The sequence below is a fragment of the Gopherus flavomarginatus genome, chromosome 12 (genome assembly GCF_025201925.1).
Source record: "Gopherus flavomarginatus isolate rGopFla2 chromosome 12, rGopFla2.mat.asm, whole genome shotgun sequence".
NCBI classification, from domain to species: domain Eukaryota; kingdom Metazoa; phylum Chordata; order Testudines; family Testudinidae; genus Gopherus; species Gopherus flavomarginatus.
Window position 1 is genome coordinate 37,371,512 of NC_066628.1, and position 120,267 is coordinate 37,491,778.

Sequence of the window (120,267 nt, forward strand, 5' to 3'; positions counted from 1 at the left end):
ATTCTATAGGGACTGGTACAACAAACAATTTAGTAGTGATTTCTTCAAACAATTATGGCAGTGTAAATTATTCCATCCACCCACATCAAATAGCATTTCACTGGCTTTCTAGATGACTTTGGGCACGACACTTCACCATATAATAATTATCTCCTGGTAAAGTATTTTGAGATCCATGGAGGAAAAGGATTATACAAAACACCTGTGTATTATTAGGGGCTGACTGCTGGTAAAATTAAGAAAAACTGACACAAGTTTACAAAAATTAGAATTTTAAGGTATCAATCCCAGAATATGGGTTTTATAATGAAAGAGCTGAGAAATCTTTAAAAAGGGATATAAACACAAAATATGTCCAGAAAATGGCCTCAGTAAGACAAAAGTCTAAAGAGGTTTCCGTGATTTCTTAAAATTCCATGGGGAAAAGTTTTAAAGTAAACACTCCCCTGCAGCATTTGCAACCCAGGTATCAACACTAAAAGTGAAAATAATGGTTTTTTTCATTAGCTGGTCAGAAAAATGCACATAGTAAGATACGAAAAGGACAAGAATTTTTAAAATTTTCCATTTTTATAATGAAGAATTTTTAGTAACATAGGTAGGAAGCACCTCCCCAAAAAGTAAAATTTAAGTTGACAATATCTTTTTCACTACATTGGAGCAAACAGTACTGCTGTGTGTGTGTTTCACAGTATAAGTCACTACATTATACATAGACAACATGGGTTTCTACATTAGGAACACTTTCCTCTGGCGATCTGGTATCTGATCTTACTCCATGGAGACAAAATTTCTCTCGGCAGCTCTCTCCAAATGCACGCTCTGATTTCACAAATGTGACACCCACAGTCCAGGTTCTGCACAGGGGGTCTCCATCTCTGTAAGAGGCTAGCAAAACTTGACTATTTTATATTAAAAAATTTCAATGCTTTTAACACCTGATTACCGAAATAAAAGCTACATGGATATGCACGTAGGTTACAGATGTGAATAGCAATTGTATGAATGTAGACTCATTTCTTTGCATGTAGATTATACACTCACATCTCAGCTATGCTTACAAGCAAGGATGCTGATCAGCCTTGTGCGCATTAATTCCCTTGAGGCAGAGCGTGTATGCGTGGGGGAGACCAAGTCATAGGGCAACCACCTTTAAAGCGTGGCCTGAGATGCAAGAGAATGACCGACATTTTCGCATTTATTTTTAAAATTTAGATTTCCAGTAGGGATAAGACTCTCCAAGCCGTAAAAGCAACACCACCACAACACTTAAATAAGCTACCGTTTACAAGCTGACACATTGCACACCACTGGCCTTCAGCACACTACAGAGCGACTGGTCATTCCAGCAGTGACACGGGATAGAGAAACTCCTTTCTATGAAGGTCAGTCCTGTGTGCACACACTTGATGTTCCTGCTTCCCCCACTTCCCTTAATGGGGTTGGGGGACGGAAGGGGGTGCATGTTGGGTCTGTTTTCAAGTCTTGCCATTTTGTACTGAGCAAATAAGAGTGACCCTCTCCTCTTCCCCTTCAAAGGATGGTGCCTTCAATGAGAATTCAGTCTGGAAGCCCAGGTCAGGTCTCAATGCACTTGTCACTGTTTTGCTTTTTTCACTATGGTGCCAACAGCAGAGATAACTGTGGTTTTGGAGCCGCTTGCGCTGGTGGTTACTGTGACAACCGCTGGCAATGTTGCAGTGGTGGTGAGGATGGTGGGCTGAGCTATTGTTGTTACCGGGATGGCAGAGTCCCACTTACTTTTTCTCTTTTGAGCATCTGATTTGGAAAAACCAAGAGAGACTAGTATTAACATTAACAGCCACTGATCTTAACAGTTCCCTCTCCTTCTCAGCCCTCCAAGTGCCATTGCCTGAGTGGACAGCATCTCCTCCCCCCTCTATGAGGTAAGTGGAACTTGGTCAGGAAATGTTGAGCATAAACCTAACGGAACTTTGAACCCCCAAAGGCAAACTGAAGAACCTGCACTGTTTATGCCCCTGAACTCTTAGAAAACAGTGACATGAGATTCACTCTCTCCCCCCCAACACCAAAGTAGGTTTGGTTTGGATAGAAAACATGAATCTCCCCATTCCATTAGCATAGGGGTTCTCAAACTGGGGATTGGGACCCCTCGGGGGTCGTGAGGTTATTACATGGGGGTCACGAGTTGTCAGCCTCCACCCCAAACCCCGCTTTGCCTCCAGCATTTATAATGGTGTTAAACATATAAAAAAGCATTTTTAATTTATTAAGGGGGGGGTGCAATCAGAGGCTTGCTATGTGAAAGGGATCACCTGTACAAAAGTTGGAGAACCACTGCATTAGCATGAGGTATAGCACTAACTGTTAAGAGCCATTATCCAAATTACAACATCAAGTTGTTCATCTCTTTTCCCAACCCTCTCCTCAGGCTCTGGGGAAAGACCTGTTCAAGAGACACTCATCAACAAATTCCATTAACCTTGGCACAAAAAAATCCTTCCCTTCCCGAAGCTTACTGCCAAACCTTCCCACCGGGAAAACAAGCCAGCAACCCCCAATCCCAGATAACTAATACTGGTAACACTAAGGCTACCAACTCCTGGCAATCTGCCTTCTTTGGGCTCCTCTACGTTACCGCTTAGGTCAACGTAACTTGCGTTACTCAGGCACACCGCCCCCCCGAGCAACGCAAGTTACAGCAACCTAAGTACTGTCCACACTGGTGCTACGTCAGCAGGAGACACTCTCCTGCCGACACAGGTTCCACCTGTGTAGGTGGAGTAATTATGTTGACATGAGAGTGCTCTCCCGTTGACAGAGCTTGTCTTCACCAGATGTGTTACAGTGGTGCAGCTGCGCTGATGTTGCTCGGTAGCGTAGACTTGTCTTGTGTGTCAAGGGGATGGAGAAGAAAGGGAACTTCTAGGGTTTCTGGGTAGCATGAGAGGCAATTCCCACAATTGCGATGCAATTTAAGTTTATCACATGTATTTACCTCCAACGGCAGTGCTGACTGTTGTGGTTGTGGTGGATGAAGCATTTGTTGTTGTGCCCTTCTTAGTGCCAGTCACAAACTCAATCTAGAAAGGAAGAAGAGGGGAGGAAAGAAAGAACAGATGTTAATATCTAGGTCTTCTTCCCTCACTATAAAGTTATTCTTTAGATCCAGAATGTAGCAAGGTATAAAAAAAAAGAGACAATATAGGTGAGGTATTATTTTTATTGAACCAACTTCTGTAATAAAAAGTTATTACCTCAACTACTTTAGTCTCATACATCCTGGGACCAAGAATGCTACAGCACGTGAGCAAACGAAGTATAAAAACATTTATTGGGCCATTCCACTTATCATTGGTATGTTGGGGAGAGAAAAACCAAGTACTCCAAAACGTATCAGTTACAACCATTATGAAGATGTGTAAATATGAAGATTCTCCATGTGTAGACAGATCAGAAAGTTTGGTACCATCCTTAACAGACAGATCAGGACTGGTCTGTACAGATACATTCTTACAAATCATTTCTTCAATGAGAAAATGAAGATAGAAAAATAAAAGCGGTCCTAGAATGCAAGTCCCCGCACGCATGGTTTACGGAGACTGAACCACAGAAGAAAACCTAGCAACAAGAGCCACAACAGTCTGCAATTACATGCCTATAAGTCTACAGCCATGGGAAAGGAGGGGGGGATAGTCACAGGTGACTATATTGTTGTGCATAAAGCAAAACAAGAGGCAAACAAAGAGATGGCTATAAAGAAAGTTTGCTGCAAAAAATGTACTTGTTGCCAAAAAAGCATTCTACAAATCTGAAGTGAGACCTTGTTAATTAACTATTTGGATATGATTTCCGAATGCCAGCCCCTAATCCAAGTGCCTCACCATTTGGTGGGAGTGTGGGTGATGAAGTCCTCCAGAGTTATATAGTGTTTTAAATGCATTGACTCAATTTCCTAACACGCAAAGACATTTTCAGGTATCGGGGGGCTGATATGGGTCTAGATACAGTTAAAGTGGTAATAAGAGAAAACAAAAACCAGGCCTGAGTTCAGTATGATTTGCTGGGGGAATTAAGCTACATTAGGCTGCGTGACTAGAGGCATAGTGTGAAAGGCTAAGTACATAGTAGTTATTCACAGAGTATTGATGATCTTGTATTTGGAATACTGGGTGCAGTTATGCATGCTCTGATTTAAGAACATTGACAAAATTGGATGGGACTCAAGTAGCAAAGGCAATTGGGCCTGGAGAGAAACTGACCTACAAGGAAAAGGCCAAAAACCTAAATCTGTACAGTTTGGCAAAGAAATGAATAAAGGGGAAGATGTCAGAACCGTCTAAAAATACCTAATAGTCAATACAAGGGGTAGTACATGGAGGAACATGAAGCAATGTAATCAATAAAGGCTGGGAGATTGATCTCTAAATTCCATAATCCTTGATTTATTACCTTTGTGCGCTCCTTCTTGGCCTTTTCCAGTTTGTCCATTTCAATCTTCTGTGCTTTGGCTAAAAAAGGTTGATACAAGAAGTTATAAAAAGCAGGAGATTCAGCAAAGGAGTAATTCATCTCTACAACAGCTCCCATCTCCACCCTCACAATCAGTGGGCAAGGTCCCACATTCAGAAAACTACTGAATCAGCTATGAAATACAAAACTTACTATCAAAGCAACATTCCACTTATAAATTTCTTCAGTCTCTTCACTGCAACCAGAGCCTGCTTGTATCTCAGACCAACAATTTTAAGGGAGGGACTTTCCAAACTAACGGAAACTCAGGAAGTTCTAGGTCTGAACCAGGGCCGCCCAGAGGATTCAGGGGGCCTGGGGTCTTTGGCGGCCGGGGGCCCCCCGCTTTGGTGGTAATTCAGTGGTGGGGGTCCTTCTGCTCCAGAACCAGCCGCCAAAGTGTCCCAAAGACCCACAGCGGGGGCTCCCCGCTGCCAAATTGCGGCTGAAGACCCAGCACTTTGGTGGTGGGTCCCGGAGCAGAAGGACCCCCTGCCGCAGGTCTTCAGGGCACTCTGGCAGCGGGTCCCAGAGCGGAAGGGCCCCCCCTGCTGCCAAATTGCCGCCGAAGACCTGGAGAGGAAAAAGCTCTGGGGCCCCGCGAGAGTTTTCCAGGGCCCCCGGAGTGAGTGAAGGACCCTGCTCCAGGGGCCCCGAAAAACTCTAGAGGGGAGCCCCTGCGAGGCCCAGGGCAAATTGCCCCACTTGCCCCCACCTCTGGGCGGCCCTGGTCTATACAGCCAAACTGGACTAGTGCCTAACCAGAACGCAGCAGGCATGTTCTGACTTTCCAGTCATTCAAAAGGGTGTTCAGTTAAAATACGGTTGCTAAAGCTCCAGCATGATTCAATAGCACAAATAAAAGCTGTAGGAGTGATCAGAAGGAACGTAAAGATATCCTTAAGATTACCTAGCGCCTCATAGTAGGAGTCCTCAGACCACCCATGAGGGTCAAACATGTCCTGAAAGAGAAAAGGTTTAACATTATTTCAGGAACTTGTTTGAACAGTAAGATATACAAAACACTTCAACATTTCACTCAGCATCAAACACGTACTTCTATTAAAGTACCACAAGGAAGAGAAGGAAATATTCACTACAGCTCTAAAAGCCCCTCTCCTGTATCCCAATCAGACATAAAAGGTTCATATGCATTGTAGTTACATTGGTCCTAGAATATCAGAGACACAAGATGGGTGAGGTAATATCTTTTATTGGACCAACAGAAGTTAGGCCAATAAAAGATATTACATAAGCTAAGAATCAATGAATCTCTTATGCAGATGTCATAAAACTGTGGGGCACGCCCCCCACGGGGACACGGAGGAACATTCAGCAGGGTGCAGCAGGCGCAAGCCAGCCCCTACAGGGGGTGGTGAGGGAGCACCACCCAGTCCCACCCTAACCCCATCCCAGCTCTGCACCTGGCCCAGAGCCCGGCTGCTGTTCCCTACGACGGCCCAGCAGTGGCTTTGCTCCTGGCCCTACTCCTGCCCCCAGCCTTGGCCCCTAGCTGCAACTCCATTCCTGGCCTGGGGCCGAGAGCAAAGCTGCACCAGGCTGCGGGTCCAGCTGCCGCCCTCCACCAAAGCCTGGCTGTGGCTCCTCCGTGCCTCCTCCCCCTCCCCCCAGTCTTGGCCCCCTTACCCCATCCGTGTGACATCCCCCGCCCAGCCCAAGCCTTAGCCCTGCTCCCAGCCTTGGAGTGAGATAAGTCAGGTTGTGCTCTTCTAAAGACCATTATTTTTCAGGTGTGAACAGTCAAATATTTTACAAGATGTTGAGGCTGAAGGGATTAACATGAATGGACACCCAACTCCCAGGTGCCTAACTGTCTTTGGCTCCTTTTACAGTCTTAGCCTGAAGCTAGATATGTTCCTGGTACCATTTTCCATTTGACAATTCAACAATGATTTGTACCAGTTATGCCATTTCAGTGAGTGACAGATGCACTAAATATTTCTCATTGCAAGTAGACACTTGTTTCCCAAATTTGTGCTTCCTGAAAGACTGACAGGCCAAAGCAGAATTTTACCTGCACCACTACAAACCCCCAAATTAGCTGTCCCCAGGCACATAATTCAAAGTGTATATCGCAAAGCTATAGCTACTGGAGTTCACTGTTATACAGAGCACATTTTACTTCAATGCAACTAGAAATCAAACTGCAAACAAATCTCTAGCTGACTATTTCCATCAGCCCTGAAGTACGAAGCCCTAAATGTCCTGGCTGAGGAAGAGGACAGAACTGATGAGAGCTTCATGTACCCACCCCATCTCCCAGGAAGTCTCTTTCTTCTTACCTTGGGATAATTCGTACCAAGTTCGTCGATTGCACAAAACTGGATCAGCTTTTCATAGATGCTGAGACAGAAGAACAATTAGTTTATTTCTAGCTTTTCCCTGCCTTTCTTCAAGTTTAAGCTCATGGGGTTTGTTGGTACAAAGAGGCTGGTGCTCCTTTTCAATGGCCCAGGTGCAGAATCAGAGTGCAAAGAGTAACACTCTGAAGACCCATAAACACCACCACAATATGCAAAACATGCCAAAAACTCTGATTATTCCTCCCCCCAACTAGAGATTCATCTCTAACTCCCAACCCAAAACATACCATCCATGGAATCCTACCTAAAGCCCTACACACTTGATTTTAAAATTTGTGTTTTAGTTGTGGTTACATGGATTTCCAAAAAGAGTCTCATGCTCACCATTTGAGACGTTTTTCTAGATCCTCTTGCTGATTTCATGAGCAGTAACAGTGTCTATTGCTCGACATCCCCAATTTCTGAAAGGACTCTAATGGCAGGGACGACGAGTCTTGGAATTAGCTTTCATGTGGAGTTGTAACCCCAAAGGAAAAACTCACCTGGGATTACGAAATTCCTTCTTCCTCTGAATGATGTAGTTCATATCCATGCCCTCTTTCATCTTCCTATCGTACAACTTTTGAATCTTATCCTAGATAAAAAGGAAACAATGTAAGAGCCAACACCAAGTAGTAACACACAGATTGTGCTTATTGAATATCTCCTAACATGGTTGTCTTATTTCTGCATAGTTAAACCCAAAATGGCCCTCTCCCACATTAGAACAATAATTTTTTCAGAGGCAGGAAGACTGAAGCAGGCACATCATCTGGGCTAATCTGCAGTGACATTGATTTGATTTGTGAGTCTGAGAAGAATCAAACATCACTCTCCCCTCCCTGCATAATCCACTATACAGTGTGGGCTATCAAGCTCTTAAAGGCGCAAGGGCTCCCTGCAGCAGCAATGGTAGCAAGAGTTAAACAAAACAAAGCAAAGCAAATTAAAACCCCATCCTGCTTGTTTCAGCTCCCAAGGGAAAGAGATGGATTAGTTCAGTGGTTTTTAAACTGTGGTCCGTGGACACCAAGAGGTCCACAGACCTCCATTTAAGGTCTGGCATCTCCATTTGAAATTTTTTAAGGGGTCTGCAAATGGAAAAGGTTGAAGACCACTGGATTAGTTCCATGAAAAAGGTTTGTTTCAGACTGTTTACATTATGTTCAACATGCCAGCAACACACTTGGAAAGAGGGGGAAACAAGGGAAGAGTCTCTCTTTAAGGGGGTGGGGGGAAGAGGGATGTTCTTCAGAGGAAAACAATCACCTACCCCCGCAGTCTTAACACTTTCAATTGAGTGTAAAAAAACAAAACACACCCCCAAAAATCAAAGCATTTGCCACCACACTATGAAGTGGGGTGGGGAAGCAAAGAGATGACATGTATCTAGGTGGATGATCTTGAGAAGTACAAAGCTTGATGAAAAGCTTTTAAAGCAGCCAGTGGCTTGACATGGGCAGGGCATTAGTGATGCAATTAATGGATTAAGTTCTGTCCAACAAACAGTTCAGACCCTTAAATAGGACTTGAATGGTCCCTTATGATTATGCCCAACGCTGGAGATGATTCAAGGAACATCCCACCTCCTATGCTAACAGTGTAGCATTAAAGCCACTATCCCGGCCTGAAAGAGACTGGGGCGGGGGCAGAGCCAGGTTTCCAATTGGGCACGTGCCTAGGGGTGCTGGCATTCTAGGCATGCCTTCCCTCTCTAAAAAACTGCGCGCACTATGAAGAGAGAACTGGAGAGAACTGACACTGGGCTACCCAAGAAAAGGACGCGGCTCACTGCCAGATCTGGGAAGCATAAGGGACGGGGAGCAGAGTTTTGCTGGAAAACTAACTTAGGGTATGGCTACACTTGAAACAGCGCTTTGAAGTGTGAGTGTGGTCGGAGCGCCAGCGCTGGGAGAGAGCTCTCCCAGCGCTGCACGTAAACCACATCCCTTACAGGTGTAGCTTGCCGCGCTCCCAGCACTGCGGCACTGATTACACTGAGGCTTTACAGCGCTGTATCTTGCAGTGCTCGGGGAGGGGGGGGGGGTTGACACCCCAGCGTGAAAGTTGCAGCGCTGTAAAGTGCCAGTGTAGCCAAGGCCTTAGGTGCTCTGTGCGAACAATGTTATCTGCAGGCACTGCTGATGCTGTCCGCTGTCAGTGCCGTGCTCTTGGTAACTACCCACTTGTGAATGTCTTTGGGCATACGGGACTGGTTAGGTGAAAGTGACATCTCCTTGGAGGTCCTGCAGCTGCACAATGCAGGGAGTATTCCAGTGAAACTTGAACTGCTGGGAAAGGCAACTTAAACAGATTCAGAAGGTGCGAAATACTGGATAATTACCTTTCAAAAGGAAGGCCGTAAAGAAAACTGCATCTGTTTTGCTCAGCAGCGCAGCATAAAAGTTCGAAACGCACTCCCTACTCCAGTGATTTCAGGCAGAGTGTCTGACATGGAGCACAGAAAGCAGAAGAGGGAAGATGCACTTTCAACCCTGAATAACCTGGGAAATGTAGTTATTGGGTAGGTTTTAAACTACAATCGGTATTTGATTCTTGCATGAAAGGAAGTCGTCCTGCTGCTAAGCAAGGTAGTTTGTGACACTAGCACTATGGAAAAAAACTTACTTATAAAGTTAGACTATTTTACAGGAAGTGAAATTCCAGAGACTTTACAATAGAAAATTAAGATCTTGTGGCTGAAACCCAAAATTTGGAGGCAGGAGATGCAGATTCATATTCCCTGCTCTGCCATTGACCTCTCATGTGACCTTGGGCAAGTCTCTCAACCTCTCAGGTCTCAGTTTCCCTTTGTGTAAAATGGGAAAACTGTGTCCCCAACTCAAGGAGGCTCCTTCTAGCCCTGCATTTCTGTGATTTTATGTGTAGTAAATTTCACTACAGTTTACACAAAGTAGCAAGATCCTTGGATGAAAGGTCAAGTATCATCATCATCATCAGGTATAAAATTGCTATTTCCTCAATTAAAGTTAATATTTTAGGCTAAGTCACACAACCCTATTAACATGTACAAAGGAGGCACCACAAGTTGAGAGAACAGTTGCAACAATCACTGAAAATTCAGCCTCTAAATCTGAAGCGTCGATAGCACCACCAAGATGGAGTCCTCATATTTAGAATATGGAACGTCCACAAAGTAAAGAACTAGTGGGTCACCTTGAAACTAGGAAAGAATTTCCTCTTTGCATAGAGCTTTTCAAGATACAGCATGTTAGAAAGATAAACTGATCAAGGGAAGGTAGAGATACCAATGGAATAAAGGACAGTTTTATTTCCAAATCTCCAAAGTATGTCAGGCCCCCCTACAGAACTGAAAAATATTTTAGTTGTGCAATTTGCAAAAGGCAGTTTGCTCTGCTTGCAAAACTGGAGCGAGTCTCCATTCTTTAAGGTGGTTTGGAGTAGACATATTCCACACAGGGTGGAGACAGCTGAGAAAGGAAATGGATCAGTCTTAATTTATCAGATCTTTGCACCAGTTTACTGCATTCCTCAGACCTATGCACTCTTACTCATTCACTGATGTCACACCATTAAAATCTCTTGCAGTACAAAAGAGAACTAATAATGGGCGTGTCAGGAACACCACACAAAGAGGATGCATTCTGTACTGTGATTCAAAACGACTTACTAACCATTACAGGGTTGTAACTCACCTTTTGGGCGTCTCCACACAATAGTTCTTCACCACTGTGCCATCTTAAATTGTCCACCACTATTAAACCTACTAGTGGTTGGCAGGAAACAGTAGCCCCACACAGCCTTCATTTACCTTCCCCAATCTATGGCATGCAAGAATGGGGACCACTATTAAGTAATATTTGAGGTCTTTTTCCACTTGTTTCAGAGAATAACAGTTTTGATACGCAAAGGGGCTGCTACACCTTTCTATGGACAGCTCTCCCAGATACACATATGAGTAGAGGCTTGGAAAGATGAGATTTATCAGTAAATGGTGATAAACAGATTTCACCATACACACAAACAGATGAAAAATATACTTCCAATGACAATCAACAATTTACAAATAGGCAAAGAAAGAAAAATGCTGCTTGCTTGAGAACTTCAGAGTTTGATTTAAGGCTATTTAATTTGTATATTCTGACGTGATGTTGATAATTTGGGCTCTAATGGTTATAAAGCTTTAACTTTTTGTATCTCAAAGTCTATTGTAATTAAATACTGTCTGACCCCACCTCCAATTTCCCACAACTGTGAAACTTTAAAAATAGAATAAACGCTTAAAAATGTCAAAGTTTATCAGTCAAAATTATATTTAAAAAAAATCAAATTCTGCTGTGCCTACATATGCAATAAACCCACTATCAGTAGTGAATTCTGTTCCTTTGGCATGGAGTTAAGTTGATGACAGCACCTTACCTACTAATACAATAAAAGATTGCATTAGCATCAGATGCAAACACAAGCCACTCTTCATCACAAGGTAGCATTAGCAGCAATTATACAATTGCATGCATTTTCCTGTCTCCCCACTAAATCCAGCTTCATAGCTGCCTCATAAAGGAAAACAAGCTGGGTGAGGAAATAGCTTTTTATTGGACCAACTTCTGTGTGGCTCGGACTCTCTCACCAACACAGCTCTTCTTCAGACCTGTGAAAGGTACCACAGCGTCACAGCAAAAACACAGGAGGGTCCCAGAGCCTGGGTTCCAGCTCAAGCCCAGATGTCTACACTGCAATTAAACAGCCCTGTAGCCTGAGCCCATGTCAGCTGACACAAGTCATTAGTGGGTGTTTCAACTGCAGTGTACACATACCCTTAGAGTTAAAGAACCCTGTGGAAATATATTACAGTTCGATGGGAGAGCTCTTACTAAGTCTGGAACCCAACCAAAAATGGTAGTTTATTGATTTAGAACAGAACCCACCACTTCTGAATTTCAGCGCAGTACTGGCCAAGACAAGATCTGAGTTGCGGTACGCGTTCCCACACTATCCATTTATTATTCCTGAGTAGTTCTGGAAGCAGGGCAAGAGTTACTTAGGGTATGGCTACACTTGAAATTTCAAAGCGCTGCCGAAGTGTGAGTGTGGTCGGAGCGCCAGCGCTGGGAGAGAGCTCTCCCAGCGCTGCACGTAAACCACATCCCTTACGGGTGTAGCTTGCAGCGCTGGGAGCCGCGCTTCCAGCGCTGCAGCACTGATTACATTGAGGCTTTACAGCGCTGTATCTTGCAGCGCTCAGGGGGGTGTTATTTCATACCCCTGAACGCGAAAGTTGCAGTGCTGTAAAGTGCCAGTGTAGCCAAGCCCTTAGAGATTTTTTTGTTTACATAGTACATTTCTCTAGCTAGTTAGAAAAGGGGAGTTAATTCCGTTTCTTTGAAAAGGCTTAAAAGCAGCTAAGGTGATGAATGCAGTTCTTTTCTATTCAATGAATGTGTTATTTTGCCCAGTGTTGGGTGAAAGACCTTGCTGCAGTGCTCACACTGAAGTGCGGTAAGCGTGTGGGGGAACCTTTACACTGCATTTGACTTGCATAAGATTGAGAAAAAAAATCTCTCAGATGGTTTTGATTCTGTGGGAATCTCTTTTGCTGCATTTTACCAGCTCTTAGGATGTTTGGTCAACTGGTTAACTGAAATTTCAGACAAATCCAGAGAGACGGAAAACTGGAAGAGGGTTTGTACCTACCTGTAAGTGGTTTGAACACCTGCCTGGGGGTTCTGGAGGGATTTTGATCTCATCTGGAGACATATTTCTTACTCGCTCTGAGAAGGAAGCTGCAATGAAAGATCAGGACATGAGATCTGGCACCACTGCAAGCAGTTTTAAGCCGACACAAGTCATGAAAACTCATTTTACACCCTAACTGGCACTATTCTGTCATTTTGAGGATTCAGGATTGGCAAAATGGGGAGAAAGCTGCAAATCAGCACCCAAGGAAATTTGGCAATTTTGTGCAAGCAGCTCAAGACTAGGAGTTTTGCAGAATGAAGGCTGAAGAGCATTGTCAGAAATGTGCATAGGAAGCTCATGGGCAGTGCTTAATCCTTCACTTTCATGAACACAAGAATTCATTTAGTTGCATTGTGAAAGGCAGGTGATCTTCCAACTTTACTTACTGCCCCTTCTATTCCAACGTGGCTAGCAGTTTGCTTTTTTTTTTTGGGGGGGGGGGGGGAGGTAAATCAGACAGAAATGGCTCTGCAAGTACAGGAACAAAAGCTGTTCAAAAGGCATTATTCTATCCCAGCACCATATACTATCCTATTCACTGTGCTTCACTTCTGCACCAAACTGTGCACACCAATTATTTTGCAATCTTGCTCTGAAAGATTCAGATAACGCGCTGTCCGTATCCAGTCTTCCCCTGCCCTTCAGAATATAGTCCCACAAAGTGTCATACTGTGAAAGTGAAGAACCAAAAGGAAAAAAAACCCTAAACTAGTCCAGATTATGGTTTTGGAATAGATCAAATTTGGACTCTGCTTATTTCAGGACAGCATGTTTACATCGAAATGATGCAGGCTGAAAACAGGCACACATCTCCAACAGTTGCCAGGAGTTACCACTCACAGCTTCCATCTTCAGCTTAAAGTTAACATTTTCTTAACAGATGCTTTGATTTCTACTTATGGGGTCAGATTATTACTATAAAGAGCAAATCATTCAGTGAGACGGATGACAGAGCAGTACAGGTTTGACACGTTGTTCCACAGCTAATTTTAATGCTGGTGACCATCAGTGTGGTATATCTGTGCGCTTTACACATTTGAAAGCTCAGGAAGGCAGAACACCAGGCTCCCATGTGAGCTGCAGCTCTACCTCTCAGCTAGGAAACCAGGATTGAATCAGTTGGGAATACCTGGACAAAGAGGCATCTCATAGCAGATGTGGACAGGTTTGCACTTTATCTTGTTTCCACAGGGAACAGATTCCAGAGTCATGGACTGCCTAATGAAAGCACTTTCCGCCAGGACCCACAAGTTATGTCACCCTTGAGACATTTACATTTGTGATTCCACAGCTACAAGAAAGAGTTGATTTAACTGCAGCTCCAGAATGTCCAAGTTAAACCCTCTTTGATCAAAGCTCAGAAGGGCCCCCCAAAAGGACAGACGGTATAGAATCTACATCAGAAGACAAGATGGCATGGTAACACATAGCTAAGTCTGGCAGATAATAAGCATTACACTTCAATGTTAACAGCTTTTTTTCTTTTATATGAATGTAAAGCAACAAGAACAGCAGCAGAGGATGCAGATCTGGCAGGCGACCACTCGTTCTGCTTGATCAGGATGTTATTGAGAGTTAAATTCTTCAGCAATTGCAAGTAAACAAAAAAGAGTGTCCTTTGGCATTTACAAAGAGCACACACGCCTCTGTGGGGAAGGGAAAGCTTGCCAAAGTCCCTACAGAAAAGCAGTCACTTTGGGACTCCTGGACAACAAGGCTACATTTGTTATAGGTTACAGTGGCTGATGGCATGGGGGATGTTTCTAATTTAAATTAGCATTTCAGAAGTACGGGAAGATACGAGTGAGTGCACAGAAATGTTAAGTGACAAAAGGGAGACAACATACTCCAGAAAAGGTAAAACAAATTATTGGGATCATAAACGCATTCACATTATTAGCTGAAAGATTGATTACAAGAGCAAGGAGGTTACCCAACTCAACCCAGACTACATAGTGCAAAGGAGCCAAATTAAATCCAGGTACAGCCCTTCCAAATTCAAGATCCATGTCTTTCACGGCTCCTCTGCAGATGGTTAGAGGATCCATTAAGTGAAATACAAGGATATTCGGAAGTAAGAAATAGTACTTTCACAGAAAGGGAGTTTTTGACCAAAAGTCAGCCAGGATTTGAATGCAGGAACCCTATACTAACCCAGCATATCATTCAAATTAGCCTGTAAAAGGAGATGGGTGATAATCAGTTAAGAAAACTTTTCTGGATAGGGATAAGGGGGAAAGAACATGCTGGGCTCATGTTGGGAAAAAGAGGCATATACTGAACCATGCTATTTCAGCTTTTACCTCCCTCATTTGCTGGTCTGTGTTTGAGGCATATGGAAGTGCTCAGTTATTGGCCCTACTCTGATGTGCAGTCCAACCTCTCCTTGGTGTATGGCTATGTCTCCACTGAACAGTTAACCTCCTACCATCCACATAGAAAAACCTAACTGGGTTTGGAGGGGCTTTAAGCCGTACTATGTTACCCAGCTGGGGATATGGGCATAGGTGCTTTAACCCCATGCTACTTTACCCATGCCCCCAACTGGGTGAGAGCCCAGGCTGCACTTTAATCTAACTGAAATCTGCCCACTTTGCAGCGAGGACAGGCAAAAACTGCACAAACACTCAACTGCAAAAAGTCCTCCAATTCCCTTCCCACACTTCCCGCTCAAAAGAACAAACTCTCATACAATTGACACAAATGACTGGGAATGCATCCTAGAGCAACCCAGCACAAAGAACCATGGGATATGCCCCAGACACACAGGCAAGTGCACAAACAATGAAGACATGGTAATTCAGGTAGGACTTTGCAGTGGGGATGCTCACACCTGGTCTAGGCTAACCCAGATGCTCAGACCTGGGAGCCAGTCACCTGGGGTTAGAGCTGAGTGACTAATTTCCACTAAACTGAAAAATCCTCTCATGCCAGAAGGTCAGACACAGGACTGAATATTGTATCCGGAGAAAAATCTTTGGAGGAAGGGGTGTCCGGGCTGTTTGGTTTTGTTTTCCCAAAGATGTGCCTTACTATGAATGGAGAAGAGGTTTCAGTTATTTATCCTAGTCTACATTAAGGGCTAGGTATGGCAAAGAGGAGTCTACATTTATACTTTTGAGGTACTACAACCTTCTCTCTCTCAGTGCATACCAAGATTACCTTAAGATTCCAGAGCCCGCTTTTCCATTAATTTTTTTCCTACTTGGTAGATGGATTATAATTCAGTAGAATCCTGGGAACTCCAGCATACTGAGAAATCAGCCACACCTGCTCATTTAACAAGTCTTATTTGTTCACTACTTGTAGTGCCTTTAGGTAAACAATGCAGAGAGCTTTTAAGTGGCAATTTAAGAGGTCTGCTCTCTACATCTCTTTCCATGTATGCAGGTGTGAATGTATTCAATCAGGGGTGGCCAAACCACATGGGGCTCTTTCACAGTTAAAGTTCAGCATGAGAAGACACCTCCCCCGCATTCCCCACCTACCCGATTTGGGGGGAGGGAAGCTTGGAACCTCTGCCCTGCAGCAGGGTGGTAGGATAGGGGCTTCTGCCCAACGTGGGGGGGCCCCCTCAGGGCTTCAAGCAGGAGTGGAGCACCCGTAGGTGCCTTTCACGAGGCAGAGGCCGCGAATCCTGGCAGGCGTGCCCCAGATCTTGAACTTCTGAAGATTGTTGTATGCAGCTCAGAGGGTCAGTAAGTTTGGCCATCTCTGTACTAGATAGCGATGCCATGGTGTGTCCTCACAGGATATGTCCAGTTGCTCTGTGCATCTTGTTATTTCTGCAAGATCAAAGCTTTGCTTTTTATGCCAATCAGAGGTAGCGACAGTGGGTGTGGCTTCTGATTGATCCTGCAATCCACTTGCTTCTGGCCTAAAGGATCTTAGGAAGTCAGGTGGCTGGCATGCGTCACCATTTCAGGAACACCCAAGTTCTGGCTTGTAATAAGTAACTACTCATACCTGGCAGCTATAGATCTGATTGGGATGAGAAAACTTGCAAAGGACAGGGCGTAAGCCAGACTTGCATGAATCAGCTGGTGGTTGAAACAAGGAGTCCAGAGGCACCTTAAAGATTAATAGATTTATTTGGGCATAAGCTTTCATGGGTAAAAAACCCACTTCTTCAGATGCATGGAGTGAAAATTACAGATGCAGGCACTGTATTACTGACACATGAAGAGAAGGGAGTTACCCCTGATTGAAGTATATTTGGGAGCATGTCTCAAGGATATCGCTAGATCAGCAAGCGAAGGCATCCTCTTCCAAAGAGTGCAAAGATGGCCAGTTAGCTAGGCATGTGGGTTTGCTTTCATCAACTGACAGTGTAGTTTAAGAATTCAACTGCATATAAGCTGGAGAGGCATCAGTTGGAAGCAACTGAGGAGAAGAAGGACCTTGGAGCACTGGTTGATCACAGGATGACTACGGCCTTGGCTACACTGGCGCTTTACAGCGCTGCAACTTTCTCGCTCAGGAGTGTGAAAAAACACCCCCCTGAGCGCAGCAGGTTACAGCGCTGTAAAGCGCCAGTGTAAACAGGCTCCCAGCGCTGTAAGCTAATCCCCTCAGGGAGGTGGAGTATCTGCAGCGCTGGGAGAGCTCTCTCTCAGTGCTGGCACCGCAACCACACTTGCACTTCAAAGCACTGCCACGGGAGCGCTTTGGAGTTTCGAGCGTAGCCAAGCCCTATGAGCCGCCAATGTGATATTGTGAAAAAGGCTAATGCGGTCTTGGGATGCATCAGGTGAGGTATTTCCAGTGGAGATAAGGAGGTGTTAGTACCATTCTACAAGCCCAAATGGAGCATGGTCTGCATTCTCTTCCATCCAAAACAAATTTGCTTCCTGTTACATTACCGGAAGTGTGGGTTTCCACAATTTCCTGGCAGCAAAAAGTAGAATCCCAGAGAAGAATATGAGGCATTAACATGCCACTGAGTCATCCATCTTTGAAAGACCACTGTTAATTAACTACTCTTTGTGGGCTGGAGAATGCAGAGGAAGACCAGCATATATTGGCCATATTTTCTAATATTTATATATTTTAATTTTGTTAAAATATCCAGAGCACTAGATGCTTCCTTTTGTATGGGCTGAAAGGAAATTCTCTCTTTGCACAGCTTTATTCGCAGCTAAAGAATTGATATATTGCTGCTCATGGCTACTGCAACAGTATGTATTTCAGAAGGGCTATATGGAGCAACAGCAAATGGAGATGCAGCAATCAGCATTACAACTGCTCCCATTTTTCATGCAGCTAGCAGTTCTTCTGAGTGGCAAAGTGCTCTAACGAACAATCCCTTTAGAAGAACAAAGTGTGGAACTTCATGTATATTGTACTCCCCATGCTCTTTCCCTTTAATGTCTGGCACAGTTATTGCTAGAAAAAGAACTGGTATTTCAAACTTTAGGGGGAAAGATAAACTGAATAGTTATGAAACAGCTTCTATGGAAGATTTTCAACATACTGGTCCTGCAGATAGACTTTAGATGCTCCTTTTGAGCTGAAAGGATTTGGGATGTTTGATCCAGCCTCCAACTGTAAACCTTCAAGGGGCACTTTGCTGCAATACTAAAAAACACTCTTCCACTGCAGAGACTATCGTAGTACTTCTTTATCAGGCTGACAAAAGGTTCAGTCTGATTGAAGATACTTACACAGAATCCTGCATGGCACATATTAACCCTAGGTAACCCAACACCACAGTTTAGCTGTAGGCAGCTTGCCCTTTGCATGCTTCTGTTGGGAAAGGAAGTTAATGCAGATCTCATATTTCATCTCTTAACATGTCTGCAACCCACCTTAACCATGAACAAGTTGAGACACCAAGGACTCCATTGGGTGCTACATACCCAGGTTTCAAACCCAGGCTTTTCACAGCGTGTCATCCAAACTCTGGGCTCAACAAGGGTGTCAGCCTTGACAGAGGTTACTCTCTCAACATGAAATGAGTATTAGGGCCAAAGCAGACGTTGGATGAAGGGGTGTCAGAGTACTTCAATTTAACGCTTAGACTATGTCTGTCTACACTACGGCTTATGTGGGCAAAACCTGTCATTCAAGGGTGTGAATAAACCGTCTCCCTGAACGACTTAAGTTACACCTACGTAAGCGCCGGTGTGGACTGCGCTATGTCAGCGGGAGACACTCTCCTGCTGACACAGTTTATGCTGCTTGCGGGGTACATATAGATGTGGACTCTCTCAGGCTAGGTCTACCCTACAGACCTTACAGCGGCATATGTGTAAGGTCTCCTGTGTAGCCACTCTATGCCGACAGGAGAAACCTCTCCCATTGGCCTAATTAAACCACCCCAATGAGCAGCAGTAGCTATGTCAGTGGGAGAGTCAGTTTATGTCAGTTTTTTCACATCCCTGACTGACAAAAGTGTTAGTGTAGACATAGGCCTTGTCTACACTACCAAGTTTTGTCGACCACTCAGTGAATATGTACAATACACAACCAACCCGACGAGAGACATGTCTTTTTCCTCTAAATTTTTGTCGACGAAGTGCCAGTGTAAACACCATGCTTGATTTCACTGCTTTAATTGTCCTCCAGGAGGTGTCCCACAATGCCCATCGTGACTGCTCAGGTCAGCAGTTTGAACTCCACTGCCCTAAGCAACCATCCGCCCCTCCCTCTAGAAGCCCTGGGAATTTTTGAAATTTCATTTCCTGCTGGCTTGGCATGGAGAGGTCTCTTCGTATCTTCTCAGGTGCCCATGGTGGGTTATTGCACCAAAAGCTCTCCTGCTTTGACAGCTGCTGAGCTGTAGGATCTGATCAGCACATGGGGAGAGGAGGCTGTGCAGTCCCAGTTGCACTTGTGCCTGTAGGCATCCCAATTCCTACGGCTCATTTCTCAAGGCTTTTGTGAAAAGGGCTATGACTGGGACACGCTGCAGTGCGGCGTGAAGATGAAGGATCTGAGGCATGAGTATCATAAGACAAGGGATGCAAACCATCGCTCCAGTGCTTCACCTAAGACATGCCGGTTTTATAAGGAGCTAGATGCTATCCTCGGTGGTGATCCCACCTCCATTGCCAAAAGTCCTGTGGATACTTCAGAGGGCACAGAGATAGCGGAAAGAGGCACTAACCTGGAGGACAAAGTTAGTGATGAAGAGGTGGAGTTAGATGACTATGTGCAGCTCCCGATGGGGCAGGCAGCCAGGAACTGTTCTCCATTCTAGAGGTGTCTAGAGAGTCTCAGCAGTTGCTCTCTAGTGAGCAAGAAGCAGGAGAGGAGATGCCTGGTAAGTGGCTATGGTTTGTGTAGTGCAGAGGTGGGCTCAGGGTAGAGTAATGTGGAAGGCTAGCTGTGTTTCTGTGATATGCACATTTCCCTGGGTAGCTAATCAGTACGAGGGAACAGGGTGTTGATGCATGCAGAGATCTCACAGGAATCCTCCAGAGAGATCTCCAGAAAACTTTCCTGGGGGTACCTGGTAATCCTCTGTCGAAGGTTCCATGGCAGAACAGCTTTGTTCCTTTCCCCCATTGTAGGAATCTTTCCTGCTCCATTCAGAAATCACTTGTGCAGGGACTAAAGCGGCACACAGGTGAACAGCATAAGGAGCAGGGCAGAAGCCACAATCATGGAGTAGATTTACCCTCTTTTCCTTGCTTACCCTTAATAAGATGTCTGCTAGAATTACCCCCGTCTGTTGAAAAGTGTGGGAATTTTAGAATTTTTTTCCCTTAGTATGCTGCATCATGACCCTTGCAAAAAAAAGTGTGTGCTCTTTTCCCCATGTGGAGTGGCCCTCCCTGCCACTCACCATGCTTTGGGTGTTCGTGGAGATGTGGTGCCTGGCTAGGGTCAGTGAGAAAGTGATTGTATTGTTGTAAAAGGTGTATTTAACTGAAATGTTTGAATACTGTGTATGACAAAAAATCCTGCTTCTGTGCATTGTTCTGTGTGCTTCGGCAGAAGTGGCCTTCAGGAACAGCCCATACGCCCTGGCCGAGCATCTCCGCCAGATAAAGTGCTTAAGATGCAGCAAAGACGACCTGTTCCGAGAGGTACTACACTGCACCAATGTAGAGAAAAGGGCATGCAAGGAGTACTGGGAAGCTGAATGGCAAGACAAAAGAAACAATCAGGAGTTTGTTAAGGATGCAACTGAGCAGATTAAAGTAACAGAGGAGCAAATGCAGATGCTTAAGTCCTTAATAATGCTGCAGACTGAGCAGATCCGTGCTCACCCTCCCCTGCAGCACTTTCAGAACTTTTTCCCCATGTCCTTCCCCACGCCCCAAACTCTGCCTGCACATTCCTTTCCATTCTCCAGAACTTCTTGTTTTCCCATTCACTCCACCCCCTCGGACAACTTTCATAATGATACCTGAACCTATATATAGCTCTGAAAGTCTGCCCTTCCCTTGTTCCTCTTTTCCCATCAAGCATCTTTGTGGGTGCTGTTTCTTGTGCAATAAAAGCAAAGTTTTCAAATGGTAAAGCATCTCTGTTTTCTACAAATTGAGATTGCAGGCACTACCAATACATGCATAGGCATTTTAATCATTTGCTTACTGGAACATAAGGCCCAAATGTCACCATTGCTTTCTAGGAAAACTACACGTAATGTAACATTGAAGCACCAATCACAGAGATATACATTACTGGTTCTCATTTTCAAAGTGTTGCCTCAAAGCCTTCCTGATTCACATTCTCCCCCTCTGGTCTCCTCTGATAGCCCTAGTATCTGGCAGCTCAAAAGTCAGCAGCCAAGAGGTCTACTTCCTCAGCACTCCATCCCTGAGCAAAACTTTCACCTTAGCTTCACAGAGATTATGCAATATATAGCATGCGGCTATGACCATGGGAATATTATGCTCATTAAGGTCTAACCTGCCATAAAGGCATCGCCAGCGCACCTTTAATCTGCCAAAGGCCCATTCAACTATCATCCGACACCTACTCAGCCGGTTGAACCACTCTTTACTGCTGTCTGGGTGTCCTGTGTGAGGTTTCAAGAGCCATGGCTGTAAGGGATACGTCAAGTTTCCCCAAGATCACTATGGGTGTTTCAACATTCCCCACTGTAATCTTCTGGCCTGTAAAGGAAGTCTCTGTTTGTAGCTTTCTGTACAGGCTGGTGTTCCTGAAGATGCGTGTATCATGCACCTTTCCGGACCACCATGCACTGATGTCAGTGAAATGCCCACAGTGAGCCACAAGCACCTGTAACACCATGGAAAAGTACCCCTTCCTATTGATGTACTCCGTTGCAAGGTGGCCTGGTGCCAAAATTGGAATGTGTGTGCCATCTATCACCCCTCCACCGTTAGGGAAATCCATTTCTACAAAGCCGTCCACTATTTCATGCACATTTCCCAGAGTCAGTCCTTCATAGCAGGATGTGATTTATTGCCTTGCACACTTGCATTAATGCAGCCCCAATGGTAGACTTCCCCACTCCAAATTGACTCGCAACTGACCAGTAGCGGTCTGGAGTCACCAACTTCCACAAAGCAACTGCCACATGCTTCTCTACTGATAGGGCAGCTCTCATTCTGGTGTCCTTGTGCCGCAATGCTGGGGCGAGTTCCGCACACAGTTTTAGGAAGGTGGCTTTCCACATCCGAAAGTTCTGTAGCTACTGCTCTTCATCCCACACTTGCATGACGATATGATCCTACTATTCAGTACTTGTTTCTCAACCCCAAAAGTGACAATCTACTTTATGCAGCTGTTCTGTGAATGCTAAAAGCAATCTAAAATTGCTCCTATCCATATCATGAAGCATGTTAGGTGCCTGCGAGTCTTCTTCGGTTAGGAACTTCATGATTAACTGAACTGCCATCCGCGATGTCCTCATGACAGTTAACAGAGCACAAGAGAGCAGTGTGGGATCCATCCTTCTCACAAAAAGATGCCATAGTGCACAGCAAAGGAGGGCTGTTGCAAAAATGCTGTGAAAGAGAGATGGAAGCCCATAGAATACTCGGACAGAATGCAATGCATCACAGGGCATTGAGCCCGGTCCCAAGATACACCACGATCTGCTCCAGCTTCCCACAACACTGTGTCGAGCTGGACTATAGGATAGGTACCCACTGTCAATGATAATGCCCCCACTGTGGACACGCCCTGCAGACAGAGGGAACGAGTGTGAACATGAGATTCCGATTTTTATTACGTCGACTTCTGAGCGTCAACATCACTTTTGTCGACAAAACTTGGTAGTGTAGAAAAGGCCATAGCCTCAGAGTGTCACAGTTATATACAAGGTGGAACAGATTGATTAGCATAAGCAGTTAACACATTTCAAGGGATCATTCAAGGTAAAATGGCTCATTAACACCCCTCCAGTCATAAAGAGGAAAGAAAGGCAGGGGAGGGAGGCAAGCAATGGGGGAGGAGAGTGTTGCTGGTTTACAGATTTTGTAATAAGCTATAAATTCAGTGTCTGTTCAGTCCATCATTTCTAGTGTCTAGCAAAGTTATGTATTTAAGCTCCCAGGCACATCTTTTGAAAGTGTTGTGCAGGTTTCCTCTGAGGATGAGGACTGATAGCTCAGATACACACTGTCAGGTCAGTGTGTAATATTCACAGCAAAGCACTCCCTCTACCACCTTGAATTCTTCAATTTACCATTTTACTAACTATCATCATCATAAGCAAACTCACTATTGTGACGGTGTAGTAACAACTGCAGGTACAAAAGTGGTCCTTTAAGCAGCAAGGGATAGTAGAATTCTGCAAAAGGTCTATTTGTCCAGGCTAATTGTCTCATAGGCAAGTAAGAGATCAGATTCTGCCCCACCATCCTGTTGCTCATGATAAAGATGGGAGAATAGATTCTGTATTTAGGTTGGTAAGTTTCCATGCCAGTTCTGCAATGTCAACTTATACTACAGGGCCTAGGGATTCCTGCTTTAGCACAATGGCTACAAACGGAACCCATATGTTACAATATATCCCTGCTTTAAATAGAAAATAAAGCTAGCAGTAGTGTTACTGAAAAAGGTCTCATCAACAATTTCCTTAAGTCTCTCCTCTTCCCCCATTATGAAGGTTCTAAAAGAGGCTACCTGGACAAAATCATTACTGGTTTTCCCAGATGAGTTTAAAATGACCTGTGTGTTTCCCCTATATTTTAGATGCACATAAAAATATTTGCACACATTTTGGGCATGGTTGTCTCCCTTCCGAAGTTCAAGCCAACAATCATTAGCAGGGTAGATGAAGTCACTGAAAATATTCCATTAAGATGAAAATGAGCACAGAGGAGAAGACTTAAAAACTGCATGAACAGAAGGGATCCAAGATGATCTTCATTAGTAGAGGGAGAGGGAGAGGGAGAGAAAAAAAAGCACAAAGAGATAGTTCGCATGTATATTTTAAAATATATAGCATTATGTGAACTTACCAACTAGCTCCTGGGGATCTCTCTTCTCCAGGTCTGAGAACTCCTGAGGGAGGAAAATACAATGTTAGCAAGATAGGTTAGGTCATGCACGAGAGTCATGGGCCTCACAAATGTATATATTAGCTCTCAGAAAACCTAAATAAAGATTAAAAGGAAGAACGGAATGTAAAATATTAAACATAAGACAATGCTTGCTCCGAGAATCAGAAATGTAGGACTAGAAGGAATCTCAAGAAGTCATCAAGTCCAGCCTCTTGTTCTGAAGCAGGATCAAGTAAACCTAGATGGTCATCCCTGATTGTGTTTGTCCAACCTGTTCTTACAAACCTCCAATCATAGGGATTCCACAACCTCCATGGGAAGCGTATTCCAGAACTTAACTAGTCTTATAATCAGAAATTTTTTCCTAATCTAAATCTCCCTTGCTGCTGAACAAGCCCATTATTCTTGTCTTGCCTTCAGTGGATATGGAGAACAATTGATCACTGTCCTCTTTAACAGCCCTTAACATATTTGAAGACTTCTCAGGTCCCCTTCTCAGTCTCTCTTTTTCAAGACTAAAGATGCCCAGTATTTTTAACCTTTCCTTATAGGTCAGTTATTCTAAAGTTTTCATCATTTTTGTTGTTCTTCTCTGGACTCTCTCCAATCTGTTCATATATTTCTTAAAAAGTGTGATATCCAGAAGTGAACAGATATTCCAGTTGAGGCCTAACCAATGCCAAGAAGAGTGGGACAATTACATTCAACACGCCTGCTAATACACCTACAAATGATATTGGTCATTTTTGCAACTGCATCACATTGTTTACTTATTCAGTATGTGATCCACTATAATCTACAGATCCTTTTCAGCAGAACTACCAACATCACGAGAGCCATCAAGTCATCAAAACCCCTTATAGGATGCTTTCTATTCTTGCAAAGACAATTTCATCTAGGAATTAAGGCTTGATTTTTATGAGAACTAAGCATTCTCAGCGCCCAGTAACTTCAGTGACAGTCGTGGTGCTCAACACACCTGGGGGTGGGAAGGAGGATCAGGTCTTAAGGATTGACAAACTGGATCAAAAGATCATTGATTCATCGAGATTGGTACTTGACCACTGACAGTGGATAATACTCAGTGCTTCCCACCACCCCTAAAACATACAATACACTTAGCCAATTGCGCATAGCCAGAGTGTCCTCCTTTTATTAGGGAGCCTTTTTATTCACTCAACTCAGAATTCAATATTAGAATTCCCTTAAAGGGACATAAATAGAAACAAGATCCCATATAAATTTTTAAGTAGACTTCAATGCTGTCCAAGATGTCAGTGAGAGCTCCATGAAAAAGGGGAAAGTAGTAAAATGGAGAAGTGAAATTGCTCGTCTATCAGTCTTTTGATAAGGTTCTCCCAACAGTGTGATCAGCACTACAGAATAGTAAAATCCAAACACCAGAAGAGAGAGAGGCTCAGAAGCATCAGTTCATTATCTTTGCTGATAGAGTGCCTCAAGTATGAGTGGCTATACTGAAAGCAAGAGTTATTCATCACAACAGGAAATACTGCTCATTTGAGACGATTGTGAAGCAGAAGTAGTGATAAGACCATGGGCCAAACTGTTCACGGTTACACTCACGTGAGGTTATTTTGAACCTACATTTACATACACATAAGAGCAGAATTTGGCAGTATGGATTTATACAAGAGAAGGGGATTATGGAAAAAGGTGGTCAAATGTGATAAAGATTATCCAGGGCCAAGTTTGGAAGCAAGCATCATAACACTTAGAAAGTACCAGGAAAATGACTAGTTCTTACACAATTCTCCCCAAATGACAAGGGCTCTGAAGCAGCCAGGGCAACAGTATTCTAACCACCTCCCTCTTCCCAAAAAAAGCCCTTCACGATTCATTGGGCTCTGTGTCCAAAATTCCTCAGCTTCTCAGAACACTGAAGCTATTCATTCAACCTGAAATGAACACAATGCTGCTTCCTTGTTGCTTAGCAACCAAACTTTCACCACTATACTCCAATAAGGAGGGGCTTTTTATGCTGGGTGAGGGGAAGAGAAGGAGAGGTCAGTAAGCTAATCTGGACATTTGCTGTGCCAAATTCAGGCTGGCATTACAAAAATCACTAATTCCCAGGGGTATTCAGTGCCTTCGGGATCAAAAACCCCACATTCCTTTTGTAGAACTAAATGAAGTGCAGTGATATTTACCGCCCTTCATTAAAAAGCATTGTGGCTGTAAGTACATTCGGGTCATAGAAACATAAGGCTGAGGCTATTTTAAAAAGTGAGGTACATGGAGGGAGGAACACATGTGCTGGCTAGCCAGCTGGCTAGGAACCAGTCTTGTCCTTTTATGTGGAACTGAAGTGGACTGGACTATTGTGTCTTTGATAGTACTGATCTTCCTCTACATAGCTAATGTGCCCACACTGTAGTCTCTAGATGCCAGTATGCTACCACCTATTCTCTCAGGCCATTTAAAAGCCTTTTGACAGATAATGACATTCAAGAGAAAATTAAAAATAGATACTTAAAAGTCTGCAGGAAATTTCCCAGCAAGTAATTTAAAACATCCACTGAGAGGAGGGACATTGTCTTCAGGTTAAAGCACTGGACTGGGACTCAGGTGATGTGGGGGGTCTGTTCCTGTATTCCTAACAGTGTGAGACTGTGGGTAAATCACTAACTGTGTGTGCCTCAGCAACCCATCTGTAAAATGGGGATAATCCTTCCCTACCTCATAGGATTGCTGTGAGGGCAAATTCATAAAATGTGAAATACTCACATGCCAAGAATGACCACAACAGACTAGACTATAAAAAAAGTAAGTTCATACAGTTACAGATATGGAAGAGAATTATTGGGTCCTTCCCCTCCAACCAATGCAGGATTTTTCCTAGAGCCGCTTAATCAGTCTCCCAGGAGAGAGAGAGTGCTTGAGACATATTACACAGCCTAACAGATTTTACTATATACATAATATCTCTTTTCACCCTGATATCTAGGACACTAAATACACAAATTCAAATCTTAACATCTTTGTGGGGGAAAAACTACTTTTCACTCCACCCATAGCGAGGTAGTTATTTGATAGTTCTTTTCTTCTGAGGGGACACCTCTAGGGAAAGAGGGCTATGTCAGTAAGTACCTATTGTCCCTAGCCTTCATCTAGAGTTCTGATCTCTCCTTGTTTTTCCAGAAGGAATACCTAGATGACATTAATGAGTAAACGAGAGTGGTACACAGGATGATGCGAGGAGATCCCACTGGAATGAATTATACTGCTATGAACATACTTTAAAAGGTAATAAAAGGAAATGGTCAGAAATTCAACAGCTTTTAGAAATGCGGTAACTTTCCCAAATAACCAGACTAAGAAAGCATTCAGCAGACCACTCACTTATTATCACAATGGTCCCTTCTGACCTTAAAGTCTATGATCATCATGGTTTTAAGTGAATAACCATGCTAAGAAGGGCATTCACCACATACAGGTAAAGTTACTGAATTTTCAAAACACCATTTGCAGGTCACTTTTAAATCATCTGGAGCAATCACTGCAATAGTAAATCTGAAACTGAGGGCATTGTCTACACTACAAAGATTATGTTGATCTAACTACTTAACATAAGAACAGCCATAGTGGGTTAGACTAATGGTTCATCTAGTCCAGTATCCTGTCTTCTGACAGTGACCAATGTCAGGTGCTTCAGAGGGAATGAACAGAACAGGTAATCATCAAGTGATCCATCCCAAATTCAATAGCTTGTGTGTGTTCACACTTGGCTCCTTGCGTCGGCAGTGTGCATTCTCACTAGGACCACTTGTATCAATTGTATTGTCAGTGTGAGGCATTGTAGGATGGCTCCTGTGTTAGCCTAATTACACTGACCGTGACTCTATGCTGCTCAGGGAAGTGGTGTTACTAAACAGGCATAGAGAGGCACTTACACTGACAGGAGCCAAATTTAGGCGAAGACACTTCCACAGCTAGGTCGATGCAAAGCAGCTTATGTTGACCTAACCCTGTAGTTCAGGCCAGGCCTCAGGAAACAGCAGACAATAGTCTTAACAGTAGTAACTGGATGACTGAAATTCCTCTTGGTAACATTCTTGTTTAGGCATCAAAAATTGATTTTTAAGAAGTGCAACATATCACCAATAAATGAGCTCCAAACAGGATCGGTGCGATTCTATGAAATCCAAAATCACAAATAAAGTATTGATTTCTGGGAGGTAAATATTTCTTTATCTTGGCTTGCACTCTACAGTTCCTAGAAGGAAAGAGTCTTTCCCATTTACAACGGTTTATACAAAATGGATCCCTAACACTTGGTAGATATATATTTAAACCAAAGGAGCTATCTGTACAAGATCGGCATGACACCATCATCTCCAGACTACCCATAATTGCAGTCACATCACAAGTCCAGTCTTCACATCCTCAGGGCACAGCCTAGACATCAGAAACCCTAAACAGGCACAGTGAAGAAAACAAGTTCTAAGGAATCATAACCACACCCTCTGCCCAGAGGATATGAATTTCGCTTACTGATGAATGAGGTATACCTGCTGTTCCATGATTAATTAAGCTGAAGGCACCTAATCAATCTTTCATTAAGTCCCTCATTTCAAACTTTACAAATGGCTTGCCATGAAAATGAAAGACTGGTTCTTAGCCCCGATACGGTACTTTACTCGCTCGAGTGTTGTCCATCTAGTAATCCTCAACATCCTTTGCACCAGGCAAGAAGTATCCCTATGCAGTACATGAGAAAATAGAATTTCAACATCTTGCCCAAGGTCATACAGTAAGGACTTGTCTACACGTGAAAGTTAGTTATTCTGGAATGTCATAGCTATTCCAGAATAACTCCATGTGGGGACATTTATTACAGAATAAAAGCATCTTTTGCAGACTTACCTTAATCTTCTTCCAAAGTGTGTTAAATGAATTCAGAAAAAGCCACTTTTTCTCCCTTCCAGTATACGAGTCCACACACGGAGCTAACCCAGAATAATTCCATGTGTAGACAAGCCCTAAGGACTTGTCTTCGCTACCAGGGAGATCGATGCTGCTGCAACTGATGCAGCGGGAGTTGACTTAGTGGGTCTAGTGAAAACCTACTAAATCGACAGCAGAATGCTCTCCGGTTGACCTCCGGCACACCTGCTCCCTGAGAAGAGTAAGATAAGTCGATGGCAGAGCATTTCCCGTCGACAAAGTACAGTGAAGACACCGCGTTAAGTCGACCTGAGCTATGTCGACTCCAGTTAAGTTATTCAAGTAGCTGGAGGATCATAACTTAGGTCGCCATACCCCACTAGCGTAGACAAGGCCTTAGATAATGACAAAGATTAGAACTCAGACTGTCCACATCCACTAGCACCTCCTGGGAGCACAGAACTCCTAACTTCTCAAAAGGTCCACATAGCATTAAGGCCTGGCCTATACTTAAATATAGGTTGACAAAAAGGTACAAGGCACAGGGGTATGAAAAAAAATCTACATCTCTGAGCATCATAGCCACGCTGACGTACACCTGAGCGAAGAGGCAGCTAGACTGATAGAAGAATGCTTCCCATCAACCTAGTTACTGTCACTCAGGGAGGTGGAATTTCTACAGTGATGGAATAGCCCCTTCCATTGCTATAGTCTGCATCGATGCTACGGGGTTACAGCAGTACAGCTATAGTGCCGTAGCTATGCCACTATAGTGCAGACATAGCCTTAGACATAACTGCCATTAGCGTTCATGGGACTTCCTATAAACAAAGGCTTTACACTGAATGCTTCCCCTTGATTTTAGCATAGGCTTCAACACATGAAGCAGAGGTGAGGGCATTTAAGTACAGTTAACTGTTTTTCTTACATTTAAATGTGCTATGGATCTGATCCCAGACCAAGTTAAAAGGTGACGGAGCGAAAGCTCTGAGGAATAATGTAAAGGGGCACAATATAAAAGTGAAGGGTTGCAACACTTTAGTGTGGTAAGTGAACAATAATATCCATTTCTTGACACTGATTAACAAGTTTTCCAGAGCATTTAACAAAAGGAAGATATTTTGACTGTAAAGTGGAGGAAAAGGGATCTTATCTGTTTACATAAGGCATCAGAATCATTCACGGTACTATGTACATAAAGCATTGGAAAAGTACAAGGTAGCTCAGTGATTTTCATTCTGTGGCTTGTGAGCCACAAGTGGCTCTTTAATGTGTCTCCTGTGGCTCTTTGTAATGTAACAATGAATTCACACTACTGTGGCTTTTGTGGGTCAGGCTGACCACTAATTTGGTTCCTTAATCACTGAGATCTGAGTATCACTGAGGCTAGTCAAGCAACACTGCACTGGTTGTGTCCAGAATCAAGCAAGATACTTATGATGCTGTAATTTCATCAAGGAATATGTATTTTAAGTCAATATGTTGGACATCTGTGAAAAACTGTGCATAGCGACCATGTTCCCATGGGGAGCACTCACTGAAGTGAACAGGGCTTGGATTTCACCCCCAGCCTTTAACCTGGAGCGGACTGAGTGACAGTACTGCATTGTTTTCACAACCTTGAGCTCTGGAACGCTGCGTGGGAGGGTACCTACATTTACGTCTGTGGTCAAAGTCTTTTTCGGGATACTGGGTTGGTCACACTAATGAAAATCAAGCCAGAGATCACTGTTAGCTAAATAAGCAGCAGTTTATCTCCATCACCAGGGAGGTATAAAACTCAGATAAGCTACAGAAAAAGAGCTGACCTCTTGTTCCTTCACATCCCAAGCCTAATAGAAAGGCTTTTGTTCCATTGGATATTGCAAGCTGTTATCTGAAAACTGCCAGGATAAAAAGTGTAAAATAAAGGGGCTTTTCCCCCCACCTCATTTTGTGACGGCCAGAGTGAATATATTCACTATGATGTAGTATTAGTATGCATCTTTCAGTCTCAAGAGAAAATGGATATGTGCCCCTGAGATGTACAGAATTCACTCAGTTGGTTTTATGGCAGCCATGACTGTGGCTGAAGAGACCCAATTGAGAGAGAAAGAGGCACAATCTCTGCTTACTAAGGTTTATACTAAAGGCAGACCTTGGAGAAAACCTCCTGTTTGAAGACAAAGCTTGCACTACTGCAGCGCCACTGGTGCTCAGAACAGAGGGAATACTAGTATAAAATAGCAAAGAATCCTGTGGCACCTTATAGACTAACAGACGTTTTGGAGCATGAGCTTTCATGGGTGAATACCCACTTCTTCAGATAAAATAGTCCATCTTGCTTCTTCTCCCATTAGAAGGGGAGATTCTTCCCATCGCTCTCCTCTCACCCTTCTCAAGGAAGGTGTACCCCACAATTCTCTCCGTCATCTCCCCTACTGGGAAGGTCAGCTCCTCATTGCCATCTATTCCCTCCTGCTGGTCATCCCTCAATCAACAGGTTACTTCTTCACAGCTACTCCAAGCAGTGGTACACACCATGACATTAGCGAGACTGGTCAGTTTCACTACTGTTGCTTACAGCTTCTGAACAGTAGTGAAGGTGAGAATAAATCTTACTGAGATGCTGCTAATGGTCAGCATTTGGTGCAGGTGGATGGAGATGCAGAGCAAGGAAATATAAGAGTCAGATTTTAGGGACCTCCGATCACCTACATTTCTAAGATCTCTAGACCGATCTTATGCATAACAAGCCATATGATTTCTGGTCCGTGTGTTCCAGAGCAGTTTAGTGAGACTTACAAGATTATTATTTTCACCAATGACTGACTTCAGCTGCTATTTAAGTTTCAGTATTGCTGTTCTGCTAGCATTCAGAAAAAGTTTCCCCATTTACTACTGTTAAGCAAGTAGGCAAGTGTCTTTTTCAAGCCTTGGGCAATGAGACACTCCCTCTGGCAGCCCAGCGGTTGTATTTATTATTAAACTGAACCACCAAGATAGATTCATACCTGTTGATGAAGGACAGGCACTGTTTCTGCTTGTTATATGTAAAAATTGCAACATGAAAGCAACGTATTCTAGTTAAACTCATCCTACTGTGGCAAGATATGGACTGTTGGTAAGAGATTCAGTCCAACAAAACTGCAGGGTGTGTCCACACTATGGAAGGTTAAAAAAAACACATAAGAATGCAGCCTACCATCAGGTCCCACTGCAAAACTCAACAGCAATCCCCTCAGTGGGAACAGAGATTAAAACATAGGAAGGAAATGAAAACAATATGAAGCTGACACTGAAGAATTTAAGCTTCAGAAGATTTATCAAAAAAAGTCCATTTTATTGGATGGAAAGAATGGACTTATTTACAACAATGCTTGCAAAATCCTTCCTAAAATAAAATCCATAAAACCAGTACAAAGCTCACACCCACACTGTGGAACACAGCAGATACTGGGGTTAGGATTAGTACCCTTTGGCAAGAACTATCATCAACTTCACAGCTGCAGTGGCAAAAATTACTAGGAGTGCATTTTAATCATGCAGAAGGCGAGGGGGGCAGGGAAGAGAGGGAAGATAACTACCTTGTGGGGAAGGAAAGCATGTAATGGCTAGAGGGACATAGGATCCAAGATCCAAGTTGTGAAATTGGATTGACTGAGAAGTCAATGTCCAATTCACCAGCTTGGGTTTCTCCTTTCCCATGCTATTTCAACCAAGCCAGACCCACACACTCTCTAGTTTCCCACCACTGCTGATTAGCATCTATTAAAATAATCTAATGCAGTGGTCCCCAACACAGTGCCCGTGGGCGCCATGGCGCCTGCCGTGGCATCTATGTGTGCCTGCGGACTGGCTGGCGGAGAACCATCAGCCGAAATGCTGCTGAAAACCGGCGTCATCAAGAGACGACACCGCCAAAAAGTGACGCCTCTTGATGACGCTGCTTTTCGGTGGATGCTTGTCCACCGGCCACGATGGCTCGTCATCTGGTGCCTGCCACCCGGAAACGGTTGGGGACCAGTGATCTAATGGGTTAGAAGCACCAAAGTTTTCACATAATTAGCGCGATCTTATTCTGTTAATCAAATCCTCCCTCCTTTCATTTATTATATCCGCTCGTTCCATCTCGTCTAAAATTAGTCCATGCCTATTCCAAAGTATATAGTGTCGTCCTACTAGTTTGTACAGCACCTAGCACAATGGGACCATGATTCTGATCATGGCCTTTGGACATGTCCATAATAATTTTAAATGCACCTTGATAATGCTGTTATCCTTTCCCAGCCTGGGCATCCTGAGGCATGATGCCATCTGTGATTTATTTAGACATTTCTTTAGTGCTCATCAACTTGGTATCTGATTACTGAACAAAGTTGTAAAAACAAGTCCATATATGCAGATCACAATGGGTACAGTGCCCTGAAAAGTGAGAGGTAGAGAGTTCCAAAGCCAGGGACCTTGTGTAACTATGGATGCCAGTTCCCACTGGTTCAATCCCAGCCAAAACAAGAACATGCTGACTGACAGGCTGACATGGCTGGACATCAGGAGAGACACTAAATTAAACCAATCGACTGATTGTTGCAATTCAGTGTCCAGATTCAAAGCACACTGATGATACTGGAGATTGGGCTGGCAGAGACGGATTTGTTACAGGGACAGCTATTTACACAAAAGTACATTTGGAAAGAGAAGAAAAGTAGTTACAGCAACACTTGTGACCACCCACAGGGTTTAGCAGAACATATTGCCTAGCAGAAGATGACCTTTAATCCAAGTTTTTAGTACAGTGTTTGGCCAATACAAAGACACTTGCCTATTGGTGGTAGGGTCATTACAGCAGGTTTCACCCCACATGAAAATAGGTAAAGCTAGAAGTGAATGGACATTTTTTTCCTCTCTCTACAACAATTCATTCACTGGGTGGAGGGGTGAAAAACTGTCTCTTATTAAAGAATCTGCTTAGGCAACAGTATCATTCTGCTGCAGTTGCTGCAGAAAGGATCTAAAGTCTGGACGCAAACTCTTCATCTCCACTACCAGCTATAACAAACCAAGAGGGAAGAATACCTACATGCAGACAGGAAAGAGTTTATGATTAATTTCTCAACCTCTCTCATCTCCAGGCAATGCACATTCTCCAGTATACGTAGTTAGCTGGATGACCTAGTCATTCCTACAACAGACAGACAAAATATTAAAATCCATCAGATTTGAGGAGTTAAGAGCGAAGAGTGAGCTGCAGAAAGAAATGGCAATTTCACCTCTCACCCACCAAAGTTTGTCAGTTGTAACATATGCTACATTAGAGAAGCTGGTAAACAGAATAAAGTCCAAGTGTGTGTGTGCTGGGGGGGGCGGGAACGTACAAAGTTTTATTTCCTTTCTCAACAAAATAAAAAAGAAAAAAGGAGAATCCCGGGAGAAAGCCCAATACGAGCCCATTTCCTATGGTTACATCCTGTTTGCCAGCTCTGTCACATGGTTCCAGGCAAACTGCCCAGCTCCGGAGGAGAAAATGAACTTATCAGAAATATGAGAGGAAGTCGCTGGGCCCATGTTATGAAAGCACTGAAAAGCACAGAGGCGAGCCACCTATAGGGAAAAATTGGCTGTTTTCATATTGCAATATGAGACTTCTATACAGTCTGCACACTGAGGTGTCACCCTGTTGTAGACAGCGAGGAAGAACGAACAAGATAGCAAAGAACTCCTCAGACTCTTTCCCTATCTCTAGTGACTTATCAAAAGACAGGGCACACCCAGCTGATGCTGCCTTTTACTTTTTAAGCTATATTAAGTCTGTACAAATCCACTGCAAAATTCACTTCAATTCTATGACCCCCCCCAAAAAAAAACAAACATCACACACCACACCCAGCCAACCAAGACTTGCTAAGTATGAAAGTGATAAAATGTTTTAGACAAAGGAACCACTATAGCAGAAGAGTCTTTAAAATAGTTCCTGCTTGAAATTTGATTCCATTCATTTTACACATGATGTTTTAATAATTTTTGAATATATCTGTTATTCAGAGTAGCAGCTTCTAACCAGGGGTTACAGCAAAGGGCCCTGAGCCAAGGCTCTTGTATTCTGGTTTAGTTGCAGAGCCTGGATCACGGTGGCATTTGAGGCAAGTCACTGAAACTCTGTGCCTCAGATTCCTCACCTTTAAAATGGGATTAATATCTTCCTCACAGGAGTGAGGAGTTTGGTGTCTGTAAAGCATTAGCAAAGCTTCAGCTACAGGAGTGCAAAGTAAGGGCTCTTGGTATCACAAGCAATGGTCCCAAATACAGTGGCATACACATGTTTAAGAGCAGTAAAAAAAAAAAAAAAAAAAAAAAGACCAAAACAGCTCTCATTGATCATCCAAACAGACCAATTAAAGACCAATTGGAGCAAACAAGCACTTGACTGGGGTTGCCAAAACTCTGAATCCACCTCTGCTCATTTCCATTAGCCAGTGAAGTTGATTAAATGACCTTATATGACTGCTGCTTGGAGCAGCTAGTCCTCGAACCCACAAGAGGAGAGGCAATTCTTGATGCAAGGTACAGTGCCAAAAGTGAAATCCTTGCAAGCTGTGTAGAAACTTTTTAAAGACACCATAATAGAGGTTCAATGTAAATGTATACCCCATATTAAAAAACTCAGTAAGAGAACCAAAAAGGTGCCACCATGGCTAAACAATAAAGAAAAAGAAGTAGTGAGACACAAAAAGGCAGCTTTTAAAAAGTGGAAGTTAAATCCTAGTGAGGAAAATAGAAAGAAGCATAAACACTGGCAAATTAAGTGTAAAAATATAATTAAGAAGGCCAAAAAAGGATTTGAACAACTAATCCAAGACTCAAAAAGTAACAGCAAAAAAAAATTAAGTACATCAGAAGCAGAAAGGCTGCTAAACAACCACTGGACAATCGAGATGCTAAAGGAGCACTCAAGGATGATTGCAGAGAAACTAAATTAATTCCTTGCATTGGTCTTCATGGCTGAGGATGTGAGGGAGATTCCCGTTCTTTTAATGTGACAAATCTGAAGAACTGTCCCATACTGAGGTGTCATTAAATGAGGTTTTGGACCAAATTGATAAACTGAACAGTAATAAGTCACCAGGACCAGATGCTAGTCACCCAAGAGTTCTGAAGGAACTAACTGTAGTTTGTAATTTAAATCAGCTTCTGTACCAAATGACTGGAGGATAGCTAATGTGATGCCAATTTTTAAAAAGCCCGGCAATTACAGGCCAGTAAGCCTGACTTCAGTACCAGGCAAATTGGTTGAAACTATATTAAAGAACAAAATTGTCAGACAAATAGACGAACATAATTTGTTGGGGGAAAAGTCACTGTTTTTGTAAAGGGAAGTCATGCCATACTACAATTCTTTGAGGGGATCAACAAGAATGTTGACAAGGGGGATCCAGTGGATACAGCATACTTAGATTTTCAGAAAGCCTTTGACAAGGTCCCTCACCAAAGGCTCTTAAGCAAAGTAAGCTGTCATGGGATAAGAGGGAAGGTCCTCTCATGGATTGGTAACTGGTTAAAGGATAGGAAATAAAACGTAGGAATAAATGCTCAAATTTTCAGAATGGAAAGAGGTAAATAGCCATGTCCCCCAGGGGTCTGTACTGGGACCAGTCCTGTTCAACATATTCATAAGTGATCTGGAAAAAAGGGGTAAACAGTGAGGTGGCAACATTTGCAAAGGGTATAAAACTACTCAAGATAGTTAAGTCCCAGGCAGACTGCAAAGAGCTACAAAAGGATCTTACAAAACTTGGAGACTGGGCAACAAAATGGCAGATGAAATTCAGTGTTGATAAATGCAAAGTAATGCACCTTGGAAAACATAATTCCAACTATACATATAAAATGATGGGGTCTAAATTAGCTGTTATCACTCAAGAAAGATCTTGGAGTCAGCGTGGATAGTTCTCTGAAAACATCCACTCATTATGCAGCAACAGTCAAAAAAGTGAACAGAATGTTGGGAATCATTAAGCATGGGATAGGTCATAAGACAGAACATATCGTATTGCCTCTATACAAGTCCATGGTACGCCCACATCTTCAATACTGCATGCAGATGTGGCTGTCCCATCTTAAAAAAAAAAAAAAGATATTGGAATCGGAAAAGGTTCAGAAAAAGGCAACAAAAATAATTAGGGGTATGAAACGGCTGCCATATGAGGAGAGATTAATAAGATTGGGACTTTTCAGCTTGGAAAAGAGACGACTAAAGGGGGATATGGTAGAGGTCTATAAAATCATGACTGGTATGGAGAAAGTAAATAAGGAAGTGTTATTTACTCCTTCTCATAACAAGAACTAGGGGTCACCAAATGAAATTAATAAGCAACAGGTTTAAAACAAACAAAAGGAAGTATTTCTTCACACAATGCACAGTCAATCCTTCATAGAGGATGATGTTGTGAAGGCCAAGACTATAACAGGCTTAAAAAAAGAAAAGAAAAGAAAAAGAACTAGATAAGTTCATGGAGGAACTATTAGCCAGGATGGCCAGGGATGGTGTCCCTAGCCTCTGTTTGTCAGAAGCTGGGAATGGATCACTTGATGATTACCTGTTCTGTTCATTTCCTCTGGGGCACCTGGCGGAAGAAAGGATACTGGGCTAGATGGCCTTTTGATCTGAACCAATATGGCAGTTCTTATCTATTAGTTCGGATTCAGGCGATTTCCATTTTGAATGAAAGCAACAAGTTTAGTCAAAAAAGTAGCCAAATATGGCCTCTGGTAATTCCCATTAAAAGTGAACAAGCTCAACAAAGCTGTTTATTGCTGTGGGAAGCCCATGAACCCAGTAACTTCTCTCATCCCATTTCTGCTTTCTATTTGATTCCACAGATAAGAAAGAATGGCAACTTTGTGAGAGATCATAAATATCACGCACCAGAGGGGTAGCCATGTTAGTCTGGATCTGTAAAAAGCAAGGAGTCCCGTGGCACCTTATAGACTAACAGATGTATTGGAGCATAAGCTTTCGTGGGTGAATACACACTTCGTCAGACGCATGCTAAGTATCAGTATCACATGGCAATGACTGAAACGTCAAATCATTTTGACAATTTTCTTTATGGATTATTTCACAGCAGGATTAAATCGAAGGTGAAGCTGAGTTGTGAGAAAACTTAGATCTCAGCAACAACAGCAATGGAAAAATGAAAGAGTGCTGGCAAAGGGAATTTCTTCTTGCACAATAATTCTTTGCTATGTACATCCCATCGAAATTCCTTCTTCAAAGTCTAGAGAAAGAAATTAAGTGCCAGAGCAGAAATTCAGAGACCTGGTAAGAGCAACAACTGAAGGGGACTATACTGCTGCAGACAGATATTTAACGCTAGAGAAGGACCCTGGGCAAGTGTCGGAGAAAACAGATATTGTTCATTAATTTGAAAAATGAGAGATAAGAAGATGCAAGGTTAGTTAATAAAAATCAATGAAAAAGCACATTATCCTAGCAATTGTGGGGCTAATTATTTATGCCAGCAGAAAAAGGGTGCAACAAAGATTTTCATTCTCTAGGAAGCACATCAGAAACTCATATCCACCAAGCATTGTCTAGAGAAGGATTCCCTGTGCCAAATTAGTTTCCAGCACGCACAATGCACTGCTATAAGGAAGTTTAAAATGGTATAAAAGACTGCTGTCTTGGTAATCTCAATTTGTCTCCCAGTGGCACGTGTCCATAACACAAAAATGAGCCATCAGCACATGTAGCACTATTTGCACCTCTGCTGTCACTCTCGGAAAGGCCCAGGACTGAATACACCCTGGAGACTGAGGGCAATGTCTACACTACAAAATTAAATTGACTCAAGTTATTGTGGTGGCTGTATGTCGATGTCATTGAATTGGTTTTACACATCCATGCTATGCTCTTTGTGTCGGCGGTGCTTGTTCTCACAAGGAGCACTTGCACCAATTTACCTGACAGCATTTGGAATTGTTGGAGGGTTTCTGAAAGGCAGCAACAGTCAATGTCAGCAATGCAGTGTCTACACTGGACACTGCATTGACTTCAGTGCTATGTCTCTCATGAAGGTGGAGTTAAATTGGTGTAGTAGGTGAGTTACATCGGTGGGAGCTACATTTTAGTAACTTGCAAAGTTAGGTTTACGTACACTACCTTGTGTGTCAACCTAACTGTACTGTAGACCAAGCCGGCGGGGGGGTGGGGAGGCAAAGAGAAATCACCTCTAGGCATGAAAGGGTTGGTTAAGATATGGGATAAGAGTGGAAGGTCTGCACTGATGCTGTCATTGCTCTGTAAGAAAAGGGAGAGAGTTCCAGAGCTCTCAATCTGGCACCATTCAAGAACATTTAATAGAAAAGTTACAATGCCAGAAATGTAAAATAAAACAGCAGGTTTCTCTGCAGGTAGTCAGAGGGTCAAAAAATAAGTCATGCTTTAATAGAAATGTGCATATTCTTCCAGTCTAGCCGGTGAAAAGAATGCAAGGAAAGTGGCACCACAAATTACTCAGTGTTCTGGAAGTTTTAATAAAACTGCTTAAAAAAAATCTTTCATGGCTCTCGCTGAAGAGATGAGCCACACCTGTGTCAATAATCTTTGGTATTCAGCACTTCAGGGAGTGAAGAGTCTGTTGCGGCTTGTATGCCTGGCGGGGAAGGAATGAGACATGTCCAAATACGTGCCTACTCATCTTCCAAAACAGTTCATAAGTACTGGTTTACTGAATTCAGGGCTGCAGCTTTGAACCCAAAGTTTTAAGCCAACAATGCAACAATCTTTCTCTGCAGTTGTCAAGCCAAATGGGCTAGAGGCAGAGGGGAAAAACGTGAGAAAGAAAAATAGAATAAAACTTTCAGTGCCAGGTTCATTCTTTCATGTCAAATTGTGTTAAGCACTTGCCAATATACTCAGGCAGATAAAGCTACTTGTAACCATGCCCACCTGCCTAGAAAAAGTGGATCAGATGCACCAACTGCTTTAATTTCTGAAACAAAGAGCACTTATTTTAAACAGTGGGAGAGGACCGTAGCAGAAACTGACTTTTCTGTACTCTTCTGAAAAACCTTCCAGGCATAACATCAGTGAAGCCTCTCAATATTTTTGGTTTCTTAATGGGAAGTTGAAAGGCAACGTCTCTAGTGCCGAGAATAAGGGAGGGGTACAATCAGTGAATTACTGTGTAAAACTAGGCAGAACAAGCAGGTGTTCTGATAGCAAGAAGCCAAGAGAAAAGAGAACACTGCTATAATGTTCAGTGGACACAGTGCTACTCCTGCAGAGAATGCTAAGGCTGGTTTATTGTACAGCATTTCAATGTCTAAATCAGACAGCAAGTAACTTGAAGTACCTTTTCAGGGTTGGTGGAATCCTGAAGAGGAGAGCAACAGAGATACAATTCAAGTTCACAATTCATTGCGGAAAGGTTAACTCCAACAGACCATGCCATGTCTTTCAATACAGGACCACTGCGGTCATCACGGAATGGGGAGGTTTTGGAACTGGCTCTTGAACCAGACTAGTTTTCAGAATTCGCCAATGACATTTTTAATAGCTACCCCTTCAACACATGAAAGCAAAGGAATGACAATTCACTTGGGCCTACTTTTGAGCTTTGTCACTCATAAAAACAAAACATTAACATTCATCATAAGAATGGCCACACTGAGTCAGACCAATGGTCCATCTAGCCCTGTATCCTGTCTTCCAACAGTGCCCAGGGCCAGGTGCTTCAGACGCAATGGACAGATCAGGGCAATTACAGTACAAGCTGTTTTATCCAGCATGTTAGGGGGGATGAGGGGTGCTGGTAATGAAAAATGCTGGCTAACTAAGGAGGAGGGAGTTTGGGTGTGGGAAGAGGTGAGGGCAGCAGGTTAGGGCGCGGGAGGAGGATGCCATGGCACTCACCTCAAGCGACTCCCTGCAAGCAACCTGTCCCAGCTGCTTCTAGGTGGAGGCGCAGTAAGCAGCTCCATGCACTGCCTCCGCCTGCAGGTGCCGCCCCTGCAGCTCCCACAATGAGAGCTGCGGAGCTAGTGCTTGGGGCAGTGTGCGGAGCAGACTGTGCGCCTGTCTAGGAGCAGCCAGCACAGGTCACCATTTGTGGGGAGCCACCCAAGGTGAATGCCCCCCAGATCCAGTACCCCACACCTCCTCCTGTGCCCCAAGTCCCGTCCTGCATCCCAACTCCCTCCCAGAGCCCACACTCCATACTCCCTCCCATGCCCCAACTGGGCTATAAACCGGAATTTCACTGAAGATCAGAAGTGCCCATTTATAGAGCTTTCCGACTGTTTTATCTGGCACTTCACCAACTTTTACTGTATTAAGTGATCCAGCCACTGTCATCCAGTTCCAGGTTCAGGCAGTCAGAGGTTTAGGGATACCTGGAGCATGGGGTTGTGTCCATGACATCTTGGCTAACAGCTATTGACGGACCTATCCTCCATCAACTTATCAAATTCTTTTTTGATCCCAGTTATAATTTTGGTATTCACAACATCCCCTGGCAACGAGTTCCACAGGTTGACTATGCGTTGTGTGAAGAAGTACTTCCTTATGTTAGTTTTAAATATTCTGCCTACTAATTTCATCAGGTCCCCCTTAGTCAACCCTTTTCTAAGCTGAATGGTCTCAGTCTTTCTAATCTCTCCTCATATGGAAGCTCATCCTTTCAAGACATGTTAATACTAATTCCTGTTGCTTATGCTATCCATTCCCTATATTTGAGAGTTACATGCATCCCACTGCTCATTGAGTGGACCTAAAGATATTAGGAACATTTTAAAAGTTGCTAATTTGAGCTTCATATCTCAAAATGTTTGCCCAATTACACTTGGAATTTCCCTTAAAAAAAATCCTTTGGCCTGAAATATAATCTGCTTAGTCTTTCTCTGGTGGAGAATTTTTTAGTGGAAATTCTAAGATTAATTGGGCAAACATTTTGAGTTATGAAGCTCAAATTAGTAACATTATACACATACTTTTTTTGGCAAAAATTGGTGCAGGTGGCTTTCCAGAATTGGGCTTAAAACAGAAGCTGTTTTACAGCCTTAAGTGGAGAGTTACTAGTGTGCTTTGACAATGCCAGTGTTAGAGACTCCATTATTGTATGCTCACCTGTTGGTTTACAGAGCAAAACTATCACCTAAAATCAGTAATATCTCAGAGCAAATAGTGACAGTTAGGAAGAGCTGGGGGAGGCAAGAATGATCAAAAGCATCAGAGTTTGGATGCTGTACTCCCATACTGGTATTACTCCCCTCCCCCCAAACTCAAAACAATTGCTATTGCCTCCCTAAAGTAGCTGAGGGATCACTCAGCCACTGAAGGAATTATTCTATGGGAGGGCTGGATCAAGGTTACAGTTAAAGCTGAGCATGTCTCTAAAGGTTATTAAAAGGCCCTTTGTTAGATTTGCTTAGGAAATGCACCATTCGTCTACAAATCGGACACCCCCCCTCTGCTTCTTTTGTCCTGTAGTCTAACTTGGCAGCCTCCCACAGTCCCAATACACAAAGTGAGGGGAGGGTTCTGTAAAAAAGGAACTTTGACAGGACAACAAGCTTTCAAAGTCTGTAAGCAGTTGTTGGACTCAGGGTATGTCTACACTGCAGCTAAAAACACGTGGCTGGCCTGAGTAAGCTGACTTGGGCTCACATGGCTTTGTCTCTGTGGCTGTTTAATTGCAGCATAGACATTCTGGCTGGGGCTGCAGTGCAAGCTCTGGGACCCTCCCACCTTGCAGTGTCCTACAGCCCAGTCCAGCCCAAGCCCAAACATCTATACCTCAATGAAACAGCCCCTTAGAGCCCCAAAGAGCTGTAGGTTATTAACTGCAGTGTAGACATACTCTCGCTTGGCAGCCATATACACTAACTTTCTGATATCAAGAGCAATCAGAACAGTAATCAGGGCTTGAGAGTTAATGATTGCACTGCGAATGCCATCTGAAGTGAGCTGAGCGGAAGGATTGGGCTCACAGTCCTTGTTTGACTTCAATGCTCTGTTTTAATAGTCCCATCCCATCAATGTCTAGGTCCAGAATCCTTCAGATCAAAGTTTAGTAGAGGGGTACGCCCAATACTCTGTTTCAAACCATTTTCTCTCTTTCCCCTGATGACTAGCCCAGTTTACAGTGAAGGAATTAAAAACAAAAAGGAAAGAGTAACAATATTTTGTACTTCTGGCAGTAGGCCAAGCACACTGTATGATTACACACAGCTCCTTAACCCCTCCCACCCTAAACAAGAGAGCCAAGAATGCTACATTTTAAAGCCAAGTTCACAAAACCACCATAGCTTTCCTTCTTGCCTCAAACCCATGGCTCCACACCCAAAAGAGAACCCGAAGAGGCTCATGTAGGCTGTTGGATGCCATCTATCCAAGTCCTATCCATGCTAGCTGAACTGTCAATCATTTCCTTCCCCCTACTAAATATAATTCTTTGTGTTTCTGTAGTTATATATTTTAAATGACTACTTGCTTACAGGTAAGGGGTTTACCTTCTTGGTCATTATAAACCCTAATGTAAAGGGATCTGGGTTTACACTCAGCATGCAGGGTCTCATACCAGGAACAGTTCTCCCCAGAGAAAATTTTAGAGATCAATCTGCTTTTTGCGAAGTTACAACCTTCAGGAGCTTGTGCTGCTTTTCATTAGAACACCATACTGCTGAACTAGCTGCCTGCTCATTATCTGCTCTGAGCAAAAGTTTACACTTCTCTAATCAGTTTGAAGGCACATAGTTTTCATTCACTGACACACCCTTCTTCAGTTAGTTAAACAGCTCTGGTTTATAAAATACTTTCGCTAGTCTTCACCCGCACTAAAGGGAAAACAGCAGTGTGACACATCAGTGTCTGAACTTGAAAAGCTTATTGAGACTTGCTGCTCAAAAGTTCAGTGGCAACATGACAAAGAGGAAGCTGCAGTCTGTTTGGTCATTCAGGCTGTTTTCATCCATGATTGAGATAAGTGAGAATGTGTGCGCCTGTGGCACTCTCTCCAAGTGAACAGAAATACGTTCATCCAGAGCAACTGTGATAATTTGATAAAAAAAAAAAGATACAAGGTAAATGTAAACATAAGAGCTGTGTAGGGGAGAGGAGCCTGGGCACTTCTCTATATTTGCATGAGTCACAGGTGGGGACCAATTTTGGAAAGCATTCCCCCACCATACCCTTTAATATAAAACTAGTACAGAAAATTATGCTTTTATCCTCTTATAACTTCCGCAGCCTTTGCTTACGATGGCAATGACACTTGATGAGCCTTTCAGAGGCAGTGTGTTTTTGGCCTAAACAGCAATAAATTCTGAACTGCTTTTATGCAGTCTCTGGAGTGGACCTGAGCCACAGGCACAAGGAAACATAACCCCACATAACCTTGTTTAAATTAGAGAATCAATGTCTTGCTTGATTATTGTTCAGATAAAATCCTACATCTAAGCTGACTGAGCACAAACTTAAATTAAGAATTCATTCACCATTTGCTCACAGCTGTGCCTATTAGAAAGGCAGCAGAACATATCTTTATTGGTTATGAATAACTGCACAATTAACTGATCCAAGGATAACTGTTTAATCTCCTTTTTACAACAGGATAGCATGGATTTCATCTTTGGCTTGCCCTAAAACCCAGAAGAGTTGCACCAGGCCATTTCTACAGCACACAGAAATGCCCAAGCCTCATGTCTAACACGGATTTCCAAAAGTGAACTGTGTGGCTTTATTAGGTAATATGCAATATTGCATATTACCTTACACCTAACAGCAAAAATATTTTTAACTACATCAGAAGCAGGAAAACTGCCAAATAATCAGTGAGGCCACTGGATGATGACGGTTCTAAAGGAGCAATCAAGGAAGATAAGGCCATTGTGGAGAGCTAAATGAATTCTTTACATCAGGCTTCACTGCCAAGGATGTGAGGGAGATTCCCACACCTGAGCCATTCTTTTTAGGGGACAAATCTGAGGAACCATCCCAGACTGAGGCGTCAGTAATGGTGGTTTTGGAACAAAGTGATACATTAAATAATTATAAGTCACCAGGACCAGATGATATTCACCAAGAGATCTGAAGGAACTCTCATATGAAATTGCAGAACTGTAGTTTGTAAACTCTCTTAAATCAGCCTCAGTACCAGATGACAGGAGGACAGCTAATGTAATGCCAATTTTAAAAAAAGGCTCCAGAGGCAATCCCAGCAATTACAGTAGGTAAGCTTAACTTCAGTACCAGATAAACTGGTTTAAAACTATAGTAGAGAACAGAATTTCAGAGACATAGCTGAACACAAATTTGTTGGGGAAGAGTCACTACAGCTTTTGTAAAGGGAAATCTAATAGCTTGGAGAGGCGTGAATTCTTGGAGGGTGTCCACAAGTATGTGGACACGGGTGATCCAGTTGATCTAGTGTACCTGGACTTTCAGAAAGCCTTTGACAAGATCCCTCACCAAAGGCTCTTAAGCAAAGCAAGCAGTCATGGGACAAGATGAAAGGTCCTCTTATGGATCAGTAACTGGTTAAAAAAGATAGGAAACAAAGGATGGGAATAAAATGGTCAATTTTCACAATGGAGAGCGATAAATAGTGGAGTACCCCAAGGATCTGTGCTGGAACCACTGTTGTTCAACATTCATAAAATGATCTGGAAAAGGGGGCAAATGGCAGGGTGGCAAAGTTTGCAGAGGCTACAGAATCACTCAAAAATAGGTAAGTCCAAAGCGGACTGCAAAGAGTTAGAGAGATCTCAGAAAACTGTGTGACTGGGCATTAAAATGGCAGATGAAATTCAACACTATAAGTGCAAAGTAATGGACATTGTGAAATATAATCCCAATTCGACAAACAAAGTGATGGAGTTTAAAGTAGCTGTTACTACACAGAAGATCTGAGCCATCATGGCTAGGCCTTTGAAAACATCAGCTCAGTGTGCAGCAGCAGTCCAAAAAAGCAAACAATGTCAGGAACAATTAGGAAAAAATATAATGCCACTACATAAATCGGTGGTACGCACACACCTCTAATGTATGTGCAGCTCTCACTGCCTCATCTTCAAAAAAATTAAAAAAGTTAGAATTGGAAAAAAATAGAGAAAGGCAACAAAAAAATCATTAGAAGTATGGAACAGCTTCTGTATAAGGAGAGATTGAAGACTGGAATTGTTCAGTTTAGAAGAGACTAAAGGGGGATATGATAGAGGTCTATAAAATTATGAATGGTGTGGAGAAAGTGAATAAGGAAGCATTATTTACCCCATCACATAACAAGAATTAGGGACCACTCAATAAAATTAAGAGGCAGCAGGTTTAAAATGAACATAAGGAAGTACTTCACAAACTGCATGGTCAATCTGTGGCGCTCATTGCCAGGTGACGTTGAAAAAGCCAAAAAAGTTTAATTGGGTTCAAAAAAGAATTCGATAAATTTATGGAGGATAGGTCCATCGATGTCTGTTAACCAAGATGATCAGGGATGCATCCGGTGTTCCTAAAACTTCTGACTGCCAGAAGCTGGGACTGAACAACTGAGGATGGATCACTCAATAATTGCCCTGTTCATTCCCTCTGAAGAATCTGGCATTGGCCACTGTTGGATACTGGGCTAAATGTTCTGACCCAGTATGGTCATATTTATATTCTTATGAAACCAATGGAGAATGAAAATTATGTTTGGCCGGAAAAGATGTTATCCAAAGCTGTTAGTGGGTTAATCAAATGGCTCTCCATTAGCCATGCTTTGGGTTTATGATAGCCAGGATTATGTTTACTCCCTAGTTTGAACATGTTAAGAAGACCATGGGATAGGAAGAAATAAAACAGAAATATACTGCCACTTGGTGGAAAAAGTAGGTATGAAATTCCTGCAACTCTTACAAACAAAACTTTTAAAATGAAGTTTTCCAATGGACTTCTTGGTAGCATTGCTAGTGAAAACTCATCCAGCGCCTCAGATAAGATTTAGGGCGATGTGTTTTAACAAAATCCCACCCCACCTAAGGAACCTGGCATTGGGCCACCTGGCAGGATGACACCCTTAGGAAACTCATGATTGAGGACTCTCCAGGCTAGCAGTTCACTTCAAAGAACAAACAGCCTAAAGGATATTTTGTGGCACTCTTATTTTGCACCCTAGGCATATGCCTATTCTGTTTAGGCCTAAAGCCAACTAATAAGGGAAATATAACTGGAGCATTATCAGAGTTCCATTTCCTTTCGCTCTCCCTGCCATTTCTTCCACCTCTTCCCCAAGACAGGCGCAACTTCATAAGACTGCCTCCTCACACAGAAAGGATATTTCCCTGTCCAACTGGCCAAGATCTAGTGCAGGGGTTCTCAACCCGTGGCCCAATTAGCCCACATGCAGCCCAGCTGAGTGCTAAAAAAAATTAAGAAATTGTGGCTGTGGTCTGATGGGGGCAGGGCTAGCTCAGAGGGAGACAAGGTTTGGCTGCTTTCAGGAGGGCTCCTGCCAGCAGGGTGCTGGCGAGTGCATCAGGGAGTGAGAGAGTGGATCTCCGGGGAGGGTGGGGGGCCTCTCTGGGCTGTGATGGGGTAGGGGGTGCTGGGAACCAGGGGTTGCAGGGTGCCAGGTTATAGATGGGGCTCCATGCCTAGGGGCTTTGTTGCTGGTCCGCAACTGGCACTGCACTCCTGGCCCGGTGCAGGGGTCCTGGGTTCCCGGTGCCCTGCCCCCAGCCCAGGTCTCCCCTCCTGGCTGCCTCTGTGGGAAAGGGGGTGGGGGTGCTGTGGTTCTCAACCTGCGGCCCACGTAACACATTGTGGGCCGCATAAACAGGTTAAGAACCACCGCATAAACAGGTTAAGAACCACTGATCTAGTGTAACATCAGTTTATCATCTGATACGTTTTATACTGAGAAGGAGGGAATGATTATATCCTGCATTTGAGGTGGAAAGATCTAGCCTAAGAATTAAGACCTTATCTTTTAGAAACATAATTTCAAAGACTTGGTTTAAATGGGATATGGAATGTTGTTCAGCTACTTAACTAAAACCTCAACTAAAGCAGGGGCAAACAGCTCAGCTGTTATATTTTAAGAAGAATTCTGATACATAAATTATGTTTCTACTCTCTGGAAAGAGTTAGAATAATTAATTCTTGAGCTGTCAGCACAAGAAGGAGAAGAGGGAGAGATGATGACAACTCTACTTGTCCACCTGTCCTCATAATGGGTTCACTATTTACATTTTCTTTAGTCTCCCTTCCTATTGGGGAATTTTCATAAATCTTCTTTCATATAGTGCTTTGAGGCGCCTCCAGTTTCCTCATCTGTAAAATGGGAATAATGACATATCTCCTTTGTGAGGTACTTTGAGACCTACTGATGAAAAGTGCAATACAAGAGCAAGGTATTATTCCAGACTAAAGAAGTTACACACACTTGCATTAAATATATCATCTTCTCTCAAAAGACCTGAAAGCACTTCATAGACATTAAGCCTCAAAACCTCCTGGAAGTAGGTGGAGAGAGATTAAACAACCTGCCTACACTAAGCCTGTAGATGAGTTAGGAAAAATAATACCGGTCTCCCCAAGTCCTCTGTCTTAACCACAAGACCTTCCTTCTTCTCATGTCTCTTCCCAGCAAGAAGGCTGGTTTCTAAGGTATCTTAAAATGTTTATTACTTCTCTAAACTGAACAGTTAATTCAAACACAGCCATAATCATATCAAAGCTCCCAAAGCGATTATTGTAGAGTAGACACGGGCTGTCAGGTTATGAAAAAAAATAATGAAAGCGTGAATTATTTTTCAGAAGCATAATGACAGAGCAAAATGTTCTTCCCTTCCAGTTTGCCATAGGGTTGTGTTTTAAACCATTCCAGTTTCTTCTTTTTTCACATTACGTTGGAGCTCTTGGTTCTCACGTCCAAGGCTGTGTGCAACTTTTTTCCTTGTTAAGGGCACTAACTGCTATAGTAGTGGGTACAAGTCCTCTGAAGTCAATGGTGATGCATCTGCTTATGTATGTATTAAACTTGACCCTAGATCTCAGCTTTCACTTCCCCCTAGGCATAGGCTCCCTCCTTGTCCAACATACTCCACTTGCCTAAATACTCCCTAAGCCTCAGCCTCCCATTCAGCTTTACAGTTTCTTCCATGCTACTGCCTATAACAGCAACAGTCTGCCTCTTGTCATGACTGACTCCTCTCTTCTCATGTCTGAAATCAAGCATTTTCTCAATTCCCAATATCAATCTCCTCTGATGCACTATTCCAAGTTTTGGACACAATCATCTCTCTTTAATACTGTATTTAAATTAGACCATTAAAGTCCTTGATGCAAGACCTGCTTTTATGTTTGAACAATGTTTTGCTCATTTACTGTACGGCTCTAACAACATTACTCTATGTAACTCTGGATTTCCCCCATTATCCCTTCTGTTACAATTGTTCTTCCACAGAGCACGTGTAGCTGGCACTCTGCTCCAGCTTTGATAGAACAGCAGTGGAAAGCTAAAAGTGAGAGAACAGGCCTTAAAAAGAGCTACTGCCAATTCAAATGGAGGAATAGCACAGATGTGAATGGTGGCTCTATTCCTAGAACCATTTGAATTCCAGGACATCACTAAATCAGTGGCAGGAAGGTGACAAAGTAGAATGCATATTCTGAGAACCAGGGAGGCTGCAGGCAAGGTGTTCCTAGTTCAGGCACTGGAATGGGAATCAGAATTTACTGCATTACCTTAGGCATGTCACTCAGCCTCTGTGGCTTTATCTCCATGTTTGTATTTTCTTGCCTGTTACTGCTTATTACAAATGTGTGTGCACAGAGCAGCTCTATTCCTCCATCTCCTGCCCATTTTACTTAGTGCAAGAACCCAGACTGTAAGTGCCTTGGGGCAGGAACCATCTTTTAGTTATGTGTTTGTACAGTGCCTAGCACAACAGGCTAATCCAAGAGCTAGGCTCCTAGGCAGTATGGTAACAGAAGTAATACTAAGAGTGTTCATGGTATCACAACTGCAGCCCTATTGATTGGGACAGCAGTGCATATTAGTCATTAGAAGCATGGAAGTTAAAGGAGAAAACGGTTTACAAATGAATATTTTGATAGATAGTTTAAGTTTTAGCACAGTAATACATAAGGTGTAGCCAGAGAGATTGCATCACTGCTGTCATGAACAGGTTTTTGTCTGCAGCTGAATGACCTGTAACATGGGGAAGAAAATTAGTATTTTCAGGTGAAATTTACAGCTGGAAAAAAGTGTCACATCAACTGCTCTGGAGATTGAGCTCATTCACTCACACAACAGGTGCAGAGCAAGTAGCCACACCAGGGCCCTGTGTTCTGCAGCAGGGACTAGCTTCTGCTGGAGAGTCTAAACTTTTGTTTTAAAAATTGTTGCTAGCCCATATGGTTGTAAAAACATGAACCAAGTGCAAACCAATGTGTATTTTCTTGAGTCTGCTGATAATTTTAGAAGAAACATCCAGCTAATGTGCTCAGCCATTGGCGATGGATGCAATGGCCAGTATTTAGAAGTGGAAAGTGGTTGCTGAGATAGGGAACTAGAAATTTGAAGCCTGCTCCCCAGCCTCTTCACCCAGTTAACATAAGAATGGCCATACTGGGTCAGACCAAAAGGTCCATCTATCCCAGTACCCTGTCTTCCAATAGCAGCAAATGCCAGGTGCCCCAGAGCGAATGAACAGAACAGGCAATCACCAAGTGACGCATCCCCTGCCGCCCATTCCCAGCCTCTGGCAAACAGAGGCTAAGGACACCATCCCTGCCCATCGTGGCTAATAGCCACCAATGGATCTATCTCCTCCATGAACTTGTCTAGTTCTTTTTTTTTAACTCTGTTATGGTCTAATTGCAATCACTTTCCCCCTTGAATAAAGACGGAAGAGAAAGCTGCAATGTATTTCTCCTTATTCTTAGGATCAAAAACCTCAGCTTCCTCCTGTATGCCAAAAAGCTCTACCATATCCCACGCATTCCCAGGTGCAAGACACTCACAGACTCCCATCCAGCTGCAAAGTCTCTAAGTACAGACAGACTTAATACAAAGAATGATGTAAACTGATGAGGCGGGGCTGTTGTGAAACATGTTCAAAGTGGATAAAAATAATACTGAAATCATTATGTTAATTTTCATGCTATCCAATAAAGACTTCTATATTTTAAGAGTACCTGAAGCTACCATAGTATTTCCAAACTCCTGCTGAAAATCAGAATGCCTTGCTGTAGGGTTAAGATATAGCTTGTCAGAGAGGACACAGGTCCTTGGTAAAACGAAGGCCTTGACAATCTGTTCTCTTTCAATATCCAACAGCATTTTTCATATTGTTAGGGAAATTAATTCTTAACCTAATTTCCTAGCCAAATTCCAACACATTAGTTTTAGCTCTCTATAGATGCTTCCTATGCAATTTCAAGCAGATACAGTATCCCCACCAAATATACTTCCTGTCCCTGTTTAGTCTTACTACATGTTATTAAACAGCTGTTGCCTTGCACCACAAAGTTGTGTAAAGTATTCCCTGGTATATGCTATACAATGCACAAGGATGTGAAAGGTAATTTATGAAAGCAATTATTTGGAAATCTCTAATTTGATATTAATGATGGTCTTTCACAGTCCATCCTTACAGAAAGAATCCTTACAACAGGAACACTGAGGCCTGGTCTACACTACGCATTTAAACTGATTTTAGCAGTGTTAAACCGATTTAACGCTGTACCCATCCACACTACGAGGCCCTTTATATCGATATAAAGGGCTCTTTAAATCAGTTTCTGTACTCCTCCCCGACAAGAGGAGTAGCACTAAAATCGGTATTACCATATCAGATCAGGGTTAGTGTGGCCGCAAATCGACAGTATTGGCCTCCGGGCAGTATCCCACAGTGAACCACTGTGACCGCTCTGGACAGCTCAGCTCGGATGCTGCGGCCAGGTAAAACAGGAAAAGCCCTGCAAAATTTTGATTTTCATTTCCTGTTTGCCCAGCATGGAGCTCTGATCAGTACGGGTGGCGATGCAGTCCCAAATCCAAAAAGAGCTCCAGCATGGACCGTACGGGAGATACTGAATCTCATTGCTGTATGGGGAGACAAATCTGTTCTATCAAAGCTCCGTTACAGAAGATGAAATGCCAAAGCGTTTGAAAAAAAACTCTACAGGCTACACAGTGCTGCGTGAGAAGCATAACGGGAAGACAGAGACTCAAATGGACACTCATGGAGGGACGGAGGGGGTACTGAGGACTCCAGCTATCCCACAGTCCTCAGCAGTCTCTGAAAAGTATTTGCATTCTTGGCTGAGCTCCCAGTGCCTGTAGGTTCAAACACATTGTCCGGCGTGGTTCAGGGAATAGCTCGTCAATTTACTCCCCCCCCCCGCCCCCACATGAAAGAAAAGGGAAAGAAATCATTTCTTGACTTCTTTCAATGTCACCCTATGCCTACTGAATGCTGGTGGTAGACACGATGCTGCAGCAGTGAAGAGCAGTATCCGCTCCTCTCCCCTCCCCAGTGGCAGACGGTGCAGTAGGACTGGTAACTGTCCTTCTGATCAACCCGTGAGTGCTCCTGGCTGGCTTCAGGTGAGGCTGGCCGGGGGCGCCTGGGTGAAAATAGGAATGACTCCCTGTCATTCCCAGTAGATGGTACAGAACGGCTGGTAACCGTCTTCATCATAGCAACTGGGGGCTGAGCTTCAATCAGCCCCCTCCCTTTCATGTGAAAAGAAAAGATTCTGTACTGCCTGGACTATCATAGCAGTGGGATGCTGGGCTCCTCTCCCCCACACTGCTTAATGTCCTGCCTGGACTATCATAGCACCAGGAGGCTGCCTCCTCCTCATTTTATGTCACTAAAAACTCAGTGTTTCTTATTCCTGCATTCTTTATTACTTCATGACACAAATGGGAGGTACACTGCCACGGTAGCCCAGGAAGGTTGGGGGAGGAGGGAAGCAACGGGTGGGGTTGTTGCAGGGGCACCCCCCCGTGAATGGCATGTAGCTCATCATTTCTGCGGGATCTGACACAGAGCAGCTGTATTCTCTAATATACTGCTTCTCTAGTACATTTGCCCCATATTCTAGGCAGGACTGACTATTTTTAGAAACCATAAAGGAGGGATTGACTCGGGGAGTCATTCCCAGTTTTGCTTTTGCACCCCCAGCCGATCTCAGCCAGGGGCACCCATGATAGCAGCAGACAGCACAGAAGGACAGATAACCATCATCTCATTGTCAAATTACACTGGCAGCAGATGGTACAGAACGACTGATAACCGTCTCTGCTATCATGCAAAAGCAAATGAATGCTGCTGTGTAGCGCTGGAGTACCGCCTCTGTCCACGGCATCCAGTACACATACGGCGACTGTAAGAAAAAGCTGAACGGGCTCCCTGGTTGCCATGCTATGGCATCTGCCAGGGCAATCCAGGGAAAAACGGCGCGAAATGATTGTCTGCTGTTGTTTCCCGGGGGAAGGAATGACTGACGACATTTACCCAGAACCACCCGCGACAATGATTTTTGCCCCATCAGCCACTGGGCTCTCAACCCAGAATTCTAAGGGGCGGTGGAGACTGCGGGACCTATGGGATAGCTACAGAATAGCTACCCACAGTGCAACGCTCTGGAAATCGACGCTAGCCTCGGACCATGGATGCACACCGCCGAATTAATGTGCTTAGTGTGGCCGCGTGCACTCGACTTTATACAATCTGTTTTATAAAACCAGTTTATGTAAAATCGGAATAATCTCGTAGTGTAGACAAACCCTCAGACTAGTGTGAAGTGCTTGGATTATTTCTCAAATGATTTTGTAAGATTTCACAATCTCTAGGAATAAACTCCAAATTGAATCAAGCTGTTTCTCATGTAAAATCTGTCTTCCAGATGAAAGTGTTCAGACGTGTGTCAGAACATGGCTCTGAATATTCAGGATAGGCTCCTTGTATTACATTATGATCTCTGTCAGATCAGTGCAATAAAGCCTCCTGTCAGTATCCCACCATGTCAGATCCATTTCACAACATGGCTCACTCATGATTTCAGACCTCTGCATGCCAATCAATCAATCAATGCTCCAGCTAGATAGCTCGGCTGCCTCTTTAGATCTTTTTCTGGAGCCAGAATTAAAATCCCGGAATATTCATGTTACAGGTGCAAATAAAATAGAATAAAAACAATTACGCACTAAGACTAACCAGAGCAGAGAACAAACCATGAACCAAGCCATGCTGTTAAGACTTACTCCTGTTGCAGACAGCTACCCAACCGCACCCCACCACACTTCCAAAATACCTTTAGGTCACCAGCCTCAGGTTTTTCAGTCTCTGAATCGTCATCTTCCTACAAGACAAGAATTTACAGGATTAAGCTTAAAGGGTGGGCTTGGCAAGTTCCTGCATATAAAGCAAGGGGCTTGCATTCAACAACCCAGTGACAGTCCAAGACCCTTTCAACCAACAAGTCGTTATGAGCTCTATCCCACCCCTTTGCATGACCAACAGATGAATCAGATAAACCATGGAAAAGAGTTGCTTAGCAAAAGAACAACTTTAAGTAGCAAATATCCCCTGCAGAATTCATATAGCTCCTGAATATTCAAAACTGGACAATAAAGGCAGCAAACTTTTATCATCTGATAATTCCAGCCGTTAGTTTTTGCTTGCTCTTGCTCAGTAATCCTCACAGAAAAAGCAGCATTTGCAAGACCTACTGCACACCAAGCATACACCAGCAACATACACAGAGCATACTTTGCCTGCCATCCCACTCAGCATGCAGGCTTGGTGGTGCTAAGCCAGACCCACAAGCTTCAAAGATCCAGTGATGCCAGCAGACACTGCATCTTTATCATTCTAGTTTAATGCCATAAATCACTTTCACCCAACTTCCAAAACACACAGGAGAAGACAGCCGGTGTTTGGAAGGATTTAATTCTATTATTTCCATTCAGAAATAAAAGCCAGATGTTGCATAAAATGCCACCAATTAAAGAGCTTTAAGAGATCAAGTTTTGAAATGCATGGGCATGGTAAACCCTATTAAAAGTGTGCCCTATGGCTTTACCAATAGGTTTGATTATCAGCTGGGATTACACTGCTCCATTAGCTACTTAACTTGAGTCATAAAGAGCTATGTATCTTTAGAGGTAAATACATAACTCAAGTCAAAAGGGTCACTTTTGAAGAAAGAGAATATTTTTTGTCCTCTCATAACTTAAAGACCGCTGACTGTAGTTCCCCCAAACTTCTCCATTCAGTTTCAACTCTGGCCTGAACTCAAACACTTGATGTTTCAGCTTCAAAAGAAAAAAACAAACTAGAAAGTTAAAAACCGAAAGAGAAGTTGCTAATGAAAGTGACATCTCAGTCCTAACTAGCATGTCAAATTGCCAGAAAAATTCAAGATCACAGTAGAGAATAATTTCATGTTTTTATCAGACTCATGATGCTTTTACCAATGAGAAGGTACCTTTGTTTATAACAGCTATTAAATCAAAGAGAACATGGGGTGCAATACTTTCATGAATATTAAGTCTTAGACAACGCAAAGGGTTTTTAGAAATCTACTGCCTTAACATACAGGTATTATTTACAAAACCAAACATACAAGTTACACACAACTACACAGGGAAGCAGCTTACCGGTCAATACCATGGCCAATGTAAATATATGGAAAAACAGACAAAAGCCTAGTCAATTAAGGCTCTCTGAAGGCCACTAAACCTGGACTCAGCTGAACCAGGAGAAGTAGCAAATTCCAAAGTCAAGCCTTCCACAAAGAAGGCTCTAATGTTAATCTTTGAAGTATTAGTCCCAGAAACTGATGTCCTACTATTGCAACAGTACATAAGATGAGAGCCAGTCTAGGAAACTGGGTCGTAGACCATCCAGGGCTATAAGTAACGTACAGAGCTGGAAGTGTATGAATAATTAGTACAGAGATTTGAAGAAAGTTAGATGCTCTCCACATCTTGTCCCCTCTGAGATAGTGGCTAGCTACATTATATATTCCAAGAAACTGTCCATGCAGATCTTGAAAAATCCACTTCACAGTGCTGAACAAGAAAGTTTTCCTGGCAAGCATTTCAGCCTAACCCATCAGTTTTTGCAAAATTTAAGCCCCCCTCTCTCGTTTTATCTTTTTTTAAATAAAAAGATGCTTTTAGCCCTTACGGTTGCCAATGTAACACTATGAAACTGCATTAGTTTACACTCTCTGAACACCCAAAAATTACTCCAGGATCTCCTCTGTCACAGCTTTTCTAAGCTGCAGAAGAATGAATTTAACAAAAGCAGCCTGTTTCACTTCTGCTATTCAGAGCCAGTGAAAGTATAACTTAAATTCCAGATGCAGTTTGGGACAGCTAAGAGCAGCAGCTGAGACACTGAAGTTAATCACAAGAGAAGGTCACAAAAAATGGAATTTGTGGAGAAGGATTACAGTCACAGTGACCACTTCCCTCCTGCACTCCACACAGCAACTAAAAGGCTGGAGAAGGGGCAAAACAGCAGAGATACAATCTCACACCAGCCAGTAGACTGTGGAGGGCAAGGAGAGAAGCTCCTTCTCTTCCTTTCTGCAGCTAGAGGAGGGAAGGAGCTTTATATGTTTCTCAACCACCTATTACCAAGGGTTGGATCCAGAAGATGGATGCTCTTAGCTGGATCCAGTGATGGAACCCAAAAACAGATTCCCAACTTCCCCATTCATAGCAGTTGGGCTTCTCATTAGGCCACTGCTCCATGGTGAGACTGACCACCCTTTTGTATCTCATAACTACATTTGGCTAATTGGCATCCTGTGAAGTTCTCATGCACTATATGTGTCTTAGGGATGCTTTGCGATATGCATTACTTTGGTATTTAAATGCTGTTATAAACATGCTATGCTTTCATGACAAACAAAAGCCATACAGATCTAGACAAGAAATCACTGCTACACCAAGATACTGATGTAGTAAGTGGGATTATACACAAAAAAACCAACATGATGCTACACAATTTCATTCCTTCTAATCCTCCAGCCTGATCATGCAAAAGCTAGCTGCCCTTTTAAAGGGCTTTCCCCAGGCCTCTTAGAAGTGCAACCGAGCTTTCCATCTCTCTTCTCCATTTCCCCACTACAGATTTCATACACCAATTTTATATAACAAGAAATGAAGGTTTATTTTACATTTCCACTATCATAAAGCCAGTACCTTATCTTATCCATAAAGTGGAGTCAAAATGGCAACTTAAAAGTTAGCAACAAGCAACACAGATGAGTTGAGCTGATATTTTTAAAGGTAGAGTTCTTGGATTTAAAATAGACAAAAGGAAATGAAGTTATTTGGTAAGCATGGTCTGGTGGTTGAAGGACAGGATGAAGAGTCAGGATTTCTGCATTCTATTCTTAGTTCACAGGGAGGGTAAAAAAAGGCCTGTTAGGGAACCACTCTGAACTCCCTACACAGAAGGCACTATAGAAATATTTAAATAGGGAATCAGACCAGCTAGCATAAGAGGACAAACTACTTACTGAATGTCTGCTGTTTTCATCATCCTCTTCCTCATACCCATCCTCATCTCCTTCCAACCGGCTGAAATCATCTTCGCCATATGCTTCTGAGACCAGACCTCCTTTTTCTTCTAGTCCATGCATGGGGGGAATAGGGGGGAGGGGGAAATCAAGGCATAAAGTTAACTTAGATCAAGGTGGATAAAAAAAATTTAAACCAAATTTTTAAATTTAAATTAAATTTCTCATCATAAACCACTTAAAATTTGAAATTATAAGAATCTGTGTTAAAGCCTGAATTCACTACAGTCAAATAATGTAATTCAATAAAATGATATTGAGTAATATTAGTTTTTATTTTGATGTTTTAAAGAAAGTCAAGCCATCAAATTGGCTGAAGTCACTGACTAAACACTTGGAACCAGAGTTGAAGTGCTAAACCAGTTTTTGACTGCAGTTCCCTCTTCTCCAGATACAGAGAGAATATTTTCTTCATTTCAGTTTATTCAAATACTTCAGTTCAATAACTAGTTCATTCTAAGTTAAGATACCGACTAGGAGCTGAAAAAGCAGGCAAGCTTGTTTTTCTCTCCCAATCTATTAAACAACTAGATAGGAAGAAATGAGATCTACTAGTTCTAAAATTCCAAAGGATACGGTGACCAAAAATAATCACGTCAATTCACTAATTAGATCATTTGTTTAATAAAGTTACTTTTGTACAATGTATTTTGATAATTTTTTCCTTTCTGTATCTAGCACACTTATGGTAGCTTTAATTCTTAATAAAAACAATTTTAAAATCCTGGCTTTGTACTTTTAATTGAATTCTAGTTTCTATACAAATACAGCTTGATACACAACGACAATGACTAATCATCTAGTAAAACAGAAAATGGTGACTAATACATTTCTTAATAGTAAAAAATGTAAAAATAAAGAAACTGAATAAATGTATGTCAAGCTACATAACTGGTTAAATGTGTAGAGCAATTGTGCATCCTCCTGATTAGCAAAATTTAGCATTACGACTATAATTTACAACTAAAACACCACATTGGAATAGTTACCAACCAGTGAGTGTGTCGACCGTTCTTTAGGAAAACAGCTTAAAAAGTACAATTACAAAAAAAGATTAAGAGGAATCCACCCTGATTTAGATGGACACTAACAATTGCAAACACAAAATGTGAGCTCTGCAACAGTATTGAACCATTCTCACATTAAATTTGTGATTCACTATAATCTTGAGATCCTTTTCTGCAGTATTCCTTTTTATGCATTCGTTTCCTGTTTGTATTTGTGCGATTATTCCTTCTTAAGTGCAGCACTTTGCATTTGTGCTTACTGAATTTCATCCTATTTATTTCAGACTATTTTTTCAGTCCAAACTGTCAAGATCATTTTGAATTCTAATCTTGCCCTCCATAATGCTTACAATACTTCTCAGCTTGATATTGTCTCCCAACTTCACAAGTGTACTCTCTATGCCATTATCCAAATCATTTATGAATATCTTAAATAGAAGTGGACCCAGGGCAGATCCTCATGATATGATATGATCCTCAATATGCCTTTCCAATTGGACTGTGAGCCACTGATAACTATTTTCTGAATACAGTTTTCCAACCACTTGCACACACATCTTATAGTAGGTTTGGCTAATCTACATTTCCTTATTTTGCTTACAAGAAGGTCACGGGAGGCAGCATCAAAAGGCATACTAAAGTTGAGATATAGTACATCTACAGCTCCCCCCTACCCACAAGGCTTATTAGCCTGTCAGAGAAGGATATTAGGTTGGTTTGACCTGATTTGTTTTTGACAAATCCATACTGACTGTTTCTTATTACCTTCCAGGTCCTTACAAACCGATTATGGGGATTATATGCTCCATTATCTTTCCAGGTACCAAAATTAAATTGACTAGTCTGTAACTTCCCACAAGACTCAGGAGGGAGAACTTTTTCACTGTTAAAGCTGATTGTTTTCTGAAGATGGAAAAGGCAGCTGACTCCTCTGGGGACGGGAGGTTGCTCCCTTTCTCTGATTACTGGTGACGAGGGAGTAGAAGTAATTTCCTCCTCCTCGCAGCTACCGCAAGAGATTTAGCCCCCCATTAGCATACCGGGGATGAAGTGATACGGATCCACTGGGATCCGAAGGAATAGTCTCCCTCCTTCTACAACGGAGAAAGGGAAAAGAGCAGATTTCCCCTGAGCCGGGGAGAGGCTCCCCATAGAGATTATGAGCGCAGAGTGTTTTATCCCTTCCCAGGGGCGCACTGGTGGAGGGGCGGGGGGCGCCCGCCTCTCCTAGGGGCATTTCTCCGCCGCCACTCGCCTCCCGCCCGTGAGGGGCAGCGGAGAGGAGTGGGCAGCGCTTCTCGGGGGTGCGGGGGTTGCTCCTCCCGCGGGAGCGAGGAGGATGCGACCCCCGTCGGGACGGGCGCTCTCCGGCCGGCGAAGGAGCCCGGTCTGAGGAGGAAAAGCGGCAGCTCCCCCTGAACTCACCCGCTGCCGTCCCTCCATCGCTCCCCGGCGCGCCGGCCTCGCTGTCGGATTCGGGCTCGGAATCTTCCGCGTAAACCGCCAACGACGACAGCACGCTTCGCTTCGCCGCCGCCATCTTCCTCAGCCCGACTACTGCACACTTCCGGCGACCGAGGATGACGCAGGCAAATCGCTGGGATTAGAAAGAGGCGAGCACTATAGCAACAAGACCCACCCCTTCCGGCTTAGGCTGAGCCCAGTGAACTCGAGCCTGAAGCGCTCCTAGGGTTTGTGTGGTGTCCAGAGACGTGGCCCTGTTAGACGAGAGGCTGGGGAGGGGAATGTGCGCTCCCGAGGACAGAACTCTAAAATCGATGGCACCTACTGGGCTGTTTAAAGGGGATTAGCCCTGACGTAATCAACCCGCGCCCAGGCTGGAGCAACAGCAGGCGATACGGTAGATGAATAAGTGCGAGTAATGAGGTGGGGGGTAGCCTGGGCGGAAGGATATAGGCAGGGGGAAGTGGCGGAATAAAGGGGAATGGGGATAGCACCTGTGGATAAAGTAGTCCCTGGAGTGAGGGTGCAGGCAGGGGCTAGTCTCTTGGGCCTCAACCTCTCCCTGGGGGGAGGCTGATTCAGGTGGTTCCTTTGCCAAGCAGAGTTACTGCCCTAAAACCAGCTCCGGTGCCTGGGCCTGGTCTGGGTTAAAGGGAACCTTGAACCTGCCCATTTTCTTCACCCCTTTCCTCTCCTGGCACTTTCAGCTTTGCTGCCTCAGTGATAATTGGTGGGGGAGCTTTCTGGGGGAAGGAGAAGGTGGTAAGAGGCAGGAGTGTGGGTGGAGGAAGCAGACTGAAGGCAAGAGGGTCTGGGCGTAGAGAGGATGTGAGAGGGGGAGGAAGGAAGGAAGTAGTGGGTGTAAGGGAGAAGAAGGCTGTGGGGACAACTAGGAAGCAAGTGCAGGTGGAGAATACCAAATGACACAGGGCTGTGAGAGAGATCAGGCCTGGAAAGCAGTAAGGTTGGCAGAGAGGGAAGGAGAGCAGGTGAAGAAGGTGCCAGTATGAAGAGAGCTGGTGAGAGGCATTAGAGGCCATGGGATGAGAATTGAGAGCAAGCAGAAAAGACACAGATGTTCCCTTAGCCTTTTCTGTTTAATCAGGCCATTTTCTCACAGTAAGCTTCCCAGTGGGGTGGCAGGTTGTGTGTGAATCAGATGCTGTGCTCAGTCTAAAGAAAGTACTGCATAAGTGGATTCTCTTCTTGCTTAGTTGTTTCCGACATGTGGCTCTACATTAGAAGCACTAGCTAGAGCTGTCTCTAAGAAGGGATTTGCCACAAGTGTAAATGAGATTAGATTTTCCTTATTTTTAGTATGTGAGAGGGAAGCTGATTTACAAGTGATTCTGTCTCTGTCAGAGACAGACTTTGGAAGCATATATACTCTCAGAAAAATATTCCTGGAGCAGTTTAAACTGTGATGCTTTGGCAGCAATAATCTAATAGGAAAAATTATCTCTCAGTGACCAGGAAGAATTTGTGATTGGTTGCTGATGTGAACAACAGTTGAGCTAAGTAAGCTCCTTTCCTTCTTGTTTACCTTGACCTATTTCCAGTACTGTACCTATATGATGAACGACTACACTCCCTCAGGCCTAGATGGCAAGGTCCAGAAAACGCTGAAAAAGATCTTTGGGTTTGACTCCTTTAAAACCTCTCTGCAAGAGAGTGCAACCATGACAGTGGTGAAAGGTAAGGCATGACTGTCTTTCTTGGGACTCTAACCTTATCTCTTCAATTTTAAGTCTTGCATTGTGAGATGGTATTCAAAGAACCAGTGTCACACCTGTTTTGATACTGAGTCAAAATCCCAGGATCCTTCTCTTGTTTCCACTAGAAACCGGCACATGCACACAGCTGTTGGCAGCAGCCATGGCAGCATTAGATCACCAGTATGATTCTGCCTGTTAAATAGCATGGTATTGGTTGGCATCCTTCTTTGTCAGTGGATGCTATTTAATACAGTGATAGAATATTCTTTATCAAACAAACTATCTATAACGCAGATTCTCAGTTCCAGTCCAGTACTGGGAGAATTTGTTGTAAAGTTTAACAGGCTGCGATAAAGGTCCAGGTGGTTTGGTAGCTGGATGTAGAACCTGAGTTAAAAGCAAGCTTCTCTGGAAGTGAGCTTATACAGGTTTGGTATGTCATTTAACTTCTCTGTACTTTGATTTACACCTCTGGGTAGAATAATCCCTGTCATCCAAGGTGTTATGCGGTGCAATTAATGTTTATAAAGTGGTTGGAGTTGCTTGGAAGGAAGCCGGAAGAGAAGTGCAAAATATTGCTGCTATTTTTTTACTATTATTTTAAAAGTTAAAAGAAACCTCTCTCATGTTGGCATGTGGCATTGTACTTGCAGAGACACACTTCTAATATAATTTGTCTTGATCTAAAAGACTTTGTGCCCACTTCTCCAGAGCAGAATCTCAGTAAATTGCCACGATTTAGTAGCCTTGAGCTTTGTTTGTCTTTGCAGGCAAGAACGATGTCTTTGTATGCATGCCCACAGGGGCAGGGAAATCCTTGTGCTACCAGCTTCCTGCAGTTCTGGCAGTGGGCATCACCATTGTCATTTCACCTCTGATTGCACTGATTCAGGTAACCATCTCCTGTTAGCTGTGGAAAAGCAATCAGTGAAGGGAGGGTGGGGAGACTGTGTGGATGCACAGTTGGATCCAATCCCTTCCCTCACTGCCAAACTCTGATCCTAGTTTGTCTCTTTATTCTCATTTCATTGATGTGGGTTTGGTTTTCTGATCCTGTGAGTAAGTGAGAATACTGCTGCTAACTACCTTGACAGTAGAGTGTTTCCAATTAACTGTAGTTTAAAGTGTCGTGGCTTGCAGAACCGTGGCAGGTCTGTATTACAATCTAACATCCTAAAGGTGGGAATAAGGAGACTTGAACTAAACTAACTGCAGGGGGATCTTTTTTTAAAACTTTTAATAGGTGATCTAAATGATCACTTCTCTCTCCTTTTGCCCCGTTGCCTGTTACCTCCATTCAGAGATGTACTATCTGGAGGCAGCAAAGTAGAACATCTGAAATGGATTAAACTGGACCATTCCTAAGAAGAAAACTATTATTTTCTTTATTTCTGTACTAAAACCCCTGGGAAATATCAGTTTTTCTTCATAACAGATATTTTGCTTAGCATCAAGCTGTCTTTCTGTCATTCTTCCCCATTCCATCACGGAAAGAGGAAGTTTCAGGCAGCACCACTCCTTGAACACTTAAGGCTTCAGGGCAATTGCATATGGACATTTAGCCTTTTCTGGGGCTTTTTCACCCAGTTGTGAAGAGTGACTTTCCCTGCTGTTTTACTTAAATCAAATGCCTTAGAAAAGTCTAATACCACACAACATTCTGGTTAGCATGTACTTTGGTGTTGTCTTGTGCTATTTTTTAAAAGGGATCAGGAACTGAGAGATCTCAAAAAATAATTGTCAGTGAGGAATTCCCATCAAATGGGGCTGTTTCTAGTGATGTTCCACAGTGATGTTCTAGGACTAAGCTTGACGCTTTCAATACTTGTCAATAAATTATTTGGAAATACGTATAAAATTGAACTGACACAAAGATTGGCAGAATGGTAAATAATGATGACTTGGATCATTTGATAAGCTGGGCCCATTCAAAGAAAATCTGTCTTAATACAGCAAAATGCAAGTTTATACATTTAAGAACAAGGAATGCAGGCTGTAACTACACAGTGGAAGACTGGATCCTGGAAAGCAGTGATTCTGCAGAGGATGTAGGGGTCATAGTGGACAAGCAACTCAACCTCAGCTCCCAGTGTCAGTCTGTGGCCAAAAGGGTTGATGCGATCCTTGGATGTATAAACAGGAGTAGAGAGGTGATCTTACCTTTGTATGGGGCATTGGTGAGACTGATACTGGAATACTGCATACTCTTTTAAAAAGGATGTTGAAAAGAGAGAGTGAAAGAAAGCTCAAAAAATGATTTGAGGGCAGGAGAAAATCTTACGCAGTGAGGGATTTAAGTAGCTCAATCTTTTTAGTTTATCAAAAACAATATTGAGCGATCACTTGATTACAGTATATAAGTATCTTTATAGGGAGAAAACAGCAGATACTAATGAGCTTTTTCATCTAGTTGAGAAAGGCGAAACTGGAACCAATGGCTGGAAGTCAAAGCCAAAGAAATTCAGATTAGAAATAAGGCACAAATATTTAACAGGAATGGTCTTTAACCATTGGAACAACTACCAAAGAAGTGCTGTATTCTTCCACTTTTGATGTAATCAGATTAAGACTGGACACCTTTCTGGAAGAGATGCTTTGGCTAAAACACAAGTTCTTGGGCTCTGTGCAGAGGTGATTGGATGAAATTCTATGCCTGATGTTATGCAGAAAGTCAGAATGGGTGATCTAATAGTTCCTTCTGGCTTTTAAAATTGATTTAATTTTACCCGAGAGATGGCTCAATTTTAGTGCTGATTGAAGTGATCCTGGTACATAGTCTATACTCGGTTAAATCTGTGAAGTGCTTTGGGATCCCGAGAGATGAAATGCACTATAAAAATGTGAGTAGTTGTTGTTGTCATGCATTTTCCTTCAGTGCAGTGAGCTGATGCTGATCATCCTGAGATGATCTCATTGTCATCTCCAACATCTGAAAATAACTGGGTCCCTGCTGACAGTCTCATTGCTGATAAGAGAACCTTTGTCTCTTAGAAATGCTGTTGGTCACCTGAAGAGATGGGTGGCTGATAAAGGTGAGCAGTTTTGTTAGCTACTGCAGTTAAGCCTGTTTAAAAAGACTCCTGCACTTAAAGACAATTGGAGTTGAGGCTATGCAGTAGGTGAGATGTGGGTGGACAGAGTCTCGAAACTATAGGACTAGAGGTTATTGTGTTTATCTCCTGTAGTAATTGTTTTGGTAAAGACTTTCTTCAATGCCACTTGCTTCTTTTTTAATCACAGGACCAAGTGGATCATTTGTTGGCACTGAAGGTCAAAGTCTACTCTTTGAACTCCAAGCTTTCTGCTCAGGAAAGGAAGACCATCCTGGCTGACTTGGCAAGCGAGAAGCCCCAGGTGAAACTCCTGTATATCACTCCAGAGATGGCAGCCGCCGCCTCCTTCCAGCCCACCCTGAACTCCCTTGTGTCTCGAAACCTCTTGTCCTACCTAATAATAGATGAGGCTCACTGCGTCTCCCAGTGGGGACATGACTTCCGACCCGACTACCTGCGACTGGGCTCCTTACGCTCTCGCATACCCAACACACCATGCGTCGCCCTGACTGCCACAGCCACCAAACAGGTCCAGGATGACATAGTGGTGTCACTGAAGCTAAAGCAACCTGTTGCCATCTTTAAGACACCTTGCTTCAGATCTAACCTGTTCTATGATGTGCAGTTTAAGGAGCTCTTGACTGATCCCTATGCAAATCTGAAGGATTTCTGTCTGAAGGCCCTTGAAGAGAAGAATGCCAAAGGGGTAGGTTTAAGTCTCAGAAGCTACTTTCAAGGGCAGAATGGTAAATGGAACAGAACTGTCCTAAATGTCGTGGTATCAGGATGGCACTAATAGGACTAGAATGGGGACGGGAGAGGTCCCTGAAAGAAACACTCAGGTACTTTTTGAAAAACTTCTAAATCTCTGAAATTCTTGGCATCTTTCCAGATATTGACCTCACCTTGATGACAAGGTGGTGAACTTCTCTGCCTTTATAGAGTGATACCCACACACAGTGTCGCTGCCCTCTTCCCCCAATCCTTCACCAAGTCTCAGTGGATGGGGATTGATGTGAGGAGGTTCTGCAGGGAGCTGGGAGAAGAATCTCCCCACCCTTCTACTTCCAGGCTATGAAACTGAGTTGCCCCACAGCTGCTATGGCAGTAGCCTCACTGATTCTGCATCCTCTCTCCGTGTGGTAGGGAACACTGGCCATTGCAGATGTGCTCCTATCCCTTTCTGTAAGCCTGACTGTTCAGGGAGTTACTGCAGGGCAGCATTTCAGTACATATCTGATGGAGACCCTCTCTGTGGGCTCTCCGGTAAAGCATTGGAGGGTGTAGCACTCAGGAACAGTCTTAATGCTTATTGGGTCTGATCTTGCAACGTACCCTCCATTTCCTACTGAAGGCAATGAGACTTGCCAGTCTTCATCAGTTCACAGGATCAGGCCCACTGTGCCAGAGATCACTGGCTGGGCACCCTTCCTGGAGAGACACGGCTCCATGTCTAGTTGGCAGCCGGTTTCAAGCGGAGTGCCCCAAGGATCAGGCCTAGGGCCAGTTTTGTTCAATATCTTCATTAATGATCTAGAGGATGGCGTGGACTGCACCCTCAGCAAGTTTGCAGCTGACACTAAACTGGGAGGAGCAGTAGATATGCTGGAGAGTAGGGATACAGAGGGACCTAGACACATTAGAGGATTGGGCCAAAAGAAACCTGATGAGGTTCAACAAGGACAAGTGCAGAGTCCTACACTTAGGACAGAAGAATCCCATTCACTGTTACAGACTAGGGTCCGAATGGCTAGGAAGCAGTTCTGCAGAAAGGGACTTAGGGGTTATAGTGGATGAGAAGCTGGATATGAGTCAACAGTGTGCCCTTGTTGCCAAGAAGGCTAATGGCATTTTGGGCTGTATAAGTAGGGGCACTGCCAGCAGATGGAGGGACATGATCATTCCCCTCTATTCGACATTAGTGAGGCCTCATCTGGAGTACTGTGTCCAGTTTTGTGCCCCACACTGCAAGAAGGATGTGGAAAAATTGGAAAGAGTCCAGCGGTGGGAAACAAAAAGAATTGGGGGGCTGGAGCACATGAGGAGAGGCTGAGGGAACTGGGATTGTTCAGTCTGCAGAAGAGAAGAATGAGGGGGGATTTGATAGCTGCTTTCAACTACCTGAAGGGAGGTTCCAAAGAGGATGGAACTAGGCTGTTCTCAGTGGTGGCAGATGACAGAACAAGGAGTAATGCTCTCAAGTTACAGTGGGGGAGGTTTAGGTTCGATATTAAGAAAAACTTTTTCACTAGGAGAGTGGTGAACCACTGGAATGGGTTACCTAGGGAGGTGGTGGAATCTCCTTCCTTAGAGGTTTTTAAGGTCAGGCTTGACAAAGCCTTGGCTGGGATGATTTAGTTGGGAATTGGTCCTGCTTTGAGCAGGGAGTTGGATGACCTCCTGAGGTTCCTTCCAACCCTGATATTCTATGTCCATGTTGTTTCAGCAGATGCTTTATTTCCCTTATGGTTAAGGGGTCTGGGGGATTTTGGTGTGGGTTCCTGTGCCAGCTCTAGTCATCCTTGGGTCTTGTTGGCTTTTTATTTTGGTGAGCTGTATTTATATCTAGTTCAAACAAAGGCGCCTTTAGACATGGGCCATTCTAAATAAAAATACATTAAAAGTGTAAAAATAACATTTCTTTCTCAGCAGATTTTGTTTTCTCTCACTTGACAAACGCATACACATAGGTTTGGTTTTGCTGTGTGTCTGTGGCAAAAAGTGAGAGAAAGTGCTTTGCCCAGTGGATATGGCACTAGCCTAGGATTTAGAAGAACTGGGTTCATTTCTCCCAGTGTGACCCTGGGCAAGTCATTTAGCCTCCCTCTGCCTCAGTTCTCCCTGTGCAGAATGGGGATAATAGCACTGCCCTGCCTCCATTACAGATTGTGAGGAGCCCAGATACTATAATGATGGGCCATGGCAGTACTTAGGATAGACATGCTTCCTGCTTGGTTTACTTCCCCATTGGGAATACTCAAAGGATATTTTGCAGCTGCAGGGGAGCCAGCACAGGGAGAAGAGTCTCAAGCTTTTGTAGCCCTGTCCCCTCAGCAATAATGGCTGTGAGCTTTTTCTGTCTTCCTCCGGATAGCGTTCTGAATTTTCTCTTCTCTGGCTCTGTGTAGGTATACTCTGGCTGTGGCATTGTGTACTGCAGGATGAGAGAGGTCTGTGACCAATTGGCTATTGAGCTGAGCTACAGAGGAGTGAAAGCCAAGGCCTATCATGCAGGTACTGGAGATTATGTCTACATTGTACAGCCCCTCAGTCAGGGCTGCAGAATTTTACATTGTCTAATAGTCTGGGTCAGGGCTACCGTAGGGAGCAACTCTGTACATGTGTTCCTGTGGCTGCTGAGATTTGGACAGGAGACTGAGTTGACAGGCCCTTGATCTGAGTGGGGTGGGATGGGGTGGAAAGGTGCTCCTTTGGCTCTGGAACTCAGTGCCCTCTGCTGGTCCTATCTATTCAGGCTTTTGCCTGAGAAGGAACTGAATTTTGCTCTTGGGGTTGGGTGGGAATTGAGTCCTTTTGTTTGATGATGAGCCAGTTTGAAGTGGAGGGTAATATACTTGGCTTTGACCAGCACATTTTTATACATAGGAGAGTGGGGAGAGATTGCTGGGAAACTGAGGGGTGAAAGGATATCTCCTCTTTCTCTCCGATTTCACTGCTTTCTCTCCTTTTCCCTCCCCAGGGCTGAAGGCAGCAGACAGAACTTCGATTCAGAATGAGTGGATGGAGGACAAGGTCCCTGTTATTGTTGCTACTATCAGTTTTGGAATGGGAGTTGACAAAGCCAATGTCAGGTATGTAGGAGCCTGGGCAGAGAGGGGAAAATGTCCTCCTTAGGGTCCCTCCCCCGTATACTAACTGCAGTCTCAAGAGAACTTGATACACTTCTCTAGCCCTCCCTGTGAAGAAACCAAATCTCCACCAGGGGGCATGAGAGGAATTCATATTCAAACTTCATAAACATGTGAGAGGTGTTTCTGTTTAGAAGCTGCAGAGAGCAGAAAGGTTGGGCTTCTACTTGTTAAACACAGATCATTAGAGGGTCTGACTTGAGGGGACCTGCTACAGACAAAGTCATTTAGACAAAGTCTCCTTTGCTGCTTTCCGAGGTTTAAAGGGGCTTGACAGTTGCTTTTGCAAGATTCGGTTTTGACTTCCTTGTTTTCTCAGAGGTTTCCCTGGAGGGTTGGCGACTGGCATCAAATAGACAAATTTGAGCAGTGGAGAGGAAAAGGCATTCTTAGCTGCTGTTTAAAACTATGCTTAATTCCTGATTAACTCAAACTGCTGACAGACACTTTGAAGAAAATTTGTCTTTGTGAAAGATTCAACACACCTGCCCCTTCAGCTAAGGGCCAAGAGAGCTCAAATTATTTTAGTCCTCTAGCAAAAACTGGGAAGACAAGACTTGATATTTCTGATATTTCTAAGGTAAAGGACAAACAAAAAGAAAAATCCTTTCAGGTCTTCTTTATGCGTCATTGCATTTGGTTTTGGGTGGTTGTTTGTTTGTTTGTTTTTTTAAATAGGGGGGCACATGCAAACATGCCTGTTTGCAGGTCACCAGAAAATTCAGAAGAATGCCTTCTCTTGCAGTTATGCCTGGGCATTATTGTGGGGAATAGCATCCCTATAGTAAGGATCAGATTTGCTGATTTTTCTGAGTGCTCTAAAATCCTCATGCATAATAGCATTAATTTAATAAATGGAAGGTTAAAGTCTCTAGTCAGCATCAACAATACAGCAACCTGATCATGCTGCTCGCTCAAGTCCTGGACAGTTCAAGACCTGAGGGCTTGGCTACACCTGCGAGTTAGAGCACATTAAAGCAGCCCCGGGCACCCTAGCTCACTACCTGTCCACACTGGCAAGGCACATGGAGTGCTCTGATTCCAGGGCTAGAGTACTCCTGGTAATCCACCTCGGTGAGAAGATTAACACTTGGTGTGCCTTGGCTGAAACGCCTGGGTGTTGGTGTGAACAAGGTGTTGCATTACTGCGCTCTGATCAGCCTCCAGAAACATCCCATAATCCCCTTAAGTCAAGAGACCACTCTTGTCATTGTTTTGGAATCACTACAGGAATGCAGATATGCCCTTTGAAAGCTCTGTTTCTACCAGCTGGCATGCTTAGCTGCTCCAAGACAAAGCAACCATTACTGTGGAATGCTGGGGCAGGGTAAGAGGGGGTCTGCTGCTGTCTGAACTTACAAGACAGCATGCTGACATGCTCTCAGCCTCCCAAAAACTCACTCGCTCTCCCCCCGCATACACACAACACACTCCCTGTCACACTCCACCCTTCCCCCCAATTTAAAAACACATTGCGGCCACTTGCATGCTGGGATAGCTACCACAATGCACTGCTCTCTGTGGCCGTTGCAAGAGCTGCTAATGTGACCACACCAGTGCGCTTGCAGCTGTCAGTGTAGACAGACTGCAGCGCTTTCCCTACTGTGCTCTCCGAAGGCTGGTTTAACTCAAAGTGCTCTACATCTGCAAGTGTAGCCGTGCCCTCAGTGTGATTAAAGAAAAACAAGTAATGATGGCTTCACGCAATGGCAGCATGATCAAAGAGGCTGCTGGACAGCAGCATAAGCTCCCACAATAGAATTCTATTCTAAGAACTGGTTTGATGTTGACATAGACAGATGACAGTATCAAACCAGTAATATGTGTTTGTCATGGAAAACAAACACAGTAAACAAATTTCATCTTTCTACAATAATTTATCCAGTCTAGAGACCCCAAAAGTTTACAGCTATCCATATTATTTCTCAGAGGGCTGTAGTTTCTATGAAAGAGGTCTGAAGGAAATGTCAGATGCTAGAAAAAGTTAAGTCATTTGGTACTTTTAAAAACAGTCATAGCAAACCTCAAATGGGATTCCTCCCATAACAGCGTGTTTGTTAAACTGCTGTAGAAAAATCAGCGGTAAACATTTAAAACCATCCCTTAAAAACAGACTTTGTGTACCCTTGTCACCCCTGTTAAAATGGAGATTGTGATGTAATTATGGTGACACTATCAACCTACATTCCCGCCCCCTCCCCCCCGCCCCCCAATTGCTGTGCCACATCATGGCCCAGGGTGGAGTTAGTGCAAATTGGGATAATTTGGTCAAAGAGTTCCTCAGATACAGGTCTCCCCTCCCCCATGAGGAGCTGATTTAAATATTCAAATTGCTCTAAAACTCAGGAGGCTGGACTAGATGACTTCTTGAAGTCTCTTCCAGACCTGCATTTCTATGGCCATGTCTACATCTAAAGTTTTGCAGCGCTGGTTGTTACAGCTGTATTAGTACAGCTGTATAGGGCCAGCGCTGCAGAGTGGCCACACTTACAGCAACCAGCGCTGCAAGTGGTGTTAGATGTGGCCACACTGCAGCGCTGTTGGGCGGCTTCAAGGGGGGTTCCGGGAACGCGAGAGCAAACCGGGAAAGGAGACCCGCTTCGCCGCGGTTTGCTCTCTCGTTCCCGGAGCCACCCAGCAAACCGCAGGGAAGGAGACCTGCTTGCTCTGGGCTCTGGGAACGCGAGAGCAAACCGGGAAAGGAGACCCGCTTCGCCGCGGTTTGCTCTCTCGTTCCCGGAGCCACCCAGCAAACCGCAGGGAAGGAGACCTGCTTGCTCTGGGCTCCGGGAACGCGAGAGCAAACCGGGAAAGGAGACCCGCTTCGCCGCGGTTTGCTCTCTCGTTCCCGGAGCCACCCAGCAAACCGCAGGGAAGGAGACCTGCTTGCTCTGGGCTCTGGGAACGAGAGAGCAAACCGGGAAAGGAGACCCGCTTCGCCGCGGTTTGCTCTCGCGTTCCCGGAGCCACCCAGCAAACCGCAGGGAAGGAGACCTGCTTGCTCGGGGCTCCGGGAACGAGAGAGCAAACCGGGAAAGGAGACCCGCTTCGCCGCGGTTTGCTCTCTCGTTCCCGGAGCCACCCAGCAAACCGCAGGGAAGGAGACCTGCTTGCTCTGGGCTCCGGGAACGAGAGAGCAAACCGGGAAAGGAGACCCGCTTCGCCGCGGTTTGCTCTCTCGTTCCCGGAGCCACCCAGCAAACCGCAGGGAAGGAGACCTGCTTGCTCTGGGCTCCGGGAACGAGAGAGCAAACCGGGAAAGGAGACCCGCTTGATTACCAGAGGCTTCCTCCTTCCACGGAGGTCAAGAAAAGCGCTGGTAAGTGTCTACATTGGATTACCAGCGCTGGATCACCAGCGCTGGATCCTCTACACCCGAGACAAAACGGGAGTACGGCCAGCGCTGCAAACAGGGAGTTGCAGCGCTGGTGGTGCCCTGCAGATGTGTACACCTTCAAAGTTGCAGCGCTGTAACTCCCTCACCAGCGCTGCAACTTTCTGATGTAGACAAGCCCTATGATTCTGTGTTTAGAGAGATTTTTTTGAAAATTACTGTTTCACAACAGAGGCTGGGGTAGACTTTTGGAGATGGGGAAGGACCCCATTGAGATGAATGGGTTAGCTCACCAACATGCCATCTTCCTAAGCACAGTCATGGTTGCTACTAGATTGCTACAAAGGCAGAATTGACTATTGTGCTCCTCTACTTGTACAACCCACATAATTCAGCACAGAAATGAGGAGTCTCCTTGTACAATATTATGAACTGTAGCAACCTGCTGCAAGGAATCCCTGTACCAGTCAATACGTCAGTCCCTAACGCAGTGGAGGGCAGAGGGAGAGCATACAGATGAATGAGAAAATACATAAAACAGCACATTTAGCCATTCTGTGTTGTTTGTAAGGGCAACCCGGCCAAAACATACTTACAGTAGAATCCCAGTGGCTCTTGCCAGCTGCTGGTGCAGAGTTAAGTGTGTTGGGCAGAACGGACTATTTCCTGGCTTTCAGTGGTTTAAGGATAGACACGTCTGATATTCCAGAAGGGTATGTGGTACTATCCATCAACCTTAACCCTGCAGTAACAAAGTTCTTGGGACGGGAAGTGTACACACATCATCAGGTATAAGATCATGCCTGGGAAGTGCTGGAGGAGGCCACTGAGGGAAATGAAGGGAGTGTTAGTCTACTGTTGTCAGCCCGTCCCTGTTTGCTGCTTATTCACTGTGGCTGGAGATGGTGTGTTTGAGGTGCTCATAAACATACAGGCAAGGAGGAAATGTTCTGCTTTGCTGCCTCCTGGCTGGTTATAAGGATGAGGATAACCAGTGACTAGATTCCTGCAGTCTCTCACTCCATACCTCTGCAGCACACAAACTTCTGGAATGTGGGGTTTAGCATACACTAATGAGGTCACTTTTGAGGGAACCCTTTGTATAAAATATTGGCAGCACATCACTGGAGCATTAACTGCTCTGGGACCCAGAGGGTAGAGAACACAGCTGTCACGAATGTTCTAACACAGGGGTAGGCAACCTATGGCACGGCTGCCGAAGGCGGCAAGTGAGCTGATTTTCAGGGCACTCACACTGCCCAAGTCCTGGCCACTGGTCTGGCAGGCTCTGCATTTTAAATTTAATTTTAAATGAAGCTTCTTAAACATTTTTAAAAGCCTTATTTACTTTACATACAACAATAGTTTAGTTATATATTATAGACTTATGGAAAGAGACCATTCTAAAAATGTTAAAATGGTTTTGCATGCCAATAATACTTAAATTAGAGTGAATAAATGAAGATTCAGCACACCACTTCTGAAAGGTTGCCGACCCCTGGTCTAGCAATTATAGGTTTAATTCAGCCATGCAATTGTATTTTGATTGCAGTTTTTGTGTGCAACTTTAATGATTGTTTAGTAATGATCCATGGTGGCATATTATGATTGTAAGGGAGCCCTTACTGTACAGGGGAAGTTTGTGAGCCAGAATTCCATATGCATAGCTTGTAGGCAAAGAAGTGTCTAACTGAAGTTTAAATGGGGAAAGTTGTATCGCCTGTGTATACAGGAGGTCAAACTAGATCCCAGTGGTCCCTTCTGGCCTTAGACTCTATGAATAATACTATTATAAAACATGTTGCAAATTCTTAACGTAAATAATGCATATTAATAACATGCACAACTTTACAGTAAAAGAACGCAAACTCCTGGAGATCAATACTGTTTTCTCCCCCCTTCACAGCTACAAATCTTTATGCATTTATAGTATATACACCATGCCTATTCTCCTCCATTCGCTTTGGGTGTGTTCCACTGACTTATTGTTCACACACACACTAGGCTTTTGTTGTAGCTTCCCTTGGTGCCTCTTCACTGTTTTAAGAATGCCCAGTTAAGAATCCCTTGCTCCATTCCCTCCCAGGTCCTTGCTCTCACTTACGCTGCTCTGTTTCTACTTTGTTGGCCTCAATAGAGAACATCTCTGTGTTTGCGATGATGAGAGAAAAGACTTCAACTTGATGCTTACCATTCTCTTATCCCGTGCAGATTTGTTGCCCACTGGAATATTGCGAAGTCGATGGCTGGATATTACCAGGAGTCTGGAAGGGCTGGGAGAGATGGGAAGCCATCCTGTTGCCGTCTCTATTACTCTAGGAATGACCGGGATCAAGTCTCCTTCCTGATCAAGAAGGAGCTTTCTAAACTCCAGGTAGGATCTGCAGAAGAGCTTCCTACAGCATTACTAACACTAGGTTTGCTCTTTGTCTATGTCACAGGCCTGGCTAGTACCACCTTCTGCACAATTTATGGCACTATAGGTGCTCCCTGCCTCAGTTCACAAATTATGGCAGCCTGTTTGGAGCAGGGCAGTCTGTGCTGCAAGCTCAGCACCCATCTTTACATAGTTAAACTCAGAATTGGGCTGTCTGTGCCTTTAAACAGGCAAGTGCTTGATTGTAGTGCTTGAAGCCAAGGCCCTAGCCTGGTTTGGGGCTTGCACTGAAGAGCTCCTTCTCTGTCCAAGTTTCCCCCAGAACTCCCCTGGAGCAGAAGCGGACAAGCCTTCTTAACTGGCCTGCTGGCTTCTGATTGGACAGGGTCTCCTCCTGGCCTTTCCGGGCCTCTGGAGGACTAACTCTTGTTTGTAGCCTGGGCTGAGTTGGTTTTCCTAGAGCAGGGGAGTGTCAGTGCTCCAATCGCCGCTGCAAGAGATAGAGAAGGCCAGATACACCCCCTCATGGTCTAGTTCAATGGCTCTCAACCTTTCCAGACTATTGTACCTCTTTCAGGAGTCTGATTTGTCTTGCATACCCCCAAGTTCCACTTCACTTAAAAACTACTTGCTTCCAAAATCAGACCTAAAAATACAAATATCACAGCACTGAAAAATTGCTCACTTTCTCATTTTTACCATACAATTATAAAATAAATCAACTGGAATATAAATACTGTACTTGCATTTCAGTGTCTAGTATATAGAGCAGTTTAAACAAGTCATTGTATGCATGAAATTTTAGTTTGTACTGACTTCGCTATTGCTTTTATATAGCCTGTTGTAAAACTAGGCCAATATCTAGAGGAGCTGATCTACCCACTGGAAGATCTCTGCATAGCCCTAAGGTTACACGTACCCCTGTTTGAGAACCACTCTTCTAATCAGCCCCTTGTTTGCAGTTATCTCAGACTGTCCCAAGGCAGTTTCCCCAGTTCTGGCCACATTACTGCTACTAGAACTGGGGTTAGAGGCATTGGGCTTGGATCTGGCTGCAGCAGTGCCACAGCTTAGAGTGGAAGAGGCAGAAATGCTGGGGAAGAGATGGCTGGATCTGGCTGCAGCGTTGTCAGAGGGTCTGGAGGCATGACAGAGGAGGTGGTGGTTACTCTTGGCTGCGGTACTATCATGGGGTGGAGAAGTGGAGCATAGATCTGTTTGCAGCTCTGTTCTGGAAAGATGGTCAGGTTTGGCTATCAGCAGAGGTGCTGCATCCGACCATAGTTACATCGAAGGTGGCTTCAAGTATTGTCTTTTATTATTCCCAGGAGAAAAGAGGCACCTTGAAAGAGTCCGATAAAGCTGTGCTGACGGCGTTTGATGCTATAGTGAATTTCTGTGAAGAGCTGGGGTAAGTGTCTCTCTTGTATGGATTGATAGCAGGAGGGGTGGAAGAATTAATCTACTCTTCCCCTCTTTGGCACCATTATTGCCAGTGTATTCTGTAACTATGATGCTGTGGAAAAACTTAAATTTCTAGACCTCAAAGTTTTGGTGGAAATTGTGAACTGAATGTAACAGATGCAGTGCTGTCTATAGACTTGGGAAGACTGTCAGAAATAGTAGTTCTAAGAGGTGTGAACTGCCTGTTTTCATTTTAATTCGTTGTTACTCCTGGAAGACAAAGTACTGGGCTAGATTGGCCACATTGGGTCAAACCAATGGCCCTTCTTATGTTATGTGCACAAACCCCATCATCTGCCCACCTGCTTTCCAGGCACCAAAATACACAACTGTCTCCTGTTAAAACCTCCAACTTCCCATATGACAGCTTCTGCAAGGCAGTTGTTTGCTGCCAGTGCAGAAATCTGCAGCATGTTGAAAATCAGAGAGAAGCATAAAATAAACTGACCTTAATATTAAAATAAATAGCCAAAAGTTGCATTTACATATTTAAAACACTCTACTTGTAAGTGTACATGAAGCTACCCCAGAATTCCTAGTTTGCTGCAGAATTCTGCACCAGGTTCTGCATTGCAGAAACCAGGGGCCCTTGTGTTAGATTACATAAGGTGCTGGCTATTTCTACTGATGATTTAGGCCACCTACCCTGTATCTGAGTGTCACTGCCTCTGAGACTGGCTGGTTCAGTGGCTTATGTAACCACATGCGGTATAATCTCTTCTCTGTTCTGAGCATCTCATCTTTCTCCAGCTCCTGTCAATGGGGTGCCCATTGCCACCAAGACCTCAGAGTGTGAAATTGGCACCTAGCATTATATATTGATTATCTGGTTATGGGAAGGGGCTACTGTATGACCATGACATCCTCCCATGCTACCACATGGAATTGTCATGCAGCATCAGCATTTTTCTGCTAAAGAAATCAAAGGGAATGGGCAGTATTTCTTTGCGCAACTTTTCCTATTTTCTGACTCACACTGGACGCTCCAGTTGTCTATTTTTGACTTTGCCACATCATCTCTCCTGTAAAGAAAGGCATGATCTAAAGCCCAGCATCTTGGTGTAGAAGCAGTTAGCTTTAATGTTTCCCTCTGAATCAAAAGAACTCCATGCTGCAAGATGCTAAGTGTCCCTAATTCCTGTTGTCCTTAACAGGAGTTTAGGGTGCTCAGCACCTTTCAAGATCAAGCCCATAGCACGCACACGCCCAAGTCGAGGAACCTAAATGCAGACTTGTAACCACTATACACATTACAAATAGTGTACTATGAATCTGAGAAGGCTGTAATTGTAACAAATTACTATGTGCCACTAGTTTGAGACAGCAAGACCTTAATTTTCCCAATAAGAGAGCAGTGTATGTTTACAAACTGGGAAATGACTATCCTCCCTTATACATAAGCCTTGGATCCATTTTCATCATGTGGCTCTGCTTCCAGGGTGGTTTTGTCAGGATTCAGTGTGGAAACGGGAATATTTATTTTCTCATTGCTGGAGTCCTGGTGAGGGCATTGCCTTCAGTCATGTTTTGACAGAGAACAAGACCTGTTGAACAGGTTATTCTGAAGGATTTTTACCAGTTGCCCTGAGGTCTGGCCTAAATGTCAGAATAATTGGTATGCCCTTGAAACAATGCTTGACTGGTTGCAGTTAAGGTGGTTCCACTAGGTGTCTGTTGTGAGGCAGCATGCTCTAATATTTTGGTCAGTTTATGCAGCTAAGTCAGTCTTCAGCTGCTGTTGCATGCTTTTAGGTCATACCTAGAGTAGCCAGCTGGCTGCCTCTGTTGCCAGTTGAAATGAGAAGTCCTTTTTAATAGCTATGGGGTGAAGAGATCTTCGCTTCCGTCTCTGATTACTCCGTGATCTCTCTGCTGAGATTACTAGCAAGGGTTTCGTCGCAGCTGGTTTGCAATGGACACTTGTGCACTCGGAACTGAACTGAGACTGCCAAACTAATTTTGCACAAGCCATCAGTAGTTATAGCAGGACTTTCTAGGGTACGTGTTAGTACCAGAACTTGGGTTAGTTAAGGTTCATGTAATTGCTCCTTCATCTTAACTTACATCTCCCACCCTCGAGTGACGGGAGCCTGGCTGTTGTTTATAGTGAGGACTCTCCCTGGTGCTGTTCCACTGCAGTAGTAAAGCAATGGGTATGTGCTCTGGAACTTTGTATGTGACAGACCCATGTAATAATACTTTACCTGGAAAAAATAGATTTTCTTTAGCTGAGACTATTGGAGAAGGAAATAGTGTTTCTTCTGTTCCATGGGGGCATTTAAAAGTAAAACCACCCTTTTCTTGCTGCACTGTTGTTAAGGGGGGAGGCGGATGCTGACCACTCTATATTTAAGGCTGAAAGTAGCTTCCAATTATAAATCTCACTTTTTTTTTCCCCAACCTCCTCAAAACCTTCCCTTCCCAAACTTCACCAATCCCCACTATCCCCTGAAATTTTACGTGCCACGTCTCATCCCAGGGTAGAATCTTACTGTGATCTTTACTGCAGGTGTCACTGCAGGGCCCTTCCTTGGGTTTGTTTGCTGCCTGCTGTAACTTGCTACTACCTGGAAACCTTTATTAAGAGACTGTTCAAAGAAACGTCACGTTTTTGTGTTATCCATTTTTTTTATTTTAAACTAATAGGTTTTTCTCCCCACTTTCATAAAAACCAAACAAACCTCCAGAAACCAAAACAACAAAAACCCTGACCTTGTGGGGTCCTAAATTACAACGAAAGGAGGAGAGAGAGACACTTGGATTGTCTTGCATGCACGTTATTTTAGGTTGTTATGTAACCAGAGCAAAAGAATGTTGCATCAGCTTCTTTTAATGAAAAAGTTTTTCACATTGAAGGGTCGAGATGAGCTTCTGATCTGGGGGCTATTTCCTTCCCCATCTAAATATGGGGCAAAAAAGAAGTGCTGCTACCTTGGTGGGGTTACTCGAGGGTGTCTTCCAGCTTCAAAATGTCAGTAACCCAGTAATTTTCCTTGTCAGGGAAAAGTTCAGACAAGCAAATATCTTGACTGTAAGGTTTGTCCGGTCACATGGTCCTGAACTGAGATTGCATTGTGTGTCAAGGTAGTTGAGTACACAGCAGCATGAGGGCCTTGCAATCTTATATATGGGCTGTCAGATTGTGAGTGCCTCAAGTCTGCGTGTGAAGAATTAACCATACAAGAAGGATAAAAGATGAAGCTTCCCTTTGACCTGATAAAACAGTTGGTGGATGAGACAATTCTTGCCTGGTTGTAGTATTCTTGAAATGCCCCATTCTTGTCCTGGCTGTTTATATGCAACTTGCTTTACGCTTTGGAGCTGAGCAGCAGCCAAAGATGGCAGCAAACAAGAGGAGGGCAATGAAGACTGTGCAGAATGACCCAATCACCAGTAGTCCTGCAAGAGCCCAATCATCTGTCAGAATGCAACTCTTCAAGTTTTCCAGAACTGGAGAAGCCGCTTGTGTTGAGGACGACATGCTGGTCCGCCCCTGCTGGAATTAGAGTGAGGAAGCCAGATGAGTGTCTGATGCTTGTCTGCCTTCTCTACTTCCTCAGCAGATATATGCACGCACATACCCTTTACACACTTACTAGCATTGTTCTTTAAAAAGGTGTAGTCACTCTTTAGATAAACCAATCCCGTGAACATGAACAGAATATAGAACACCGAAGAACTGTCTAGTGGTCTGTGCCAGAGAAGAGAGAAGATTCTGCCCTTAAAATTCTGTTCAGGGATTAATTATTCCAGCAGTGGGGTTTTATTTTACCAATATTTTAGCAGTGTCTGCTGGTGCAGCTACAGTCATGACTTTGTCAGAATCTTCAGTATAAGGATTGTATGGTCTGGATGTAAAAGGAATATAATAAAAATCAGTGACCATAGCAAGTCTGTCGGAGCAGAAGATGTTTTAAACCAGATCCCCAGCAGGGGTAAATCAGGACAGCACCACTGAAGTCAGTGAGATACTCAGGTTTACAGCAGTTGAGGATGTGGCTCTTTTAGAATAAAAAGTTAGACTCTTCAGTCATGGGAGTACACCAGACATGGAAGTATGCTCTTGTACCCTTATAGCAAAAGCAATCTGTTCTTCAGGCACATTTATCAAATGAGGGATTAAACCCTCTTGTCGTTTAATACAAAAAGATAAGGAATTAGAACAGCCAAGATACCTCCATGCAAACATTTCTCCTCCTGCAGGTGTAGTTATGTACAGAATGTTAGTTTTAGCTTTTCCTCCCATTTTTGACCCAAACCTTAACATTCCTTTAGCAGTAATGCATGGTGTTAAACTGCAGCTAAAATATCTTTATTTTATTTTATTGACATAATTTAATCTGGAGTCTCACTAGGCTCTACACACTTACTCATTCAATGCCATCTTGCCCGTTGCCTTGCTCACAGCCATACTGTTACACCATTAAAATAACATCTGACATCTCTTTGCAAGAAGCTTTAATGCTTCCCTGCTTTTTACATCTCAGTGAGAAATGAAAGGATGGCTGGATTATTCCTCCTTCCATCAGAGCAACTGCTATCCTGACCTAATACAGAGGGTGGAGGAGAGGGAGACAACACCTCGCTGACTTATTTCAGTCTACTTATACCTGTACTAACCCCCTTCCCTTGCATTTCTGCCCTTAATACTGCATGAAAGGAAAGGGATTAGACAGTGTGAAGTTAATTTCACCCTCACAAAGCGAGGCCCGCTAGAATCTCAGAAACACACTCCAGTTGCTGTTTGTTACTTCTGCTCCAGCAGCCAAAGTATTTGGGTAATGCTTTGGTTTTGGAATCACAGCAGATCATTTTAACAGGGTCCTTTATAACTCTGCAGTTAGACATGTAGTGACAAAGGTCCTGTCTGGATAGTTCACCCCGAGAAGGCTTCACGCAGACCCTCTGGGAAAGTCCCCTCGCCCTCTAAAGTAGCGACAGCATCGATAGCCTCAAAAATAGGTCTCCTCCAAGCCCAAGGGAAGAAACTCAGTCTGACTGGATACCCCAAAGCTGCCATCTTTCCTCTGAATGCAGTCAGCCTTGAAACGAAGTCGTTGTGGATGGTTCCACTATTACCTGAAGCTGCTGAGGATGTAGCGTATGTGCCTTCTGCCGCTGGTGCCTTCTCTGCAGGTCCTGCAGAAGATTCTGGCCTGCTGAGAGGTCCCTCTTCAGTGTGCATGGGAAGGGCGGAATCTCTGTGGGAATTGCCTGTTTGTACTTTAGTAAATTATTAACAGCAGTGGCAATGTTTTGTGTCTCCCCTGCAGACTTTCTGGAAGGGTGGTGAGGCTTATCTGTGGCTTGTCTGATTGTACAGTTCAGAGATGTGGTTTGCCCATGATTCAGCCACTCCCAAGCCTTATTTGTGTCTGTGTGTTTGAATTGCAGTAGTCATGCTGGAAAGGTAGTGGAGGGAAATGGTAGGTATCGTATTCAGCCCTTGAAGGCTGTGTGACTTGTGATTAAAAGCTGTGGCCCTGTTCAATGCTGTTACTCCTTGATCTATTTAATCAAGCACCAGCCAGTGTGAGAGCCTGAGGGGGTGGTATGTTGGCAATATGAACCTTTTCCCCAAAGGAGTAAAACATTCATCACTTTGGTAGAGGCCTAGAGTTGCTGCCTTTAAAACTTTGTTCTGACCATGGGCCAAATTGATTGGATAAGGTTCAGACGTGGTGTAAAGTTGAGTTGTATTTGCATGCACCAGGTCCGAATTTGGCCTTGTATGCCATCCCATCATGATGCAATGTCCTGACTCGATGCTATGTTGACTCCAAAGGATATTTTTGAACATTTCAATGTCTTGTAAGTCTTACTTGTATGATGTGAGACTGTCATAGGAAACAATGCAAAACAATCCTCTCTATTATTCATCCCATTGATTTTTTTGCTTTATGGTCTCCACATGACACTGATTGAATCAAACATCTTTTCTTTCCTCCTTTCCATGCCTGCATCTTGCTGCAGGCATCCATTCCAACAAAAAACCTTACTGATACTTGAGAGGACCTGCTAGTTCCTGTAGCTGCTGGGTCAAGCGGTAGCTCACCACCTCACTCTTGGTGGAGAGGATTTGGCTCTAATCTCTGATTTATGTACAGAAGTCAGTATCCCAAACTCAGGTTAGAAACAAAGGGCATGTCTACAATACAGCCACTGCAGTGGCACAGCTACAGCACTGTGCCACTGTAGCGCCATAGTGTGGGGATGCTTCCCACGTGAAGAGAAGGTGTTTTTCTCCTTCACAGCCCTGCATAACCTAGGGCTTGGCTAAGCTCGAAACTCCAAAGCACTGCCACGGGAGCGCTCCCAAGGCAGCGCTTTGAAGTGCGAGTGTGGTCACAGCGCCAGCGCTGGGAGAGAGCTCTCCCAGCGCTGCAGGTACTCCATCTCGCCAAGGGGATTAGCTTACAGCGCTGTTTTTTCACACCCCTGAGCGAGAAAGTTGCAGCGCTGTAAAGCGCCAGTGTAGCCAAGGCCATAGTCAATCTAATCTTCAAGCATCGACCAGGCCTTACTCCTCTCTTTTTAGAAGTGTGTCAAACAAGGCCACGCTTCCAATCAGTATCATCATCAATTTGTAACAGTACAGACAGAGTAGTCCCTTACAGAGAAATTGCACTGTGGGATAGCTATAATCAAATAGACTCTTTGGCCTTATCTACACCACAAAGTTGCAGCGCTGGTGAGGGGGTTACAGCGCTGCAACTTAGGAGGTGTACACATCTGCAGGGCATTACCAGCGCTGCAACTCCCTGTTTGCAGCGCTGGCCGTACACCCGGTCGAACCTCGGGTGTAGAGGATCCAGCGCTGGTGATCCAGCGCTGGTCATCAGGTGTAGACACTCACCAGCGTTTTTCTTGACCTCCGTGGAATAAGCAGGTATCCCAGCATACCTGAGGAAGCCTCTCTGGTAATCAAGCAGGTATCCTTCCCCGCGGTTTGCTCTCGCGTTCCCCGAACCCCCCCGCAAGCAGGTCTCCTTCCCCACGGTTTGCAGGGGGGTTCGGGGAACGCGAGAGCAAACCGCGGGGAAGCAGGTCTCCTTCCCCGCGGTTTGCAGGGGGGTTCGGGGAACGCGAGAGCAAACCGCGGGGAAGCAGGTCTCCTTCCCCGCGGTTTGCTCTCGCGTTCCCCGAACCCCCCTGCAAACCGCGGGGAAGGAGACCTGCTTGCGGGGGGGTTCGGGGAACACCGGAGCAAACCGCGGGGAAGGAGACCTGCTTGCGGGGGGGTTCGAGGAACACCGGAGCAAACCACGGGGAAGGAGACCTGCTTCCCCGCGGTTTGCTCTCGCGTTCCCCGACCCCCCCTGCAAGCAGGTCTCCTTCCCCGCGGTTTGCTCTCGCGTTCCCCGAACCCCCCTGCAAGCCGCCCAACAGCGCTGCAGTGTGGCCACATCTAACACCACTTGCAGCGCTGGTTGCTGTAAGTGTGGCCACTCTGCAGCGCTGGCCCTATACAGCTGTACTAATACAGCTGTAACAACCAGCGCTGCAAAATTGTAGATGTAGACATACCCTTTGTTGCTTTCTTAAAGTGGAATGGGAAGATTACACAAGTAGAGGGCTCAAGGTGTGTGTGGGGGGCAGGGAGGTGAACTTGTTGCTCACCATCAGATCCTACAGGCTGATCAAAATTTGCATTAACTGAGGTCAGTTTAGCACTCTAAAGTGGGAGGGTTAATCCTGGCGAGTAGAAGCTTTTATGTAAAATATATGTGACCACACCCCATTAGACCAAAATGAAAATTGCCTAACAAGAAAACTATGACAGCTGCATCTGGAAGATTAAAGCAATTGTCACTTGCATCTTGCACTTCCTGCTTCCATGCTAACTCCAGCTGTTGCATGTTTACAAAAACTTCTGCATTTGAAGAGAGTTATTCTCTGCCTGTGCTTGCTGGACTTAAAAAAAAAATCCCCTCCTCCTATCTGAGCAAGAAGTCGCCTCAGATCCAACACCGCGCGGGGTAAATCTGCCTGTGGCTCTCATCCACTTTATCTGTAGATTATTTTAAGCCAAGAGACTAGATATATGTATGTGTGGTGTGCAGGTGGAGTTGGTCCAGTGTTTATTAGCCAATCATAAACTGTAGAAATTCAGTGAGTTGAACTAGGATTTGCAGCATCTCCTGAAATTCTCTGTGCACTGGGACTTAGACCCCATCTAGCCATGTACTTAAGCATCTGCTGAATTCAAGCATGTGAGTAATCCCACTAATTCTGCGGGGACTGCTCGCATGCTTTAAAGAGCAAGTAGTACCTCAGCACTTTGCAGAACAGAGCCCATAGTAGCTGTCTCCTCGTGGGGGTGGGGTGTCCATGCCACCTGCTGGTAGGACACCGTTCCCCTGGTCTGAAATATGATCTTGGTTTCAGGCAGTCTTTAGCGAGTGTTTAAATTCCCTATTGCTCTCTTTCTATCCCTCCCTTTTCTTTTTGTTAATTCCCAGTTGTTGCTAATACATCTTGTGGTAGAGATAAGACAGGGGCCTTCCTCTTGCTGCTCTTGGTCAGTATTTTAAGCCTTGTTGCTATGCCTGTGTAGATAAGGGCTGGTAAATATGGGCTTGCTTGTAGCAGTCCCAAGTACTCACTGTCACTCCAGGTGAGTTTCCTCACTGCAGTGTCCTTCTTGTGACAGCCACCATGACTGCATTAGCACAGGCAGCTCCATGATGGTGAAACGCTTCATGCTAGGATCCTGTTCATTTCCATAACAGCCACTGCCTGGCTGGGGGTAGGGAAGAAGTAGGTGCTGTTTCATTGGTCACAGGCATCTAGGTCTAGGTTTCTAGCTAATTGAGAAACAAAAAGCTCATCCTTATAAGTGAGGATGTATCAAGTTTCCAGTCAGTTAACATCTCTATGCCTCAGGGATAACCACAGATGTTACCTAGTGTGAGGGTTAGTCCCCTGATGTCTGGAATGTTGTTGTAGCCATGTTGGTCCCAGTATATGAGAGAGACAAGGTGGGTGAGGTAATATCTTCTATTGGATAAAAATACCCTATTACTTGTGGGTGAATACTTTTCGCAGAGTGTTCATTTCATATCTGACGTGTCAGCCCTGGTCCTCCAAGGAAACCTTCACAACACCTTCAGTGTTAACCCCTTATGTTTAACAATCTGTCCCATCTTGTATTTAGTTGTAACATAATGGTTACCTTTTCCAGACCTGAAGAATTGCTCTGTGAAGCTCAAAAGCTTGTCTCTTTCACCAACAAAAGTTGGTCCAGTAAAAAATATTGCCTTACCTGCCTTGTCTCTCTAATGTCTGTAAAACACTTGGAGATCTTCTGTGGGAGGGTGCACCAGATGTATGGAAGTTTTTTATATTAAACTGGTACTACACTAGGGCTTAGCTGTCCCAATTCCTTTGTTAGGAGATGCAAAATTTTGCTTCTACCATGTGCATTGTGGCAGCCAAATTGAAAGATTGGGCACTTCAATCTAAATATAACTTTTATTCTTTGTGTGTGGCTAGCTTATAGCAGTGGAGCATTATTATTATTTAACTTTTAATGGCCCCTGTCAAGTTAGGTCCAACATTTTTAATTCTCTTAAAAACCAAACCATCCCCATTATCTATTATAATACATTTTATTTTTGCACAATTGAAATGCCGCAGTGTTTTTTTTTCTTAATCTAAACATTCCTCTGCATTGTTGGCAGCTTCCAGAATTGTTCCAAAGTATGAGGATGAACTCGGATGCAAACTGGACAAATCTAATTGAGTGAAGAACAAAAAGCTAAACAACACAAGTGGTGAAAAGTAAACCAGTCGATTGTGTGTGTGTGTGTGTGTGTGTGTGTGTGTGTACACACACACACACACACAGAGGATATTGTTAATAATCTAGGGTGCTCTTAGTAACTTAGCTAAGGGATTATTTTAAATATTTTTTCTCTTTTGATTGCCCCATTTTACAGAAGTGTCAGCAAGCGTTAAAAAAGCACCATATTCAAAGCCTTGTAACTCAGCGCACCATAGCTGAACTCTGGCACTGTAGATGTATATTTAGTCCATTTGGCTGTTTCAATCATAGTAAAAATGCAAAATGCGAGTAGAAGATGATTTGTTTACACTCTCAAGTCCAAATGGGCTTTTTTTAAATTTCTCTTAAAGGTGATCAGTTCATATTGTGGCATAATTGCTTTCAGTTTTAAACATTAAACCCCTTTTATCGAACGGATTGCTGAGAAAGAGGAGTCGTTTTTCTTCTCCTTTCCTACACTTAATTACAAATGTCGGGCCCAATGCTGCAGACTTTACACACATGTAACTTCCTTCTGAAGTTCACTGGAATATAAACCAAATTTACACAGTGGCTGCAGTGTTGAAAAGGAATTTATTTGCACTTGTTAACTTTAGTGGTACGGTTTGCTCGGCTCCAGTTTGCTCCACCGCTTGTCATGATGCCGTCTCTCAGCTGCTGCACATATGTCCTGAATTAACACTGCCCTCACTGTATATTCTTTCTCTGAAATACATGTGTGTATAAATATACCTTAAACATTTGCTGCCATTAATATAAACTACACACCGGCCGATTTAGTGCAGGGAGCTAGGCATGCCACTCCCATGAATAATAATGGGGATTTGTACATCTGCTTCAGTGCCCCATGCACTGTACTGAACATTCACCCTGCAATATGCAGAAAAGGCAACACTTTTTTTCATGGAAGAGAAGAATCTAAATAAAAAGCTTTTTTTAAAAAATGATTACCAGCAGGGCAAGCAAACAAAACAGTTTGTGTTAGGGTTTTCCCCTCTTGCCTTCATCCTTCAGTGTATGATGGATATTGCACATAGTCTAATTGTTTTCCTCTTTGGCAGTTTTCTTGTCTTTGTAACACTGAGAAAATAAAAGCAGGGAGCATTTGATGCCAAATGTACTTCGAGTCTCTGAGCTAACATGCCAGCTGAAAGATCATGTCATGTTGTGCTCTGAGTGGATGGCTCTGTTAAATTTCACGTACTCTATTACTCATGGGTTTAAAGAGAGTAGGACAGGGAAGGAAAAGCCATACTTGCTTTGGGCTTGATCCTGAGGGGTGCTGGTAATGGATATCTCCAGTGATGACAGTCAGAGTTGCTAGTGCCCAGCACCACCTCACTGGATTAGGTCATTTATCAAGAGAGCAGGGGACCTTCCTAACCCTGGGGCAGTCTGCATGTGGTCTTTGTCTGGTTTGCTGCTCTTTGCTCACAAAGAGAGAGCCTGTTGGAATTTTCTGCCAGCCCAGCTGCAATGTTCACATTGGGAAAAGTCTCGTTTTGTGTCTTTCTGTGGCAAGGAGACAAGGATGTGAGAATAGTGTTACCTATGTGGCCACATCACAGACCCAGGCATTGATCATTGCAGAACAACTTACTCCATCTTATGATCCACTTTCCTCCCCTGCATGGGGTTAGCAGATAGCAACTATTGAAAAATCAGGGTTGGGGGTAATAGGCACCTCTATAAGAAAAAGTCCCCCAAAAATGGGACGGTCCCTTTAAAAACAGGACATCTGGTCACCCTACCTCTGCAGTGTATTCTCATTCACTCCCACCAGCCCGTTCGGAAGGTTAGTGTAGAGAGGGTCATTCCCAGGCGATTCAGCCACAGTGGCTGCCTATGTCCTCTTTCACTGTCTTCTCCTGATGCATTTCACACATGAGCAGTTGGCTGGATCTGGATCTTCCTGCCTCTCTGCTCAGGGCTTCCATTGCAGCAGCAGCGATAGCAGCAACAGCTGCAGGCTAGGGTCATCAGCGACAGCACGGTAACTGGAGAGAGAAATGAAGAGAGTTGGTTTTGGAAAAGATCTTACAAGAATAAAAACAGACCAACTTTGCAGTGCCTTGAAGAGGCAGAATTTCCTGGAAGCTCTGCTGTAAATGTTGGATTTATTTCTGGGAAGGTAGAGATGGTACTTTACGGCAAAAAAACCAACAACGCTGGTTTATCAATACGTGAGCGAATAACCTTAAAGCTATAGAGTAACATTTATAATTACATTATACAGCACATTTAATTCCAAAGGATCTTAAAATACTTTCCAGACTGTGGGTCCTGTGATGCAGTAATTGCACATGAAAAATTCCCATTACCATTACTAGAAGTTATGTGCTCATAAGGCCTGGGGCATCAGGCTTAATGGGAATCCCTTCATCCCTCTTAGTACAGCCTCCTCTGGAGTGAAGTGCATCAGCTGTGTTGTCTTGTGTGGCTTTAAAGGGTGGAAAGTAAAGAACAGTGTTCCGTTCAGATGAAATTACAGGGGGAATCTTAAGGTATGCAGGGAACAGTTACCAGAGCTGGGATTTGTCTGTGAAGTCAGTATTATCATCCCATCTCTTAAGAAAAGTGACTTTAATGACAACAAAAAGAACAGGAGTACTTGTGACACCTTAGAGACTAACAAATTTATTTCAGCATAAGCTTTCGTAGGCTACAGCCCATTTCATCGGACGCATAGAATGGAACATGATAGTAGGTATTCAGAACTTCGGGGGGGAGGAGGGTTCTTCCAAACTGGTAAACTAGTAGGCGCTTATATTTTTGTTCATCATAGAATTTAAGGCTAGATGGGACTCTCAGATCATCTAGTCTGACCCCCTGTATTTCACGAGCCACCATCAACACCTAGCTACTATCTGTCCAAACGATATGTAGTGTCCAACATAGGAGGGTTCCCTTTAAAAACAAAGAGCTGAACTGCCAGGATCCTGTTAGAGATGATGGTCAAGATGGGGATGGGATTTATTACCTTTCTCTGGAAGAGATAAGGGTTATGTGTTAAGTGTTGCCTAACACCCATTGCGTTTGTTCCTTTAAGTGTAGTTCATTGACAGGCTGCCAGGTAACCAGACCCAGTGCGAAAACCAGTTGTGTCTATGAGAAGCAGATATACCTGCTTCCAAATTCCAGCTGAGGGAGGGATTCCTTCGTGGTGGACACACGTCCTTCCCCATGGCGTTCAAACTGGGAGCAAACTCCCCCCTCTCCCTTTCACTCAAGGGTGCCTGCCTTTCTTCTTCCTACATTTCCACTGTTTTAAAAAAAACTTTCTCCATCTGACCCAGACAGCTGTTTATTCCCCCTCCTCCAGCACCAGTGACTCCATGAGCTAACCTCTTCAATGGGGAGGCACTCTTTCTGCAGCAGTAACGGGAGGCAATCCCAGAGCTGAGTGTCTTGTCTGGTGGCAAGATACACTAACACCATTCTTCACAAATGCTCTCCTCCTACTCCTCAAAACATTTACACATGATGTGACTCTGGGATTTACTCACAGCGATGGCAGGAGTGCTTCCCTCCGGATCAGTGTTCAGGGACGATGATATGGGGAAAGCTTGCTCTGCTGCTCCCCATGCTATATGTTCCGTACATAAATAGGAATGAATTCTTCAGGACCATTGGTCTGATCCTATCCTGAGTGCTAAAATTCACTTCAATTGGAATGGATTTGTGGGAGAAAATAAGCTGGAGAATCACATTCTTTAGAACAGCTGCAGAACACACCTGCTTTCAGCAAAGTCCTCAGCACAGCCTGCCAGCCTAAGAGATCTGAGAGGTTCAGACAACAACAAGCCCATAGGATCCTAGTACTCTTCCCTGTACTTACCGATAAAGAAGAGGATAATACAAAATGACACTATCTCCACAGGTTCAGCCTTGGGCAGCTTCTGGAGCTTAAGCAGGAACTTCTCACCAATGATCTGTACTTCCTTCAGAAAGCCTTCGGAAGACATCCTGGCCAGCACTGTCCAAGTTGTGTTACACTGGAGAAAAGCCAAAGAAAGAAGGAGAGAGTGCGCATGAAGCTTTTTACTGTCAATATTGCTAATGCTAGGGAAACGAGCAGCCTTCTTTAGGGAGCTAATTTGGGATCACAAGTAAAACACGTTCATCCGGTCTCAGTCCTTGCTCCCAATAGCTAAGGAGGAGGGATTTTAACTATCTGCATACCCAGACATGGCTTTTATTCAAATCTGGAGCTAGCTGACACTCTGGCTTTGTATCAGATCAGTTTGTGGGTGTGTGCTCCATCTGGGCTCCGCTTCGCCGCTTTTAAAAAGCCAAATGACTTTTCACATTTGGGCAAGGACAAAAATATGGTGTCCCCTCTCAGCCTGCTATGTATGGGATGACATTCAAGCTGGCTGATGGCTGACCAAGTCCTTGGCCAGACATCTTCCACAAAGGGAAAAATTAGTTGTTGCATTTCAACTGTTCAAGCTCATGTCCTCCCGAAAATAAGCTGACTTTCACTTGCTAACCTGAGAATGTGTGTCCCAAATCATGCACACGATGCTGCATTCTGTATACGAAATTGTCTTCCCCTGTGTAATGCAACACACGCTCCCTTTTAAGGTTTCTTGTAGCTCTAGCAGCAGCAAGCCACCTTGTGAGTGCTTCCATTATCATAGCACCCTTGTGTAATACTCCTGTCACATTTCTGGTTTCCAGGGCTGGTGGTGTATGGTGATATTGTGAATTTTGACTGATCCACATCTACTTAGGAGACATGAATGCTTTAAGTTTATAGAGCTGACTGTGACTTTTGTACCTGGTAAGATAAATATAGATCTGTTTGACCACACATTTGTAGTAATGTAGTGACATATAATCTGACTAGGGGATTTAGACTCCCACACATTGTGTATATGGAGGAGGAGGGGAGGAAGGGAAAACAAATGCCATGGAGATCTATTTGACTTTAGAGCCTAGTGTAGATGATCCTTACTCTCTTTCTACTGCATTCCTCTTGTAATTCCATCAAGTATGAAAAGGCAACTTATTGTCAGGAGCTGAAAATACTGTTGATAAAGTTATATTTATATAGGGCAACATTTTCAAAGCTACCACTTCAATTGTATCCGTAATATTTGCAAGCCTGCACTTTTGTGGGAGCAAAAACTTCTTGTGTCTACAAATGGATGAGCTTGCAATGCTGCTGGAGAGTGATATCGGGTGCTGTTTTTAAGAGCTTGCCTATGCTGAGAATATAATTTGGATTAAGGGAGGGTGTGAATTTAAAGCAGAATAACTATTCCTGATTAACTGTCTGCGTTGATGCTCCTTATTCCAGAATGAGTGTCTTATTCTGAATTAAGATAATCCACTTTTCAAAGCAGGTTGGCTTGTCTACCTAAACATTTAGTTCACGGCAGGCTGGGGTGTAAACTGCACCGCACTAGCCTGCTGTGCTATAGGAGTCTGTGTAGCCTCTGTTGATGTGCACTAACCATTCCTTAATGCGCTTTGATCTACTCCCATGTCAAAGCAGGGTATATCAAAGCACAAAAGGGAACAGTTAGTGGCTTAGTCGGGTTCACATAGACACATAGTGCACAACTGGTTAATGTGGGGTAGATTTACATCCTAGCATGCTGCAAGTCAAATGTTTGTTTAGACAACCCTAAGCTAAACAGGAACAAGTCACTTTAGTCTGGAATCAGAGCATCCACGCAGGAAGCTAATTGGGAATAGTTATTCCAGAATAGTTTTTCCAGATTAACTCCCCATGTAGAGAAATCCTGAAAGGTGTCCAACTGCGTTAATGTTGTAGCATATATAGTAAGAAAACTGAGTTTAAGTTTTGCCATCATCAGTTATTCAAGCTATTGTGCCTACCAGTAGCGTAGGCTGCTTAGAAGCATGCAGCCTGTTCGACGCATGCAGAACGTGGTACGCGCCTGGTGTGTGCTGGGACCCCTGACTGCATTAAGGTTCTCATGCCATTGTTCAATTGAAATTTCCTGACTTGTTTAAATTATATTAGTTGACACTATTTTATGGGAGTCCTTCATGTTGGAGTTAATTTCTGCCTTTAGTGGTGACATAAAGCAAACAGAGATACAGAAAATGCTTCATAAATAACCCAACCAATTCACTGCCGCACTTTTTGCTTTGGTTTGCCCAGTGGATGCTCTGGGTTCAGCCTTCAGTACACTTAGAACAATTACTTGGGAGAAATCTTGGCTCTGTCTTTGCATGCTGGGTTTCAATACTGTACTGCCAAGTAAAACAGTATATTTTGAACATGGAAGCAATCCAGAGGTTTGTTCTTTTAAAAACAAGGCTACAGAGTTTCTGGAGAGGGAAGAGTCAGAATCAGATGGGTTCTTAGGGGCAGGGGGAAAAAGGCCAGGTCCAGTAGGGAGAGTGCTGCCCAGTGCAGTGAAGCACGATTGTGGCCTTATAACCTGAAATGATGTAGCCTGATCAATGTGATTAATAAATAATCTATAGATTACTTAAGAGTTCCCAGTTATCACTTTGAGGGTTGAAGGGTTTTTGTCTCAAGATCAGGCCCAGTATTATTCAAATTATTTTATAGTTAGGAGCCCTGATGTGCACAGTTGCAACACGCACACTATAGGAACTCTTCTATATTTACCAATCATTTTATTAACATTTAGCCCAGTCACAAACACTCCAGCCCAGAACGGTAGATAGAGATACTACAAAATGTACCTCTGAACATCCATATACTGCACTCACACCATCCCTTGCAGACCAACCTGAAATGTTAGTAATGATCTTCCTCATTACCTTGCCCTATGTCAACAGTGGCCATCATTCTGGCACCTCCCAGGGGCTACATCTCTTTTCCTATTGCTCATGGGGTGGGATGCAACTTTTATAATACAGTATGTTACGCTGACACCACTATGTCTGATGCTTATTCAGTAGGGATTTCTCCCCTCTTCCTTATTTGTATTTCCTTACCTTGCTAATGTTGGGTGTCCTTCTCCTATAGGTTAGTATATCAGTGATCTCAACTTATTATCATACACGTCAGTTCGTTGCCTTGGCACCCTTGTGGTTCAGTATTTGCGGTAGCTTATGTACCAGTTGTTATTATGTACATCAGGTCATCATTATGACACTCTTGTGTGGGATTTCCCCTTAAACACTCTATTTTTCAGCTCCCCAATACTTGGGATTTTCCACTGGACCATTTACCTGTGCCAGAGTTCATAGGCCTCAAGCCTGATGCTAACTACAGACGCTAATGTCTTATAGGATACAGGCCTGTAGGTTCCTTGCATTACTGCTGAATATAATAAGGGCAGAATGAAGGCAAAGCCATGACTATAGTAAAGGTAAGCTAGCCCTATAGGCTACAGTGGCCATTGCACAAACCAGGGTTAAATATTTCTCTCCAGGATTGATCTCCATGCCCAAAGCAAACTGTTTCACGAATGGCTTTTCTTCCACCTCGTGCCTTTTATAGGATTCTATGTCTCTGTCTGTTTGATTTCTAGTTCAACAAATGGAAGATGTGAGGAGAGTCAAAACAGTCTGTGCTTTCTGATCATGGCTTTAGAGGTGAAACATTGTGGTTTGTTCCTCCTGATGGTGTCTTTCCACCCAGAAGATCCCACAGAAACAGTCTGTCAGAAATGTTTTTGTGCCGTGCTCTGGGCTGGGGACAGAGTTGTTAGTATGATATGAGCTAGGCTTCCGGAGTTTTGGTGTGAAGTGTAGAATTGTTGCTGTAGCGTGGATGTGACACTATATGGCTTAATGTAGGGTTCATTCTATATAGGTTGACCAGGATCCTGGCTTGACTTTCTTTCCCCAGTTATGGGTGTTCTGTTGGTCAGGTTACCTAACACCATCATGGGTGAAGGAGTCTGATGTTTAAAAGTTGCAGGGAATGTTGCTTGTTTATCTTGGATTGAATACTTCGTAGGGAGAAAGCTTGAACTGCAGTATCTGGCTGACCCCAAGGGAGTAAATACCTTTCCAATCTACTAACCAAGATGCCAGCTCCAGAAACTCACAGCATTTCAGGATTTATAATCGCGGGACCAAACAACTTTTCAGAATTCAACTCTTCCACTTATTTTCCTCCCTGCCTCTGCTCCCCATTCTCCCCCAAAAAATGTGTCTGTCCATCTTCCATTCTACCAATTATATAAATTGTTTGCTCAGAACTAACCTTGCACTTGATCTTACTCCTACCGAAACCAGTGGTAAAACTCCCACTGGCTTCAGTGGGGCCAGGATTTTTCTCTAGAGATTAGCAACGGGAAGAACTGGGTTCTATTCCTAGCTCTGCCACCAATTCACTTTGTGACCTTGAACAAATCACCTAACTTCTCTGTGCCTCCACTTCCTTATCTGTAAAGCGAGGGCGATGATACTTACTGACATCACAAAGGAGTTATAAAAATTAGTTCATTTAGTACGCTTGCTTTTCAAAGAAGCTGCAGAAGTCCTGCCGTAACTGGTGAAAGGTGGTACAGAAGATCAGAGCGAATGATAATTGTTAAAATGGACATCTCTCTGTGGAAGATACAGTTCCACTACTCTGTTCTAGTTTACAAGGGAAAGTAGCTGATGTTATTCTCACTCCGTTACTTTACAGCATTTCAGATGATGAGAAGAAACCAGTTTGGCCAATGGTGATCTCTGTGTGATACTGGAGATGCAGTCCCCCAGATGGCTTGAAGCCCCCACTTTAACTGGCAGTTTACTTTCCAAGGATAGAATGTTGTTGGGGGTTAGAGAAGGCAACTGGAAATCGGGTTCCTGGATTCTATAGTAAGCACTGCCACCAATGGACTGTTTAACCTTGGGCAAATCAACCTCTTTATGTCATAGTTTCTCCATCTGTGTCTCTCTCTTTGCAGTTGACCTCCCTCAGTAGTATGTTCACTGGGAACAGGAACAGGAGCCAGTGCTCTTCTGGCAACAGGGTCAAGACTTTGGAGCTCATTACAGGAGAAAATCAGAATTTCCACACATTTCCTGCCTTCGCAACACAGAGTAAAACTTATTATTATGAGTTGGCATTCACGCAGCTGTAACTAAGGCAGCAAAGAAGAAATGAGAAAAGGTGGGGAACGGAGAGGGAGAGAGGAGGAAAAGAGAAACTTAAACAAAAATCAAAGCAAACACCACCCTGAACTGCTTCACGGCAGACAGCTTGGAGCATTCCCTCTAGCCTGCCATGGCAGCCTGAAAGTTATGGTTCCAACCATCTTCTATTCTGACTGTTCATTTCTGAGAAATTCCTCTTTAAAGCAACAAAACCCCATGTTGTAGCCAATGGGATTAAATCTTCAGATCGCCTATTCACACTGCAGGGAAGTGAATTGAGTAAATCAAATCTTTAGATCTCCATATTGTTTCAGAAGGGAGGCAGAACCTGCCATGAGCTCAAGGCATTAGTCTTGCTTGGAAAGAGAACAAGCACAGTAATAATGCAGAAAGACGTCTATTTGGTTTGCAGTGCATGTAGCTCAGCTGCATGGGTTAGGTTATTTTAAACCAACCAGGCACTACCTGTGTTCAGGGCTCTTGCAGGTTGTTACTGATTAAGGTTAAGGTGATGCCTAGAAAGTACTATCTTATTTCTTTTTAATACAGATTCATCCTGCAGTGCCAGTTGGGTAAAGCTGTGCAAATTGCCAGAAATCCCCTGGAGGCCAAATCTTTCCAACTTGCTTTAATAGACTAAAGCCATATGGTACCTAAATAAGTGGCCTGACTTTCAGCTGATGAGCACCTGCTGATCTTATTGATTTGATTGGTAAGTCTGGCTGCTCAGCATTTCTGAGAATAAGAACATTTATTTAGGTGCCTAACTTTAGGCACCTCAGGTTGAACATTTTGGCTAGAGCTTTTTGGGACTGAGAACCAGCTCTGTGTGTCACATCTTTGATGTCCATTGTAAGGTGACCGGATCTTGACCAAGAGCAAAGGCTGCATAACATGGCTGACTATCCATAGGGCCCAGATTCTGGTATCTGGCTTAAGCTGGTCCAGTCTGCATGAATAATAAATGATCTGTGGAATGTATACAGTTTAAAAACCCTTCCCTTTAACAAGCTACACCCTTCTTCTGTGCTTTCATCCTCTGCGTGGAGAAGTAGGTGTGTTGGAGGGTGGGAGGACAGGTGAGGCTAAACTTCTTATTGAGGACTAAGCCATGGGTTAGTCATAATGCTGGTGCTATTTCCGTAATGTATGTTTGCACAGAGGGGAAGAGAGCAAGAGAGATGATGATCTTCTGGTTAGGGCACAGAACTAGAAGTCAGGAAATATGGGTTCAGTGCTCTGCCACTGATTGACTTCAGTGTCCTCCTGCAAGCAAACCCTTCTAGGCTTTTGCTGTTGCTGCTTTCTGAGGTCTGAGATGAAGCTTTGGGGAGTCTGTTGTTGAAGGCTGTTGTTAGCACGTGTAGTTCTAATGCAGCACTTCTTAGTCATGTTGATCTTTGATTCTGCCTGAAGACCAGCATCCTCTTCACCTCCCATCTCATAGTGACAGCCATTTGAGACCTCACAACTCAACAAGAGGGGCACTTTCAGAAAGTGGGGACTATCTGATGATCCCTAGCAAGGAGTTCGTCGTCACACACTCATCTCTGACTCCATTTTAATGTTTTATTTAAGATGTTTTCTCAGATTTCTTGTCTGCAGCCATTAACACACACATTGTGCGCTATGATCTGTTCCCATCAAGTCCCACAAGTTAATCAGGGGGAGTTTGGCCCAATACTAGAATGGAAACCCCCTCGGAATGCTTAGATGCTGTAGGAAGGTAGTGTTGGTTGCTTGGCAGGGAATCTTCCAAGTCCACCCCAGCATGGTGAAAAGGAGTGCTGTACTGCTGAAGGTGCTGCCCTCCTGGTGAGACTTAAAACAAAGGTTCTGACTAGTTGTGATCACGTTCTCAAGAGTAGGTGTTCAGTTGTGGTGTCGTGGATAAATTTTAAGTGGTGGTAGCTCCTTTGTACTCTACTGAATTATTGTTCTGGTTTCAGATGGATAAGATCTTTTCCACTTCTGTTCCTAAACTATTGTCATGTTGCCGTGCACTGTTAAATAGTAAGTGTATATGGTTTATATATTAGTTTAAATTTGCAAAATGCTTTGAGATTAAAGGGATTATAGAAACAGGGAAACTCCACCAGTGATATTACATTGTTACTGCAGCTTTTGCTGGCACGGATGTAGTTGACCAACCACATGATCTGCACGACAGCCCACAAGCAAGTCTTGTGTCCATAACAGAAGAGGTCAGAACCAGTGAGACCAACAGTTCATTCACGGGCAGGAGAAAATTTCCCAACTGCAGAGAATTCAGGCTTTGCCCACATGCACACAAGCTGGCAAATTGTGGTTCAATTTCATGGGATAAAAGCTTTGACCTTGTCAGCCAAGGTTGAAAAATCTGAAGCCCTCCCCTTCAGATTATAAAATAGAATTGATTGGGTATCCAAATAGTCAAGATGGCCTGCAGTCTTAGTTTGTCCACTTATTGGAGCCAGGTTTCCCAGCAGCGGTAAAGATGCCCCAGTCCTGCCCTAACCACCTCAGTGTGTGACATGATCATGGGAAGACATTGAACCCTCTGAAATATCAACCAGGAGTCTGAAATTGATAATTGAGACCACTGAGTTGGGAACTTCTATAAAACTCTTAAGAATTCTCTACTCTTCTCTAGCAGATCCCATCTGAGACTCGTAAATGAATGAAGCGCCTTGATAGGTCATTATTATTACTCCTGTCTTACAGATGGGAGAAACTAAGGCACAGGGTTTGTGACTTGCCTACTGAAAGGACAAGCTATATTAAAAATAAATCTGCAACTAATAAGTGGGGTCTCTGACGTTCTGTAGTTACTACTGCTTGGGTCTCGGCTCTGTAGTAGACTGAGTAATTAGAACAGCTGTTTTCAAGGACAGCTGACAGAATGAGATGTACTATGTTTGACTGTCTGTGTCCAGGTCTATGAAAGCCAAGTAAATAGCCACTTCAGGAAACAGGTTTTCTGCCAATAGCCTGGTATTTCTCAGTGCCAGATGCCTCATCACAATATTGGGAACACATTCTCTAGCTGCTTTCCATTACACCTTGGTCCTTATTTGCACAGCGCTGTCCAGAACTCAGAAACTGAATGAATCCATCCTAACTGGGATGCTATGCTAGCTGTAGGGACCTGGAAAATCCAGGAAGTTGAAGCAACTAATTCTGATCTCTTGAAAGAAGCAATTTAAACGATGGGTGAAGTGTGAGGCTTATGAAATGGATGGTGTGGGAGGAATGATTGCACTGGTTTGTGTCAAGTTAAGGGCATGGGCAGGCGCTGCACTTCCCTGGCAACTCTGCCAAGACCCCTCAATTTTGACTACCAGCTCCCCTGGCTATTCCAGTCCTGGGACTGTCCTGAGCAGACTCTCAGTTGTAATGGGTTTGTGTTGTGGACTAAAATCCATTGTTTTATCACTTTTTTTTGTTTTTCTCCCACTTGATTGGATTTAAGCCTCTGCTTCTAAGGTGATGGCTAGTGTACTAACCCACTGTACAGTTGGCCTTCAGCAAAGGCCTTTCTATAGATCTGTCATGTCTGATACAGGTTAAGAGGCCTCTCTGCTACGTGACAGCTGTAACGTAAACCATGTCTCTGCCTTCCTCCTTCCAGACACACGTTTCGTATTGCTTATTTTTCCTCCTCTGCTGCTGGAAAAGCCCACAGTCATAACCCTTTAGGATTTTCACTGCAAGGAAAATTTGGCCTGTTTCTCTCTCTCTCCCTCCCACTTTTTGCCTTGTTTTTCTTTCGCTTTTTTTGTTCTGTTTGGAAGCCATCTGAACTGTAATGTTTAAAAACAAATGTAAACCACAGACCCTTCAAGGAACCGCTAATGAGTCTCTGGAATTCAGACTAGTTAGGAGATTAAGAGGGCCCAGTAATTACTGTACTATTACACAACCGGTTCTGCTGTGTTCTGTGCATGACAGCAAGTGGTAAGATGCACCACCCTTTCCAAATAAGCAGGATTCAAGGGGAAATGAAAGGAGAGCCTGAAAGTACTTGATCCTTCACATTCCTCTATCTGTGCAACATGTGGGGAGAACTGGCTTTCTGTCTCTCTCTCCTGCTTGTTTGTAAACAGCTGGAGAACACACTAGTTATCAGCTCAATGCACAGAGTTACAAAATCTTCCAAACAGCATTGAGAAATAATTGGCTTCAGATGGGGAAAACAGAGGAGCTCCTGGGGATACATCTTTGGCAGTGAGAAATGGCGAGTAAAGGAAAGGGGTGGGAGGGAGCTTTGGTAACTAGAAGCAAGGCTGGCTCCAGATTATTTTTGTGCACTTGGGGCTCTTTCTCCTCTCTTTCATTTCCCTTCCTTGTTGATCAAAATGTGCTCAGACCCCACAGCCTCATGTTAAGTAGGACATGAGCTGAGAGACGTGGTGTTCTCTGCCAGAGCTGTTTTGGACAGCAGACCAGAATCTGCTCCTGCTCCCATTGCTGATCTCCATTTGGAAGCTGTGTAAAAGCTTCCCTTTTATTTCCACTGGGCACAACGTTTATATTAATTTGCACAGTAAGCTGGTTTCTCTGAATGGGTTTTGTTTTCTCAGCATTCTGCTTGCTTCAGGGTTTAGGGGATAAAACTCAGCACCAGCTGGGAGCTCTTCTAGGTAAAATTCCCTGGCTGGAGCTTGCTGTGGGTTGACATACGCTTGCCAAAGTCGGTAGCTCCCACTGAGCAAGGAGTCACCAAAGCTGCTGGCTAAACTAAGTACTCACATGAAAACACCTCTGCAAAGAATGCCCTGCGGCAGATCCTGCTCATAGATAGGGCCAAGTTCTGCACTGACGTGCACCCCATGTAACTCCAGTGAAGAAGTGAGCACAAGATACAGCCCTAAAGTCTCACTAATCAGCTAAAAGTTACTCCCTTCTGCTTCAAACCGTTATTGACGATGAGTGTGATAAGAGTAGAACAAGAGTGAGCAGCAGTTGCTTTCCTTAAACTCTGGTGGTGTGGCATTGCTTTCCTGACTCCTCAAAGCTTTTGGCTCTCACCACCCTCCCCTCCGAGGGTCCTTTGCAACCAAATTCAGGCTAGCAAACCCTGTTCAATGGCTGAGCACAATTTGCCATGCAAACAGCTACAAAAGCTTAAGCTACTGCTGACTAGCGGAATCCTCCTGCTATTGAGATGCTGTGGTGGAAATGAACCCAGGCAACAACCCAGCCTTACCCCAACAGTGCCGCGGGACTGTCCTCCACCTCCTGTTGTTGTTTTTCTGTCGTCTTAAACTTCACGTCTCTCTCCCCGCATCCTGTCCCTCTCTGGCTTGGGGTTCTTTCCTCGCTTGGCTCCTCTCCACTCTGCTGCTGACAGCCAGCTGCTGTCTCTGCCTGAGCGCTTTTTTTGTTGTTGGTCGTTCTGGAGATGTGAGGTTTCGGATTACATGTGTGCTGGGGAGGGAGGCGAGAAGTGAGTACAAGCTGAGCCTGGCAACTGGTACTAACGGTCTAGAGCGGAGCCCATGGTGCCAGCACTTGTTGGAAACTTCCTATGTATCTTCCTGCCAGCGAGGTCTCTTCTTGTTCCGATTAATGACAGCTTTCACTGGAGTAGTCTGGGTTGGGATCATATTGATTTCCTTTCAATAGTTCGGTTGCATGTTAAAGCAATTAACTTTCTTTATGCTGTCCAGTTTCCTGCTGGTTCCCAATGGGGAATGCACTGTTCTCTTGTGTTCTCTGAAGAAGCTGGGAATAAAGGGATGAAATGACAACGCCATTTCCTTTAGAAAAGAAGAGGAAAGAAGGATGATCTTGTGGTTAGGATGGGGTACTCAGAGGCAGGAGCTTTGTGTTATTTTCTCGGCTCTGCTCCATATCTCTGTGTGACCTTGGCAAAGTCATTTAACTTCTTGACGCTTCAATTTACCCTTCTGTATACTGGGGGCAATAATACCTACCTGCTTCAAAGGAGTGTTGAGGCTTACTTGCCACCAATACATTGTTCACTCTGCTTGTGTGTGGCACCCATAAGATGCGCCCCCACCCCCACCCCCCCGGCAATTGGCAACTAGCTGAACAATTGGTTTTTATTTAACTAATTCCTGAGTTGTCTTGGTGGTTTGTTCTGTTCAAGAGGACCTCTCCTCCCAAATGGTTGGGATCCCTAGTTCAGCAGACCTGACGTCCCTCCCTAGTGTATCTCACTGGAGATGCAATATTTTTTCAGAGACACGTAGTAGCTATGCTAACATAAATGCACCTTTCCCTGGTATTTTATCTTCCCTCTCTGGTTGGAGATAAGGGGCTGAAACATTCTTCACTGGACAAAAGCAGATGGCATAAAGAAAGGAGAGGCAGGGCACTGAACTCTGATGAACATCCTCGTTATCATCTTGTCTGCAGTGATAGGGTTTCACTAACATTTTGCATCATGTTACTGAAATTTATCAGTGCTTGCTTTTCTTTCTGTCCCTTAACACAAAATCAAGGGGGTTTCTCAGTGAAATGGAAGGTGACTACATTTAGAAAAACTGTCAGTCAGCCCGTGGAACTCTCTGCTGCAGGGAGAGAGACAAATACTATGGCTGGATTTTTAAAGGGCTGGATAATTTCAGGACACTTGTGACAATGTAATCTGAGATAATGGGTATAACCAATCTCCTGCTTCAAGGCATAAATTAACTGCTTGTGGGACTGAGGAAGGCTATCCCGCCATATAGATCGTTGCACAAATAACTAGGTACAGTAGAACCTTGATTTTTTTTTTTTAAACGCCAATCTTATGAACAACCAGTTATACAAACCCTGCTTCGCAGCCATGGGAACAGATCACATAACACAAGTCATGTCTCTGAAGAACAAGTCGTCATTCCTTCACACTCTGATTCCTTCAGTGCACTGGAAATGTTTACAGTGGTTTGAAGAAGAAAGTGGTACAGTGCATCATACTGCAACTTATGCACTGTGCCTGCTGCAATGGAGATGTTTAGTTTAATGAACTCTTCAATTTTGCGTACCACTCAATTACCAATGTGTTTTGTAAAAAGAGGTGTTATTGTATTTTATTTGTTTTGCCTTCATCTGAAGCATTAAGGTTTTGGCTGTTAACAGGACACCAATGGCTTCAGAGCTCCTCCGTTCTTTGCCGCAGCATTCCAGGGCAAAATCTTGTTTGTTGGTATTAGGGGGTTAAATGTACATGCAAACATCTTCCCCTCCCTCCTAACCCTGTCACTAAAGCTCTGAGGGGAAGGAGGGAAGCATGACCAGCCGCTATTATATGCATCACTCTTAACTCCAAGAGGAGTGGTGTGTGTTGGACTAATGAGAGAATAATGGTCACTTTTTTCTCTCTTTGAGAAACAAAGACCTGACTCACAGAAGGCCTTTGACATTTCTGTAATGGTGCTGCAGTGGCAGGACCCGCAGCACCCTGCCGTTCTTTTGGAAGGGTAGCGGGAGAGACTCAAATGTGTCTCCCTTTTTTCCCTGGTTGTGAAAGAACTCTTTCTCTGAGTTCAGGACCAGAATGAGTCAGTGCTGCTTTGCAGGGGGACAGAAAGCCATCTTTGTAGTAGCCCCTATTCAGCTTTCAGTGACCTGGGCTCATAGTACAATTCATTGACTGTCCCGATCCCCTTACCTGGGTAGTACTGTGTTCCTTGTGACTTCAGCACGCACACTCGCATTGAGCTCCTTTGGAGCCTGCTGCTTTAGTTTCTTCACCAGCTCTTGGCTGTGTTTTCTGCTTGGTAAATCAAAGCCCCTGGGCTGCAAGAGAGTTAATGAATTGGCAGTCATTATGGACTCTTTGTTGACAGAGTCCGCTTGAAATGCCTGGAGCCAACAGATACTCTGCCGGATTCCTTGCCATCTTCTGGCCAGGAATCCAGTTTTAACCCCTGCCCCCATTCCAGGCACCTGCTTGTAGATGTCACCATTCAGACCTGCCTTTAAAAGGTAGTTTCTAGTGGAGGAAATACTTCTTTTCCTCTTTTCCCTCTGTGACCATTTTGCTGCTGAAGCTGCCAAGCCAGCTGGAGTGCTTTTGGTAGAGAAGAAAAAAATGGCCTCACTCAACCCTCTAATAATAGAATAGTCGTCTTTTAAATGTGTGGTGTTTTAGTTGCAAAGCCTGTTAGAGGCTGAGCCCAAGTCTGCTGTGCAACACAGGTGCCCTGTGAAGTAAGTTCACTGGAGTTGCATCTTTGTAACTGACAGAAGAATGTTGTCAACTGTTTGGGGGTCTTATAACCTTAAGATGAGACTTGGCACTAAGGCCTAGATATTCAAAAACAAGCCATGCATATGAAATTTGGTTTTCTCTCTGTTTCCCAAGTGCTGCGTAAATAAATTCATCATCATCATCATCATATTGTATGTGTCCAAAATGTACTCGACACAATACATCAGATGCTATGTACAAATCAATAATAAGCAGTGTGCCATTAATCCATTTCCATGGCCCGGCTCTAGTAGAGAGAAGTGGTGCATGTGTGAGAGGGGAGAAAAAAATGAAATTACACCTCGACCCTGATATAATGTGAACTGGTATAACACTAATTCGGCTATAATGCGGTAAAGCAGCGCTCCAGGGAGGGCTGCGCACTCCGGCGGATCAAAGCAAGTTCGATATAATGCGGTTTCACCCATAATGCGGTAAAATTTTTGGCTCCCGAGAACAGCGTTATATCTGGGTAGAGGTGTACTTCAGTTGTATGCTCACTGGGGCAGGGAACGTCCTTTGTTCTGTGTTTGTACAGCACCTAGCACAGTGGGGTCCTGGTCCGTGACTCAAGCTCATAAGCAGGATGCTAGTACAAAAAACACATAAGAATAGTGGAGGGATTTTGAGTAAAATCCCTGCAGCTGTTGTTGATGTGTGGGAAAGTGAGGCACTTTAGAAAATGTTCCCTGTTCTAAAAAAATCCCAATCACACTTTTTTAGATTTAGCAAAAGCAGATCTCTGAGAAAAGTAGCAAATATGCAGTCCACACTGAAGACTGGTGTCTGCTTGTTTTTACAAAGTTATGGCTATTTGAAAATTGTGTCTTGAGAAAATGTCTGTCTGTACTTCGCTTAGTCACTGCTTCCCAGCTAGCTAAGGGCAGGTCTGCACTGCAGCTGGGGGCATGCTTCCTAACACAGGGGTTCTCAAACTGGGGGTCACGAGGTTATTACATGGGGGGTCGCGAGCCGTCAGCCTCCACCCCAAGCCCCGCTTTGCCTCCAGTATTTATAATGGTGTTAAATATATTAAAAAGGTTTTTAATTTATAAGGGGGGAGGGATGTCGCACTCTGAGGCTTGCTGTGTGAAAGGGGTCACCAGTACAAAAGTTTGAGAACCACTCTTCTAGCAGAATAGACAGACACACGCTAGCTCTGCTCAAGCTAATGCACTAAAAATAGCCGTGAAGCGAGGGGTAGCATGGGCAGCAACATAAGCTAGCCACTTGAGTACGTACGTAGGGGATCCAGGTGGGTTTGTACTTGGGTGTGTAGCCTGAGTCACTGCCCACGCTACCCCCTGCTACCCTACTAATTTTAGTGTGCTAGCCCAAGCAGAGCTGTGTGGACGTTGTGGCAACTCAGCCTTAACCCCTGGGGTCTGAACTCCGGTGGCTAGCCCTAGTCTTCGCCAGAGCGGCAATGTCCAGCCTGCTATTTTTAGCACACTGTCTCAAGGCCCTCTAATGCAAGTGTCTGCCTGTGCTGAGAGGCTCCAGCTGGGTAAAAGAACTAGCCTAACATCCTTTGAATTACCACTGTGATCTCTGTAACGTAAAATAAATGAGAAACTCACCAAAACAGTGAGGGTCTGTGCAGCAAAACTGATCTAAATACATTTATCTCAGAACCCCAAACTGATCAAATGGAACATGTTTATCTGAGAGCCCAGAACTAGTGCAAGTGTACAGGGCCTCTCTGTGAGACTGAATCAAGGCTGCATCTTGTGGCTCTGCTCTGACAAAAGTTAATAGTAAAACTTATGCGTTTTCAATCAGACTTACCTTGAACTGGGTAGTAAGGTGTTGACCAATCCACAGCCATGTCGCCTCTGGCTCTTCCATTGTTTCAGCAGCCTTTGCGATCTCCCTGATTCAAATTCAGAACAAAATCATCTTTGGAGTATGAACAAACTAATAGGCCTGTTTTTCCCCCTTCCACTTAGCGCTCCAAACACATAGTGTAAGGGCAGCTGAATTTCTGCTTGTGCATCATATTGGTGTGTGTGGTAATAGTGTGTGTAACCTGGGGGATTGGGGTGGTTGTCTGTTTGCAGTAGCGCTGCCCTAAAGGAGTGAGCATTCAACAGCGCCCGGTGTTGGCCTGACTGTGCTCTTACGGAGGTCAGTGTAAAACTCCCCTTGACTTCAGTGGGGGAGTTAGGCCAACACCAAGAGCTTCTGAAAATCCCTCCTGAAAAGTCCAAAACAGGTGAGTTTGGGACAGCCCCATGTTGCCCTTGCTATGGTGACTTCCTTCACCCCACCCCATGTTGCAGATTTGATTTGCAGTATTACATATCTTCCCAGACTGCTTTCACCCCTTCCATGCCCCCCCCGTACTTTACCTCCCCTTGCAGTAATAGTTCTCCCATCAGCATGTTGCTGTTCCCTTCTTTCTCTTGTCTCCTAGATGTCGCCATGCTGCCATAGCAAAGTACTTTGGAGATGTCACCCCCCCTTGTAACAAGTGCTGTGATTACTGCAAAAACCCAGGAGCAGTGAAAAAGCAGCTAGATTCCCTGGAGCTGAGCAGCAACAGCTGGAGCAGAACCTGCATTGGACCCACAGGTTCCTCTCGGGATGCCTATGACCCAGAGCTATATGAAGGAGGGAGGAGAGGCTCTGGAGGCTTTAGCAGGTTTGGATTTGATTTCTCAGCCTCCCAGAGACTGTGGCGCATTCTGTTGGGGAGAGTGGAGCTCCTCCTCTTTGGACCCCCCCCCCCCCCCCCCCCCCCCCGCTGCCAGCTCAGCTGCTCCTAATTTCAGCAGATATTTCTGTGTGGTGTTTTCTTGTCACTTATGGTCTCAAGGCCAGGGACTTTTTTCCATACACTGTGGCTGGCTCAATCAGATTCATATGCCTGGGAGCCAGAAGGTGTCCTCAGATGATCTAGAACAATTGATTGTCCCACAGAATGTAGCTGGTTTAAGGAACTGTCCTAAATTTTACATCTGGGCTAGGAGACAGAGGAACTAGACTTTAGAGAGACTACCCAAGTGGCTAGTTCCAGACTTCTCCTGGATTCTAGTCCTAGCACTGACTCACTAACCTAGGGCAAGTTGCTTAACCTCTGCGTCTCTGTTTCTCCTTACCTGTAAAACAGAGATGGGTGTTGGGAAGTGTGATTAAATCTATATAGTACTTAGCACACTTGGATGATGGTGCTATAGACATGTGGCGTGGTGGTGGTGGTAATTATTAGTTTTCCCCCAGTGTGTAACTCCTATTTTGCAAGGGAATTTTGTGTTTGAAGGCAGAAGGCTGTTAGCATTGGTGGGCTACAGCCATCATGTGGTCAGACACAGTGCAAGCGTCTCTGCACACTTCCACCTATGCAGCTCTGTCATGATCTGCAGCACTGACTGCCCTTCCAGCCCTCTGCTTCCACAGGTTGACACAGATTGGTAGCTTTAGTCATCAGATGACCCTGGCAGTATGATGAGGCCAAATTACTAGTGATCCTGACCAAATTACAGTAACTCCTCACTTAACGTTGTCGTTTGTTCCTGAAACGTGCAACTTTAAGCGAAACAATGTTAAGCAAATCCAATTTCCCCATAAGAATTAATGCAAATTGGGGTGAGGGCTAAGTTCCAGGGAAATTTTTTTCACCAGACAAGACTTTTATTTATATATAATTTTATTTAATAAAATATATATATTTGTGTGTGTGTGTGTGTATATATATACATACACAGACATATACATACACACACATATACATACACACACACACAGTATAAATTTTAAACAATCAATTTAATACTGTACGCAGCACTGATGATTGTGGAGCTTGGTTGAGGTGGTGAAGGCAGAGGATGGAGGCGGGTGGGATATTTCCCAGGGAATGCCTTACTGCTAAATGATGAACTAGCACTCGGCTGAGCCCTCAAGGGTTAACACATTGTTGGTAATGTAGCATCACACTCTACAAGGCAGCATGAATAGAAGGCGGGGAGACAGCATGGCAGACCTGAGACAGAGAGACACCTCGTGTGTGTGAGAGACAGATGTGCATTGCCCCTTTAAGTACGCTGACCGCACTGTAAGTATATTGCCTTTTTAAGTAGATGAGCAAGTTGAGACAGCAGCTGCTGCCAGGAAGCTCCCTCTGTCCTGAGCCCTATTGTCCCCCAGTGCTCTGTGAAGATGAGGTACAGGAGTAGGGGGAGGGGGGCACCCTGGCATTAGCACCTCTCTTCCCCCTCACCCTCATGCACAGCAAGCAGGAGGCTTCTGGGAGCAGCTCCAAGGCAGAGGGCAGGAGCAGTGCACAGCAGTGCAGGGAGGGACAGCTGAACTACCTGGCAGCTGATAACCTGCTGGGTGACTGCCGCGCAGGGAACTTAGAGGAGTGGGGACTGCCAGTCCACCCTGGTTCCAAGCCCCCACCAGCTAGTTGCAAATGGCTGCTCTTTCTGCAAGCAGTGGACAAAGCAGGCGACTGGCAAACAACGTTATAAGGGAGCAACTTTAAACAAGCATGTTCTCTAATTGATCAGCAACATAACAACGAAACAACGTTAACCGGGCCAACATTAAGTGAGGAGTTACTGTATTTGAACCCAGGACTCCAAAGACAAAGGCTATTGCTTTAACACAGGGCACTGCTTGCCACCTGCTTTACTGATTTTGTGCCGCTTGGCTGTACCTTCTGTTCAAAGCTGTAGTGGTCACTGAGGACCCAGCTGTGCCAACCGTACCCGCTGTTGTTGATTTCAGTGGACTCTTAGTTGAGGAAGTACTGCTCAACTTGAGTAAGGATGGCAGAACTGAGCTCTAAGGTATGGTCATAAGTCCATTGGAAAACACCTTCGTGATATGCTTCAGGTTTCCTAAGGCCTTTAGACCAGCTACTGCTTCCTCTGTTTGAATGTGTATCCCTCTCCTAACTCTCTTGGCTTCTCATCCAGGTATGACGAAGGAAACCATGGGAGCGGGGACGAAGCCAGTGAGGAAAATCGGAAACGGGAGTGGTGCAACTTCTACAAAAAGCAGATGAATCTGCGTAAAGTGAGTTGACATCCCTTCTCTAAGAGATCTGAGGGCTTTTGGCCTCTGTGCAGTTTACCTGCCTCTACTGCAGACATAGCAGCTTCCTGTGACTAGCAGCAGGACACTCAATGGTGTAACTGATAAAGCCTCTCTGGGTGACCAATGGACATTGGCAAATGAAACACCAGAAGTCTGTAAATCTGAGAGCTAGGATAGCTCTCCCTGGTTTTACTACATTCAGATATACAGGCCTTGTCTCCAGACTCTGGACCAGATCCTCCCATGCCAGTTTTCCTGTGGAATGGGGTGCTCAGAGGAGGAAAGCGCTCCACGGTTTCCTGAGCTAATTTGTCCATTCGGTCTGGGGGTGTTTTCCACCCCCTCACTTCAGTCACTCTGATCTCCCATGGACCTTGGAGCTCTACCAAAAGTCAGAGCCATCTGCTCAGATTCAGGAGCCACCTGACTATTCCTCCTGCTTCCTGGAAATATATTTCCATTAACATTCCACAGTGCAAAGTGACCTCTGCAGAAAACTTAGCACAACCTCAGTCCTCTAAGCATTCCTCCAGAGGCTGGGGGTGCAGAGGGCTAGTTGGTGGATGCATTTCCAGCTGGCCCTCGGCCCCTGGACCAATCTCCAGATGGAGATCCCTCCATTGGTAAGGGGCAGAGTAGAGGGAGGATGTGCTATGAAGATTTTTGATGTCTCCTGTACCTCTACAACTTATTGCATGGAAAAAGGTGAAGGATCTTGGGGAGTGATGGGATTCTTGTAAATGGAGACTGGCATAAAGGGAACTAGCTTGTTATATGTAATAGATCTAACCATTTTGGGGAAATAATTATGCTGGGCCCTCTTCAAACTGCTCTCAAGGTCTGTAATTTTAAAATCCCAAAAGCTCCTCTGATCAGGCCTTGAGGTTCAGATAATTGAATGAATAGTAGCTTTGCATCCAGCTAGGTGATAAGTCTCTGGTAAACCGGGAGCCTGCATTTCTGCTCCAGGAAGAATTGGAAAGTACAGCAGCCTATGTCTGTGCCCTGCAGGGTAAACCCCAGCACAGACAGATAAAAAAGGGCTGCCAAGAGACGAACCAACAGTGCAGGGAAATGGCACCATCTGCCCCATATTCTTCCCCCTTCCCTCCTTCAACTCCTGTGCACCATGTCCTGCCCCCACCCGTCTCCCCTCAGGGGATTAATGACTGTTACTGGAGCAGGGGGCTGAACTCGGAAATCCACCAGTAGAGTCACGTATATTTAACCCTCTGAACCACTAGCATCATAATGATGATACTTCATCCTCCTCTGGAGCTTTTCTGCCCCAGATCTCAGTGCTTCAACACGAACAAATATAGCCTCCCCCCACAACTGCGAGGACAGGTCAGTGTTACTCGGACCCATCTGCAGCATGATGTAATAAGGCACAGAGCTTAAGTGACTAGCCCAGGGTCTCTCAGTGAGCAGTGGCAGTGCTGGAAATAGAATCCAACCGTCCTATCTCCTAAGGCTTGTGTAGGGGAACAGTTAGTTTGCAGCAAGCTGGGCTGTGAATCTGTCCCTCATTAGCCTGCTGTGTGGACCCTGCTGATGCGCTTTGATCTAGTCCTCTTTGAAATGGGCTGAGATCAGAGCACATTAACGAACTGCTAATGCATTTCAGCAGGGGCCCTGTGGACAGTTTGTCTGCGACAGGCTAGTGCGGAGTAGATTCACATCCCAGCTTGCTGCAAACAAATTGTTCATGTAGGCGTCCTTAGTCTTCCGCTCTGACCGTGAAACTGCATTTCCTACTAGCATCACTGCTGCAGTGTGGTGCCCATGTTGTCCTCAGCTCCTTAACAGTAGCTATTGCTACATCCACCCTTGTGCCTTGCTGCTGCTTGATCTGGTTTCTATAAATTGTTCCAATTGCTGCCTTTACTACACGGTTTTGATCCCATTTCTCATTTATGTGAAGAAAATCTTGACGTTATTTACGAGCTGGCCCCGCCCTATTCTAGTCAAGGAGATCGTGTCTGCTTTAACATCTCTAATATTCGACTGGCCTCAGTCAGCCCCTCTGGCCTTTGCATTGCAACCCTTACCTGCTCCCCAGTCTCTTCTGTCCTTTTTGCTGCCTTCCCTGCACCTTTATAATTTTGGCATCATCCTTCCTGGAACAGGTGACTGGAGCTGCATACAGGGTCTCTTGTGTTCTCTGTAGTCCTACATATATGTTGCTCATGATGGAAACATTTGACCTCTCTCTCTCTTTTCCTGCAGGGCAAAGAACCAGAAAAAGATGACTTTGTCCCTCCAGGTAGCTCTCTCCATTGGTTTATAGTTTTACCAGATGGTCTCGATCAGTGAGAGAGTTCCATGGGAAGGAGAACACTGTGGTTGCCTTATGTAGCACCAATATCTGGGAATAACAAAGAATGTGACTTAGTCCTCTTCTGTGGCTGGATGTTCCACAAGGAGGACACAGCTGAATCGATCCACACTCCAACTGTTGGGAACCAGGACCAGAGCAGTGGGTCCCTGGCTGTGGAACTCCTTGCTGGAAGGGGTCGGATTAAGCCCAAATCAGAGATTGTTCAGGTCAAGATGTAGATTGCATCCTTCTGATACAGCCTGCCCCAGGGGAACACTTTTTGATCTGGGCTTTCGGCCTCTCTCATTTTGTGCCACGTTTAAATACCCCAGTTCTGGCACCTGAGGGAGGTTTTGCTGTTTTGACCTGTGCCATTTGGAGCTTTGTCAAGCGGCAGAATTATTGCTACAGGCCAAAGGGCTGCCCTACAGCAGTGGCTCTCAACCTTTCCAGATGAGTGTTCCCCTTTCAAGAGTCTGATTTGTCACGTGTACCCCCAAGTTTCACCTCACTTGTATTTTGTCTGATTTTGTAAGTTTTTAGAAGTGTCCCAGCACACTATTACTGGCAAATAGCTGACTTTCTCATTTTTACCATATAATTATAAAATAAATCAATTGGAATATAAAAACTGTACTTGCATTTCAGTGTATAGTATACACAGCAGTATAAACAAATCATTGTCTATGAAATTTTAGTTTGTGCTGACTTTGCTAGTGCTTTTTATGTAGCCTCTTGTAAAACTAGGCAAATATCTAGAGGAGTTGATGTACCCTCTGGAAGATCTCTGAGTACCCCCAGAGTATACGTACCCCTGGTTAAGACCCACTGCTCTACAGAATATGTTGCTCTGCTCAGCTTCCCCCACCCCCATCTTGCCCTGAATGAGGTTGTTTTTTCTGAGAATTGAAGGCCCTGAAAGGGGCTTGCTGGGACTGAGGGCTCTTTGACGAGCAGCAAGTCTTGTGCTTGTGACACAGATATACCCACCTCAGTGAAATGTCACCTCTGCTTCCTCCTGTTCTTGAACTTGTCCTCCCCCACCGGCTCAAGGGGAACTTTGTAATGGCCTGTGGGTGGTGTGGTGAGAGGGCAATTCCAAGAGATACCATACTAACACTCTTCCTGGTAAGGGTGATGGGGTGGCATGGCAAGGAATGGAAAGGTGGAGAGCATCTCATTAAAACGTCACTTCTCTGGTAGATGCAGGCTGCCCCCTGAAAGACGCTGCCAGCCGGAAAATCTCCAAACTCACGGTCAAGGTAAGGAAAGGCCTGCGTGAATACAGTGCGACGTTCTCACCCCCCGGCTGGTAACTCTCGTCTGCCTGCTCCTTCCTGTCCCTTCAGAGTGTGTGGGAGAAAGGCAATGCCATTCCTGCAAGAGGATCTCCTCTCTCTCCTTTGGTTTTAGGCCCGAGAACACTGCTTGAAGATGTTGGTAGAAGCTCTGAGCAGCAACCAGAAGGCAGCCCCGACAGGACATGGGTATTAAACAAGGCACAGGAAGGGGTAGAGAGAGGAGATCCTGATAGCAGGGCTCTCCTTGCTCTGAGCAAGATCATTGTGTGCAATGGTCACCCTTGTCAGTGAATCGCCTCTGGGGCTCTGCGAGAAGCCTGACATGCAGTGCTCTTCCCTCCATCCCCATTCATATCTCCTTGCTGGGCCCCACAGCTGAGTTCAGCTCCACGGAGCATCACCAAGCCCCCTCAGAGTGCTCCAAGCCTCCTGGGTGCTAGTCCCACCAGCTCCCTTTATGGTGATTCCAGGGCTTGCCGTTCCCCTTTGCCCCACCAGAGGGGGATAGGGTACTACACAAAGTCCATGCAGACTCACACAAACCAGAGAATCTCCAAATGTGCGAGAGGAGAGAGCCAGACTTTGACACAAATCTGCACTAAAACAGCCCCGTGACTACCATCTGCAGTTTTTGCACATTTGGCTTAAATCCCAGCCCTGCTTCCGCACCGGCCCTCTCCCAACACTTCACCAAGGTGAGCACTCCTCTCGCAAGTGGAGAGCTGTGTCCTACCTGAACTGACCGCAGCATGTGTTGCAGGCCAGACCCTCATGCCTGCGCCGTGGAGATGGAATCTGAGGCTTTCAGAACCAGTAAAACGTCCAACTTGTACAAGGCAACTGTGCTGAAGAAGGTAGGGAGCTTGCAAGGGGGGAGGGAGGGAAGCTGGAGCTCCTCCCTCCTGTCCCTGGTGTCGCCACTGCAATAGCCCTTGAGCATTATACATGTTAGACTCAAGGGTCGCGTTCCCGCCATGTGTTCCAGCTCTCGCTCTGCCCTGCTTACCTCCCTCCGGCTGTTTCTTGCTGGTGTCCCTTCCTCACTGGATTCTTCCTCCCTGCTGGCTGCAGTCCAGCTGTTGATCAGAAATCCACCTGGGGCCCTTCCCATCTCAGTGAACATCCATGAAGTGCTGTAAAAACATCTGTAGCCATCAGAGAGCAACCCAGCCTTAAAAATAAGGAGGGCAGGGGGTTGCCCTGACCACCCTGTGGCCGCACCATCATTACATGGTAGAAATATCCTGAGTTGGGCTAGGCAGTTGGCTCAAGCCATCCTGGGGTAATTCATGGCCATAAGGCAGGAGCAGCCCTTGGTGGAGACCTGCCCTTTGGCAGTGAGGATTGCGATGCATGCTGAGGAAGAGTGAGACGTAAAGACTCCGCCATTGGGTGATGTTGTTCTTCTCTTCTAACACAAGGTAGCGGAGATCAACAAAGCCTCGAAAGAAGGGGAGCTGTATCCAGCATTCAGGTCAGGAGCTGGTAGCGGCAGCAGCCCCAGGACAAAGTCTGAACCCTCAGCTGAAGACAACTTTCTCCCTGCATCCCAAGTCTATTCGGTGAGTACATGTGGCTGCTGCACGGAACGATGACAGGGCTTGCAAAGCCTATTGCCTGGAAGTATTGTGACCATGTCAAACATCATGTGCCCAGCAGGTTGTATGAAAACACCCAATGCCTGAGCTAGAAATGGCCCAGGCAGTTTTTGGCTAGGCTGTATAACGTGCTTGAGGCGAAGCTGGGCAGAGAGGAAAAGGTGAACAATGGGTTTTGGGGTATGGTTCTTTGCAAGGTTTGTTGCTTAGCTTTGGCTGAGTGTTTGCGGTGGAATGTTTTTCCTCTCCTGTACACAGTGCTCTTGTGGTGAGGACAGCTCAACCCCCTTGTCATGCTGGTCTCCAGCTTTTCAGACTGTATTTTGCCAAAGAGGCTCCCCTCCTATCTGACTTGTCATCACTCAACCAAGGATGCTGCCCATCCCTGTATTCTGGGGCTACAGCTTTCCCCAACCCCTGTCCCCCTTACTGTGCAGCCATGACTGCTCTGATGTGTCTGCTTCTGGTTTTAGACAGTGTGTGCTCCCTGAAAGAAATGTTCTGCAGAGTGGCACCAACACAACTGGCAGACCCAACACTAGACCTGGCAGTCATTGGCAGACTCCATCCAGCGACACTGGACTGGCTGGCTTAAGCTCTGTAGCTCGTTACCTATCACTAATCCCTCTCCTCTCCCGCTGCCAGATCCAACCCCAGAGCGGTGGTGGCTGAAAGCTATTACCATCTTGTGGCTTTTCAGTAGATCTGTGAAGTGGGTTTGCTGGGGTCAGCACAGCAAACGAGCTCACACTGCAGAAACCACTCTTGGTACTGCCTGCACCTTTGTTGGCAGCCTCAGCAGAGAGGCTGCAGGACGTCAGAGAGTGTAAGGCTGGACTGAACTATTCTTCAGCCCAGCGTGGCGATTCCTCTGGGTCAGGGTGAAGCACTTTGGGAGGGGAAATTCATCCTGCTGCTTCCTGTGCTGTGGGGAGCTCTGCTGGCCAGGGCTGTGAATCTGGGTTCTTTCACATTCGTTGGCAGCTCCTGCACATTGCTGTAAGCCAGGGCACATGGCTGGTGTGGATCATAGATGCCCCCAGTACCTGCCTCTTGTGCCACAAGAGGGAGAGCTTGGCACAGCTGCCTGCAGCATGCCCTCGTGCAGCTCCTCCAGAGCCTCCTGCTGAGGTTCTGGCTGTGTTTGTCCCCACATCTCCTATATACCCATCCCGTCCATGGCCCCATGATGTCACAAGTTCTCATCAGCCTCCTCCTGGCTCTGGCCAAGATGGCCATCCATTCCAAACTCAGCAGGGAGGTTCTCTGTGACTGGAGGGGTCTTCTTCCATTCCCTGGGCAATTCTTGCCTCTTGGTAGCATCCACTGATGCCTTGGTCTCCTTTGCAGAGCAGTGGGCATTCTCCAGCGTTCTCTGCACGGTGTGCCCATCCAGTTCCCTTGTTTTGCACCTTTTGTCCTCCAGTTTTATCAGTTTGGTTCCAGGGAATCACTTTTCTGGGTCATGTGGCCCCTCCCTTACCTGAGGGGGCAGGCCGTTAAGTTGGTGGCTCTACCACTGCCTTCCTGAACTCTAACAGACAGTACCTTTCACCAGCAGTAAAGTCACAAGTCAAAATTAAGCCATCTCCATTGACTTGTGAATAACCTCCTGTGACAAACCATGTGCACGTAATGGAAGGAACCAAGTCTCCATTTTGTGTGTCCCAGTGGGTTGGGTGTGTGTGTACACAGGGAGACAACATCCTTGGCAATGTCTTTGTAACCCTCTAGTGCCCTCCCTCTGTCTTCTTCCCTTTTCTTTGTAGTTTAAACCCAAGCGGATAGGAGCTGGGTCTCGAAAGAGTTCCAGCCCGTTCCAGACTGCTGCCAAACTGCTGAAGACAAAAGAGGAGAGTGGTGCGAAGCCTGTGGAGAGGGAAGCGGATAGTCCAAACTGGCAAGGTGACAGCGAATGTGATTCAGAAATGGCCGGAGTCTCTGTCGTCAAGAGCAAAGAAAGGGTGGCCAAAGTAGTACACGAAAGTGCTGTGGAAGCAATACAGGCCCCTGACAAGAAGGGACAGCAACCCAGTCCAGATGCAGATGCCTCCCTGTCAGATGGCCCTACCAAGAAGACCAAGCTCACCAAGAAGCAACAGCTGCTAGCAGAAGCAGCCAGAAAAGAATCCCAGAACATTTCTAAATTCTTCTCTCTCACCAAAGCTGGGCTTAAAACCTCAGGATGTGCCTCAGCAGAGGAAGACGATTGTTCTGTGAGTGAGCTATCTCAGTCTCGTTCTCAAAGAGTATGTCAGGAGAAAGAGGAACCTCAGGAAAAAGATGTCTCAGGAGGAGCTTCGGCCGGGCAACCGCAGATGGAGGACCATGAGTCAAGGAAGATGGAGGAAGCACTGACTGAGAGAAGTCAGGACTTGGAGTCGACACACCACCCTGGATCTGAAGCCACACAAGCAGGATTAGATGGTCAGACAAAACCAAGGTGAGAGCTTTTGAGGTCCTGCCCCATTCTTTCCTGCTTTGCCTAGTCCATCCCACAGCGGTGTCTCATTAGCTAATTACACATGCAGCCCTTTGTGCTGCATTGATAGTATTTAATCAGTGTTATAACTCTGAGCTGGTCTGGGCAGGGCGCCCCGTTCACGCTTTACTGAAATCTCTGCCACTCGCTAAATATTAGCCTGGTGAAGTCTTCATCTCATAGCAGTCCCTGTCATTGAATAATCAAACAAGCAGAAATGATCTTGTCCTTTCTCTCCATTCCCAGCAGTGACGAAGCTGGTATAGAAATTGAAACAACCTGCCCTGGGGAATGTCAAGGTAGGAAGAGGCCAGGATCAGATGAGGTGAGACCTTCATGAATTTCATTTTCCTCCCCTCTGTCTGCTCAGCTTTGTGCCCAGCTTCTCTCTGGAAATGACATGCCTGGTCTAAACCTCACCTGGCAGGATCAGTCATCCAGGTGTAGTCCAGTCTCGATCCCAGCAGAAAGCAGCAATATGGTCTGTGTGGGAGCCTGCACTCCTGGGATCTAGGCCTGGCTCTGCCACTTATGCACAGCGTGACTCAGGCAAGGCACTTTTGGAATGGTTCTTGGAGGTGCTGGGCACCCACAGCTCTAACTGAAATCTGTGGACACTGTGGGTGCTCAGCACTTCTGGCAATCAGGCCCTTCCCCTCTGTGTCTTTTTCCCCCTCTGAGAGATGTAGATGATGATACCTACCGTCACCTGATGCAAGTGTCTCCACCCCTCTGTCACAGCTAGGAAAGTGATGTTTGATCAGTTGAGGGTAGCCACCAAAGCTGACCCTATGGACCAGTCAGTACTAGGTGATCGTGCAGCAAGGGCTGAGCACTCTGCCTGGCCTTGCAGCCCCTAGCCTAGGGTTTGACATCCATGACCGTCCCGAGACCTGACTGCAGCACCATCCCCATGCTTGGGGTGAATTTGAGAGAGGCGCTAACTGTTTCACTCAAAAGCAGAGCGAATTGCCCTTGTGGATCTATCCCGGGCCTCATTTCCTGCAGAGTCTAGCTAGGTTCACCCCAGGGGGCTTTCCCAGTAGGTATCCAAGAAGATTTCCCTAGCACTCTTCCCTCCAAGCACTTAGGCACAGAAATCCCTGGAGAGGCGAATCCCACAGGATTTCTTCTAAGGCCCTTTTCCTTTGTGATGGGGACAGCGGGGCTGCTTAGATTAATGCCTCAAGTACCTCCCCCATGACTAGCCCAGGGCCTGTCTCCAGGGGACCAAGTTGGCTAAATGTATTCCTGCCTGGCATTCTCTGTGGGAACAGCTTGCAGGCTGGCATGGGAATGCTTCTGCCTCATGTGGCAGCTTGGGCCTAGGAGTCTGAAACTGCTGCATGAACGGCTGCTCCTTTTCGCGCTGGTCTAGGATTTGGAGAGCCCTGCGACAAAGAGGTTGCAGGCGGCAGCATCTTCCATCCTGTCACAACCAGAGGGCAAAGGCATGGGCCCAGTGAAGAAGAAGGTGACTTTTGATCCAAGTTTGTCACAGGTTGATAAAGAAGGAACTACCAAGACCATCCAGCCAGCAACCAAAGGCGTGTCCCTTAAAGAGACAGCAGATATTGTCGTCAAATACTTGACCCCTTTCTACAAGGGTGGTAAATTTGCTTCCAAGGTAGGGCACAGACAACAGCTTTCTCTATCAGGAGGAGACCAGAACTGTGTCTCCTAAGGCCGTTTGGGACAGAGGGTGAGGGGTGCATGATGCTGGTGGGTGTTCAGATTTAACTACGAGGTCTTGCTGCTACTTGGTGGTAGGGTGCGTCCCCACCTGCCTTAGTGACCCAAGAAGTGAGACCCATTCTGGAGAGGAATGGTGAGTGGTGACTGCCATGGTGCTATGGGGATCCCAGTTATTCACTTTGGATTTTAAAAAGCAAAAACTGAGCCAGGAACTAAGAGCAAATTCAGCCCTTGTACGTGGAGCTGCTCAGGGTAAAAACAGACAACGGGGCCCCGATCTCGCTTGTGAACGTTAAGCACCACTGTAATACAAATAACAGTTGTTTCTGTTACGGCCCGATGGTGCTAGAGGCTGTGCAAAGGTATGCAAACCTACACGGATTGTGTGATGAGAGGGTGATGCTGCCATGGGTAGCCTTCGCTCTGCACTTTGATTTCTCTACCCTGCAGGAACTGTTCAAGGGATTTGCCCGACACCTTTCCCACTTACTGACTGAGGAGAAGAATCCTGTCCGCAAGGCTGGTGAGTTGCCAGGTGGGGGGTGGGGGGATGTGGCTGTGGGGTGGTATCATGTAGACAGCTGGGGATATACTGGTATTAAATGGGTCAATGACCTGTTGGGGGGGTGGGTGCTGCAGATTCTGCCAGAGTCTCCTCAAAGGGGCTGTCCCCTCTCTTTGCAGTGAAAGAAGAAGCACAGAGACTCATCAAGGAGTTTTTCAAAACCCGAGTCAGGTGTGAAAATGAGACAGACTGGCAAGCGCTGCCCAGCTCGGAAAGATGATACTGGTTCTTCAGCTGTGTCCATTCCCTGCTGCAGTCGTTGGAACCAAAGGCTCACGGAGACACAGGGGAGTTTTCCATTCATGTTGCTGCTTGTTCTCCATGGCATCTGTGCCAAGGGTGTGGCCTTGAGAACGTCTCTAGGGAGGTGATCCCTGGGAATTTGTCTGCGGAGCTCCTCCGGTGCCTAAGGGACGACGAAGTCCTTCAGCAGCCCTTGCTAAGAGGTCTGGTGTCTGCCAATGCTGCGTAGCTCTGAGGCCTCTCTCAGCCGTGCTGTGATGCAGCCCGCTGCTGCTGCTGGCTGAGAAGGGCTTAGAATTGCAGACTCTGATTCCAAGTTGGGTGTGAATCCTGCTGCTCCCCAGAAGTGTCTCTGATCCTCCCCACCCACCCCTTCTTGCGCCCTCCCTGCCCCCTCCCTTGCCTTTTTATTTAAATGTTACCAATAGAAGCCTTACGCTGAAAACACATTCAAAGGCCCACGCTTTGCTCAGGGTTTGTTGATGCGAGCTGACGGTTAAGTTCCTAGAGGGGACGTTTATTTTGAAAAAATGTTTCGGTTTAGACAATGGGACGTGCAGCGTCTCCTTTCCCAAAGCTGGGGATCCCCTGCAGGCTTTTTTTTTTTCTTTTTTTTTTAAACCACCTTGAAGTTTGGCTTTATTCTGGCCAGCTCTGTGTGCTCGTTAACTGGCGTGGGCATTAGTGCCTTAGCCTGGACAGACTGGCAGCTCTCTCCCCCCCACGCTCCCCCTTGGTTGTGCATTATAAGGGGCAGCATCAAGGTCGATGCACTTCCCTAGTATTTGCTCGTAGCCCCTGGAAGCCATATCCTTTCACTGTGCCTAAACCAGGGACTTAGGACCGAGGATGCTGCTCCTGGTACGGCCAATTACCCACCCGCTGCTGTGGCACTCATAGATCCAGTAGCTGTGGTGCATCTGCTGCTATATTTATGCAAGGGCCTGAACTGGAGAGAGTCAGTGAGTTGTAACATGACCCTAGTGTGCCCAGGATTGTCTTTCACACTTAGTTTTTATGGGGCTCTGCCTTTGCTCTATGCCTAGAGAAGATATTGGCCTTGCTGGCATTAATGCTGCTGGATCAACCTGCAATCTTAGAAGCCAGGAATGGAACAGGCTTCTGAATAGTTTGTACTCGGGGAAACTGGGCTTTTATATGTTACCGAAGGGTGCATGGTAAACTGACAATAAACTGAACGTCACAGTTGCGATGGGCTCTCTTTGCCTAGTTCCTGCTGTTTCATTACATGTGATGAGCGCTGCTGCTCCTGGTTATCTTACTGAGCACGCACGGAGCATTACACCGTGAACGCCTGGGTAAAAGCAGAGTCACTGGTCCCTTGAACCACCAACTGATGAACTGAATGTTAGGAGTTGGTGGCTAGGAATGGGCAGTCGTGTTCGGAACACACAATTCTTCTCTTCCTCTAGAAGTAGTTAGCTGCTAGCTGGAATCTCTGTGCAGACCTCGAAGAGCCAGCCTCCGCTGGCAGCTAGCCTGAGTTTCCAGTAGCTCTAGCTCCCATTAGTTTTTGAGGGGTGGTGTAAAATGAGTTAGTGGTGCAGCGTGTCTCAGACATTTCTGCTTTTATATGTGCCCTTGCTGCTTGAGCTGCAGCAGCATGTGTGATTTTGCTAAGTAGTAGCTTTCAACACCCCCGATGCTCCAGAACTGCATGGTCACCTCCCAGGCATAGCAGCCTGTTGTGCTGTAGTAAGGTAAGTGCTTTACATGCTATTATTATTGTGGACTAGGATCTTTGCATTGCCATTAAAAATCCCCTGGAACTCTTCCTGGGAGTAGAGGATTGCCTCCCTGTGCTTAGCCAAGACTTCCCAGCAGCGGGGGGTTGTTCAGTTGTCGACCTACTTTTAGTCCTCAGAGGTACTCTGGCCGTAGCTTGTCAGTCCATGGGATCCTAGTGGTTCACTTCTGTTAGTGTTCTGTACCGCCCTTGAGGGCTGAAAGGGGTAGGAGAAGCTGCCTCCTTCCATGCTGACTAGGGGCTCCAGCCAGGAAACGCATAGGGCGCCCCCTGGGGTGGGTGAGGGAGATTGATAGGCTTATAAGAAGAGAACTGGCAGAGGGTGTTGACAGCAGAGGAAAGAGAAGCTCTGGGTCTAAGTGTCCTGTTTCTCTTCCTCCTTCTAGTCTTTCACAGTGCCCTGGTGCTGCATCAGCCCTTCCAAGGCCCTGGGAGAAGGGAGGGTGGGGCCAGTTTGTTAGAAC

At 44.7% G+C, this 120,267-nt stretch overlaps 2 protein-coding genes and 1 long non-coding RNA gene across 17 annotated transcripts; 2 read left to right on the top strand and 1 right to left on the bottom strand.

The window, feature by feature from the left end:
- Nucleotides 1-550: 550 nt before the first annotated feature.
- Nucleotides 551-60,068, bottom strand: SAP30BP (SAP30 binding protein). Of its 3 annotated transcripts, none has more exons than XM_050920616.1 (11): nucleotides 59,915-60,068; nucleotides 57,423-57,529; nucleotides 54,198-54,245; nucleotides 23,966-24,008; nucleotides 12,534-12,622; nucleotides 7,361-7,452; nucleotides 6,798-6,858; nucleotides 5,405-5,456; nucleotides 4,435-4,493; nucleotides 2,981-3,065; nucleotides 551-1,779 (listed from the first exon to the last, which is right to left on the bottom strand). In XM_050920616.1, the coding sequence occupies exons 1-11, from the start codon at nucleotides 60,027-60,029 to the stop codon at nucleotides 1,598-1,600; spliced, it is 933 nt and encodes a 310-aa protein (XP_050776573.1). In that variant the 5' UTR covers nucleotides 60,030-60,068; the 3' UTR covers nucleotides 551-1,597. The 3 variants fall into 3 exon arrangements, with proteins under 3 accessions (XP_050776573.1, XP_050776572.1, XP_050776574.1); XM_050920615.1 differs by having other exon boundaries at nucleotides 57,423-57,532; XM_050920617.1 differs by lacking the exon at nucleotides 54,198-54,245 and having other exon boundaries at nucleotides 57,423-57,532.
- On the top strand, nucleotides 43,696-45,701 carry LOC127032953 (uncharacterized). The gene is made up of 2 exons (XR_007768974.1): nucleotides 43,696-43,972; nucleotides 44,502-45,701. It is a non-coding gene; the product is annotated as an uncharacterized LOC127032953 (long non-coding RNA).
- A 77-nt stretch (nucleotides 60,069-60,145) lies between the features above and the next one.
- On the top strand, nucleotides 60,146-119,246 carry RECQL5 (RecQ like helicase 5). Of its 13 annotated transcripts, none has more exons than XM_050920597.1 (20): nucleotides 60,146-60,376; nucleotides 61,513-61,648; nucleotides 62,439-62,560; nucleotides 64,909-65,427; nucleotides 67,850-67,955; nucleotides 68,422-68,533; nucleotides 74,136-74,298; nucleotides 75,630-75,712; nucleotides 105,205-105,432; nucleotides 107,711-107,810; nucleotides 110,061-110,097; nucleotides 111,355-111,413; nucleotides 111,565-111,638; nucleotides 112,213-112,306; nucleotides 112,874-113,014; nucleotides 114,820-115,493; nucleotides 115,779-115,857; nucleotides 116,911-117,159; nucleotides 117,678-117,750; nucleotides 117,912-119,246. In XM_050920597.1, the coding sequence occupies exons 2-20, from the start codon at nucleotides 61,525-61,527 to the stop codon at nucleotides 118,010-118,012; spliced, it is 3,138 nt and encodes a 1,045-aa protein (XP_050776554.1). In that variant the 5' UTR covers nucleotides 60,146-60,376; nucleotides 61,513-61,524; the 3' UTR covers nucleotides 118,013-119,246. The 13 variants fall into 13 exon arrangements, 11 of the variants coding, with proteins under 11 accessions (XP_050776554.1, XP_050776556.1, XP_050776555.1 ...); XM_050920599.1 differs by having other exon boundaries at nucleotides 116,911-117,006; XM_050920598.1 differs by having other exon boundaries at nucleotides 60,146-60,362.
- Nucleotides 119,247-120,267: the final 1,021 nt, after the last annotated feature.

Coding starts and splice junctions, on each gene's coding strand:
- SAP30BP (XM_050920615.1), bottom strand. CDS start 60,029: ATGGCGGCGGCGAAGCGAAGCGTGCTGTCGTCGTTGGCGGTTTACGCG. Junction 6,859..7,360: donor AAGGAATTTCGTAATCCCAG/GTGAGTTTTTCC, acceptor CTTCTGTCTCAG/CATCTATGAAAAGCTGATCC. Junction 4,494..5,404: donor CTCCTACTATGAGGCGCTAG/GTAATCTTAAGG, acceptor AACCTTTTTTAG/CCAAAGCACAGAAGATTGAA.
- RECQL5 (XM_050920608.1), top strand. CDS start 60,435: ATGGGGATAGCACCTGTGGATAAAGTAGTCCCTGGAGTGAGGGTGCAG. Junction 61,649..62,438: donor AACCATGACAGTGGTGAAAG/GTAAGGCATGAC, acceptor TTGTCTTTGCAG/GCAAGAACGATGTCTTTGTA. Junction 117,160..117,677: donor GTGGTAAATTTGCTTCCAAG/GTAGGGCACAGA, acceptor TCTACCCTGCAG/GAACTGTTCAAGGGATTTGC.